Raw genomic sequence first — 144,179 nt, forward strand, 5'->3', positions numbered from 1 at the left:
CAGAGGTTGCTGTTGATACATGCAACATTTTAGACATAGAGGTTGAAGTCTTGGCAGAGATCAGCACTGGCTAGTCCACATTATGTTTCCGGGTTTCTAATGGCACATGTTTGCCATTATTTTTGCACTAAACTACCTTCAAAGTGAGTCAGTAGTCCCTGTTCCAACATCATCATTATTAGTTACCCAAGGGTCACAGCCAGTGGTTATATTCAGTGGTGGGAAGTAACTGAGTATATTCACTCAAGTACTCTATTTCAGTACAATTGTAAGGAGTATTTTAATTTCATGCTACTTTTTTATACTTCATTCTCCTCCATGTGCATCTGGGTCAAGTGTCTTTGCAACAAACAAAAGATGTATGCCCAACTGTTCAATTAAACCACATGTAATGCCCCTGAACTTCAGTTCCCTGAAACACCAAGACATAAGGCACCGTCCAAATGCTTCCACTACTCCCATATGCTTGCCATGCAGACATAGTGTGGAGCAGTGGGAGGAAACCTTTCATGTGTCATGGGCCTGCCTAACTTCCTTCCCTATTGTGTAGTTTTTAGGGGTTTACTAGTTTACTAGTAGGCTCCGCTGTCAGGAGTCATGTCTGCCGGATACGGAACACATGTCGCAATCATGTGTGAATTACTTTTATCTTCTGAATGACAAAAGGCAGTTTACAGTTAATTGGTAGGTGTAAAGTACAGTAAGTACAGACTATCTTCACTGAAAAATGTTACTCAGCTGCAATTAGACAGGATGACTTGCTTGTATTGTTTCTCCTGTGTGCTAAAGGAGACTGGAACAGAGGATCCGATATTACTACTACAATACTATTTGGCGCCTTGGCACCACTCCTGGTGGTGTTCAACCCCACAGGCAGGAAGAAGAAGAGGTTATCAAAGTGTTTCCTCATTAGGTTTCAATCTCGTGTGACCTGGGAAATACAGATAAAAGATGGGGCCATAGGAGCTTTCTTTTATGGACAATTGTAATGAACTGTATCACTATGGATAGAGTGTGAGCAGAGCCCAGGATAAGGCAACTTGACTTGTTTTGCAAAAGAAATTGTAGTTATGGAATTCATTTCAGAAATGTTACATCCATTGCATCCATTTTTTTGAGGCATACCCTGAATTTGATTTGCTGTAGCATGGTTTCATATTCCTAGATCTTTATTTCTTCTGTACTGATGTCCATATACTCCTGTCTGTGTAGTTAATTGGATAAGACATAGCAATCACATTACTATCCAGTGGAATCAATTTCACACCATAAGATATAATGCAATATTTTATTATTACATTAGACAGAATGTTGAAGAAAACCCATAACATTACCATTCCACAATCCCAAGTGACATGCACACACTCACACCTAGACACACTCATTATTTACATTATTTCATCATTCTATGGTCTAACATATTCACACACCAAATTAATATGTAACAAGGGTCAAAAAATTACACAAAATATTTTTCTACTTAAATATTCATTTATTTTGGCTCAATATTGTATGGAGCCACATGTGTATGTGGCTGTTTACTGGTATGGTATTGGTAGTTGTTGTAGTTGGAGCTGTTTTCCAGAGCCAGGCCATCATCTCTGATCTCTGATGATATAATTGGTCCTGTGGGTGAGATGGGCAGATTCAGTGATGAGTCTAGCAGATGGTGTTTCAAAATAAGGTAGTTTCTATGCATAACATTCTTGATTCAGTGTTTTTATTATTACATAACTCAAATTTTCCTCACACATTTGTGCTAACTTCTAGTTTGAAATGTGTGAAACTGGGGCTGTGAGTTCTTGCAACTCAATGAATCAAGTTTGATATCTTCTTAAATATTTACAGCTTGGTGTGCTCAAAGCCTGGCGTGTGATTAGAACCTCTTTGATGTCGGCTTCATCAGATGATATCAACATGTTGAGTTTGTGAAAAGACCAAGTCTAATTACTGTGGTTCCTCTTAGAGATGTGTGTGTGTGTGTGTGTGTGTGTGTGTGTGTGTGTGTTTGTGATGTGGCACTATTCTTTTCTGTCTTCAATGAAACCAAGACTAGCTAATGGCACTTGAGAGAAATTACTTTCTTTCTACATTATTAAATATTTAAACATGTCAAACACACAACAATATCTCAATTAAATGCAAGCTAGTTCAGGAAGCGATTGCATCACTACTACACTTACATGACATACTCTTCTCAATATATATCTGTTTGACTATAGTTCAGAAGTCAAATCTGCAGCAACTGCGCAATGCTATCATGTCAAAATGGACTAACATCTCTGAGGAATGTTTCCAGCACCTTGTTAAACATGCCATGAAGAAGGCAGTTCTGAAGGCAAAAGGTGGTCCAACCTGGTACTAGCAAGGTGTACCTAATAAAGTGACCGGTGAGTGTATATATATTATTTGTTCATGCATGGCACATCAAATTATATTTGGTGTAGCAGCAATGCAAACTCAGTTTGTGGCAAAGGGAAATGTTATTCTACATATGGCGTTTTGATAAAAGAAAACAAAATGAGAGAAAAGAACCTAATTTCTGCATTTATCATTATTAATACACATAGCTTTGGAGTCAGTGGGACCCCCATCAACAAGGAAGTAAAGCCTGTGTCAATAAAACATAGGCAGTGCGTTGCTTGCTCATTATCTCTTCTAAGTAACTGCTGCTGCCACTCTGCTCATTTGCTAAATCTGCTGTTAAGTGTGCCATAAACACTTGCTGCTACCTATGCTGCTGCTCATGTAGAATAGACCTTTTTCACAACAGGCCTTTTGACCTGTCATGGCAGGAAAGGCACAGGTATAATTAATAACAATAACGATGGCTCCCTGGATCTGGCTCCCCTGAGTGGAATGCAGCCATCGTTACTGTGATCAACTACACCGGTGTTTTTCCTGCTGTGAAAAAAAGGTCTATTTAATATACTGTACTAGCTTGCCTGCAAGAAGTATCATAATGTAACTTTTCAAAAGCTACAAGAGGAAATAATTGTATTCACAGGATGCTTTCCCTGCTTTGACTGCTATATGGTGACCCCATGCCAGTGGTCATATTAGCTGTGTGTTACAAATTACTAATTTGCTGCTTGTGATGATGTTACTGTATCATCAATATCATGAGTTGATGTCTTGGCCGCTTGCATGGCCTACAGAGATGCTTGTGGACGATGTTTTGGTGTCTGCTGGCCGCCAATTTCTAATCTTATGCTGCTACATCTACGTGTAATATTAGCGTTGGTATAAATCGCAAGTCACGTTTCTGAGAGGCTTAATGTTCTCTATTTTCTTTTGGATGTTGTGGCCCATGGATTGTGAATTTTTCATATTTAATTGTAGTTGTGAAATGTTGAACGTTGTGGGCTGTTTGTTGCCTGTTTTAAGAGATTCCTATTAGCTCATTGCAAACTTGAGTCTTAAGCTAAGTAGTTAATGGCTTTAGGGAAGTAAACAACTGCTGTGTTGAACACAGCCCACTCACATATTTCCGTTGTATCGGCTTCATGGGAGACTACGCTTTTATTTCGTCACTCTCCACTCTGCTGTGAGAGGCAGATGGAGGTGTACGCTTGTGTGAAGTGACAGGATTAAAGGCCAAATATCAACTCAAAATATACACGTGGGTTGGCAGACTGAATTTACATTGTTGAGAGGCACAGGCATCCCAAAGGACATCACAATGCTGACAGCAAAAGTCATGATTTTATTACGGAAAAATGTTCATTTATCTTTTACAAAACACAACACATTTTCAGCTACACATTTTCTATAATTTAACCAAACATCACAATCATCAAAAAAACACCTAACATGATTTTTAAGAAACTCTCTCTGTGTCACAAATCCATTATGTGACAGGAACCAAAGCCTGATGTCCCTGAGCAGAGAGAGGAAATACACATACAAAAACACATTTTAATGTAATTGTCATGTTGCCTTCTTTAGACTCTTTGTGGAGAAATCAGAGAGGGTGGGCTACTGTGACAGTGACGGCACAGTGTTGGATTTTTCACATACAATAACATGTATTAATAAATTAAGTTTGATCCTTTGATCACATGAAATGAAACATCTTCATTTGACACAAGAAACACAACACATTTCAGTTCTTGCTTGGCACGAGAGGCGTAAAGACTCAGTTCAAGCTTTGGCACCGCTGAGGAGTTTTCTCATGATGTGATTTATCATGATGTGTTTTCATTTTTTAAAACGTGCTCTGGTTTATTGGCATTTCTTTAAACCAATCACAATCGTCTTGGGCGGCGCTAAGCGCCGTACGGAGCAACGGCGCCTCTGCAAAATAGCATTGGGGAAGAACTTGTTTTGGGAAGGTTGTTTTAGTCGTGCAACAGAAAACTCAGATTGGACAGATAGTCTAGCTAGCTGTCTGGATTTACCCTGCAGAGATCTGAGGAGCAGTTAACCATAGTCCTCATAAATCGACCAGAGTTTTAAATGCCAAAACAAAGAAAGCCCAAGGCAACGGATATCCGACCTAAATGAGTGAAATCCGGCAGAATTTCCATCTGCAACGGAGCAACCACGGAAGACTTTGTCTCAGCTCCCTCTGCAGCCACAAACGTAGTCACAAATGCAGTAGTAATCCCAAAACCTGTGAACACACTTGGTAAAAACGGTGGCATTCCCCTTTAACATTTTTAATGATATTTTAAAAATAATCTGGTGATTTTTGTTCTCTTTGATTTCAGTGCATCATTTAATGACTGAGCATCACTTTATAAAATGTAATAATAAAGGTGACATTAGTTGTTTGAGCCACCATACAACACTGGTTGTGACATGTTATCTGGTTGACCTACTACACCCTTGAATTCCAAACATGCGAAGCCTTAAACTGTCTTCTACAAGTGTCACAGGCCCCAACTCTAAAGAATGAGTCTCTCCTGTCTCGTAGAGAGAGCTTTTAGCCTCCAGCTCTTTCATATCCTGTCCTGCTTCACTCTGTGGAGGACCCTCTGCGTCATCATGAAGGGAACAGTGCAGCAACTCTCCCAGTTCAAAGGTCACTATTCTGCATCCCGAGCTGACGCTTTAGTCCTGAGTCCCTGCCTCTCCATGATGTTCCACAGCTTGCGCAGGTTGGACTGGGTAATGACATCATCAGGTTTGAGCTGGAGTGCGCGCAGGTAGTTGGCCTCTGCATCGGGAAGTTTACCATTCAGGTGGAGAATGGCACCAAGGTTCATCAGAGCAGCCGGATACTGGGAGAGGGCAAAGACACAGTGAGAAAAAGGAGACAGGGAGCTACATAATGCCTTAATTACAGTGAGTGGGGACTTACAGGATAGCTGTTCTTTTGGCAAACTATTTTAAACTTGCCCTTCTCAGTTCTACATTTGACACAGACAGTTATGTGAGACATGCACGCATTTTCGGAAGCTTGCCAGGTTTTTTTTTATAGACGGTGGAAAAAGGCAAGGGCTCTGGTGAAATTTCCTTAAGGCTTAGAAATTCAAATATGCATTAAATTAGCCCTAATGCAATCTCAGAGCACAGTAGCAGGCATGGACAAAGAAAAGGCTGTCCTTCGATAGTGCTACAGTGATAGGTAGCTACAGATTGTCTGTGGGTGTGTGTTAGTGCCCATATTCTGAAAAAAAATCATTTTTTCTGGGATTTGGGGTGTTATTTTGTGTCTCTGGTGCTTCCACACGCATACAAACTTGGGGAAAAAAAACCATCCATGCTGTCTTGAGTGAGATACGGGTTTCTGAATGTATCCTGCCTTCAGTCTCCGGGTGAGCTGGTCAAAATCGGCAGGGCCATCTACGTCATCGGCCGAAACATTTGGTGTGTGCTAACCACTTTAGCTAATACCACATCAGCTAGTTGTTTCTCCAACTTCGGTCAGTACAAGGCAGGATTAGCCGAGAGACTTCTTCTAAACGAGGGCACACTTCCAACTTTGCATTGAATACCTGCAGACGAGGGACATGTAAGTAGTTCTATACAATTTCTTTTGCAGATCAGAGTGAACTCGTGTGTGTTTTAGCAGTGTTTTGCCATTGAGAACGAGGTGGCTAACCGCTAGCAGCGTTAGCTTCTAGCTAGTAGCCCAGTACCTAGCTACTGCGCATGTGCGACTTCCAACAAACATGAGATAGAAGTGAGATGTCTCACTCTGTAGCTAAAACAGAGAGCTCAACACTCAGGGTGAAAAGAGGAGCTGCAGCAATGTGCAGTACAACAAACATATGGTGTTTTTGGAAAAGTAAACCATGTAAACCTATTCTGGTACAACCTCAAAATACAATTATGAACCTGAAAATGAGCATAATATGGGCGCTTTAAGTATTTTATATGATTTAAAGGTGTCTTTCAGGCGTCCTATTTAATAAAATACTATCATTGAAGGTTCCAAAGTGAAACCACCTGGCCCTGAATAGCGTACCAGTCGTGGAAATTTACATAAACCATGACTCTCAGCAAGATAACTAACAAACACACCCAAATCTCATCCTAAAAGTCAACGGCACCTCATCCCCCAGACCTGGCCTTGTTCCCAGGCCTGAGTCCTAGCTGAATGACATATGGTTAGCAAATTGGCAACTACTTCACAGATTTTCCCTCCCCAAACACAACTGTCTGTCTCTTCTTGACACTGATAATTCTCTTGTTTACATTCCACTTCTCAAGCTGTGTTAAAAGACACGCCTTGGAAGTGGGAGCTTGTTATTCTCACCTAATGTAACAAATAAACGTTTACGGACCTGGAGTATTTCAAGTAGTGGCCTGGAAGACGCTGGAGAATTTATTGAATTAATGAATGCGAGAGAGAGAGGAGCTGCAGTGCAGTATTTCCACCCCTTTTTCACTGGGTTAGTTTTTCTCACCTTGTGCAAACAATGATTGTATCAAGCCGATATATTTCAAAGTGCTTAAACCCTTGTTCTGCTTTTTGTACCATTAAGGGACTTTGCAGCCAAGACATACTAAGCTAGATAAATGAGGGTACCTTTGCCATTTTAAACAACTGGGTGATATGCAGTACACAAACTGGGCTAAATCATCAGAAATGGAGCCTTGCTTGTGTGAAAGTAATTCCTCTTTTTTTTTTTTGCCTTTCTTTTGACTGAAACAAATATTTCTGCAGTTGGGTTGGTCTTGCTGCAATACACTCCCAGTGATGAAACACATGTAAGCTCTTGACCTTCAGCAAGCTGGATAAATATAGTATTTTTAAGCATCGGATCATCAGCTTTTAAAATGTACCCTGCCCTATGAGCTACAGTTAACAATTACATTGTCTTAAAAATGTATATGATCCCCTGTTGACATAAAAAAATACTTTGCTTTGAATAATAATTTGTGGTGTAATGTTTTTGCCACTAAACATTCAATTAATTCTTTCAATTGTTGAAAAAAGGTTGTCAAAAATTCTTAAAATTACATCCAGAATCTAAGAATATGCAAATATTTTTCATTTCAAAAGTTTAACAGTGAGGAGTTTCAGGCAAAAAGCTGCACTGAGGCGGCCTCTACCTCACCCAGTATGAGCGTTCGCCCCATGTAGGCTGAGTCCTGCAGCGGTGCGGGTTCAAATCCGACCTGCCGCCCTTTGCTGCGTGTCATCCTCCATCTCTCTCCCCCTTTCATGTCTATCCACTGTCACTACATAATAAAGGGAAAAGCCTAAAAAAAGAAAGAAACTTGTGCTGCTTTGTAAACAGATACACCTGTCTCACTTCTGACAATTGCAGCTGCTCATGGAGGGTTTGCTGTCATATTAAACCAACTTAAACTTGTGGTTACCATGGTAACCACAAGTGTAACCAAATCAACCAGGATTGAAATCTTAATGATTATATATTCTAATATTAACACATCACATTGTCATTTTATTTTCATTTGCAGGGACCAAACTGCTCTAATTACCTTTGGAATTAACATGTTCCAAAGTCAGTGGCCTTTTCTGCTCAGAGTATAGGGTATTATTTGAACTTAACCTCTATGTGAGTGGTGTAAATAAAGCATTTCAGTCTATGTGTGCAAAATGAAAAACTGTACTTGTACTACCTTTCTCTGGAGGCACGTAATCGTTTCCTTTCTTAACACGTAGAGCAAGAAATGAATCTTTCATGACCTGAAAGCTATGGATTAAGTTGATATTTGAGAGACTGTCATTCACTAAGCAGACGTGTACAGGGAAAATGTCAAAGACAAGAGGCACTTTACCCATGACAAATGACAAAAGAAGCCCTCAGCATTTCTGAATCATGAATGCTTCCAGATTGTGAATTATAATGAGTTGGAGGTAGCTTTTTTTTTTAATTTACAGAATAAAATATAAACACATTAGTTTCCAAATTAAAATGGACAACCCGTATTCCCATCTTCCATGGATTTGCTCAGCTTTTAAGGCTTAATCAGGATATAAACAAGACAGGCAGACCTTTTCTTAAAAACTGGCATACGCTTTAAAGCAGTGATTCCCAGCCAGTACGTGTTCATGTTGGGGCTGTCTGCAGTTGCCAGGGTGTACGTGGAAAAATTGTAGAGCAGCTGGCCTAATGTGAAAAATAAAGGAAATATACACCTGAACACAACGTTGCCAGTGAGAGTGAGCGAAAACCAGTTAGCAAGCTAGCAGAGAGGTCTAACACTTGACTGAAAAGTATGAATGAAAAGTTGACTTCGTTAGCTAAACATATTGTAATGGATAAAGGGCTGAAATAGTTATCTAAAAGTATGAATGGAAATAAACAGTTGAAATAGTACTAAAATGTAGCTAAAATCATGGATAAATGGTCCAGCTTCTGCCTCTTCAAGTTTGACCTTAAAATGAGTTCAATTGTATGAAAACATTATTGCTTTATATAATTCAAAGTGTTAAATCCCATCCAGTTTAAAATTAATTCAAATGAACACATTTGGAACATGAGGACTGGTGTGTATTCACCTGACAGGGCTGTGCGGGTACATCAAACAAAAAAAGATGGGGAAACACTGCTATAAAAGGGTGTGGTGATATAACACTAGCCCCTCCAGTGAAGGGCATGAAGATGAAAGTCTAATCCTATCTCTCCTGTGGCAACATAAGTCACAGAGCAGACCGTCACTAAGCAGACTAACATGACAAATGACTGCAGTAAGCTCCTTCTAGGTATTGTCTGAAAACACAGGGGTTCCAATGACTCTAACTCTCCCAGACCCTTTTCCTTTGAAGTGACTGATTGATGCTTGGCAGAAACGGGATATAATAGCTCCCAACTTCCTCCACCGCATGTGCTGACATTGAGAGACATGATATCCCTCAAGGCTTTGTCTGTTAAACTATACTGTGATATATATATAAGTATTTACTCTGAAGCTGAATGTATGAATTCCATGACAGGCAACAGTTTACCACTGAACTTGTCTGTCTTTGGGATCTTTGTGTTTGCATAAGCACATCGAGGCACCCGTACACAGCCACGAGCAGAACCCAGTTTCCATTTTATATTCTCCGTTTGCCAGGAACAACAGCACTATAATATAATGTCAGAATGATGGGTAACACGTAGAATGTCGTAAATTGAATTTACAGTGCAGGCGTGTGTGTGTGTGTGTGCGTGTGCTTTTCCATAAGTGCTAACAGGCCCACCAGTCCAGGTACTTACATCTGGTCTGAGACTGGCTGCACGCTCATACTGTCTCTCTGCTGCCTCATTAAGACTGGCCTGTCTGAAGAGAAAGAAGAACAGAGAGAAAAGAAGAGTAAGAGTGTGGCATATCATGTTAATAATTATTGCACTCATTTCAAATTACTGATAATTGTATTCATTCATTATTGTACAGCTTACTTTTCATTGGAATAGTCAGATTCATTGCATGTTAATATTAGGTTAACTTTACTACAATGATCAGGACTCCAGCACAGTACATTGTATTGTATCCTCACAGGTGATGAAAAGGTGAGATTGTTGCACAGCTCATTATAAGTCTCTACTTGAAAAAAAAACGCCTAGCCACCTATGCTCTCTACAGTCATTATGATGTCAGATCACAGGATATTTAGTCCCGCATTGCCAGACCTATCTCCACAGGATATTTAAAAACTTTAGCCATACCGCATCTTTATCTTAGAAAACTGGTTTTTAATTCTATACTTATCTCTATAAAATCTCTTTTCGATATGTAAGTTGTGTGTTGAATTTCTGTGTCTATGCTTATACTGTATTTTTTTTCTTCTTTTCTTGTGCACTTGAAAAAGAGACCACCTGTTTAAATATAGGATGACATATAACAATAGTCCATACCAAAATTCTGTTGGGTGTAACAGATCCTTCTTCGGGTAAAGCAATGCTGAAATATTTCTTTATATAGGCTTGTAACATTACTTTCTAATAGAATCATTAGAAAACAATGTTCTGTGTCAGGTGATTATTTTTTAGCTGTGTAATAACTGTGATAATGTAGCTTAGATTTCGTATTGGGGCATTGATTGCCCTGCTAGGATGATGACTATCTTAATGTCTATTTCACCTTACTTATTATTTATCATCGAGTATGATGAAGAGCGATATATGGAGGTTTCTATAATGCCAGAAACACTTGACCAACCAGTCCTCCCGTACAGTACATGTTACACCTGGGTTCATAAAATAGCAACAGTTAATCGGCTCCATACATACCTAGATAGGTAGACCTTTATCCAAAGAGTACATGAACCAGACTTTGCAGTGCCAAAGTTAATAAAGTCAAGGAAACCGACATGGTAATTAATATTTATTAGACTGTGACTCAAGTAAAATATGCCTTGATAATCTAACACTTTATCAGGGGTTCACTGGAGTTCATGACTGACTATCATAGTCATTATGTTCTAGCGTGCTTCCTTGGTCTTTGTTTTGTTTGGTCAAGTGTTGGAGAGTCAAGAAAGATTCAGGAAGTCAAGCTTTAAGGAAAGTAAAATTGAGCAGAAAAAAACCCAATATGGTTCAACCCAAAATATGTAAGAAACTAACTGTTTCATCACTTAGCAAATTACCAACACCATATTTTAAACATGAGAGTGGTTGGCTGCAATGAAATATAGGCCTGGTACATGCAAAGTATTTTAATGAAAGCCTTCCATCAAACTGGATTATTGGGTCGTTATTAAGGCCGTTTTATGCTTCTGCGTCGAATCGACGGCGTACCCCCGCAGACCCCTCTAGCCTGACGTGCACCTCTCGAAAAATGAACGACGTACGTCGTTTGGCCGTGTCTTGGTAGCGTTGCATTTCCCCCGACTCATTTCCTGGTTCACCTTCTCCATAAACAACATGAAATCAAGGAGAGGGTTAACATTTCCTGCCACAGATGTCCCACCTTGGTCAGAAAACACAGGGGAGACACTTTGTTTCTCTCACTAGGACTCTAGAATCGGTACTCGCTCCGAAGCTAATCGCCGTCACTCTCTCACTTCTCCCTCGCTCTATCACCCACTCCCCCCACACATACACACACGCCGGCTCGACGCACACACCAACGCACAAGTATAAACATCAGGCCACTTACGTAGGCTATGGCGAAAGCTCTGCGTGGAGCCTGCGCAGAACCATGAAACGGCCTTTATAATGCTGGTTATGGTCAGTCAATAATATGTATATATTGTATATGTAGCTCACCTTTATTATCAGTAAAGCATTTTAAATCCAGCTAATGGCAGGTGTCCCCCCCATTCATTAAACCATGATCCTAATCCATTTGGATTTTACAGTCTCAGATGAAAATAACCAGTTAGACCAGAATGATCTGTCATTTAGATTTACTCTTTCCAAAAGAAAACCTCAGCCAAACCCTGAGACTTGTAACTTTTTACAAATCCTTTGTGGTGTTGCATTTAGATGGATGCTAGAGAGCAGCAATGACTTTTCCAGCTATGTAGAGCAAAAAGTAATGAAGGCACTTGCTCCAATATTTCCTTGAGTTGCCTGGGAATAGAATTTGCCGTCCCTTTGACACATTTTAAGACTCATACGCTGGCTGTGCACGTGCTTGCCAAACTTTGAGGGAAAATTCTCCAATGGCTTCTTTACAAGCTCTGGACTGCAACATCACTATGATGGACTGAAACCGTACTGCTGTTTATATATGTAATACATAATAGCGTTTATGGCAGCTATTTCCATAGAGAGGACATTTACTGTTCTATAACATTGGTATAATTTATATTTCAAAGATGGTTATTAAATGGCAGCAGTGGTAAAGAATAAACCCACAAATGGCAAAGTGGCACAACAGCAACGGTTGTAACTACAGAAGTCCAAAAACCACAACATTTCTTGACATCTACGATCATTCAAATGTTTCTGTACTGTATGCTTTTTTTTAAGTAGGGAAACTCCACTTGCAAGCGGTGTTGCTGTATGTCAGCAGTTTAGCCAACCTGAGCATGTGAGCAGCACTGAAGACCACATCAAACTCTGAGCTGTCCAGCTCTGCAGCTCTCTCCGCCATCTCCGCCGCCTCGCCAAGACGAGACTGCTCCAGCAGAAACTGACCTGGAGAGAGGGGAAGACAGAGAGGGAGGATTTACTACTAGGGGGGGGCAAACGTTTTGTTAAGTACTTTTTTAGCCATGCAAGTGGTATGGCTTTGGGGGTGGCAATGTCGTTCTATTGGTTGGTTGATCAGTCCACCACTTTGGTCCAGACTGAAATATCTCAACAAATATTGTTTTGTACATGTATTGATGGACCCCAATGACTTTTGTGATCCTGGATTTTTTCTCTAGGGCCAACAAGAGGTGGACTTATTTGTTTTTTTTTGTGTGTGAATATAATAAACTAATATGAGAGGGATTGCCATGGAATTCGGCACAGAGATCCAGGGTGTCAAGAGGATGAAAACTGAATGAATGAATTTGGTGATCCCATGCCTTTTCCTGTAGCACCACCAGCATGTCAGTTTTCACTTAACCAGTAAAATATCTCCTCATCTCCTGGAAAGCTTGCAGAGAAGCTCTGACTGACAAAGATGGAGATCGGTGGTGAGACAAAGGATGATGAATGGAGGCAGTGAAAGAGAAGAGTGCCACAGGAAATGCAACAAGGAGGAAGAGACAGCGAGAGAAAAGTGAGAGAGAATTTTTTTGTTTTGCTCGCTGACGTTAGTGAACACAGATGAGACGGGAGGTATTTCATGTGTTTTCCTGTGGGAGTCTGGCCACCTGGTGCGGCACCCACAATTGCCTGCCTCGGTGGCTATAAATTATAAAATATGCCGAGCTTGGCAGCAGATGTTACTGAATGTAGGAAGATGGGAATGTGCGGAGGCTCCATTAAGGTGTTCCTCTGTTGGCTTTTCTTGTGCTGAAAGCTAACTGCATTAGCCTCAGCGCAGCTTCCAAAAACAAGCCATTAGACACCAAAGCAGACTATTTAGAACCGGGTCATATGAGGGACTGTTTGCATTCAAATGAGTTACTGTGAACAATGGCAGGAAAGGGGGTCTTGTTGCAGCTATCAAACTCTGTCTCCTCGCTTCCTTGCACTCTCTCATATGTGTGTTTTTCTGTGTGCATCCGTTATGTTATAATGTGGACAGATACCATTAATCCTTACACACTTACACCTGGAGCTCATCCAGTGAACCCAGGATAGCTAAAGCCAGCCAGATTTACGATAAAGGACGGGACCAGCGCAAATAAACATCACCTATAGCAAGAAGCTACAAGATAACATTGAAAAAAAGAAAATAGCCAGATAGGCAGAGAGGAAGAAAAAGAGTGTAAGCGGAAACAGCTTGGTCCAAAGACAGCAATGCACCCCTCGCCGGGGACCAAACTAAACTCGAACCCCGACATATCCAGCGCAGAGAAAGCACCAGGAGGAATGGAGAGAGATAAGGAAGAGGAGAAAGGGACAACACACAATGGTGCTTTCAGGACAGATTTCATTTCCTATGAATACCCTGAAGATAGGGACATGGAGCAGCAAGGAGCCTGTTTCTCCAAACTGATATGAAAATACTGCATTAACAGCAGCACAGGCGGAACGTGGTATCATGTTTTACTCTCGGTTACGAATAGTAAACAGTGTACCCTGATCCTGTCTCGCTCCGATAAACATAGCATACATGCCTGTTGGTATGGGTGTGTTTGCGCCATCTGCAAAACCAGAGTTGCTAAAACACGATCATTATTTTTTGAAAAATTATCAAAATAGCAGGGTCTTTGAGACTTCCTAATAATTACCACACTGTTTTGGATCTTTCCAAAACTATTATCAGATAACATAAGCTATGAGCTTGGATCCAAGATGGTTTACAACGTGAGTTGTAAAGAGGACGTGGTGTGTTTAATGACTCTGGGTCGGAGGGCGACACTACAAAGTATAGGTCTTGGATAAAAGCCCCTGCCTAATAATCATCCTGAGGACAGCTTACGGCAGTAAAGCCTGATCATTACAGTAAAGCCTACAAGGGCAGCATGGCAGAGGACTGGTTGACAGGCAATCAAGCATGTTATAGTTGGTAGAAAAGGACTTCAAATTCTATTCTCATAGCTCTGGCATCTCTATTTTTATGATTCAGTTTTTGCTCAAATGTTTGCCATTTCTCAAAGGGAAACCTTTTGATATGTCTTCTTACCATAGTGCATGTAGCAGTTTCCTTTTTTCGGGTCTAGTTGAATGGCTCTCAGATAGTACTTCTCTGCTTCTGTCTTCTGCCCCTAAAATGAAAAGAAAGGAAAATGATTACACCTGATATTCAAGTTAAAATTGTGTTTTGTGCGAGGATTGTGTTTTGTTGCCTGTAATATTTTGTTATATGTATTTAGTTTTTCTGCAATGGTACAAAACACACTTTGATCACAAGCTTTTTGTTAACCACTCATAATAAATATAAATATACAAGACCTGCAGGCATGCATAGCGAGGTCCAAACAAAACACCTAAAGCAAACCATAAGATATAAGGCTGGTTTAACACATGTTTGCTTGTATGCTCTGGCAGGCTGGGATGGCGTCCTGAAGTTCAAACACCTGGGATCTGCTCCGGCGTTGGGACTACAAGGGCCATAGATTCATTTTGTTTTGCACCTCACTCATGAGTGTTTTAAGCATCTCCCAGGTTAAGATTTAGTCAGTGGTTTAACATGATAATGAATGAGAAAAAATAAGATTTTTGTTGAATACCAACACACGCTGGACATCTTGTGTCAAAGACACACACAGCTACAAAAATCACTTGTATTTTACTATATCTGCTACGCGTTATTTTAATGCACTGACATGCATCAGTTGAAGCATGCTAACAGCAGGAAACAGATGCTCACAAAGAATACAGCACCCCACCGTCCATGCCTAACCTTTAAAGAAAAACCTCCGAGGTGTGTTTTTGTGCTTGTGTGTGTTTGTGTGCGTGTGTGTGTGAGTGTTTGTGTGTGCCTGCAACCCAGCTGAGAAACATATTACTTCTGTGTGCATGAAGCTCAATTTCCCCACCTCTTTTGTTTCATGCTTCAGCACTGATTGCTTCCATATTGCCAATGGACTTGCCATGCAACAAGATATGAGAGGAGTGGGCCTATTAGGTTTGCTTCATTAGCTTTTTCCCATGCCATGCCCGCAATCGCTCCAAAAGAATGAGCAAACATCGGGCCTCAATGGCTTATTTCACAATTTTCTTTGGCTCTTTTCTCTTTACATTCAATTAACCCCATTCCCCAGACATCCATCAGAAGTCATCATTTAAGAGATTTATGGAAGGTTTCTACTCAATGTTAATTATGTTTTTTACTACTACTATTAAAAGACAAATTTGTGGTATGCTCTTTTTTAATCGATGTATTGCTGTGTACCATCGTTTTTTGCATTATTGATCATCTGTGATGAATCTATCTAAATACACAGCTGAGTTCAAATTAATAAATCAGCTTTGTGTTGACTTACCACAACTTCCCTTAATGCACACTACACCCTTCTGACTCCAGCAAGAGCTCTCTGATAGACAGCAAGGCTCCAACGTTACACTCGACTTATTTGTAAGCACGTTGACTTTGGGAGGAAGAATGAGGAAAATGAGTGGCTTTAGGAGGCACACTTGTTATTTGCTAAGGAATGTAGATGAGTACAACACTATCAGGTTCCAGCTTTATTATTGCGTGGATCTCAGAAAGGGGAGATGGACACTTTAAAGTTGATGTGTAGTAGTAGTCAAGAAAAAACAGCACTGCAGCACATGTGGGGGTGAACCACAGGACAAGACTTCAGTTTGACCTTTCATCCCTGTGTCTGTATTGTCAATTGACTCCAGCAGCACAGCCTAAAATATAGCTGATGGAGTGATTCAATAAGGAAGGAGAGTAATTGCATTATAAGCCTGTCCACTGGCCCATTGTCCAGGGTCCATCCAATCTCCTGTTCCCTAAGCTCTGTAGCAGTGGAGGGGGGCCTCTCTGAGAGTCCCTGCATGGATCTGCAGTCCTAAGCCTGAGGGAGCACAGCAGATGTCCAGCCACACTGGGCGACGCTATCCTGAACCTGTGCTTTACATGTGTGTGCGTGTGTGCGTGCTATGTATATCTTCAAATCTTTCAACAAAGAGAGGAAATGATCAGAACAAGGTTTAAAGCCTGTGACGGTTGCAGTTGCGAGTATGTAAGGCACTGCAGGTTGGTTTCCTCAGCACCCAAGGCTGTGGAAGGGAGGAGGTCAAACATGTCGAGAGAGGTAACAGAGAGCACGCAGTTCAACTCCTACATCTAAACTTGAATCAGCTGTGAACACATCTGTTGATTCATAAACGTGTTTTTGTTTTTATGGAATGGGAGAGGTGGCGGGAGGATGGGAAGTGGGAATTTCCCTGCAGAAAAAAAACATGAGAAGGGCAAGGTAACATTTGGGAGAAGTTGGGAAAACTTGCGTGCCCTTGATGTCTTCGAACACTCATGTATATACAGATACACACAATGAGGGAAGGAAAACACACAGATAATCTGGCACTCATCCAATCACAGAGGGGTTGCTTTCATCCACAGCAGACAAACTCCCCACGTCTGTGACCCTCAGACGTCAGACGTAAATTAATGCAGCTACTATTTGGCTGGTGTATTAAAGCTATTTTGCATCAGTTCTGGATCAGGGTCGATCCAAGGCCACCAAAAAGATATTTATCGCTTCAATCAGTTCTTCTTTCACACTGTGTGATCCTTTTTTCATCCAAGTAGTTGCGCTCAAGGTCAAACACTATATCCATGAATGCATCACAAGTCCTCAAGCTGATTTCTGATCAGGAGAGAGTAGTTTGTTAAGCATGCACCTTTCAGAGTCATAAGCTCACACCTCATAACAATCATCACAGTTCTCCAGGCACTGCGGAGGAACCGATAGGAAGGGTTGCTTGCTCCCATAAGTCACTCAATATGCATTATTCATCAATCCACGCTGCCACTTCAGGCCCATGTTTAATTACACTCTGCCAGGTTGTTAACCACTGCAGTTGTTTCTAAGATAATGCCTGCCTTATGATTCTTACTGTGTGTGTCAGTAATGGGACTTACAATGATGGACAGGTGTTTGCCATAAGTGAGGTGGGCAGGGATATGGTCAGGCTTGGCCCTGAGGGACTCTCTGTACCAGTGGCCTGCTTCCTCCAGCCTGTTTAGCCTCATGTAGGCCTCTCCTGAAACACAACACAGATCAAGATTAGTTATTTCGGATGATAATAATTAAAATCAATTTCCAACAATGGAAAGCTTGTCAAGGCCCGATATCCACAAGTGTTGCATGAAGCAGGAATCCTCATACAGAACATGATTCTTTTTGGATGATTTTGGATGTCATACGAGTTTATAAAAGAATAATATCAATAAATGCAAAAATGAAACATTTGCAGTGAAATTACATGATTTCATTCTTCCAAAATACAATACAAGATTCTACTTTACTACATTACTTTTCAATTAAAAAAACAAATACGGCTGTTTTATCCTTTTTTACTTTTATTATTGACTGTAAACTACCTGTTTAAGAATCGCTCCCTATCTTTTTTTTCTAACAGGTGCAGGACAGACGAACTGAACTCTGCCTCTTATCCACAGGGTCAGCATTCCTCACATGCTGAATAAATACCCCAGTGTTGGGAAGTAAACACAGTTTTCTATGAAAGAACAATTGTTATGTTTAAACCTCTGTGAGATTTGGTTTGATCTGAGGACATGCTGTTGGCCCCTGGGGTAAAATGACATCAGTCCCCTGGACATCGCACTAATGCAAACACTCCATCAACCCCTCCCTCCATCTGACAAAACACACTTCCCATTCTCATTTAGCCAAGAATTATTTGCAGACATCTCCATGCAATCTCAGCTATGCTGTCAGGATGAGCTTCCAATAATGTTATTAGTGTTACAATAACAGAGAGGAGGGATGTGATTTATTGCACGGATTAGCTTCAATCCTCTGCAAGAGAACACGAAGTCTGCACAGTGTTGGAATCAAACAGGTGGTCAAAGTCCTCTGGAGGGTTTTTTTTGTGTGCAATAAGTTGATGTCAATTTGTTGATATAATTTAAAGCTCAGATAAAATGGGAAAACAAACATCTTAAATGGAAACTAACATGTACAATTCATCGCTGGAACTTGTCCCAGGTCTACATTGTTTTACTCACGTTATAAAACAAGCATGACATTGTTTTTCATAATCAAATGGTTATGTTACCTCATTAGAATACTAATAAACATTTCAAAGCAGGTGTCACCAAAGTAGTTAAATGTGTTTTCCTGCAATTTCAAACAAAGATTCAGGGAGAAACTTACCCATCATGTTGAAGAGGCTGTGTGGTGCAAACTGTCTGGGCATTTTCTGTATCGCTTCCTTATAAACAGACAGGGCCTCCTGAAGTGGAGGACAAAGGTTAACTTAGTTTTTGTTTTGCATCAGTATAATACAGGCCTTGTAATTGACTAGGGACTCTTTGTGAAAACAGGCTTTGCGATCTAAACAGTTTCCTGTTAAATTCTAAATGGTCAAACTTGTAGTCCGAACCTCCTGCTGGCCCTGTTCATGGAGCAGTTTTCCCAGGTTGTACAGGCAGCTGGTGACAGAGCTCTTGTGGGCGTGGGGGTCCTTCAAGTTCTCATCTGGAATGTCGGCACAAGTCAGAAAGGTGCGTTTGGCCTCCTCTAGGTTGCCCTGGTTCATCAAGATGATTCCTGTGTTCAAGTAGGCCGCTGTGAAGAGGAGAAGATGTTAATTAAATTAAAACAAAACACAGGATAAGAACCTGCTGTCACTCACACATTCATTGTGCATTCATTGAACATTAGAATCCAAACAACTAAAGTCATTTTCTAAAGCTGTTAAACTCAAAAATGTGTATTCTTTGCTTATTATATACTCAAGACAGTGAAAACCTTCTGTATTTAAGAGTGGAGAAGATGTGGACTATATACAAAGATAGTTGGGGAAGATGGACATGCAATAATATAACAAAAAGGAGACAGGACAGAGGTCAAAGGCAGATTATATTAAGTAAGAAAAGAATAAATTGGGCTAAAAGGAGATGAAGCTGGGGAAGAATTAAAGATAACTTATCAACTTGGAAAAGCTGTCTGGAGCCTGCCCTGTTCTCTCTCATAAAATTGTCCTTGGTACAATAAAAGACGAACCCTCATCTCCCATGCAAGCACTCAAGTGTGAGATTGAATCTCATCATTTCCCGTCAAGCTGAAATAACCTGAATATGGCCCTCCAAATGAGCACGTGGCATAAGAACATCTAGTTCAGCATTCAAATTGGACCATAATGGTATTCCAATAAGGGACATTTAACTCACATCTGATTAATGAATAAACACCAAAGACCAAAATCGAGTAATGTGTGAGAACATCTAATCGCTGACAACTCTTCCCCTGATCATGACCACCAATACAAAATGAGATTCTCTTTTGTAAGTTTACTTACATGCCAGTGTTGGCCGACTCCCAATGGCCAGTTTGTAATAATGCAGCGCCTCAGAAAAATTCTCGTTCTCCTGCAGCAGCAAGCCACTAATAGACATTAAACAAAACAAAAATGTGAGACATTTTACAACACCATAAACTGCATAACTAAGATTTGTCTTGTTATTTTAAATCTGTGGAGCTTTATCTAAAATGACAGAGCGTCAAAGTGATGAGGGGACTTTGGGTGAACGCTGGGAAATAAAACAACAAACTGTAGCAGCTTCTGTATCCCTTACCCAATATACCAATGCATTACTCCCAATATACCCAACCATCCATCATATTCAAACAGCACCTCAGTTTTCAAAGAATGCACACCATCACTTGGTTTTCCCCTCTCCCTATGTTGCTTTGCCAGCTTCCTGACACTCGTAACTTGAGAGGGAACAGAGAAGAGGGGAGGAAAAACAGTGTCAGCATGAGAGCAGGAGACATGGCTCTGCTTTGAGGTTTTTGCACCTTTGACACTCTTATGTTGCAGGATTGGAAGCGGCTTTGTGTCCTCCCACAGGTCCTGCAAACCAAGACTAATCAAATCAGTAGCAGAAAGTACAAAGAGCCACCAGGGACGAAGTTGTTTCCTCTTTGTCACACTCTTGCATCACACTTGGCTCTGAGTCTCACTTGCTTCTATCCTCATGTATTAGATATATTTTTTCCTGTCTGTCACTCTCTCTGTCAGTATGCCTGTTCCCCTTCTCCCTTTCCGCCTTTCTTGTTCTGCCACTGCAACATCAAGTGATGGATGGGAGGAATCGCAACTCGTTTGTGTCAAGACTTTGCAAACAGGAGTGGGAACGGTCGTCTTTAACACTCACAGGTTATACAGCATGTCAGCCATGTTCCCTCGGTGGTGCAGAGCGTTTCTGTATGCCTTCTCCGCTTCCGCCATCTTGCCCTGGTTCTTCAGTACGTTCCCCAAGTTTCCCCAGGCTATAGGAGACACGTGTCAGTCAAAAGTTACAATTTCAGAGCGGAAAAACTCAATGTTGGTATTCATTTAAAGATAGTGCTATTGCTGTCAATTTGCCAAAATAAAATAAGGTCGAATAAATCAGGTAATTCAATGACAAATTATCACAAAAGCCTTTGTTAAAATAGTATTGCTTACGTTCATTGATTGATTGAATGACTTCTGTGTGTATTTACAAATCCAGTTTTGCATGGAGGAGCAAAAAGTCATATTGTGGATTTCTCTGTTGACTTAACTGTGTTGCAGTCCCCAAAGCAAAGATGTCAGTGCATTTAAATGTGTGTGTTTATTGCTTATGAATTCATTTGTAAGACGAATAATGCGTTATTTCTTCATTCAAAGGCTATACTGCTTTTCTTTAAATCCGCTTTTGGTGCTTGACAGTTTTTGATACTCCTACGCAGAGGTTTCTGTCGGTACTCAAAAAGTATTGAGGTTTGATGCCCATCCCTCAGGATAAACGCCGCCCTTCTCTTACCTTTAGCAGGATTCACACTAATCCCAGACTTGTAGAGATTCTCCTCATTGCTCCAGTCACTGTTTCTTTGAACAGTTCTGAGTCCATTCAGCAGCACTAGTCCTGTACAGAGACACAACAGTAAGGCCTTGCAGCCTCTAGTCGTCTGTCTGACGTACAAGGTTCTTGCACCAGCAGCAACCAGTAAACAAAAGCCTATACTGGGGATGTATAGTACCCTCTCTGCAATTACAAAACCTACATAAAAGAATAGGTTTGTGGCTGGGATGAAAGGCAATGAGAGGATGCCTAACGAAAATAGTACTACGTGTTCTGTAGGGGGCAGGGGTGTCCGTGGAGGGCAGTGGTGGAGTCCAGCTGAGCCATTCAGGGTGGTCTTTGGCGGCCCCTGGTCTGTGTTATGGTTTGTGTCAGGGGCATGGTAACCATTCCCATTGGTGACTGATTTCCCATTACTGAAATAGGCTTTTCCATTGGTTTCCTTGGCTTTGGAGGCGGGGCCACGAAGGCCAAACAAACCCAGGAGGATAAATCCTCCATAAAAGGCAACAGTGTGAAGGTTCCTCCAGTCAGCCAAGGACCTGACCAAGGGCACAGCGTCCATGGACCAATCGAAACTGAGTTTGTCGGGGCAGAGCAGCAGCCAGGCGTTGGCGACCGGCAAGTGGAGGAACGTTAGTGTTCGAGTGAGAAAATGTGGCGAGTCAGCTGCAGGGTTGTCAGAGTTGGAGAAGTTCGGAGGCTTATTGCCCATCCAGTAGAGGCGAGCTGACAGCAGAATCACTCCCCAGGAAGCCAGCACAGCGAGACTCAGCAAAACACTGATGTTCTTTTTCTGAAAGAGCAGAGAGAGAGAAAAAGTCATGCTAAAGGAAAACACCTAAAACAACATTTCGGTCCAGAAGAGCTTAGTCAAAGCCACAATATTTTGTTCCAGAGCACCTGAATTTGTTTTCATTTCAGAAGGCTATTTTAATACCTGTCAAGTTATAGGTCTGGATCAGAGCAACAGTGGTCCTATAAATGTATTGGTGGTCTCTGTAGACAACAAGTTATTAAGAAGGATGTTCCAGTATTTCAGTGTGAGTTGTTAGGGTTTGATTTATAAAGCCACCTTTGAAAAAAAGAAGAAAAAAAAAGCTTTGAAATATATTATCCCACCATCCCATATAGAAAAGGAAACTGTGCAAAGCAATCTCTGGAATGTTTTTGATAGCTGCCTGGGGCATAAACCGCACTCACATACAATTATACAGTTCTTTGTAACGATAGCATACTTCTTAAAATTAAAATGCACCATAGCCAGAATCAACACAGCTCTATTTACATGAAAATAGTGAAATTTGACATATTCAAACTGGTGAAAGACACATTGGGATTTGGACAGCTGTGCTCTGTACTGGATGTCACTTTTGGTCAGCAAAAATGTGACTGTTTACGTCAAGATATAAACTTTTTTTAATGGAATGTGTCATTCAAACTGGTGAAAGACACATTATGTATTTTGAATTTCACATTTGGTTTGCCAATAATTTCTCAAATTTTAAGAACATTTTATAAAGGCTAACAGGGTAAAAAACTAACAAAAGAGACACAAATTACCACGTGAAATGAAGATTTCCTTCTACTATTTTTCCATATATTCGTAAACCACACTCCTCAGTTCTGACCTAGTTAAGGTCAACTTTGAAGTAAATTTGAAGCATGAGAAGCTTTCTCTCTAAGTCTCTCCTCATTGCCTGTCAGGATTTGTGGAGTGTGACTGGTAATCAGCTTAGGACTCATTGTGTTGGTATGTAGATGCTGTTTACATCTCATAAGAGCATTAATTCTGCAGCATGATCACCATTAGGTCCTCTGTCACGCAACACCTTTAAACTAACTATCACACACCAACCGGTTGTCACTGCAGCGGCCTCAACTGAATGGTCCCTTTATAAACATAAAATCGTGTTAAACTCCTAATGGCTGTATTGATACATATTTGGAAGGAGGCATAGAGGATTCAGAGTTGGTGTCTCTTTAGGAAAATCAGTCTTTGGTGCAAATTAGATTCAAAGCCAGACTTCCCAGGGCCAAAAGTATAATTAATTTCAGTTGCTTCACATTGGACTATATAGATGTCTGGAAGTCTACAGTTTGAGTTACAGTTGCAAAGACATGACAAGGTTGTTCGATCACATCCTTGACTTCTTGACATTTGATCACTGGCTTGTTAAATTACATCAGTGACAGTGGGGAGAGAAACGGGAATGCGTAGCCATAAGACTGACGGCAGCGATACATCTTCTGTCTGTCAGATGCTCTGATGTCAGATTTCTTCAAAACAACATTTTGAAGGCGCCCGGATAGCTCAGTTGGTAGAGTGGGCGCCCATGTATAGAGGTTTACTCCTTGACGCAGAGGGCCCGGGTTCGTCTCTGACCTGTGGCCCTTTGCTGCACGTCATTCCCACTCTCTCCCCTCTTCCATTTCTTCAGCTGTCCTGTCAATAAAGGCCTAAAAAAAAACATTTTGATAAGCTTTCTGAAATCAATTACTGCTTAAATCTGATTAAGTGGTGTGTTTTTGCCAAGATTAAGTACATCTGATTTCATTTCTTTCAATAAATACCGATTAAACTAAAATGTCATACAGGCTTATTGACAGAGACAGCGTGGCGCGGTCCTGAGCAAAAAGTCCTTGTTATTCATGTTCCTAACAGAGTTTACCTAATGGACTAAAAAACGACAAAACATCATGTGTGATGAGCACAATGATGCTGCTCACTTCCTAATTTCTGAGCCCATTTATTCTTTCTGAGCACCAGTAATACTTAATATGAACTCTTTTTGAACCTGGCCAGGGGGAATTAGAGCTGTGTGTGTGCGCACACAAATGCATGCCTTGATAATGTAAATGCTGTTTATACTGTGTGGTATTATAGCCCAGGACAGGAGACGTTAACATATTAGTAGTCAAGTAGTTATCATACAGTATTGGCTTTGATGTAATTGATAATCAGCATCAAAGCCTCTATAACTCAAAGTGTTGCTCCAGTGTAGCCCTACTTTTCTTTTTATCTCTTAAGTGAGTTTACTCTACTACAGCAATAATTTAGACTCACTGTATAATCTGCTTTAAATGAATTGCACAATAGACAGATATGAACTACACAAAGCACAAAGAACAAGCTTTCATTTGTCTCATTAACAAACTTTTGAGAGACATAATCCCTCTCTTACAATGAACATGCATGAGTATAAGCTTGCGCCTTCTTTCAAGAACCATGATGGAAAACACAAGTTATCCATAACAAACCCATGTTAGGATTAGAATAAGAGGTTTAGCATTGACTCGCGTGACCTATACTGGCTCCAGCTGATTTCTCTACATCTTAAATGGAAAAGCATGTTCTCTCAAGAGGTTAGCTGAGGGAGGAAGTGTAGGTACAGCTTGGTACAGAGAGCCACTTGTCGATAGCAAGGTGGAAAAGGTCCAGTTCATGGAGTACAACATTTGGAGAAGCAGTGAGGAAATGAGACTGGAAAAAAAATTGGATATTGATTTGGATGCTGAAAGGTGGTACACAAAGGATAAGAGAGAGTGCCTTTTACACAAAAAGGGGGTGTGCTTATTGATGGATGAGCGCATATTGCCTGTCAAGGGAGGAAACTGTCTGAGAAATCCAATTCTGCTTGGTATAAGAAGATAAGCCAATTCCAGCAAGAGAGTCATTTGTGGTATTAAGGCGAGTGGGCTTCATTTTACCCGTCCCCCGCCTTGTCTATTTCTAAATCGTTCCTTAATTGACTTCCCGATCAATCACACAACTCAAACTGCAAGCAAGCATGCTAGAGCGGAGGCTGGATCTGCTTTTAAATGATGGATGACCACACATTCACACACTCAGCAGCAAATAACTATAGTTTTCTAGCCAACTTAACACAAGCATGTGTGTGATTTTAGAAGCAACAAGTTGATGAATAGCAGGCATGATGTAAAAGGATTGCTGGTTTTATTTTCTGCATTGCTAAAGTCTGGTATGACTTTCCTTCTCTCAGTAGAGTCTTCTGTGGTCAGTTGAAAATAGATCTTCAATAACCCAACCTCCCCCCTCTAACAACTGAATTATTCCCTAATCAACTACACCCTTTAATTGCTCTAAAAAGTCATTTAAGCTCTATTCTATCTCCTGTTGATTTATTGATTTTTCAAACAATTCCAGCTTACATTGTCCTTCTAAGGTCCCAGGAATATTGGCAGGGCACATACTGACTAATACAGCCCTTAAGATGAGCAGCTTTTGTGCTTTTGCAGTCATTTACAACTATTTTGATTCTCTAATTGTACATACATTTTAAGTAAGTACAGTGGCTTAATGCCTAAAACGAATCATAAAATGGGCACCTACAGGTATTTATGAATCTGCCCTGGGAATTCAATTGGAAAACTACCTAAATTCTAGACATTGCTTGGACCTCTCTAATGGTGCACACTGAGGCCTGGCAGGAGAAGCACAGGTGCAACTGATCACATTAACGATGGCCCTGCCACACTCAAGTGTTCTAGTAAGCTCCACCAGCACAGACCTAATTAAGGTTATGAGTCACACCTGTGTTTGACAAGCCCGACTAAAACAACAAGAAAGGCGTATTCTGCTTCTACATTTCCTTGTAAGTAAAAATGTGTTTATATAAACTCAATGAAAAACCTCTAATTGCCTTTTACAGCAACCTAAATTGATCAGGCTGATTTCTTGGCTTCAACCAGAAAACTTAAATTAACCCTTGTGTTAAATCTCATTTATATGAAATTGTATCTATTTTTTGAGTTAAATAAAAGCTGAAATTATGAATTATTTTGACTAATAGTTCAAATCAGAGGTACATATGTTGAGAGAACCCCAGACTGGTATATGTCAAAGTTTAGTCAGGATACTGTTTTGAAACAATTTCATTTTTTTTCTCTCAAAATGCTACAAAACACCCACAATTAAACAAAACTGATCTTTAATTATACTCGGAGAGCGTTTCTATGGAACCATGTGTGAACATTTTTTTGCAATTTGCTTGAAATAAACCCATATATCTGATATTAAAAACGTTTTCAAACAGGGTCCAATTCAACCCGAGGACAACAGGAGGGTTAAGTCAAATTCAAGCATTTATGTATACGTGCCTTTTCCCATGTTAATGGCCATTTGAACTGTGGCTGATGCTAATACAAAGTCTGGCAAAAAAATGAATCATATGGAAAGTTACCCCGGACTGAAATCCAAATGCAGTTAGCCACAATAGCTAATCCAGGGGGTTACTTTCTATATTTACTTTAAGTTTTCTTCTAATTTCCCTGTTTTCAGCTCTACTGCTGTCTAACTTAAATTCCTGGGAACACGTTTTAGCTATGATTGATTGGCCTTCATGTGATCTGTTTGGATCCATGGAGGACGGCTGGAATAATCCTCAGCCAACTGTCAAACGCAACATCCCGCCGCGCGCTCCAAGCCCTTGAAACCTTCCACATATCTCCTCTACTTTGGATTCTCATTTGGAAATTCAACGTCAATTTCTGTGGTTTTCCCTCAACTACTTTTTTTTCCTCTTTCAGTTTATTATCCACTTTTTTCTCGAATTAACCCTTCTCTCGTTCCCTCCGTCTCTCTCTTTCCACACAAAAACATGCAGTATTAAACTCCCGAGGCTTCATCTTTTAACGGTGCCATTCATTATTAACTCTGGTTTTATTAATCCCAGAAGTGTGTGGTCTGCCTGTTGACACTGTAGCGTGCAGAGCGTTTAAAACATATCTGAAGAAACAGCGGGATACGGCTGACTTGCATACGCGCACTGTTTAAAGCGCAGGACAGCAGGGGATCAATCTTTCGGACTTTTCTAGTTAAAGTCATGTCCAATTTAAACGGCTCATAACTCTTTCCAGCATACTGGGCTGATCGTGCATGGGTTTTCTACTACTTGTTTGAGAAATTGAATGCAAAATTGAATGCAAAAGTTATCTTGTTATCCTCCAAAATATATTTAAGAAAATGTTGTTTTTTATAATAAGCATAGATTTATTGTATCTCCAAAATAGAGACAATCTAAACAAGCATCATGCCAACCATAACGTTTAGTTGCCTAGTTTTCTTGAAAAGATGATCTAAATATCATTTTGGAAAGAATTCTTGCATTAAAGTTGAGGTGGAAGCTACATCAACCTACTGTGGAGCAATTCTTTCTCAGTGACGTGTGCATGGAAAGGCCTTCAAAGTTCTGGACACACTGTGTTTGCGCAACACACATCCAGCAGCGCTCACATTTGATGCATTACCAGTGACATGCTAAATTGTGATGAAAGGTACAATGAGGCATGCATGCAGCTCTCTAATGTGTTCTAGATTCTGCTGACTTGGCGCAAGTCACCCAAGTCATCAGACAGCAGCACTGGCTGGCATTGAGAGGGCTGACTTTGATAAAGTGACCTAATTACCCCATAGTTCTCTCAATGAAAGCCCTGCTGCTGGCACAGAGACCTGTAATGAGACGGGTCACAGGTTGAAGTCTTGCGTGCTGTCTGCCAAGACAGCTGATAAAAGCAGGGGGTGCCGGCGGTGTTAACTTGACACTAAAAGAGCTTCCTGTTTCAGTGATATAGGGACCTCGGTGTGAAAGGGAATAAGCTTTATGTAATGTCATGCATCTGATTTAGCTTTGTTGGCTTTGTTGTAGTTACTTGACAGACATTCATCGATTTAATTTGTGCTATTGAAGATCATTATGAACAACTTAAACACACGTTCCATGTACGAAAATACAATGGGTCTCATGCAAGAACCACTTGCACAAACAGATGAGTTCTTAATTGGCATTGAAAGTGATTTAAGGCCCCGTTTACACTTCAAATGTCTTGTGTCCGGACAAAATCCACATTGGGAATTTAAGATGCCACATATGTGTCACCGTGGGCTAGATCACAAATCGGATTGCTATGTCTTGGTTTTCCCGTGCTACATGTAAACCAGTGTTGGCCCCACTACAGCCCCGAGGGTACTGGTAATGCATCGGAAGCTGTATGGTGACTGAGAAAAAGGCTGGAAGGAAAATAACTTATATACTAATAATTTCTTGTAGCAGAATGCTTCTGCTACAAGAAATTTGGCACCACGTCAGCTGGTTACTTCTATTGTCCACGTGCCTCACATAAAATGCTATATCTGTCGTCCTTCATTTGACTCCAGGTGAACACATTGAAGTTTCAGTACGAAAAATACAAAGGTGTGAAGTATGGAGAATTGGGGAGAGTGAGATAAAGTCCTCACATATAATCCAGCCTTTTTACTTGAGCAACTGTAATAAATGTCACACCTTTGATTTAGATCTTTTAAAGCAGGGTATAATCACTGACGTTTTTGTTAGTCAGTCAAGTAAATGCTTTAAATCCTTGCTCAACATTTAAACAAACACATTTAATGAAATCAATCGTGCCTGCCAAAGTTTCACAGTTCACCTCAGGCTTAGCAAAGAGATCTGACACCAACAAAAGCAAACTATATCCCTGGACCTCGTCTAAAGCCTCGAGACTCTTTCATCAACATGTTTGTTTTAGCCATTGACAAACTAAGAGTGGAAAGAACAAAGACAAAATTATGTTCTTATGATCCTAGCATGTGCGACTCATTGTGCCTTCTCAATAGGCTGCTGTGCTAACACCGCACCTTTCTTTGTCTCCATCAATCACTGTCTAACTCTCCCTCCGCCCTACCTCGTCTTATTTCCAATCTCATCTCAGTCTGATTAGAGAATTAATAGGATGAGAAATGGAGTGCTGGCCGAAGTGCATCTGTCCCCTCCGCTACACTGCAGCTGATTTGCATTTCCTTATTGTTTGTGGCTGCTGAGAGCCAGCGGTGAGATAATGTGATGTGGAGGATTTTTCAATCTCTTGCTTTATTGTGACAGAAATGGAAAATTTTTGATTGAATCGCACATCCTGCATTGTTCTCTGCCAAAAATGTTTGCAACCTCCCCGTCTACCATCATATGTAATGGCTACTGACTCTGCCTCAGTGGCAGAATGTGATACAGACGCCAAGTCGTCCAGTAGGTGAGAAAGACCAAGAACAGATAAAGGAAAGGAAGTGAGGGCATAGTTTCCCTCTCCCTTTGCTTATTCTCTCTCGGTATCCCTCTCCCTTTTGTGTTCCCATGCATCCCGAGACGTCTGGCTCATAATCGAGGAAACGACTGCCCCCGTGGCTGGCCCCGACACATAACGAGCTCCCCGCCAAGATAACTGTGACCGGGGCAAAAAGAGGAGGGCATTGCCAGAGTGATAAACGAGCCAGATGTGCTGGAGGTGGCAGTGGGGCGCTGGGGGGTTGGCACCAGGAGCTGACGGGCTGGCACAGGGATGCTGGCCAGGGCTATTGTGTCTGGGAAGAGAGGTGGAGGCAACTGATGATATCCCAGCTCTCCTCTGTGATAAATACAAAGGGAAATGGGATTCTGACAAGCGCTGAGGGTGATGAAATCTTTCAGACCATAATGCAACAGACTGGAACAAGTGGTGCAGGATGTCTTTCAGTTTGTGGTTTCATTTCTCTACAGTCTTTGTTTATACATGGGCAGACAAAGAAATGGGGACGACTGATGATACAATATAATCCCGACATATACTGCATTTTAAGAAGGTAGATTTATTGTCAATATTTCTTTCTATTTCACAATTTTAGGTTGAGACTATGTGGGGTGGGCGATTCAACAGTTAGCACCTCTGACTCACCTGTTTGTCAGTCAGTACAAACTCATACTGTGCAGCCAATGCAAGGCAATTCATATTAAACAAAAGTTAGGCCCTGAATCATGTTTTACATCTGGCTTCTCTAAAAGCCAAAGATCTTTAGTCGCACAGTTAAGAACTGGTATTCTTCAAAAATATTCAGGAGGAATCAAATTCATTTAGAAGTGGGAAATAAGCCATTTTCCATTGTACTCATGATTATAAATTTGTCTTCTTCATCATCTGCAAGAGAGTTGCATCCTTTTTCCTGCTGCGTAGATGCTCCAATATGATTGGGCGAAATGTAAAGGACATGTGTTGTTTTGCACCAGTGCAAAGGTCTAGCAGTCGTGACACACACACACACACACACACACACACACACACACACACAATTCTCTACAGAGCACCGAGAAGAAAAAACATTACTCCCTCTCTCTCTCTGCTCTCTGATTTCTCTGGACCACTCACCGCAGGCCTTCTAATAACAGTTGTGGGTTATCATTCTGCCACAAATGACTACTGGAGAAGCTGCCCCACAGGTATGGTAAAGCCTTGCACACTTGAAGGTAAAACATGTTTTCACACGGCGGCTTGCTGTGTAAATAGGATAGTCAGGATGAAGTTTGTAATGGGCTGCAGTTTGTATACACCAGAAGGTTTCACAGGACGTTTGTGATATATTCTACAAGGATACAAACCATGCCACAAACAGAGGTATTTATAGATGTTTCCTCAAGAAAAAACAACTATAAAAAGATCCCCGTGCTCACGCGCGCGCACGCACACACACACACACACACACACACACCATTTAGAGCCAGACTGTCCTTGCTCAGTAAACCCAAGGGGACTTTTTATTATGCTCGTTATGCATTTTATGAGGGCCATCATGTTGGCTAAGGAGCAGTTTCTCTAATCAAATGTAGAGTGCCTATGAGAGGAGCTTTTCCAGTCACACACTGATCCCTTTAATCAGATGAGTCACTGCGACAAGGTTGTCCTTCTCAGATAACTGGAGTTTGAAGGGGAAAATGGAGTCCTGTAGAGTTTTTCCTGCAGAGAAAGTATGGGCTGCGGTCGAATGGTCTTTTTTGCTTAGGAAGGTTCCCAACTGAGAGAAATGACCCAAAAGTATCTAAATGGCAGCCACAATAACAGTTGGTCCAATTCTCTGATTGCTAAGGAAAGGTGCTTCAATGCTTCATTTCTTATCTCCCTGACGGCACTATACTTTAAAACAGGAAAGGAGATAATGCAGTCCCCATATTTCCTTGCAGCAGCAACATTTTAAGCGACGCACCATTATGCCATTCATGGAAACAAACAATATGCCTGTCTGCTGAAATTATTATTTTCATACAATCAAAGTCATTGGGATTCATGTCGATAAATGAGTGGACATGAGCCTGCATGAAACAACTCTGCAAGAACGCATAGGGCAAAATATCTAAGATACGCTTTTAGTAGTCCGTCTTCAAATTGTTGTATTTCACCACGTCAGACCCACGTCAATAACATCCTTAACTAATAAACTCTGAAACTCTCGCCGGTTGGACCTAAGATCTGTGGACACTTTTAAAGAGCAGATAAAGACCCATCTGTTTAGACTTGCTATAGTTTAGTTTTTTACGTTTTTAGCTTGATGTCTGCATTTCAAGTCTTATGTTCGGTTTTAAACTTGCTATTGTGTTTTCTGTTGTGAAGCACCTTGTGACATTTGCTCTTGAAGGGTGCAATATAAATAAACGTATTATTATTCTTATTCTTACTATCTTTTCCTATGTCCTTATGAATTCTCCATCACATCTTTCCTTGACCTCGTGACGTTTTCCATCGAGGTAAAGGAAAAGTGTTTAGGAAAAGACGTGGGACCTAATTGTTTTGACAGTTTGACTGCAGCCATGGTGTGTGTGTATATGTTTGTACATTTGTGTATGTTTGGACAGCTTGCTCGAGAAGTGGAACAAATCATTTACCAGAGTAGGACGTGTTACTGTTTTTCTGCACATACCTTTTGTCACCTTCAATTTAAAAAAAACAACTCACCCCGAAAATAGCTTTTCCTGTTCAATGGCTCTTTTTTCCCAAAACAAACACACATAATGAGGCTAATCTAAATCTCCTTGCATTAATGTGTGTCTATTTACTGCAGCAAACTGAAGGTGGTGGCAGTGTTGCAAGGAAGTGGAAAACTTCCCCTGTGCATATAGTTTCTTCCTGTTTAGCAGATGACAAATGAGAATAGCTTTTTCATGCACCAACTGTGCGCTTTGCACCGGCAAACAGCTTTCCTAATTACACTCCTAATGAAAAGCAAACAGCACGCACACACAAAACGTAATCCACCATACAGGAACCATTAACAGCTGGCTGGATGAGGTATGCCTCTGAGGGAGGGAAGAGGAAACTGGTAGAGACGCCAAGAGCCAGTGAACACACCGGCCCCTATGACATGCATTCATTTACCTTTCCAAGCAGGAGAAGAAGCGCCTGGGAAAACCGGAGTCTCTGGAACACGAAAAGGTCGTAGACAGCCGACACGGCAAGCACCGTCACCCCCTGCTCCTTCCACAGCATACTGGCTGCTGCACACCACAGGCAGCCCAGCATCCAGCCCCAGCACCGGGTGACTGAGCTGCCACCACATCGCCCGGGCTGAAAAGTCCCACGTGGGTCCTTACGAAGTCCACAGTGTCTCATATAACAGAGAAGAGACAGCAAAAAAAACAACGCAGCACCAACGTCCGCCCTTCCAACCACACCAGCCACGGCTTCAGTGTGAATGGGATGAGAAGCAAAAAGAAGGCCAGCCAGCACGCTCCACAGTCCTCCACCCAGAAGCGGGCGACTGAAGGCCGTGAAGAGGGCGGTGACGAGCCCGTGCAGCAATACGTTCAGCAGGTGGTAGCCCCAGGGACGCAGGGCATGCAGGGTGTAGTTGAGGCGGAAGGAGAGGGTGCAGAGTGGACGGTATGACTTGTGGCTGCCACTGTGAGTGAGCAGGGTGCCCCAGAAGTCGTCATACAGGATGTTGGTCCACGGCGTCTCAGGAAGAAGGTCCTGGTTGGTCTTGATGGCTCGGCTTAAGGAGCAGAAAAAAAAAATTGCGAAGAGTTCATTAAACAATATTTTTTAAAGGTCCCATGGCATGAAAATGTCACTTTATGAGGTTTTTTAACATTAATGTGAGTTCCCCCTAGCCTGCCTATGGTCCCCCAGTGGCTAGAAATGGTGATAGGTATAAACCGAGCCCTGGGTATCCTGCTCTGCCTTTGAGAAAATGAAAGCTCAGATGGGCGAATCTGGAATCTCCTCCTTATGATGTCATAAGGAGGAAGGTTACCTCCCCTTTCTCTGCCTTGCCCGCCCAGAGAATTTGGCCCACCCATGAGAGAGAGACATCATGGCTTGAAAACAAGCGAAGCATGGCCGTTGGTCAAGGCCACACCCCCACCCTCCACCTTGCCCCCCCTCTCTCCTCCTCAATAGCATTTAAAGCAATAGACACAGAAATGGCACATCCTAAGTAAAGCTCATTGTGGGACTGGCTCTAGTGGCTGTAATTCTGCACCAAGGCTGAATTTTGGGAGAGAGACTTCAGATACAGTATTAGGGGACCACTAAGGCCTATATAAAAGCATCCAAAAAAAACAGCATGTCATAGGACCTTTAATATGATACATATTAAATGGTTAAATGTATTCATTTTATTATTTTGGATCATTTTTATAACAGTAAAGTTGTGGGCCATAAAGCCAAAACAATGAACGGAAAGTCTTTATAAATCTTTGTTGGGAACTGCAGAGTTGGCTCTTATGTCACTATGAGTGAAGGAGTCATGTAAATGATTGTTAATATATATTTATAAAACAAAATAAGAGCAACTTACTGCAACTAAGCTCTATATAAAATATATATGGCAGCTTTAAGCTCATAAAAAACATTGTTTTATGAAACTAAGCAATTTGACATGCAAGTATGAATAAACATTTTTTTATATAGACTTTTTTTGGACACACACATTACAACATGTGCCCATATGGAATAATATGTTTTCCCCATTTCTGACAATCAAATCATAAGTGAAATTTAATAGACAAATGCAATGAGGACGCCAAATGTAATGATGAAATACACAGACGTGTGTGCATTGTTGCTCTCTCTCTCACACACAGCATGTACATATGTCACACACACAGCATGCACATATGACACACACACACACACACACACACTCACTCACTCACTCACTCACACTCTCTCTCTCTCTCTCTCTCTCTCTCTCTCTCTCTCTCTCTCTCTCTCACAGGTTGTTTTACACCTCTGAGGCTGCTGTGGATTCTCATAATTAGCGGATCATTACTGGGGACATGAGTTGCAATCGTGTACAGTCACAGCCTGCAACAAATGAGGTTCACCACAGAGATTAAGAGTGATGAATAGCAGTTACAACAACTCAGAGTCGAATGGGAGAATCCCCCACAAGACTAGTATTATAAATAAAAAACATTTAAAAATCTGAATTTTGATGGGAGATAATAGTAAATTGATGCAAAGGCAGCTGGTGGCTTTTGAAAAAGGGCTCTATAAAAACTACACTCATCTGTAGACAACGCCACCTAACGAGTACCAAGCTGACTCACGTACTCGAGCAAACAAAGAAAATCTTTTTTCAAATCATCTTTATAGTCAATGTAAACATAATTATAAAAGAAACCTATAATAAAAGGGAAACCATGCATTCTGTCCTCTGAGGACAACCACAACACATGCTGATTTTTGTACCAGGCCACATATTGTTTTTGCAGGTTGCAACATGAGAACCTATGGTTATTTGATAATGGATTTCCAAGATTTGATCAAACTGGCCTAATGGCAATCTTCTTTCTCAGGGCTTGATTACAATCAGAGCTGTTTCTGTGCTTATGCATGGCGCACCAGAGAGGGAAAAGGACATCGACAGGGGGCCAGCCGAGGACTTCCTTTGTCTGGAGATTGTAACTTAGTGCTGAAAGAAGAGGGAGGGAGAGATCGAGCTGCCAGCCTGTATCCAGCATTAGAGCAGGAAAGGTAAAACTGAAAGATTGACAATGAGGAAAAAAAAGCAGATGAATCCGGTGTCAAAGCGAGAATTGCTCTAGGTGTTAATCCTAATTTAAATGTTTTGTTTTCTCTTTCAACAGCCCTGTCATCGCGTGAGCTATAGTAAATTCCTTCATTTCCCAGGATTGTTCTCTGTCAGGGAAAGGCAAGCGGTTGTTTCTCAGGCTCTGAGTTGCAACAAGCCAAAGTAGAACTCTCCCTTGTCTGATATTTCTAAGGACCCAATGCATTACATCATCCACTTTACAAATCTCTTTTTTTACTGAAGTTCCACAGTAAGCTATGATTCATAAAACAGTTTACAGTTCCAGTGCAGAGTATGATAAGATGGCGAGAGGACTCGGGATATAAGAGCAATAAACATGTATTGAAATGTAATGATTATTAACATTGAACATTTTATTAATGCTGTATTTACATTAATGTCCTTGGAGACAATCTCACGTTACTAAACCGACTATGTGATTTTCCTTAAAATTCACATAAAAGATTGAAAGAGAATAAATAGCATGTCCAAACCTACAATTGTGGCCATGTTTTTTTTTCCACTTTACGGTCCCCTCAGGCAATAACAGCACACTATCAAATGCAAACATGGCTAGATTCACCCCCACCCAGCGCCTTTGAGTCCCCTGGCATGCCTTGGAGCTCAATACTCTCTGGTGATAAATAATTTAAATATTCAAATCAGCGCCAACCACTCATCTCCCTTCCCTGCCCAGCACTGGAGGGTAACATGAAAGCACTGGCCATGAGGGTTTGGGAATTGGTTGAAAGTACTGTGTGTGTGTATGTGTGTGTGTGTGTGTGTTTGGAATAAATAGCTACATGCAAGGTGTCTGTCTTTGTGTTTGTGAGTGTGTGTGTGTGTGTGTGTGTGTGTGTGTGTGTGTTTTTGACAGCAAAGGCTGCTCTGACGGCTTCATTGAGACCTGCCGCTGCAGCGGTGCAGACAGAGTGGTCTCCCGTAGTGATTGCTCTTACAGAGGGGGGTCTTTTGTATTCAGCCACCGTATGTGGGGCAGGCAGGCAGGCTTTGGGGCACTCTATTCACAATCCTCAAAGTACAGGACGGGCTTGGTCTTTTCAATTTTCGTCTTCTTTTTTATGTGGGAGGAGGTAAAATCTGAGGGATTTCCATCAACAGCTGAAAGAGACATTTTTTTAGGTCCATTTATAATGGGGTGAGGTCTTCTTTCACCTGACCACTTCTTTTAGTGAAGAGAAAATTGGCTGTCTCTCAGTGTTTGGGTATGTGTCTTTTCAATATGCAAATGAAGCACTCCAGCACCTCCTCAACAACAGTGATCTCACCACCAGTGATTTGCTTTTTCATGTGCTGTGGCTGCCTACAGACTCCCGCTTGTCCTCTTGTAGGGACTGTAGGCAAATATACATTAAAATGTGCAAAATATAAGGAACCGACTGATCTGTACACTGATTAGGTGAAGTAAAAGCCAATATTAATTATTATACCACATCAGTCCCAAAGGAAAAGATGTGAACAAAGAGAGGAAGAGGTTGTTTTTTTAAAAGATGACTCCATGATTTAGTATGGGTGGAAATGAAATCATTGCAGCTCCCAAAAATACAGCTAAGGTGGAGCAGAATCTACCGGCAGATATTCCATCCCTTTGTGCAGCAGCTATCAAAAGAGCCGGCCCATGGAATAAAATACATAGATTTGCCCTCCTCTGTATATATTCATGTAACTGAGGGGATAAGTATTTTCAACCTACAACAATTACTGTTAATCTGGTTATCAGCAGGTGTATGTGTGTAAGTGGATACTTCTTCAGAGTTTCCTTACTGAAAATCATCTTAATATTAAAAGGTGCTCTGTAGAGTTTTCTTGTACACCAAGTTTTGTTAACAGTAAAATGCATTGCATGTATCCTTAAGGTCTAACAAACATGTTGAATGCATTTTCTTTCTCATAAAAAACACTTGCAAAGCCATCTTCAAAAATGTAATTGCGCATTTGTGTTCTTCTTTACTGCCGTTGTTTGTCGGACTGCTACGTTTCTTTGCACATTACCGCCACCAACGGTCAATCAGGCGAATATTACGAAAGCGGTGACAGGAATGTGTGTCGCATCGCCCACGTTCTCCTAAATACATTGCTATACATACAGTATAGCAACTAGTGGTTTAAAACGCCACATGGTACCTTTTTTAAATCTTACAAATTAAACAAGTGTACATTCACAAAGCTGTACACAGGTTATGTGAATATAAGTCCCAACTTACAAGCAGAACTATTTACACACATGAACACATTGTAATGTAAGCTATACAGGCTATTCCAAACAACTATTCCTAACCAATATTAATATTTACTATAGAAATTTAATCAGACTGCATCCTGTGAAAACAGTTGTTTTTGTAATTGCATACTTATAAAGTTCAGTTTACAGATTTCAGATATGCACAAACACACACTGCACTAGTACATTACTCTGTGCCACTCTCTGACTCAATAAAACTACCTTTAGTTTAAATGTTTGTGTGTGCTCTATTAAAAGAACAGCAATATTAACTGCGTTGCAAAACATGGCACTTGAGTCTGTTTTAAATATTTGGGCTCTCGTCCAGCCTGCCTGTCTGCAGCATGTGCAGTGGCCGGCCTCCTCCGCTCTAATAAACATCTGCAGTATAAACTGCCTTCACTTAACGCAATCAGGACTGGCTGAAATGCAACCATTTGTAGCAGAGTGCATCCTCCTGCTCCCTGACGGCTGTAATGAGATGGATTAGCCAATCATCTTGAAACCAGTGCTGTTAACGGATACTGGGCTGGGCAATATTCAATGGATCATCACCTCTTTCCCTTTTTTTCTCTTCCATTTGCTACAATTATGTCTTTCTTTCTAGTCACCAACTTCCCCACCACCATAAATTTAGCTTGATTTCTAGTATTTATAAAGGTTATATTATTTCATCCATCCATCTTATTGACATAACCATTAATTTCTTCCTTTCTGCTCCTTTTTTATCTGTCTAGTCTTCCTTAATAATGTAACTAATTTGGTCTGCTGTGGTACCCAGCCCTTTTGAGTGTCCCTTGTCTGGCCAAGATCTATTAAATTTCTATCTCCTTACTAAGCTATCTGAGTGCTAATTAAGCACACCGACAGAGAGCTGCGGCAGACAGGCCTATTTACACAATGCTAATCTTGGGCTGGTGCACCGCTTAAGTAAACACACCACTGATGCTGCCAGCTTTGTGTGTGAGAAGAGAAATCCTCCGTACTGAAGGGACAAAAATCCATATTACAGCGGCACTGTGGAAAATGTGTTAAAGGGTTAAAGGGCCATACACCTTAACTGCAACATCCTCAGTTTGATTCCAGGGAACCTTTTTATTGCATATCATCCCTCAGTCAATTCAAGGATCTTTGATCAGTCTCTCAGTCGCTCTCTCTCGCACTCTCTCTACCCCCCAATGTTGGCTTTACTGTTACTATCAATACAATGTACTGCAAAAATAGTAAGACAACAATGAATCAAGTGAAGTCAATTTCAAGCGTGAACACCCAACACTCTTTTGTTACTGCTTCTCAATGTGAGGATTTGACAGTTTTTGTATGTCTTAAATCATTGCAAAGTGAATATATTTAATGTTTGGACTGTTGGTCAGACAAAATAAGGCATTTGACGACTTCACTTTGGGCTTTAGAAAATTGTGATGGACATTCTTTGATTATTTTGACATTTTCTAAACCAAAAAAGATGCAGAAGGAGACTAATTCAGCAACATAACGGAGAATACGTCATTTAAAGCTATCCATTAGTCGATTCCCTCTAGTTTAACCCTGCTAATCTGTAAGTCAATTATGCTGCCAATGACTCGTCCTGATTAAGTCAATAGCAAAATGGTTGATAATTTACTGACATTGATTTTAGACATCAAGTTTTTTCTGACTTCTCAAAACGATTTGCATCGGAAAGAAGGGAGGCTCTCATCGCATCCACTACCAATTATTGATTTCATCGTCATCTTTTAGATTCTGTCTCACAAGCCATAGCAGGGGGATAAGGGGCAGTGTATTAAAGAGGGATGGAGAGAGTGCATGTGTGGGTGGAGGCCAGGGTCCAGATCACCTCTGTGTTAATCCAACTCTAACAGGATTAGAAAGTGATCATAGAGTGCATAGAGTTTCTGAGACATGCACTGGGGGTCGGGGGTCAACGAGTAATCTGATTCAAAGGTGGTCTGTATGTTCCTAAAAGGCTCCACACACACACTCTGCACATGTAGAATGACACAATATGTAATCTATATGTAATTCCATGTGGTGTTGGAGTTGGAAGGAAAACACTGTTCATGGCTTTGTTCCCAGTGAACGCCACAGCTGGTTGAGGATAAAAATCCCATAAATTTCAGCTCAATGGTCACTGCACTGGGGGAGCGTATTGTACTGCACCGCATGAGGCAACTAAACACGTGGAGATGGCAATCTGATCTTTTTATCCTGGAAGTCCCTACCCATCCATCACAGTGCAAGGTTGAACGATCATGAGTAAAGCCGTTACGCTCGCTGGCTGTGCCTGAGTGATTCATTTATTGGCTGATCATCAACTGCTATAATCCTGCCAATATATGGCCACAGCACGGTGGCAGGCAATGAGGAGATAGTGATGAAGATGGAAGAGTAAGATGAGCTCTGGCTTTATGAGTTCATGTCCACATCAATATTCTTTCTACTTTAAAAAAATTCTTCTCACTAAATGTGATGCTGCAGACACATAATACATAAAGACATTAATCAAATATTTCCTTTTTATCAACTCTGTGTATCTGTTTAGTTTGTATATCTGTAGGCTGAAACGGTCAGGAAGTGAGCATTAAGGGTGTGTTCAAACATCGTACGTCAGTGGCACCACTGGCAGAACAATAACCCGACCAGAAGTGGCACAGCTGCTTTCCCACGCCAAACTGGCACGAATATGGAAGGAGAGGAAAAATGCATAAATGTCCAGATAGCATTCATAAAACTCATACTGCCAGTGGCCTAGTTGTGAAAGATTTATGCTCAGCCTTGCAGAGGCTCTTCTCTTTTCTGCTGCTGAAGACGAAATTTGACATTAATTTGACAGATGCAATTATTTGTTTCTTTCCATCATTTGTAATATGTGGACAGTGATAAACTGCTGCTGGATGGTGTTCAACATAGCTGGGCACTGATGATATGAAAAAAGAAGAAGGAAGAAACTGCCAATATTTTTTTAATCTTTTTTATACATTTTTATATATATATATATATATATATATATATATATATATATATATATATATATATTAGTGAAAATAAATCTGAGACACAGAGGATGCAACTTACTTTGTATTCAAGGCACTAACCTACATTTTATCTCTCCTACTCAGTTCACTGGATCTATCTTTTCATTGATTAAAAATAGCCCATCCTGCAGCTCCCAGCATTTTCCCAAGAGTGCAAAATAACCAGCCAGAAGTGTGATGGAATAAAAAAGGCCAGTTTAATGACTTATTTTTAACTCTTCATGCAGACACTAGCATGAAAGCACAGCAAACTACAAAAAGCAGTCTATTCTAAACAGATGCAAAGGTTATTTTATTTGTTGCTCACAGATCCAAAGGCGACATTTAGCCAACTAAGTAATACATTTTTGTGAATTTAATTGGCGAGATCAAAAGAACACACTTCTGGAGAGTTACTCCTCATCACTGAAGTCCAGCTGTTTTGGCATCATCATCAAGACAAGCCCAACAGTCAACTCATACCTGATTAAGATAAAGTCTCCTCTACATTCTCAGTCTGTCCAAGCAGCCAATCAGGAGAAACAGATTTCTTCCGGGGGCTCTCGGCTTCAAAGAGGCTGAAACAGTCTGAGCTAAGCGTCAGGAAGTTGGCCGTCTGTCCTCGGTCAGGCCAAGGACTCGCTTTCATGTCCCCCTGTGAAGCCGCTTTCCTGATTAGCAGAACAACTAACTCTGAAATAGGCCAGGGTCAACACATTGTACTTAGTGTAACGTGAATTAAATAGACCATGACTTAAAAAATATATACTGATTGATAAATAAATAAAATGAATGACCATTTTATGCTCCATAATATCGTCTCACCCACAAGCTCTGTTTCAGGATATTACTTTGAAAAGCATTGGCTGAGAGCTGAGTGCCATGGGTAAATGGTGAGTGGTGTGGTGACACACAGCGCTGCATTTTAAATGTGTAATGTTTGTTGACTCAGATCTCTGAACTTCCAAATATCATGACTGCTTCAAAAAGATATTGTAGATCTAGAAATTAGGCACAGTTCTACCTATGTGGACACTTGAAATTGGACAACATTGCCAGAATGGCCACCAAATTTCTTTTCAGTTTTAAAATCAGAAAGCAGAAACTCAAAGACAGCACAGCCATTTGCATGTTTATCTTCTCAGGTACGAGAAAAGCAAAGGAAAGAACTCTGCAATCATCTGTTGATTGGTTCAAGTCTGAGTTGCAAACTGATTTTGTTATATAGCCACTGATGACCGATACCAAACCTAATACCTAACCTAAATATGCAAAGCAACGTTTGTACACTTGTTGTACAATGATTTATCTTATATCTAAAGCAATCTAACTAATTGTTAGAAATGTTGTTAGAAATACAATTATTTGCTTTCTGGCCGAAATTTAGATGAGAAGATTGCTACCACTCTCATGTCTGTCCATTACATATAAAGCGATAGAGCTGGGAGGTGATTAGCTAAATAGCTAAACATTTGCTTAAAAAGACAAAGTCCAAAGTTCACAAATAAGCCTAACAAAAACTCCAAGCTCACTAATTCACACATTATTCCATTTGATTAATCCGTACATAAACAGAAATGGACAAACAAAAAGTTAGTTTTCCTGGCTCCAGCTCTTAACAGAGAGACATGAGCGTGGTATCCATCTTCTCGTCTGACTCTCAGCAACAAAACTATGCCTTTAATGATGAGCAGTTCAATATTGAGTCTGATCAAGTGATATTACACTTGGTTTAATACATTACATGTGTGGAAACAAGTTCACTGTCATTACATTATATCCTACAGAGACATTACTTAATACACTGCATTTCTAACCAATCATCGAGAGTGCAACTCCTACATCTATTTTTCAGCAGATCTGATTGATTGATCACTTGCTATTAGCTAGTTCCTATTAGCTAGTTGCACATAATACTAGCACCTCAGCCAAAAAGGAGGCCGAGCCCACCACAGCGTCCCCTGAGTGATGGTGTCAATAAAAGGCTGTGATGAATCCTCTGCCCTCACCAGGGGGAAGGCTATGGGAAATCAATGGCCAATAAAACTAAAGGTCTCCTCTCCCCAGGGCGTAAATATATCAAACGCAGTGAAAGAAAAGACTTTGGCTTGGGATTTGTGTGGGTCAGAACTCACGCCTCAAAAAAAGCTGTGGAATTAATTGAGTTTTTATGCGACGAATATGAAAATGTAATGTTTAACTGCAGATGCACAAGAAGTCTTTTTTTGTTTGTCATTGCAGAAGAGCAGCTTGTTGAAGCAAGCTTCCAAGCAGACCTGCAAGACAGAGTATGTGTGCTATTAAAAAAGCAATATTTGTGAATGCAATCAAACTGAAAAAAAAAGAAGAAAAAAAAAGGAAAGTGTACAGTTCAATTCAGTTCAGTTCAGTTCAGTTCAGTTCAACACCAAATAAAAGTTTCACACCTCCATGAACACCCCAGAGACCACCAGGAAGGTCTTTGGAAAAAGGTTTGTTTCTCCCTTATATATTTGGATACAGTAGGAGCCCCTAATGTGAAATGCATAGGTATTAAAAAAACTGTGCCAGTACTGTGCCAATCAGCATTCACAGTGAGAAACACATTTAAATTAGCCAATATCCAGGAGCACTGGATGCGGAGACTAATATAGGGTTTCTAAAATCATTGGCCTTACCATACATCCAGCACTTATCAGAGAAACAGTGGCCAACCTTTACACCCTCCATCCATCCATTCCACCAGTGGGACCAGAAAACAACCTCCAGCATGTTACAAAGAAAAACAAATGAGCAACCAATCAGTCTGTCCAAATTCTGCATCCAGTATGGTCTCGGCAGTTGATTACAGTGTCTGACTGTGGATGGGTAATTAGGGTGGCCTCCCTGAGTCGCCTGCATCCACGGTGATAAATGTGACGCTTGATTAAAAAATGGATTGGCTGCTATTCTCTGACTTTACCAAACAATACATAAATTCCAGCTGTGTGTAGGCTAATGATATGATTTAAAATGCCAGACAGATGTTGCCCTATCTCAGCTCGCTGCTGCAGATACAACATTGTTGCATCTAGAGGAATTTATGCAGAGTTATGCTACTTTGCTGGGGTCCTAATTTGCTGCTTTTACAATCTAACTATAATATGCAAAAATGAGCAACAGGGCTGTTACCTTTCATTCAAAATTCCATCTACTATTTGAATGAGGAAAAAATGTAATATTCAATCTTAAGACAGGCAATAGTTTAGTCTATAGTGACAGTACATTTCAATTTCATGGACTCAATCCGGGAAATCTTTGCATTTATAAAATGTGTTGCAGGATTGTTAGCATGCAGCCTACATACTGGGATTTTTAGAATTTGAATATTTAAATGTACTATTTAGTACATGGCTGTGTCAGAAATCTTTCCTTTGTCCACTCATTCACTGCTCCCTATATAATGGTCACTCAATAGTGAGCAGTAAATTTCTGAGATTTCGGACATTTGCATCATCATCATTTTATATGAGGTGTAGACCAAATGCCATGAAAAATTACAACTGTAATTTTGGCATGGCACACATGCCAGCGTTAGCACCGTTTTGTTCCATTATGGAATTCTTGAGGGCACTATATATACTGCATACTTTTCTCAGCTATCAGACACTCAAATAAAATAGATGATAGTAACATATAGTACACTATAAATAAATATAGTAAATAGGGAGTTATTTCAGACAAAGCCATAGTTTGGGATTAGGATATGTGTGTTAGAATTCAGTTTCACTATCACCAGCACATGGTCATGTATTTCTTTTTGCACCAGGTACAACTCCAATTCCCTTTTCCCTTACCTCCTTAATTTATCTTACCTCCTGCTTTTACAATCAATCCGCTTGGCCTAGTTCCAGAGAAGCTGCGACTTTGGCACAGTGGCCTATAAAACCGTGTACCTCCAGCCACCTGCGCTTATGGAAGCCCCACTTCCACACTTGAATTAAAAAGGGGGGGACTTGAACAGAGGACAAAAATGTTGCCTGGCATTGATTTCTCTCTACAGGGAATAGATGAATGTTGATGTGTCGTGAGGAGTCACGGCTCCGAAAGGACAGCCAATGTTCTTGGCCCACGTTTCACCTTAATCCAGCTGTATAATTTACGCGCACACATGTTCCAATTTACTTACACACTTGCAGAGCACCAGGTGTGGACTAGGTCTGCACAATTAATCGCAATTTTATCGAAATCGCATATTATTTGTTAAAGGCAAAATATGTGTCAAACCATTTGGAATTAAGCAGAGACGTCCCATCCTACAAATCGGATCCTACAGACTAAAGAAAAAATCTTTGTTTGGTACAGATACTTGCAAAAATCACACTATAATCATTTTATTTTATTTTATTTTAATATTTTTCAATGAAAATGAGAATAATGATACAAAAATGATCATTCCCTCCAAAATCGTGAATCATATCGCCAGCGCAATATCATTTTTACTCATGTCGTGCAGCCCTATTGTGGACACACTGCATCAACATTACCCACAAATACCCTCTCCAGAGTGTTGCAGGCCCACTATATTCACTCATCATTGAAGATCTTGACAATGTCTAGCTGGGTCTACTGTCCGAGAAAGTTCCTTTTCTCTATTCTGCACCAACAATCTGTGTATCAGACCCTGAAAACCATTGGAACTTTTGTGTTCCCCTCACACTTGTTCTGCTATAAAGTAGCCCACAGAAATAAATAGTGAAGGGTACTTTTGCTGTAGGCTAATCAAATCTGGATATGAAGAGTCCATTATTTGTTGTACACGCCTGTTCCTTGAAGACCAAACTTTTGCTCAAACTTTGGCGTTCCTTTGAGAAAACAGGATCATTTTGACCTACTGCGGAGATTATAATGAGGACAACTTTAATTGCTGATGACAAATCACAAAGCGGAGGATCCGAGTGTTGCAGTGCTGCCAAAGGAGCAGCTGGAGAAACAAAGCAGCATTCTGTTTCTGCTGGAAAGTCTTCTGTCTCTGATTAGAAAGAAAAAAAAAACTTTAATGCAACACCAGAATTGGTTTGTGATTTGATAAAAAAATGTTTATATGTAGCTATTTTGAGAATGTAGAGGATTTGTGCCTTTATGTTGTACGTAAGGAATGAGTATGAGTACAGAAAACAAAACACCCCGCAGATTCAGGAGCAGCGAGGTTTCCCTCTCTGCTTTATCAGCTTTCAGTGGCCAGTTTCACATGCATTTGTAATGGCCAAGTATGCTGCACTAACAGGCCGTACAGCACTATATCCAATCCAGAATAGGCCCTCCTTTCTTCTGCCGTGACCAGTTGTCACATTCCAGCATTAGCCAGAGAGAAACTTTAGCTAAAGAGGGGTACCACAGGGGCCAACCCCAACCAAATCTGTCTTCTTTTCAAGGATCTGTGCTAATTATCTACAATCTTTTCAAATTCTGATCTGTGATCTGTTAAACACGGCTGGTACATCGAAACCATTTGCCTGAACTTGACTCTCTCATTGGAACCAATGAAGTCAAACCCCATCCATTTGACCCTTAACTTAGGTCAAAGCAAAAGTTGGCTAAAGGGGTTCAAAGGTACTTTAACTCAAGCCACGTTTTCACTCAGTTCTGAAACACCTTAGCAATACAAATTCTACCAATGGTCCAAGGGCGAGCGCAAATAATTATAGCGTATGAATTTAGACCAACAGAATTCAGTGCAATAATAAAATATGTCAGATGCAATTCCCTGCAGGAGGTTTAATATAATCCAAGTTTTTAAACAATCAGCAGGGGTTTCAAAATATACGGCCCTGTTTAAAATGCTGCAGGAAACTCCATTATGAATCCATAAAACGCATCGTATAACATCATAAAAGTACCATATTCCCCTCTGAGATGGACTAGAGGGACAGACATGATGTCATGCTACAACGTCATGACATTTGTATGGAAGACTGGGTTACAAGTGATTTTAGTGAAGTTGTTATTTTTGGTATTCAATACATAATTCATAACTATAGAGCGCCGATGGAAAGAACACTTCCTCCACATTTCCACCGTTAAAAAGGACACAAGGCTACATGCTTACAGGAAAAGTTCAACTGCCAGGTAGCTTAGCTTAGCAAAGACAGGAAGCAGTAGGACACAGCTAGCCTGGCTCTGTCTGAAGCTAACAAAATCAGACTACCTTTAGAGATGCTGATAGGAAGATTTTGTTACCTTTGGACAGAGCCAGGCTAGCAGTTTCTCCACTTTCCCAGTTCCTTTGTGCTAAGCTAGGTAAACCACCTAGTGGTGGTGGCTTCATTATGGTACAGATATGAGAGTGGTGTCAAACTTCTCATCTATCTGTCAGCAAGAAAGGGAATAAGCATATTTCACAAAATGTCAAGCTTTTCCTGTAACTTCCCTACTGCAAAACCAAAACAGTTGATGTATTGTCCCTCTATGAGGCCGTCTCTCCAGAAAATAAAAGAAAGCATGCATCTCCATGTCTGGGTAGAATAGGAAAAAAAAAATGTCCTGTGTGCAACAGGGATATCACATGGATTGTTCCTTGTGCTGATACCGCTATCGAAAAAAAACAGCTAGACCACGGAGTGTAGATTAAATTGTCGCTGTCAGCCACCTCAGTAATGGATTGACTGGATGTGGTGGTATCACGGTAATGAGCGAGTCTTGGCAGCGTCGCACTCAGTGGTGACCTCTAATCTGTCTGCTCGCCATGTCTACAGAGCAGAGATACCAATCTACAACAGGACAGCGCCTATCAATTTTTTTCCTTAAGTCAAATCCACATGAAAAAGAATTACTTGGATGCTGAATTTCTTTTAGGCGAGGTGTAACTAATCAAAGTATTGACAGAGTACAAGCTCTCTGTTGTGGGTTTCTTATCAAAATGAAAGTGAAAATGCATCAAAGAGCTCAGATACACTGGCCATGTATCAAAAGCAAAACATGCATCATTCAGTGGCCTTCAATACAATCCACCAGATTAAAATATGAAAATAATACATTGAAAGGGTAAAACATATTTTAAACTGAGTGGTGTGGTAGATTTCCCTGAAAACACATCAAAAATGCATTACAGTGTTGTCATAGCTCATCATGAACGCACTATAACCATACAGCCTGCCCCATAGCCAGTAATCCATGAATATCAAAATGATGGTGAGAAACAAATTACATTCTGTAGAAAGATAAATACGGTGGCTGGTTTATCTCAGGCTGACAGAAGCGGGAAAACAGCAATTATCAAATGCAGATTCATCCCATTTATCAAGGCTGACTTCCACTGTGGGTTGCTTGCAGTCAGGGCTGCCATGTTTACTTAAACAGCGATTCACCTTATCTCCAGCAAGCTCCGAGTACCTGAGACTAACTGTGCAAAAAATGAGGAGTTCAGTTCAGTTCAGTTCCCCTCCGTGAGATGGGGGAGCTAACTAATGAGCAATACTTAAATGGGCAGGCCATCAGAATGGGAAAATTGGCTTAAATGTTTCCTGACCCTGCCTAGATAATGAAGGAGGATAGTTAACTTGAAGGATGGTGTGCTTTATGGTCCTAAACACAGAATAATTACCTTGCTACTGAGCCAAACCTGAGTGAATTGGTTTGTTTCGATTGGGCTGGAAATGTACCACAAAACCAAAAAGCTGTATGGTGAAGCAGGAAATTACAAGTTCAATTCAGACTCAAACAGCTTAGCATCAAGCCAGGCACATTCCCTGTTTTTGAACAAAATAGTTTGTCAACCACTGTTGCCAATTCCTTCTATTTTCAACTCTCTATAATAATCACTATCATCTTCTCATCACTCCTCCAAATAGCCCTCTATTGTGCCACAATGACAGAACCTCAAAACAACACAGCTGTACACTTCCTCTATCTGTATTATGCGCTTCTGGGCGCTTATCAAGAGGAAGCAGGAAAAGGAGAAAGGCTATCTCCTGCCGCAAAATAAATCATGTGGATGTGAATGAAATATGAACATACTATAGCCCCAAAGAATGCATGTTTTACAGTATTTTAAAACTTTATGAGACATTTTATACATGTACAAATGAAGATACGATCATAAATCACTGCATCTAAAATCCCTCACAACACTTTCACTATAACCTCCTTCAGGTTATTTTTCGGCTGTTTTCTTTGTAAGGTCTCCAATGTCGCGCTACAAAGACATTGAAGGCAAACAAAATACCAGCTGTAGCACACTTGGGCAACAAAGCTTCTAGTATAATCACTTCACTACTCCTACGTCTCAATACCAAACACTATAACGGTTCCCTTGAGTAAAGGTAGCAGGGCTGTCATCTGACCTCCCCTGAATCTTAATTCCCTCAAGCCTTCACACCATCTCTCTCAATCTCCCCCGCTCAGGTTTTTATGAGGTGAGAAGCACAAACCGATTTCCCCCACACACTGTTGGCCCTGTTCTGACCCAGAAAGCCAGAAAGCCTTATGCATATTAGTATATTTTACAAGAGTTAGCTGGAGTAGCCATGCGTGAAAATGGAAAGAGTGTGTGCAGTGCTCAGCTAGGGTTCAGCGCCAAGATTGCCAATCTAATGAATTTCTATTGGTTTTGTGAAGCTACTGGTACTTATATTATAATTAAGGAACAACACAGTGTCAGTATCCCATGCTGAGATCAATGGGAGTTTTATCACAGCTTGCATGACTCATTTTTACCTCATCATATTATAGGTATTTGTCAACAAACAAACAAAAATCTAAATTTTGTAATACAAAAAGATTTATTTCTGATATTATCTTCAGCAGCAATTTCTCGCAACTCAGCTAAATGCATTGAAATGGGGGGTGGGGGGGGAATTATTGCTTCAGGTTATGATAACAGCAGGCAGCTTAAAATGTTAGTGCAGCTCATTCTCGACCAGCAGTTATGTGCACACTTTATGTGTATTCCAAAGTTCAAAGAATCCAACAGGCTGTAGCTTGCATTGGGGTCTTTATTTGCGAAACTTTGAATATGCTAAGCAAAATCCAGATTAAAAGAGCTGTTCCATATTTTGGGAAATATGCTTATTTGCTTTTTTTGCTGAGTTAGATTACAAAATGCATAGCACTGGCATGTCTGTAAAGTACAACAAAGAGTCGAAACAGCTGGCTCGGCTCTGTTTCGAAGGTTATGAAATCTGCCTACCAGCACCTAAAGCTAACAAATGAACAGGTCACATGCCAGACAAAAACAGAGGAGACTACTGAATGATGATAGGATGAAAGGAGGGGTCGATTTACTGGAAAATAGCCAAACTTTGTTGGTGGAAACCGCCCAAATGCTACAAAAGTAGCCCAAATGATCACAGCTCGCCCAAAACTATTTTACCCACCCATTGACACACCGGCTCCATCGTCCTGTTCATCTACTCCATCAACTACTGGCTTCACCATCACCAGGTAAAGGCTGTCAGTGCACATGACAAACATAAACCCCTCCACATTCACCAACAAACCCTCTCGGTTTCCCGAAAACTGGCTGATGAAAGTCAGAGCTCACTTCAGAGTGCTTTTCAGTCAGAACTGATATGAGCTGTAGTGAAATATGAGTGCTTTGTCAAGTGCAGCGGAAAAAAAAAAAACGTTTGATTTTCTGTTCTGACAGCTGTTCTGGGCTACAGACAAAAAAAACTCAACAGTCACTGAAAGAGGATACTCAATGGCTATTGATTACAAAACGTAGAAATGGGTAACTGTTTGCAATTCATGTGATCCCCTCCTTGGGTTTGGTTTTGTATTACGCCACAACTGCTGTAAGTTACTTTAGAAGTCCACCTTGTAGTTTAAAGAGAGAAAGTGGATGCCAGCCTCTAAGTGTAATCTAACACCACAAAAAGGAGCTTTGCTTACAAAGTGAGTTTATTGCGCCGAGGGAGAAATTCAACCCCATGCTGCTGAACCGTTATGAAGGCTCTCAGAGGAGGGCATGATGAACACGCATGCGGCCAGATAAGAAAACTTGTGAGACTATGTTTTCACCCCTTTATCTATGGTTTGTGGTTGTCATCCTTCCAAATCTAGCATGGGTGTTCCATGACAAATCTACGGCTTTGGCATGTACAGTATATCTTGCAGGGAGCTGGCAACTTGTAAGCCCGGTTGTCCGTGGATACCAGTGTTTTGGGATCCACATATGGTGTGTATACAGGGAGGGTCGTGGGACTGAGGTTTGGCGGTCATGTATTAGCAGTTGGGTGGGTTGACTGTGGCCTGTGAAGCATAAGGGGTAGCCAAGGGTTAGCAGCAGCCTCAACCAGCATCGTGCATCACTGGGACCCAATGGGAGGAGGAACAACCCATACAAATATAACCCATCTTGTCCGAGTCTGAGTAGTGATTACCAGAGGCAAGGGTGGTATCAAGTATTACAGTTATTAAGTATGTCATCTATGCTTGCTACTTGCAGATAACAGAGGAATTAACCAAACAGTTGCCTATAATATTTGTTTTATGGACGGTCTTTTGTACATGCTGCATTAATCTGGTGATCTTTCTTTACGTTTATTTGATTTATCATTTAGTCTAAATGTTAGACTAAATGATGGAAACCCCAAGGTGACATCTTCAAAGTACTATTTTTCTTTATTCTTAAATAACTTAAACCATTACTATCAAAATGTTGACCATCCATTTTCTGTCGAACGGCTAATCAATTTAATAAAGAATGGTGCCATCTGTGTTGGACATATTTTTACATTCATACCTTCCAGCCTTTGCGTTTCCATGTATGGATGACTAGCGCACAATAGTACCACCAGAATTAATCACATGGCTACACAAAACAAATACAACTTATGTCAACAGCAATTAAGAATACACAAAATCACTCAGAGTAACCTTGGGCAGCAGCTATTTCAAACTCTGACCCTTGGCTATAAAAATACTGTGATGTCAAAATGAAGGAGATTTAGTTTATTATGACAATACCTTTCATAAACATTTTCTGATAAAAGTAAATCTGCCTTGTGCGCGCCTCAGTACCCTTTCATTATGAGGAACAAGCCATTCAAGCTCTTCTGTTTGCCAGAAGACTGTTTTTCTTGCCCCTTTAAGGACTGCAAAAGCTAGAGCACATCCCAGCGCAAGAGGATAGCCTTTATTATTTTATCTTCTGTCTTCAGCACATGTACTGCCATTTCTTTGCTTAAACATAGAACCAAACATTATAAACCCAAAAAGACATTTTAATTCACCCTATTCAACATACTGGGTTCAAGCCTTCATTTGTGGCTTTAAAGCAGTTTCAAAAGCCATAACATCTGCAGCGTTGACCACTAACTGCTTTCGTGACTTAAATCTGCAAGTAATCAAAATGAGACTGTTTGCTCATGCGTTCCTATTGTTTGATTAATAGTTCGATCTTTCAAACACCAAATCTAAAGAGGCTACGGACTGCAAAAGCAAGACATCAATATCAAAACTCTTTTTATGGCCAATGAGGAAAAAAACGTGTTACTGCTTACATCGGGATAATTCATAAGATGGCGACATCTTTTAATTGCAACCAAACCACACTTTTCATGAGGTTTCTCCTTAAAAACACATACTCCTTTATGTATGAAAATCTGATTAAATGCCTTAAAACCATCTCAAATCACTTTTCATAAACATTTTCTTCATCAGTTTCACTCACCACATTGTTCACTTCAATTCTCTACTTTCCTTAAGGCGGTGTTACTCATATCTAAAACGCTTACAGTGGAAATTCCTCTTGACAGACACAAGCTTTTTCACCTCAACTGCACACAGTCAAAGAGATTTGTCTCACTCATTTCATTAGCCTAGATCTTCCCTCAATATTGATCTGCTGCAAGCACATACTGTAACTTAAACAGCCTCAAAACAACTAGGGCACATTTTGTAGATAATTATTCCGATCGAGGCACAAAGATTCCTGGCAACATTTACTACAGTGGGCTGAAAACCATCACAGTGAGCCTTGGGCGCGCCAACCCATAAGAGATAACAATTATGAGCAGTTACTCAAAACAGAGTTAATCGCAATTAATCGCATGTTTTATCTCATGATTAAAATTCTATTACTTTGCATTTCAGAACTGTTTAAGTACATATTAACAATGGAAAGCCATTCTTACCAGTGTATCTTGATTGGGAATCAAATGAATGCAAAGAAAGTTACTTTATGAACTTGATTTTAAGATTTGTATTTGTATTTGTATTTGTCTAGTCACACATTTGAACAAACAACTTTGAATGAACCACAACGCTGTAAATTACCAGTTTCATTGAATGCACCGTCTGTGTTTTTCATGCCCAAGTTTACAGCAGAATTAAACATGTTTTGGCCTCTATGGCATGACAATTGTGGGGGGGAGGGGGGGTTGAATTATTTTACAACTCAATTATTTAAATTAAATACAGGATTAAAGTTCTGCATACTTAGGGTGTTCCACTTTGAGTGACAGGTGGCTGACATCACAGGAGGCGAGCAAGACTCTAGGCTTGAGTAAGCCCGCCTCAGCTCCATCCACGCTCCACCTCTTTGCTCATTTTTGCATTGGCCGACACCAGGCACTGCCAAGATGGCAATGGCCAGAGCTGTCGGTTCGCAGCCCACTTTGAGCTTCATTTTGGCTCTGTATAAACTTATGGGTGACATCATGGAGACTACGTCCATATTTTATACGGGCTATGTTTACAACCCTTTTACGACGCATAAACTGAGGTTTAGAGCAGGGATAATGATATATAATATATAGATATGCTTCACAGAGCTGAGGGGAACCGCATAGACATAGAAATTATATATAGAACATACAACTAGTCATTAAAGCATTAAAGTAGGGCTGTAAAACGATTACATTTTCTTAATCGCGATTAATCGTAGAATTTCTATAGTTAATCGCGATTAATCGCATGTTTTATCACATGATTAACATTCTATTATTTTGCATTTCAGAACTGTTTAAGTACATATTAACAATGGAAAGCCATTCTTACCAGTGTATCTTGATTGGGAATCAAATGAATGCAAAAAAAGTGACTTTATGAACTTGATTTTAAGATTTGTATTTGTTTATTATATATTTAATCTAGTCACACATTTGAACAAACAACTTACAACGAGGCTGTAAATTACCAGTTTCATTGAACGCACCGTCTGTGTTTTTCCAACAACAGCAGCTGCAGATTGTTACATCCCGGTGTCGGAATCCTCTACAGTGAAATACAGACAAACTTTACACCGTTTAGCGTTAGCTGTCAGCATTGTAACCGTGTTTAATCCAGCTACTAGCTAGCGGTAGGCTAACGTTAGCTGCTGTCGAGTATAGTGTTAACTAGCGTCACGTGCAGCGATGCCTGTAACGTCTGTTTCAGAGCATCAGAGAGAAGTGCAGGCATATCAGTGGCACCGGAATGAGGCACCGACATCCGCGTTGCTATTCCTGCAGCAGCAGGATGTGTTACGAGGAAGTACGGCAAAATAGCAGCCTGTTAGGCACGACACAAAGCCGAGTGAAGTGAAAATAATTAATAAATGCCGGCATGCGATTAATACGATTAAATAAAAATAAGGTATTATGCTCGGCCCTTAATCGCACTGTTTGACGCGTTAATGCTGACAGCCTTACATTAAAGATACAGAAGATGCTACATGTAGATGTTTTGGCTTTGGAGGTCTTGACTTGAAGGGCAACTTTACCGGAGCTTGGCCAAGTAACAAAAGTAATGTTGAGTAATAAGTATGTCATGTAATTACTTTTTTAATTACTTATAAGTAGCCTAATTACAAAATGATTAGATTTTTCATATAACTTGCCTAACAGTGGTCATGTTACTATAAATCTAAATGGTACAACAGATCAAAGTTAGTAGTCACAGCAAAGAAACAACCAGAAACACTGTAATAAAAACTGGCCTCCTGCTTGATTTAATTTACTGCTTCTCTTATCTCAGTTGATTCAAGCACATGGACATTCCTGACACAACAATGCTCCTTATTTACTGAGCATACTTCCACAATCTGTACGTGCTACATTTAGATTCATACATGGGACAACTGACAGTTACATGAAGGACAAAAAGAAGGAAGCAAGAACAGTTCTTCCCATGTTTTTGTTTTATGCTCTTTGGAGGGAGATATTGTTCATATTTATATGTGATCCAGGGGGTTAAACTATGTGTGCACCATCCATATAGGCAAACCATTAGCACTTCAACTCAAAGCACTATGGTTTGAACTAAGATGAATGGGCACCATCTAAAGACAATCCCATATTGACGCATTTATCGGTCAACCTCAGAAACCGAGCTAGAAAAGTAACAGATGTTGCAACCAACAGACTGTGTCATTGTGGTCCTTCTCTCCAGTCACTACTCTGTGTCATTTGTGTGGCATATTTAATTGTTTGTAATTGTAACCCTTACTTGGACAAAAAACATTTTCAGTTTTAACGGTGAGGAAATTTCAAATAGAGAATTAAACTGAAATTATAGAGGGGAATGTGCCAGTCAGTGACATTTTAACCTCACTAAAATCCTCCAAACCCAGGCCCTTGCCCAGTGTGAAAAGGCTGCCTTTCTCCCATTTCACTAGGCCCTGTTCCCAAAATTAATACTGTTTGGTGTCTGCTTAATTCTTAATTTCACTGTAAGGTTGTAGGTTATTGTTTTAGTTTGTTTGTTACTTTATTATTTGACATAGGCCTGTTCGGCAGGTTTTATGGGTTCATAGTGTTTTGCTATGCTTCTGCTTGTGATGTGGGGGGTAGCCTAGCTGCTCACCAGCTTAATCAGGGAGAGTGGCTGCATGTTTGCCTCATTAGGTCCTTTCTGTAGGGAGGGGGCTGGGCAATCCTAAGGTGAAGAACAATAGGTAAGATAGTTCTGCAGTAAATTACATTTTTATAATATTTGGGCTGCCTATTGTAGTAGATGCACATATATGTGTAAATAGTAATGCCAGCAGTAACTGATCTATCCAATTGTAGTGATGTTTTGAGAAATGTAAGTGTTACTATTGCTTGCTCAGGTTAGCTCACCCTATAATCACCTGTGCAGGTGGTAGGTTCCAATTAGGGGCAGCTGAGTTAAAAAGGGCTTCAGGAGGAGAAGGTGAGAGAATCTTTGCAGCTTGCTATGAGGTTTCCGTTTTGTTTGTTTGCTGTTATTTTTGCCTCGGTTTAATATTTTGGTTTGAGTATGTTTTGGTGTCATTTTTTTAATTAAAAACACAAATTGTGAACTTCAAAAGCCTTCTCTCCAGTCGTCAAGCGAGACCCCCAGACATTAAATAGTTTTTCTCTTTTGAAACAAATAGGGGAAGATGTTTTCACTTCCATCCCCTGAGAGACCGTAATGCATTTATGACGCAGAGGGAACTGTGATTGGGGTCATAGATCCTTTGGGATACACGACTCTGAATGCTGAAAAGCCACTTAGGATGCATTTCATTTAACAATATCGCCTCCATTATCTCTTGTCCTTCCTGCACTCTTGGCGTCCAAAGAATAATGTCCAAGTATTCCTAGTAGAGACATCCATTACTGGGTCGATTCATCAAAAGGTGTTGTTAAAAACCAATATCATTGAAATGTCGGCATCATGCGGAGCCTCATTTGTTAACCTGTCAAAACCCTCGATAATGAGTATGCAAAGTAGCATCCAGAGGTTACGGTAAATATATTTTCCAATATATGACCACAACTCTCAAGCAATCAGTCTAAAACTGTACAAATATGAAAATATCAGCACTGTAAATAGCGTGTTCAAAAAATTATAAACTCTACCTTTACATTTGTCTAAACCTGAGAAACTGTAAACCAGCAGATAATGTCTTGATTGTTTCTCCGAATCAAAAATGTGCCTTGCTCAAGTCCTCTCCCAGCTCCCATAAAACATAGTCATTTCACACACAGAGGCTTTTCATTGGGATTACTACTGGCCAAGTGAGCGCTCGGATAGGCCCTGAGCAGTGCCCAGGAAAAAAACCTGACATGATTGAAAAAGCAGAGACTGACCAGAACATCCCCACAAGTTGGAGTGCCTAGAATTATCTGCTCCGCCATCTTGTCTTCAATGTTAAGAACTGCATGTGACAAGAATTTGATTACAGAGTGAAAAGCCAGATAAGACTGTCTCGGGTCCCAAGGCCGCAGCTTTAGAAAAGACAAATGTAGAAGAACCAATTTGTCTACAACCAAGACGATCTTTTCAAACAACTCCAGACCAGAATGATTAGTGCAACGCTCCTCCACTTTAATCTTTCTCTCGCTGTAACCTTTTGCTCATAACTCTCCTCTATTCCCCGAGGGAAGGGACCGGGAGCACATGACTCTTGACCCCGAGAGAGGACGCCGTTTGATGAACGACCAGGGAAGGTCAGACGTCTGATTGGTATTCAACCTCCTCCATCTGAGCTCGCAGAACCAAAACGCCAGAGTGTGTCCCCAAGAACCTGAATTACCATGGTGACATTGATAGATACGCAGCATTGGTGGACACTGAACTTTCACTGAGGGGATGGAGTGCGAGCGTAGGCTGAAGCGGGCAGGGAAGCGCCGTGGATAATCTGTCACCGATGGGCTTTTTGACAACCTCTAGGTGTCCCGGTCACACGTACAGACAAGGCTGATAGATGAATGACCCCGCTGGGCGCTTTACAGGGATACTTGGCAAGGTGTGATGGAACTGGAGACGGCATACGGAGCTCATTTCTCCCACCACCCTATGTTTCTTTACAGCGTCTCCTCCTCCTTCACCTCCACACACACTCTGTCTTGCTCACGCGTAACACACAGAGGGGTCACTGATGGTGCTGAAAAGTAAAGAGGGAGGATCTTTGACCTTTTGAGGGGTGTCTGGAGATCCTTACCAGACAGCAACCACTGACGGAACTGTGGACGAATAAGGGAGGCGACATGTTCACTGTTCATTCTTTGTATCCACAGAGAGATCTACCACATAACTTGCATATTCCAGTTTTCAACCTGTGATTTAGTACTTATAATATGATAATGAAAGATGAATTTATATCAGTTATGACAGAACTCTTGCAGGAGCCAAAACCCCTTATGCCCATATACAGTGTTTCAGAGTTGATGAAGAACTACCTGTCCAATTTCTCTTTTTTAAAAGGGGACCAGCTGTGGTGCTGAATTTTTACATGATGGGTGATTATTCTCACAAGCACAGATGTATGGCAGACACACTCACCTAACAAACATTTTAGAGCATGCATATATATATATATATATATATATATATATTTTATATTTTGGAGGATTGGAACACAACAGGCTGGTTTAGCCATATAGATTAGTCTATATCAATGTTTCCCAACCCTTTTGGCTCAGTGACAACTCGTCAGAGTTTATACGCCCTCAGTGTGGACATGAATCACGAGCAGCAGCCTGACCAAATAGTGATTGTTTCATTTGAATGATGTCCAGAGGCCCAGACAGATGAGGCCAACAATTAGAGAAAAATCAGGAAATAGGCTAAACATTACTTTGTGTAAGAAATGTGCATGTTATAGGGCCAAAACGATTAGTTGTTTGCACAGAGATTAATTCTTTTCTCTGTCACATCATTGTTAAATCGTAACTCTCGCCAAAATGCAACCGGGGGTCTTTTTGTGAATGTACCCGAGTCAAACTTTCGTTTAAAAGCATATTTAGGACGGAATCGTCACTTTTAAGATTTACCGTATTTTCGTTTTTCGGTCAAATGGCCTTTTGAATGGGAGTGCTAGGGGCACTTTTATGCTAGCCTCAAAATAGCTATTTTTAAAACACTAAGAAGGCTCGACACAACATGAGACTTTGCTCCAAGTATCACCAGGGGTCTCTACACCTTAACGAAAGCATTGACAACATTGTTTGTGTACCCAGAGTTTACTAAAAAGAAAGGTTTTGAACAACTCACCGTAGGTCTTGTTGTTTCCGGCCGCTACCACCTCGGCAGTCAAAACGAGTCGATATCCGAATGCGGATGAACGGACTCCATATGAGGCTCCTTTTTCAACTACGAGGTCAATATTGTTTTTCAATAACGACAAAACAAGAAATAATCTGTGCATTTATATGGAAATAAGCTTTAGGAGCTTTCCATCTTTACTCTCCTCCCTGTTATGTTGCATTCGGAAATTGATTGTTTTTGACTGATAAAGTGGCTGCGGCCGGAAACAACAAGACCTACGGTGAGTTCAAAACCTTTCTTTTTAGTAAACTCTGGGTACACAAACAATGTTGTCAATGCTTTCGTTAAGGTGTAGAGCCCCTGGTGATACTTGGAGCAAAGTCTCATGTTGTGTCGAGCCTTCTTAGTGTTTTAAAAATAGCTATTTTGAGGCTAGCATAAAAGTGCCCCTAGCACTCCCATTCAAAAGGCCATTTGACCGAAAAACGAAAATACCGAAAATACGGTAAATCTTAAAAGTGGCAATTACGTCCTAAATATGCTTTTAAACGAAAGTTTGACTCGGGTACATTCACAAAAAGACCCTAGGTTGCATTTTGGCGAGAGTTACGCTTTAACTGAATGTCTTTGGGATTTGAACTGTTGGTTAGACATGTTCCGATACTGGTATCGGCTCCGATACAACGTAATAAAGCCCTAAGGAAAATCTACATTAAAGTAGTTTATTTATGTTCTGTTTCCGTTATAACTGACTGTCAAACTGCATAATAAAAGAAAGTTCTGTGGCATTCATGTTTCAGAAAGAGTTTAACCTGAGCCAGACCGACAACAAAGATAGAAATAATATCACATCCATACAGGGATAGTAGTATACAGTTGTTAAAACATAATAAAATATATGACACACTGGTATCGGATCGGTACTCTGTATCGGCCGATACGCAAGTTCAGGTATCGGAATCGGTATCGGGAAGCAAAAAATGGTATTAGGCCATCTCTACTGTTGGTCAGACCAAACAAAAAAATTGAAGTCACATTGTACACTAGATGGACAGTGTTGCTGTTATCTGACATATTATACATGACTAATCGATTAATGGATAAAAAATTCAGATTATATTGATTTGATAATTGCTGATGACAATAATTATTAGTTACAAACATTGTATGCCTTTCTCTTTTATCATCGTTCGTCTTGGGGCTCCAGAGGGTCCTGACCCCCCAGGTTTGAAACTACAGGTCTATGATAAGCCTACTGACTGTATTTTATTTTTTATTTTTTGTAAGATACATAACACGTTTGTGTACATAACTTTCACTAACGACAACTAGGTTGTTAGTGAAAGTTTCTTATGATGATCCCCTTTCCCTTTACCTCTACAGTAGGCCTAGCCTCCATCAGGGCAGCACAGTTTTCTCCTCCACAGCATGACAGTGTTGACATGTTTATTCAGCTGTTTGCAAAATGAAACTCCCGGTTTAAATTAGCTTGAATTCCCCGCGGGATGCAGGGCGTTGTTACAACAGGCACGAGTGCTTCATCATCAACACAAAGAGCATCTGAACCACTGCATGTGCGCAGCAGGCGAGGGGACTTCACAACGTGTTGAATTTCACCTCTTTTGCTGTTAGTTACTATGGACAGGGACCGTGTGATGTGCGCTGTATTGCCAATCTCATTTTAAAAAAGTATAAAGGCTAAGAATACTCATTTTAAGTCCCTGAAGTAATGGTACACAAACAACATTAGGGACAAAACATAGGCTACAATTAAGAGCAATACAGCATTATGAACTCAATGAGCAACGCAGTCCAAGTTATAGGAATACACCACTGCAGGGATATTCCGGTCACATATTATTATTTTACCGCGCATGTTTCAGTAGCCTATACGTTTCCTTTCATACTCGCTGTCTTTGTGTCTTTAACTACAGCCGAAGAATAAGCAGTGATTTATTACAGGCTGCGGACAAAAGCATGCATGCAAACCGTGCGGGCAGGCGCAACGACCCGTCCCCCCCTCCGCTTCCGTGCGGAGGTAACAAGGGGAGATGACAAGTGGCGGAGCGGATGGGGATGTTGCGCTCTGTGGGCGAAACCTACCTGTCATCGTAGCAGAAATCTGCGTCCAGCGTGTTCAGATAGAGACCCACAGCCACGGCGGTGCACACCAGCTCCGTGATCATCTCTCAAAACCAAAGTGGGAGAGGAACTGGGATAGAAATGACTGGAATCAGGTCCCCCCCCTTCTCTGAAGTCTCTGTGTTACTGTGCTCTCAATTTAGCAGCTCGGCAGCACGTTTTCCGTGACATGCAAAGTGTGTCAAAGTTAGCCATATTCCCTGTAACCCATTGTTTTGAGAAACGGGTCAGGGGTGTTGGGAGGTGAAGCTAAAGCCGGGTTTGGCTCGGAGCTGTGCGCATTTCGGTGCTGCGGTGTCCTCAGTGTGCGCATCTCTCCGCCTTGGCACGGGAGAGAGCAGAGCGAGAGAGACGCATGTGGTTTTCAGGGAGGCTGACGCATGCGCACTGGTGTCTGCACTGTAGGGGAAAGGTGGGAAGTGTTTTTTTATGCATTACTTATGGAGCAGAATAAGAATCAGTCGTGTACTGGAAGTCTCATGAAATGTATGTCTGAAGTCAAACGTTTGCAAGCAAACATGTTATGTTATGTACCTCATATTGACCTTGAGTTTCAGTTTTGAGTAGTTTTGTATTTGCACATGCTAAAGTTAAAATAAATGACCTAAACATGAGACAGAACATGGTTAATTACCTCAACTCAAATAATTTAAAGCAATATTTATAATGTCAAAAATCAGCTTTTATTTATATATAATCTCTTCTGTAGGACCAGGGGATATGCAATTATGACCAGATTAGTTCTTGGCTGTGTTAGACACAATTGACCTCTACTGGTAAAATGAACATTGGATGTCTGGTTGAGTAATACATTGGATATTTCCACATCTGAATTTTGACTTTGGAAAACAACATAGATTGAAAGTTTCTGCAATAAAACAGCTGTTGGGGGGGGGGGGGGTGCAATGGGGAGCTGAGATGGGGGGCTGCCACTGTAGTTATAACATTATCTCATTTTGACCCTCAAATGAAAAATATTGATTCATTTGCTGTACACCCCCCCCCGACACACACACTCCGACACACACACACACACGCACTGTCTCTACAGGGAGACTGAACTGGGAGGTGTGATTTATGAACTGTTGTACCTCACCCTATGGTGGGGATGCACATGGGCGTCAGTTTGGAAGCGTGCAGCCTGGTCCTGCTGGCTACCAGCTGGACCAACGCCTGGCCCTCAGTCGGGGCTCCAGGCGAAGAAATCCAGTGCGGTCAGCGGAGAGAGTAAAACAGATGGTTGGAGAGCGATGAACAAGAGCGCAAGGGCATCGGCCACTGATGGGTGAGACAGTGACCGAGCATTACAGGGCAAGAATAGTCATTTGTAACAGAGGCACCCAGCCACCCTGACTCTGAAAAAGACTTGGCTTTGACCTCACGGAACCTGTTGAAAGGCAGACTGCTGTGTTTTTTTTTTACCTTAGACTTATGTTGAGGTGCTTCCGCTTCTATAGCATTAATCAGTGTCCAGTGTCCTTCTTGTTGTTGTTGTTAGATTAGGATAGTTGCACACTAACATTAGCATAACACATATATATGTATGTGTATATATATATATATATATATATACCCCAAACAAACCCACAGGCAAACACAAAGCCTACAAGATACACACTGCACCGTTACTCTGCCCCATGGAGAGTCGGCCCAAGTGATGAGAGAGATTAGCTGAGGAAAAGAGGGAAAACATGTTCCTGTAGAGAGTATAAACAGGCCCAGGGAAAAACAAACACATTACAGGAGAAGAAGTGTTTAGTCCCTCTGACTGATTAGCTGCTACGTCCTGAGCGCTGTAATGAATATATTGTTAGGTGTAAACAGTCCTAAATAAAACATTTTTTTTGGTTTTAGATGAAGAGGTCTAAAAGGGGCAGTTCAGGGCTCTTGTAAATCATTGGCTCTATTTACATTCATAGATGAATGCATTCTCTTCTTTCTCTTGGTATTCTTTCATCTGTTGTAAGCAGTGACAATCATTTAGTCCTTATTATTAAAAGCATGTGGCTTTTCTCATTCAAGCCACATTTTGTTTTGCTCGTCAACAAAGCAAATGTTTGCATATTTTACTTGACATATGACCAAACTGTTGTTTGTTGAGGCCTTCAGAACGGGCCTTCATGCTTTTAATGAGTATTAGTTGCACGCATTCCCCATCTTGTTCAGAAGATCAACACCACTTTCATGTCTGTATGGGGGAACAGGACTTCTTATTAACCATCTGGATTCTAGGTTTAATTTGGCATAGCTTTCTATGCATTCATTTTTGTCTTTGTTAAACTTTAAATCTATCCTCTCACCACATGTATGGAGTCCTTTTTTTTCAGAACAAACTCAGCTACAACTCTGACTTACCATTTTGTCAATTTGGCAAAGTATAAAACCGCCCGGAACCCAAAATACATGAAAAAAAGACACTGGCTGGGTTTATAAAAATGTACACATCCTTATTGATAATCACTCAAAATATTGCTATAGAACAGTTAAAGGTTGTAAAAAATATTCATATACACAAATATAACAGAAAAATGTAAGAAATACAACTTTACAGTCCATTTACAAGTAAGGTGCTTTGTCCAAATTCATTTTTGTGCCTTTTTTAGTTTATGTATGCCTGCAAATGTATGCCATGGTCAGTGTATTTACCAATGAACAGACAGACGGATATTTTGTTACTTTCCAACAAGAGTGGTATCAATCTTCTCATGTAATTCTTGGCAAAAAGGGAATACACAAACTTCCCAAAATGTCAAACTATTCCCTCAAGCATTATTATGCATTGTGCAAGGGTTATTATGCAAAATACCTAATGGCATGGTTCTATATGTGATGTTATTTTTTTCAGATTACAAGATAATGCTCCTGTTCACTCATTTAATTGAAGAGACAAAACTGACCAACAGGACATTCTCTAACAACAAACTGTATTTCTATCGACCCTGTTATTAGGAGACTTCCTCTCCTCTTTAAGCGACACAAAGCGAGTAATGGTAATTTTCCTGTGCTATTCACCCTGGAACCACTGCTTCTTCACCGCAGCAGATAAACATCACACAGGAAACGGATAATCACAGCTGGAAGGACCGGGCCCTGCCCTTACAAAATAGCACACCCATGGCATTAATATCAACTCAGAAACCTAAAATCAGGAGATATCGCACACCAAATCAAATCCACCCTGGTTTGTGAAATATCCGCAAGGGTGTCACCTCCTCGTTCTGCTCAGGAAGATCAGAAATATAACTGCGTGGTGGGGGGGGGGGGGGGGGGGATGATTGTTTGGGTTTGGCGCTGAATTAGGAAAGGATAATGAGTGTTATTGTTAATGATGGACTGTGAAATGGCTTGAATCATGGCTAAAAGGGTCAGTGGATTACATTGTCTCAGAATAGACAAAAATAAAATAAAACGATTTTTTTTTTTTAAATAAAACACCATATCATGACCACAAAATGCAGTAGCTCAAATGTCCTTTACTGTTATCATTACTGTGTGCAATAAACTCGATGTGTTTTGGATTCTGAAGCTGGCCTGTGGAGGGGGAATACAAAGGGGAAGAATGCAAAACTGACTGCTTAAATTAGTATTAATTAATGATACTGTAAAATAAATCTGATTTATACAACTCAAAGCATTTTCTTACCTCAGGAAAGTCTTTAAACACAATGACAGCAAAAGATAGTATACAAATACTGAGTGGTTTACTCAAAATGACAGGAAAAACCTTTTAGAAACTCTTTATCTGTGTGGTGTTCCACATCAGTTTCCCTTTGTCACATCCATTACACATTGCAGTTTGTGCCAACATGGTGTAAATAGCCTACTACAGGACATATATTTTACAATATGTACTGTAAGAGTCTCAGTTGCCCTTCAGTCACAGCTCACTGAAGATGTTTACAGATTCAGGATTTATATTCTTCATCCAGGTTATTAGATTTAAGCAACATACAAAGAAAGCAAGTTTTAATCATGTAAATCACATTAAGCCATGGGAACATGAAGCATTACATTTATTTTGCAATTGCATTAGAGGTTGAAGCAGTAGAATTGCAGTACTACTTTCTACAAGCCATACATAACAGGGTTTCTAGTTTTCTCCCACTGTTTTCCATGACTTGTTTTTTATATTTTATCTGAATAACATTCCAAAAGAATGGACAAGATTAATGGAAAATGTGAATCAGAGGGACAAGTACCGTTCTTGGATATACGTGATGACATGTGTCACATTGAAAACAGCAGTTGTCCGTTCTCCGTCAAGTGTTTCTTGAGGGTGACATTGTTTGAGGCTCAGAATCAAACATTTACACAGCTTGACACCCCTGTTTACACATCCACAGATACATCGCTGACAGGTGTAAAAAAAAAAAAAAAAATGCAGTTTTGTAAAGGTTGCTCTTCAGAGAATAAATCTGCAGTGACTTGATGTGATAACAGCAGATTTCAATCTAAAATGAGACGTCCGGCCAAATCCACTCTTCCTCACAAGCAGGGCATCTGGCAGAGAAGTGTAGTCTGTTGGTGACTGAAGGGGCATGATGATGGCAGCCAGGGCTACTTCCTGGCACCCTGCTCTCTGATGGCTGTCTGCCCGAGGCCCAACACAAAATCACCAGGGGCAGTTAAAACAGGACAACATGATGACCGTGCTGAAAGCTGGAAGACATTAGGACACTGTGTATGAGAGTGGATGTACAAGTAAAGGTGGTTATTGTGCGCTTGTGATGCTGTAACAGACATTTAAATGGCTTTTTCATCATCACCACATTAATCATTTCAACTGACTCACGTCTTTCTCTCACTCCTTTTTCCCTAATCTGCAAGTGGTGTTGTTTGATTAAGCTTGCCACTTCCCTTCCAAATTTTACCCTTTGATTTTGGGTTCATTAATTAAGAAGTTGGATTAAAGGGCATTCTTTCAATCCAAAACATAACATCCGCCAGGTGAGAACTACTTATGTAAACATGATTGGATGATGTTTTTAAAGTATACAAACTGCAAATGTAGGAGGAACCCCAAGATCAGTTTTCAAATCAAGGAGGGTAGCAGGAACTTGATTCATATCCAAACACCACCGTGAGAAACAGAGATCACAGCATAGGGCCAAAGTGTTTGACGCACTCCCCTCACTTCCCCTCCACTTCCTCTCATTCCTACCTTGCAATGAAGTCATGTGAGGTGGGATTGCCTTGCATGAGTCCCCATGCAGCCTATTTCTGTCTCCAATCCCTCATCACGTCCTGTAACCCGTTTTCCTGCCATAAGTGCAAAGTCAGGAAATTGTAGTTTACCTACTGCAACGCCTGGATAGCTTTTGCTGATTTTTTTCCTACGAGTTTGCATGTTTGTTTTTGTGCATTGGAAGCAGGGCTTTCATCGTGTCATTTTTCTTGTCTTCAATGTGGGCACATGAAAGAGGACTGTGCCAGGGTGTGTTTATATGTACATATATGTGCGCAAGCACGCATGCAAGCATCAAGGACGAGACAGATCGACAGGACGTGAGTCACTCGGCCACAACAAAACCCGGCAACATTTGTATCCTAAAACAAGCCCAGTTCACATCTTGAATTGCTTGGATTCGTGTCAGTCCGGTTTGGCTACTAGAGCAGGCTGTCAGTGTGAAACACAGTGCCGGATCCATACATGGTCCAGACGCAGAGGAGAGCCTCTCCGTCTGTCTTTACTGAGATAAAAATAAAGCTCTGGGACACAGTTTCACCACGACAATGTTGACAGACCTATGGATGGCCTACAGATGTGCAGTCTGCTGCAGCTATAGTATAAAAAATAAATAACAGAAGCAGTGTAGTGGAAGATGTGAAGTACTGCACAGTGGGAAAGTGCGTCATATTCCTTTCGTTTCAGGCTAATTTTGTTGAGTCTCAAAGTTTAGTCTCCATACTTTTGAAAAATGGATGTTCCTACAGAGACACTGTTCACATGCACAGCTGCCATGACCATTACTGACTCATTGCTGGGTCCTGAGCGACACACAGGGCACATTATGACAGCATTATGTTCATTATAAAAGAGATCATTTTTTTTGTCAGACAGACCTACTTACAGCCCTGTCAGATGAACTCAAGTAGGGCCTACCCCTTCATTGACACATTTGAATTTATTTTAAACTTTTTGTTTTGCATAAAAGTAAATATTGTTTTATATAATGAAATGTCAGCGTTTAGGCTGGTTTGGTCAAGTCTGCATTCATGCTATCGCTTGAAGTGGCAGAAGCTGGACATTTCAACCATTTATCCATTACTTTTAGCTAACTATTTTAACTCCTTCTTCCATTACGTTTGGCTACAGTATTTCAGCAATATCTTTCACTTTAGCTGGATTATCCTATTTATCCATTTGGCTGCTTTGAGCTAAGTGATCTCTAATCGCTAACTACTTTTCATGTACTCTTCACTGCAACACGTGGTGTTAAAGTGTTAGCTGACTCAAAAAGCGGCTATATTTTCTCAATCGAATCATGATTTATATTTTTTTATTTATCTAAACTACCCTGGCTACTGCAGAAGCTCCCCTGGTTGGGAATCACTGGCCTAGGCCATCTCCTTGTAGTGTAGTGTAAAAGACAATAACAGAAGAGTAACTGAGTGAATTTCCAGTTCCAGTTCATGGTATCTCGATCTCTGTCGGTAAGGTAATTATAAGAAATTGTCACTTGTAGCATTTTCAAATAATAATAATAATAATAATTTTAACTTGTAAACTATATATATATATATATATATATATATATATATATATATAATATAAAAATAAAGTAAATATCTCATTGTAAAATAATTGTTTTGTTAAATGTTTTTGGTCCCCTAAATGCTGCATTTCCATCTTTACCTCTTGTGTCTGCTTTCTATTAGCTTTGGTGTAAATCCCACTACCATAATTCATGTGTACACACAAGACTTTAACATTTGTTATCAAACATGTAAGACGAGCGTGATTTATTACATGACCAAGCACAAAGCAAAACAGAAATAAAGCGGGGTCAAGGATGCCTCTTGCCATGTCGATCTTTTCCCCTACTACCTCTGGTTTGAGAGCCTAGAAATGGGGTTTCCAGACCTGTCAACAGAGCCTCCTAAATCCCACAATGCCCCTGGCTCCCTGAACGGTCTTTAAAAAAACAAGTGTTTTCTCAAGAGTTACGAAACATAAAGACAAAAGCCTGAGATGGATACAATCAAATCAAACAGGAATGACAGTTTTTCCAGGTGTTTTGAGCATGTGTTTTCATGAGGAGCACACAGTCAAGGACGGAACGCAAAAAATACAGAAGATTTATTTTTCATCGCAAACAGTAAAGTATATAAAACAAAACAAGATGTTGCTGAAAGTGATACAGAGAGACTGTATACATAAATCTCTAAATTTTAGATTTAATCATACATGTAATCAAAACAAGCACAAGAGAACACATACATTTACAATCACTCATGTACGATTGCTGATATAATCATGACCTCTCAAGCAACATATTATAATCATCTGCATATGTATAAGTTCATCAACGTGAAATTCTGTCTCCATAACTCTTCAGTCCGATGATGGCGTAACATCTCGGTGACAGCAGGGGATCAAAGAGTTGCACCAGTGCAGAGAATGATGAATCCTCCTGCAGGACACAAAGACACACACACGCCCCAAAAAACAATAAGACACAATAGAACTGAATAAAAAACACATGGACATACAAATCTTGATTCTTCTCTCCAGTTTGGCTTTGTGACCCATTGGTATCCTCTGCTGTATGATTTTCTCACTATTAAAGATTTCTCTATTGAATCCCCTGAGAATAAACATCTGTACAAATATTGTGTCAGGTGGACTCCTGTTCATGTGTAGAACATGTTTGTCTTCCTTGATGGCTAGCTCTTTAGTTATAGGTCATTTTGGAGTAGAAAAGTCTTTCAACCACACTTTGTAAGGCTGTTCTTTTGCTGCATCCCTACCGTGTCGGTAGATGGGCAAGAATAGGAAAACCCTCCCATTATTCTTGGGGATGTTGATGCATTATTCCATGCTAGCTTCTAGACGGGCAGTTTAAATAGGTTACATGCCAATTTTGTTGTGTTACGTATGTGGAGGAGTTCCTTAACAAGTGGAACCAGATGCAAGCGAAACTAAAACAAAACTTTATTCTTAATTCGTCACATACAATTTGACAGTACAATGTAGTGAAATTCAATTACTGCATTTATTAACCCATTCTAAGTATTAGGAGCAGTGGACAGCTATACATACATACATACAGCTCCGGGGAGCAACTTCGTGACTGCTCAGGGACACTTTGACATGTAACAGTATAAGCTGCTTGTAAATTAGCTGTATCTAATTGAATTAGTGCTAATATTGAATTGTATTTATATCTTGCTGCCAGTGATGGAGGCTTTGCAGCCATTTTGGTTTGTTGACACTTCTGTAAGCATGCATCAGCATACTAAAGTGCTCACAATGATAATTCTAACATGCTGATGATTAGCGGGTATTATGTTTACCACGTTCACCATCTAAGTTTAGCGTGTTATCAAGCTAACATACAAGCTGATTGGAATGTCATTAGTTTTGCAGGTATTTGGTTATGAACCAAAATATCGGAAAAACAACATTTTTGCCCTGATGATGGCGCTATATGGAAAGAAGGGATCACCAAATTTGTTACGATTCATCCTCTGGAAACCATGAATGTCTGTATAATGGCAATCCATCCAATAGTTGTTGAGATATTTAAGTCTGGACCACATTGGTGGACCAACAGACAGACCTACATCCCATCGCTAAAAACAGCATACACAACACTATCTTCCATGAATTTGTTGCTAACACACTCAACCACCGATGCATATTTTATCATTCACTATTTGGTCCTTTGACCTTTCAGCATACATCACGTCACAGTGTATACATTGCTTAATAAGTGCATCATTGTTTGACTATCAACACTGGAGCAAGGGCCTGAAGACTTTCTGGAAACAAAAACAAAAATCTACAGTATGTTTTGGATAATAATCACAGCTCTTGCTCAGAATTTAAAAAACCTGATCTGTGTGTGTTTATATCAGGCCGAGCATGCTTCAGCACACTTATCATCACATGGATCATATTCACATACATCCATCACCTCTTCTTTTTCCTCCTCTGCTCCTCCTCCAGGGAGACCTCTCAAAGCTGACCAGCTCTCTTGACGTTACATTATATTGTTTGATTACATGACCCTGTTAAGGAAGTCCATCTGACACACAGCCATGCATGTAATCATAACTTCAAAGCCTTCGGCTTATACATATCTCATCACGATGGCTCAATGGCTAAAGATTAGCATGTTGTGTTTGGCTGCAGAAGCACGAGACGTTCAATTGCAATCCGGCTTTAATTTAGCCAACACCTGTATCATTATCAGTGGGCTGAATCAAAAACAAAGAAACAGAGAAAAGGTTTTAATATATCGGCTGAGATTTTTGTGTCTTCGCTTTCATCATCTGGGAAGCAAATTTCAAATCCCATTCAACAAGCTGTACAAGTAAATTATAAAGAGGAGTCCAGCGGAAAAAATAGCATGCTGGTGAATATCACTGAGTTATGATTGCACTTGTTTCAATGTTAGTACAGTTTTTGTTTTTTTATTTTCTAGTTTGAGTGGGTTTGAGACTTTTTAGTTAGGCGCTCTTTTTTTCTACATACACCTTCACTGCTGCTTACAACCCCCGCGAAATGACTCGCTTTACTATCAGAATTTGATCCATTCGGTCCGATAACATTTGGAAAGTTTAGAAGAGCCGCACAATTTAATCATATCTAAATTAAGGTAGTGGAGACCGGCGGAGGTCTCTAGTTCGCCTGCTCTATGGGCTGCACAAAATGGAAGTAGTGCCGATCATCCAGGGACGTTTAGGCTCCATAAAGGTTTCATGCGCCACTGAGCTGCTCTCGTAGGAATAAAGGGGCTCCGCCTCGAACGCTGTATCCAGTTCTTATATTACATCCACTGCCTACTACTTCCCAGCAAGTTAACCTCCCCTGTCTCTTCTTGGCTTTGTGTCTATTCAGTAGGACTTCATGTTTATCGGACTTTTGAGTATTCCAGGTTTTGCCAAAGGGGGTCTACTATGAGCCACTCCTCCAAAATGAATTCATGAATATTTCTGCAATGAATGACTGATGAGAGTGTCCCGGCTGAAATAAGTTTACTTACCTGTTCTTTCAGGTAGCAGAGGCGATCAAGGAGAATCAGACCTTCAATACAGGGAGCCAGGGTCACCTTCAACTACACAAAGATGATGATGAGAGAAGATTTAACATGACCTTAAATATATATTTGTTTATTTCATTTCATATTAGTGTTTTTCACAGGGACTTTTTTTGTGGTACAAAATTGCTTGTAACTTTTTCAGCTGCTCCCACATACTAAAACCCATCATGACTAGTGTCTATCCAGTAGCTGGTGGGCGATCCCCAAAAACCATTTTACTGCTTTATGTCATAAAAGAAAATGGTATGTTGGTTGACACCACAATTAGTGGCCTCTGCTGAAACCAGAGGCTGGTTTTCTTCCCATTCTGTACAACAGTATTACTTCCCAGCAGACTACATTATCTCACTTAATGGTCTGCATTTATTGGCATTACACATCTCATTTCACAGGAATGAATATGATTGTCCTGCTTACCACTTCTGTTAAAATGTTATCAAGGACCTACCATATTAAAGGCATGCATCTCGCCCTTTCGCGGCGTGTATGTGTTGTGGTAATCCTGGATGTCACTGTCAGAAAGCTGATGAGAGAGAAAGATGCATGTGAGTCAGACTATAAGAAAAGGGAATACAAGTTAGGGATGGAAGGAGAATGTGAAGAGGAGTTGAAGTAGGAGAAGCAAAAGAAAAAGAGGGTATATGCCTTTTGACATACAGACAGAAATACGTTATCCTTATTCCCATGGATACCCAGGGCAACCAGATGACCTCAGCATCCTGGCCAGGCAACATCCTAAACCAAGACAGCAAGTTTCTCAAGCACCTGTTTAGTTCACTAACCTGACATACATTGGTGTATTTTCTAAATAAACGCCAACAAAGAAACATGTTTCCCTCTAATTCACAATCCAAAATTGAGACTGCTTCCCACAGTGTGTGTTTCTGGAAGGTCTTGTTTGTAAGATGACAATAGTAATATTCTGGTCCTGACCTTTGATTCATCCAGTTCCAGTCTGCTTAGAGCTCGGCGAACGTAGTCCACAAATGATTTAGCCTTGGAGTAGACATTCCCAACTCGCTTTTCACTGCAGAGCAAAACACACATATATACACCATTTCTCAGTCCCTGAACATCTCATTTTTGCCCAGTACAATAAATAACATTCACTACTTTACCCTCATCTGTTTTTGTTTTTTTTATAAATGGCACCATAGCAACCAGAATCAAACTGTTAAACACTTAAAAAGGACTAAATGGTGATGAATAGGCGCTGCTTGGAGAAAAGTAATGGTAATGGATATTGATGTTAGTTATAAACTGAAGGCCACAGAGCAGGAGGGGGCCAGTTCAATGCTTGGGGTCGTTTAAAGCATTTGATAAGGGCTAATTGAAAATTGCAGTACTTAATAGCTCAGTTTATTTAGTTAAAAGGAGAGCAATGAGAAGGCAATCCACTTAAGATCTGGACCGAAATGCATGAAAAGTGTCAGCCATTAGGAATGCAAAATAACAACAGCAAATGACCCCAGAACTTCAGATGTTATGGGTGTAAACCAGCAGGTTTTGACTTCTGAGAGCAAGCAGTTACTCATGTTTAAAAAGTAAAGCATAACAAAGCTAGATACAGTTCTAGCAAATTATTTTTTTCACTTCGGCAGCCGTCCTTTTTTCCATTGAAAAATATAAGAAAAACATGCACCACACAATTTCCTAAAGCCCAAGATGACATCTACAAATGACTTGATTTGTCCAACTTAAAGTCCAAGACCCAGATATATTCTATTTGCAATCACACAAATACATTTAGGAAGCTGGAACTCAGCAAATTTTTGTCATTTTTGCTTTAAAGCTATAGTGCGTAGTTTCTGTCGCCCCCATGAGGAATTCTAAGTAATGACAACAACACTGTCAGCGTGTCCACATGATACAAGCCTTCCGTGATCGCGCCCCCACCATCCCTCCTCCACACAGTTGCTAGTAGCCAAGGAGGACACGGAGGATTAAAAAAACATGATGGACTCTTCAGAAGAGGTCATTATCTTCACTCGAGTTTCTGCGCGGGAAAGTCGCCGGACGACACAACAAAGCTTCTGAACGAAGCCATACTGAGAAATCCAGAGAGAGTCGTGGTTGGCTGATAGTCTTAATTAGCTTTGTATCAACTCATTTGGCAATGGCTTGAATGTAACGGACGTTCATTAATATCAAAAAGTCACACACTAAAGCTTGAAAGGACTTAATTAATTGACTATCAAAATTGTTCTTGATCAAAATGTTCTGACGGACTAATCCTTATCTTAAATTGTATTTTTTGTTTCAGCACTAAAGTCTATGATGCAAGATCAGGTCTGCTACTGAGTACATGTGACTTTTGTTTGCAATTCTTGGTTCGTTTGTAATCTAAATAAACCAGAAACAAAAACATTTCTTTTCTGGTTCAGAGAAGAAGAAAAAAACAGTCAGACAGTTTTTTTTTTTTTTTTTTTTTTTAATCCTTTAGACTGCTACTGAAATGTGAAGCTCTACCTCATGTGTGTTACTGTATGTGGACACTGTGAAATAATACCTAGAAAACATTGTGTGATGTGTAAGTGCTTTGTACACTTGCTGTAATTTCTCATATTAAAGTGATGCCAGATGTACAGTACTTGTTGTTACCTTTTAAAGGAGCTGTAGTGATCCCTCAGAATAACATGAAGCACCGCTCGGTAAAACAGAGACTCCATCTGAATCTGCAGAAAAGATCAAAGATAACTTGATGCAACATAACGCAGTTTACATTATTTTTCCACATAAAAAGTTTGTTATTCCCTTGTGATTCATCCAGCATGTGTACGAACAGTTGATGAATATTTCTGACACTTTTCCGAGTCTGATGCAAGACTAACCAGCAATCAAGCCTGTTTTTGGATTCAGAACCCCAGTTCCAACAAGTAATCAATCTTACCATGATTGCATTAATATTTATAAACATTCCATATTAATGGCTGGTGGTATCGTGTATCAGGCTTTGGGCCGGAGCTCCGAGCTCTACATTTTTAAATAAATACACTGTAGTCAATCACAGACTTAAAACAATAGCAGAATTAATGGGCTGATTGTTTGAAGATCTGCGATGAAGATAACACAGTCTTGAGTGATTGTGAACACACATATTTAATGTTTGAAATAATTTGAGAGATTTGTTTGGATGGGTGTGACGTAATGAGAATGAGTCCCATTCTTGTGTGATGGTGTCGATTCATTAATGTATTGATTACAATTAGGATGCATGCCTTACTTACCCCTTGGCCGAGTGAAACTCTCTCGAGTGCCTGTGTTTTAGAAAAATGGTAAATCGTTAAAAAAAAATAATTCTTGGGAAAAACTGAGCTGTAGCTGTAGTCATGAAGGTTAAAAACCACTCATTAAAAACCTACTTCATCCACATGCCCTGTTTATAACCTAACATGAATTAAAAAGAGACTGTTTGCTGTCTGAAGATCATATGTATTTGTAGGAAAGATGCTGTTGTGCACATTTTTTTGTGCTGTCGTCCAAACTCACCAAACACGCCGACATCCTGGCATTTCTGCCGCAGAACCAGGACCGGTCGCGAAGGTACTGACTCAGAGGGAACCCACACACACCGGGCAAACACTCTGCCAGGGAATACACAGATAATACACAGATAATAGGAGTCAACGGATGGATCAGTTCGGTTGATTCATGGGGGCGTTTGTTTTTTTAAACAACTGCAATCCGTGGGTATGAATTTCTAAAAGGAAATTGCCGGGGAGACATCAGGATTAGGAAACATTTTAATTTACAAAGACTTTCATCCTCTTCTTTTCAGTGTGTCTGTCTTCGATTCTTTGAAGAGAAGAATTAACATAAAACCCATTGCTCTTAAATATTTTAAAAAGACCTCCGATTGCTGTCGTGAGAGGAGCAATAAGTACCACACATATCTGACCATAGCAGAGCTTAGCACACACACACACACACACACACACACACACACACACACACACACACACACACACACACACACACACACACACACACACACACACACATTCCCAGTGGGAGGGCACCGAGTGTGACTACTTGACAGCATGCCATCCTTTTCATGTCATTTCTAAAAGGGTCAGTGACTGAGGCCAAGGCGCAGTGAATCCAGAGGGATACTTTCAAAAGAAGCAGTAATAACATGTGCAGCTGCGGCCGGGCCGGGCTCTTGCAAACTGCTCTGGGCACGCTAACATGTTAGCAATCGAGTTAGCTTCCCTTCTGGCCCCTGGAGGCAACTGAAGTGTACAAACCTTTCCTCCGCCTGAAGGGCAGATTACAGTACTTACACAGAGTTGTATATAGTAGCAATGCCTCATGTTGGCCACAGAGTTCACATGTGAAGTGGCCATGTACATGCACTCCTGTTCAGAAAGACAAATATTTGTGATCGTACACTTGCAAATATTTTATGAAGAGACACGCTGGCTCCAGAGCTTAAGATGCCTGAATGTACTTATCTTGTTGTGAGTAAACAGCATGAGATTGGACTCTCGATTCTACATAAGGTACTAAACATGGATGATGCATTTAAGGAATCGCTCCCCAAATGAGCAGATCACATAAATGTAGCCTTCTATAATGAAGCTTTTCTAGGGTGAGGCAGGCCACCACAGGAGCTGGCCTGCATCCCAGACTGCACTGTTAGGGCAACAGGGGAGAGAAAGCGCGCGCGCGTGTGTGTGTGTGTGTGTGTGTGTGTGTGTGTGTGTGTGTGTGTGTGTGTAGGAGCCTTTGTAACTTCTTTAAAAGATCAAGCTGGAGTTCAAGAAACAAGCATGGAAGGAGTGTTTTCAATCAGCTGTCGTGATATCATTTTCCGCTCGCATTTGGCCCCGATGACGTGAGGGTCGAAGGTCACGCTGTTAACAAGAAATGACGCGATACTGTATCGACTGTAGCGAGGGCTCTTCCTTATAGATACGCAGAGGCTACAGTCACAGCATGAGGACACATGTAGAATATTTCCTACCTCGTAAACTGAGCAGCCAAAGGAGCATGAAACGAGGATGATATCAGTCCTGATATCCAGTTTCCTGCGTTTTGGCACCTGAATTAAACTCCGAGGTGAGGCAGCTGTAGAGGCTGCCGTACAATCTCCTCAGTGTGGAAATCTAGGCTAACTAAATAACGGCAAAGTCCTCCTAAGCCAAGAGTAGATACAACACTCTAGTCGCAGAATCAATCACAAAGGTCAAAAGAATTTCATTTTCAGCAGCCTTAAACAGCCATCCTAAATGCATAAATCCACTCTAATGGCTCAACAGCGAGTTTCTGAGCTCAACTCAATCTCCAGAAGGGTTACTTGGCTGAGTCTCCAGACTCTTGCGGAACATTTGACTTGTTTACTATAAAATATGACTATAAAGTGTTTATGTGGCTTTGTGTGGGAAGACGATATTTCATTTCAGATTGGATCAGAGTGATGAAGTGAGCGCTGCAGGTGTCTGAGATGGGATTATGGGACGTGCTTGAGTGAGAAAAGAGGGAGAGAGACATAGAAATAGAGAGGAAAAACTGTGAGCTCTGTGTTCAACGGAAACCATATGTTCTCGAAAAAGCGGATGGAGTGTGTGTGTGTAAACACTGTCACAGCTTTACAGCACACAGAGAAACAGACACGAACACACTAATCTGTCCCTGGCTGTGATCTTTATCCGAGTATGTCGCTGCCAGTGTGTGTGTGTGTGTGTGTGTGTGTGTGTGGTTACCCTGTCCTGCGGGGTCAAACTCCTCAGACAGCAGGTGATAGCAGCAGCCCACGCTGCAGACTGAGGCCAGCTCCGGTTTAGCCACAAACATCCTCAGGGTGCTGGGAGCCAAGTCGCCACACGTGTGCAGGCCGACCATGACCGCATCCTGGAATGCGGCGAAAGCACGCAGAGAAAGGAGAGAACAGTGTCAGAGGTGGGGAGGGGTGGAGATCGATGGTAAAATTTATTGATGATGACGCGCTGCAGATTTGGCACGGCGATAACATCCCACACTTGCTCCAGTAATGTAAACTCCAGCTGTTGGGGCAGACTTTTCAGGAGCTGCTGTGGGAATCCTGCTTTGCTACTATACTGTATACTGGCCTCCTACCTGCACCACCACCGCTGCCCAAACACACTGTGAATCTATTTTCAATCTTTACTTCTTTTTTTTTTTTTTTTACTTTGGATTTGCTCACCTCCAGCTCGTTGATGAGCTCTCGGAGCTCTGTTTCCGCAGTAACGTAAGAAGTGAGGGGTGAAAACATGACGCTGGCGCTGGCGGCTCTGTTCTGAGCTTTCCTCTCCAGGTTCTCCGTCTTCCTCCTCTCCCTCTCCTCAGCACTCAGTTGTCTCGGGGGAATTCTGGGGGATGTAGGCTGTAGCACATCCACTGACAGGGCGCTAAGGAAGAGCTCGTCTGTTTCGCGGTTGGGCTCTGAATGCCTTTCCACTGCAGGGTTGACATCTGATAAGCTGATCAACACCTTCGCCTCCTCCTGTGACACAATTCCTGCCCCATCGCCACGTGAAACATCATTGTCTCCATCCGTTCCAGGCTTTATTTCTACTAAGTTCTCCTGAGATGAATGTGTGGCGGCCTCTCCCTGTCCCCTAACTGCCTTGTTGTGTTTCTGGTACGCCCTGGAGAACTTCTTTAGCTTCCTGTTCCTCTCGTGGGCTCCGTGGGTGTTGGTGCTGGAGGAGTCGATGCCATAGACCCGGAGGCCGTACTGCAGAGACAGGAAGGAGCTCAGGTAGCCCTTCCCCGAGCCTACATCTATCACCTGGGTGGGAGACAAAAGATGGAAGGAAAAATCAAATCCAAAATCAGTTTACTGAGATAAACGTCCTTATGTTTGGGGTCCAAGGGTTTGGGTCTCCCCTAAACAGAGCCTTTGAGGTTTGAAACTTTAAAAAATGTTACTCTACCTGTTTGACTCCACAGCGCTGGGCCAGACAGGCCACCACCTCAGACATGGACTGGACCTCATGAGATTTCTTAGAGTTCATAAACTCATCTGTCTCCAGCTCAGCACCTGGGTTAGACAGAACAAAAGTCTTTTTTTTTTTTATAAAGCATGTCAATTTTGCCAGGAATGCACCTTTGCAAAGACCTCAAATCAATTCCATGATAGCTGGACAACCCTGAAGAATTCTTTACTGGATTCCTTCTCTCAGCATGGAACCAGACAGTCCATTCTCCCCTACCTATCTCTGCAGGTGGAGCTCCAGACTTTGACCTGTTCTCTCTGAGGGCCTGCAGTAGCTCATCCCTGCTCATACAGACTCCAAGGCCAGGGAGAGAGTGGGCTTTGGCCGCCTGCAACAGTTCACACACATCAACCAGCCGGTTTGTATCATTGCAAAACCCGAATGTGGTCCTCGATTGCTCTGTTTATGGAGACAGACACAGAAATATGGGTAAAGTTTGGGAAAGTTGTGCTTGGATTTTCATGTAAATAGTTTTTTTTCTTCTTGGTGAAAATTTGTATTTCGTTCTATTTGTATGATAGATACTATACACACACATTCAAATTTAGCAGATGTTCGTGGTAGGAATGAAATTCCATAGGGTGAGTTCACCTAAATGACAAAACAAACATATTGTCTTGCTTAGGTTTTATGCTGCCACCCCCATACAAAGGAGGGGAATACAATTGTGTTTGTTGCTCTTTCAGCATTGAAAAAAACTGCATTCTAACCATTGAACAGCAAGATGGATAAGCCACAGTTCACTGTGAACAGTTTTCATTGAAACTACTTCCTATTGAAATAGTGCCCAGGAAATCTGTTTGCTTCAGGTTCTCAAAAACAGATCAACTTGTATAAAGTAATTATGTATGAGAGATTTAATTTGACTTTTTTGTAATTTGGGTGATAGAGTTTAACTCAGACCCTTTTTTAAGCAATAAGAAAATGATGTCACTAACAACTTTTTTGGCTAACAGGTTTTGAAAAGAATATTTCACTTTCCATTTGGTAATAACGCAGTAATAAATGTTATTTTATAAAAATAAATGTATTTTGGTCCAGATTCTCTGCAACCTTTTTCTAGAAGCTGTGTTCATGCCCTCCGCACCGTTAAGAGGCTTTTTCACGACATGTGGCAACCAATAAGTTGTTCTAACTGATGGTTTATAACTCATCTATAAAGCATTAGTAAATCATTTGGTAATCATTAATAAAATAAACTAAAACCGTTGGTTCAACACCTTTTAAAAAAAAATATATAATTGAAAGTTAAAACAACTGACTGACAAGAACCACTTCATCTATCTACCCCCCACCCCCAAGTCCCACTAGAGAGTATGCCATTTATATTTATTTTTTATTTAATTTCTAAGGCGACTGAAGAAATGTATTGACCTTTTGCTTTGTGTCCTGGCTCCCTCTGCTGGTCACTAGCCGAGCCGAGTGTTGACAGGACCTCCTGAGGTAGCACGGCCATGAAGCGGTTCCACACGTCCTGCGTGTAAAACTCCACAGTGTGAGCATTGGCGATGCTCAGAGTTATAGACAGAAACCGCTTAACTTCATCTATTCGACGTTGAATTTCTGTGAGGCTGTATGAGGAGGATAACATATTAAACAGCTCTCCAAAGAAGGCCCGAGTGAAGCATGTAAGCAGTCGTCAACTGCTGATGTACATCTAGACATAAGCAGTCGAAAAATACTATTCGTTGATTTTTACAATAATGTATTTATTTTTATAAAATATACGTTAGCATACATACAAGCCAAGGGGAGGCATTTAGGGTGTGCCAAAATGCGGACTTTTAGACAAACTTAGCGGCTCGTTATGAATATTTACTATATATATTTTATAACATATCTTTATCTGATTATTAACCAGATTCAAAAATAAATTTTAAGTTATCAATTCAAGCAATTCGTCCAGTTATTAAGACACCGGTTGATGTGTATAATTGTCCACGATGACATGCCTTTAAAAATGTCCTCGTTTATAACGAATCGCTCGAAATGTAAACACATTTGATCGAAATTGCTCCGTAATCGATTTTCATATCTGCGTTGTAGTCTTCGCGTCATCACACCGCGTCTGTCAGGAAATGGCATGCAGTCTAAACAGCCTGAACCCTGAGCCACGCGTGAGAGTTGTAAACAATTCACGTTTCCTGGCAAGATTTAACTGAAATGGCACCGACAGATCAAAAAATGAAGAATAAGAAGTTCACCGCGAAAGATGGCAACTGGAAGAAATCAAAAAATAACGCACAGGGTGTCAAGAAAAAGAGGAAATGGGTCCCCGAGCACAAAGTATACGAAGGCAGTGTTAAGGAAGGTACGTTTTTGCTAAACAGTACTTAGATCATTTGGTTCATTCACCCAGCTGCATTTAAAGAGAACGACAGCCAACAATGGGGCACAGCCTATCTAACGTTATACATCTATTTATATATTATCTATAACATGATGCCAAACTCAACTTTTATTTTTTATTTTTTATTATTATTCACTCATTCAGAATACAGATATACAAACAAATAAGGAATATTTACATATCCACTTCAAAAAAAAGAACTTTGGCCTCGGGTCGAGCATATAAACAAAACCTGGGGGCGTATACATAACAAGTCATCATAAAGAATAAAATAAAATAAAATAAGAGAAAATTAAAAGAATGGGCTCTCAAAAATTAATCTCAAATTAAATTAAGAGTTTCAAGTAAATAAATCAATTCAAGGGCTTTTTTATCCTTAACCCGTTTCAATGACTTACACAAAAGATTGAACTAATTCTTCCAATGGCACAGGGAGGGTTTGGTCTTAAAATATCTACATTTATGTATAAAATGTCTTCCTAAAAGCACCAAGTTGTTGAGAACAAAAAACTGTATATTCTTCACTGTCAGAGGTGGTATCTCAATTTCCCTGCTCTGTAACCAGCTCTGCAGATCTCTCCAGAAAGAATGCACCGACTCACACTAAAAAAATACAATTTCAATTTCCTTTTCACAAAAAAACACAGTTATTTGTATCAAAATTGAATCTCAGTCTTAAAAATTCGTTTGTTGGGTAGATTTCATTTACAATTTTAAAGCTGACCTCTTTAACCTTCAGAAGAAGAGGAAATGAGATATAACTTTTCCTTATTGCCAAACTCAACTAGGAAATCTCTCAATTTAAACTGGCATTTCCACATGACAAAATTTGATCGTAGCTTTTTAGGTGTTTTGCTCAATATCTCTAATCTTCTAATACATTCGGCAGACACATGTCCATCAAGCATCCCTTCATTTAAAGAAAGTGTCAACTTAATATAGCATGGTATGCCTTTGTCTTCTGTCCTCAGGTCAGGGGTTTGCTTTAAAGAGGAAGCAAAAAGTCCAACATGAGTACAACAAGCTGCTGCGGAAGGAGAAGAAAAAGATCCCTGAGTCCAAATCGCTGTACAAGGAGGAGTACCCAGAACACCTCAGGCATCTATACATGGCCGAGGCAGAGAAACTGAAGAACGAGGCCTGGACCAATAGATTGAACAGGAGTAAGCTGAGAATGAAAGGGCAGGAGAAGGGAGAAGAGATAGATGACAAGGATGATGAAGCTGCTGCTGCTGCTGCTGCTGCTGCTGCTGCTGCTGCTGCTGCTGCTGCTGCTGCTGCTGCTGATGATGATGATGATGATGATGATGATGATGCTGATCCAGAAGTTACTGGTGGATCTGATCGGACAGATTCTGTCACTGGGAACCCTGAACCAACAGCAGCCTCCGAGAAAGACAGGTGAGAAAACATTCTGGACTCACAGCTCTAAAACAAAGTGACTTTAAGTGATCGTTATATACTGTATATATTATTATATTATAACTATTTAGTATATTTGTTCCTGTATTTATTGTAGGGCTGGGCGATATGGAGAAAATCAAATATCACGATATTTTTGACCTTGATATCGATACCGCAACGATATTGTAGTGTTGACTATTGGTGCTTTCACGAAATATTTACACAATGAGATTTTTGATAAATAATCATCAGTAATGTGGATATAATGACTAAGTGGGTAAAGGCAAATAATAGAACAGTTACAACAGTCTGTAATGCAGCCTAGTCTATATCTAGATATCTAGTCTCATATCACGATATCGATATACAGTGGGGCAAAAAAGTATTTAGTCAGCCACCAATTGTGCAAGTTCTCCCACTTAAAAAGATGAGAGGTTCTGTAATTTTCATCATAGGTACACTTCAACTATGAGAGACAAAATGAGAAAAAAAAATCCAGAAAATCACATTGTAGGATTTTTAATGAATTTATTTGCAAATTATGGTGGAAAATAAGTATTTGGTCAATAACAAAAGTTCATCTCAATACTTTGTTATATACCCTTTGTTGGCAATGACAGAGGTCAAACACAGACAGAAGTCTTCACAAGGTTTTCACACTGTTGCTGGTAGTTTGGCCCATTCCTCCATGCAGATCTCCTCTAGAGCAGTGATGTTTTGGGGCTGTCGCTGGGCAACACGGACTTTCAACTCCCTCCAAAGATTTTCTATGGGGTTGAGATCTGGAGACTGGCTAGGCCACTCCAGGACCTTGAAATGCTTCTTACGAAGCCACTCCTTTGTTGCCTGGGCGGTGTGTTTGGGATCATTGTCATGCTGAAAGACCCAGCCACGTTTCATCTTCAATGACCTTGCTGATGGAAGGAGGTTTTCACTCAAAATCTCACGATACATGGCCCCATTCATTCTTTCCTTTACACGGATCAGTCGTCCTGGTCCCTTTGCAGAAAAACAGCCCCAAAGCATGATGTTTCCACCCCCATGCTTCACAGTAGGTATGGTGTTCTTTGGATGCAACTCAGCATTCTTTCCCCTCCAAACACGACGAGTTGAGTTTTTACCAAAAAGTTCAATTTTTTGGTTTCATCTGACCATATGACATTCTCCCAATCCTCTTCTGGATCATCCAAATGCTCTCTAGCAAACTCCAGACAGGCCTGGACATGTACTGGCTTAAGCAGGGGGACACGTCTGGCACTGCAGGATTTGAGTCCCTGGCGGCGTAGTGTGTTACTGATGGTAGCCTTTGTTACTTTGGTCCCAGCTCTCTGCAGGTCATTCACTAGGTCCCCCCGTGTGGTTCTGGGATTTTTGCTCACCGTTCTTGTGATCATTTTGACCCCACGGGGTGAGAGCTTGCGTGGAGCCCCAGATCGAGGGAGATTATTAGTGGTCTTGTATGTCTTCCATTTTCTTATAATTGCTCCCACAGTTGATTGCTTCACACCAAGCTGCTTACCTATTGCAGATTTAGTCTTCCCAGCCTGGTGCAGGTCTACAATTTTGTTTCTGGTGTCCTTTGACAGCTCTTTGGTCTTGGCCATAGTGGAGTTTGGAGTGTGACTGTTTGAGGTTGTGGACAGGTGTCTTTTATACTGATAGCAAGTTCAAACAGGTGCCATTAATACAGGTAACGAGTGGAGGACAGAGGAGCCTCTTAAAGAAGAAGTTACAGGTCTGTGAGAGCCAGAAATCGTGCTTGTTTGTAGGTGACCAAATACTTATTTTCCTGAGGAATTTGCAAATAAATTAATTAAAAATCCTACAATGTCATTTTCTGGATTTTGTTTTTCTCATTTTGTCTCTCATAGTTGAAGTGTACCTATGATGAAAATTATAGGCCTCTCTCATCTTTTGAAGTGGGAGAACTTGCACAATTGGTGGCTGACTAAATACGTTCTTGCCCCACTGTAATATCGATATATTGCCCAGCTCTAATTTGTTGTTTATTTCATATAAATGTTTAATATGTTTGTTTATGTATGCACCAACCACCAAGCACATGTCTTATAAGTGTTACATACTTGGCAGTAAATCCTTTTCTGATTCTATATATGTATCATCATGTGTTAGATGCTCATCATTGCTTTGTTAGATTGACAACAATGCATTCTTTTACTTGATATCATCCACTGAGTGTCTAAGGTCTCATAGAACACTATAAATGTTTACAATCTAAAGACAGAAATCTGTCACTTTAAGTGGAAACATAAAACTGTCTAAACTGGAGTGCATTTTCAGTATTTGTTTTATTCTTCTACTGTTAATGTTTTCATGCAGATTGGGAAATGCAGAGTAATACTCCCTTCATAATATTCTCTTCTAGTCTTCCAATGAGCAACCGCATGAGGAAGAAAATGCTAAAGAAGACGTCCTACCAGAAGACAAAAGAGGAATTTGAATCAATTACAGAAAAACGGAAAAAGAAGAAAGAGGTAAATTGTTTATTGTTAACTATTACCCAAAGAATTAACAAATTAGTCCACAGTTTTAATTTTTTGTGACATCAAATTACAGTCTGACTTTCTACTGACCGGTTGTCTTGTTCTTTTTGCATTTATTTTTTTGTGAAATCCCAGGAATACATTAAGAACAACAAGCAGAGAGAAGAAGCCATTCAGAAGTACAAACAGAAAAAGCTGGAGACGTTTCAGATGCTGAGCAAAAAGACCAAGAAAGGACAGCCCAATCTCAATCTCCAAATGGAGTATTTGCTTCAAAAGATCACCCAAGGAACTGGGAAATGACTCCAAAGTCAGAGCTGTACTGGAGAAAAGACTGGACCTTCACTTTTTTTGAGAAAAAAACAGAGAAAGATGACCTGAGGACATTCAGGATTGTGCTTTTCACACTCTTTTCAGTGATGCTTTTATACGTAGAGTGGTAATCTCAAACCAGATTGTCTCTTTACTTCTGTATTGCAGGTTTTCTTTTCCGGTATTTTCGCGGATTTTTTGTGGCTCATTTTAATCTCAGACCACCAGGTGGCATTGTAAAACATGAAGAGATGGGAAAACATACTCATGTAAGATATTTTTGAATCAATAAATGTTTTAGCTTCCTGTAAAGAACTGTTCATTTCACATGGCCAACACTTTTTTCAGTGTAGCTTAATTACCATGACACAAAACAATCATTCAATAATCAGTAAAGTAGCATCTGTAGTCAACTCATTTTGCTTTTATAAAGCCTTAAAAATGACATTCATTTTCTAATTCAACTTTGTTAATGCCAAAACATAATGCTTTTTTTGTTCCTAATGAAAACCTCTTTTCAATAACACATTAACATTCAATATACTAGTGGTCTTGAGTCTGCTGTCATCATAGATACAGGTGATATAAACATGATGCAAACATGTAGCCAGCTTGAAGAGAGTTCACCCTGCAACCCTCTCTCTCACTGTGGGAGCAATGTGTGAACGCAGGCTGCTAAAGCCTCCGGCCGCTTCCTCATGACATCACATGGTTGCAGAATGACTTCTCTAACATTCATCTGTGAGGCGAGACTTCCTAAACACAGAGCGCGGCCGCTGCTCTGTTGATACTGAGCAGAAAAAGGCTTCACTTTCTTGTGCTTATCATTTGTAAAAGGTAAGACCTTTCCTTCTGGTGCTGGTTTATTTAAAGAAAGACACTAAAGCCATTTGTAGTTCATTTTAAGTATGTTAAAATGTTAAGTATGTTATGTGTATCTGGTTAAAGTAGGAAGGTTGGGAGCAGAAAGAATTTGCCACTAGTTTTGTTTTTTTGTAAAGAAAGACCCAATGCTTTCCTTATCCTTCATACTGCATATTTAGAAGATTCAAACTTTTTTTTTTACAGCAATATACTGCAAAGGGTAACACAGTTGAGGCCTGTGCATAGAGGAGAATGTATTTGTGTTCAAAAAGTCCTTTGAGGATACTAAGAGGAGTGTAATGTATTTAATGTCTAGCTAAAACCCAACATCTTACTAACAAATAAAACACACTTTTCCATCACAAGAGGTTAGTTCACATATCTTGACTTTAATATCACGTATCTGCTTCTCATATTTTTACAAACTGTACCCTGTACCCTTAACTGCAAAAAAGACAGTACTTTAAAACCTTGTTTGAGTCATCATGAAGTTGTGATGACAAAACAAGAAACCACTGTTGGGCGATACATAATAGCTCCGATTTTTAGCTGTGACTCTGCCTCTTGGCTCCTGCAGTCTTGCAGGCATTATGCTGTCATGTGTTCTATATGGCTGGGTATTAAGATAATCCTTTTACACTGTGTTTACATACCTTTGTGAGGTACTTGTTCCTGGATTATTAGAAAAGGGAAGTACTGTATAGTAAAGATGTGGTACTTTTGCAATAATGTTCTGATCACTTGTGTAAGCAGACATTTTCCCACTAGTTTTCTGTCAGCTTTAGCTAAGAAGTGTATTTGTACTGTTTCTTCTCTGTCTCACAGGACCTGCCACCAGTTTTGAGTGTATGTATTAGCCACAAAACGTTATCAGTGATCTCATCATCTGATGCTACTTCCTGTCTCTGTCGTCATGGCGACTGTAAGAGCCCCAGAGCACAGGCTACAGGGCCAGTGAGGAGGCCTGATGTCTGATTCCACTCCTGACTGCAACTGAAGTACATGCAACTAACACACCGTGCTGCTCCTTTAAAGAATCCCAGACATGGAGGAGGAAGGCAAGGTGAACGGCTTCGGCCTGAGCCCAGGGAGGAGGCGCTCAGACTGGGGTCAAATCGCCCTGCTGGACAAGACCAAGGAGTTCTTCCAGACCTGCGATGTGGAGGGCAAAGGCTTCATTACCCGCACCGATATGAGGGTTAGAGAAGCTGTGTGTGTGTTTGTGTGTGTGTGTGTGAGAAGTTGGATGGAGCATTTGCAAAGTCTGCACACTATTGGAGATCTAACGTCCAGTTAGTTTTAGTTTTATCAGGAGAGATATCGATGGCATGATTTAAGAGCTCCAATCTTGGATTCATTTGGCAGATGAATCTGCTGAATACATTATCGATTAATCAATTCATTGTTCGGTCTTTTAAAGGGACAGACATTTTTGAAAAATGGCCATTAGAAGTTCTTGAAGCTCAAAGTTATGTCTTGAAAATGTTTTAATTGTCCGAAAAAACTGTTCTAAACACAAAGATATTCAATTAACTATCATATAAGACAACAAAACATATACATTATGCACATTTTAGGGGCTGGAACCTGCACATTTTGGCCTTTTATTTTCCAAAGTTGTTGCCATTTAATTTTCTGTCAATCAACTAATTAATGAATTGACTACTTGTTTCAGCTCTACATTTCTACTTTAAAGCACAAACATTATCGTTAGAGAGGTTTGTTTTTCCTAGTCACACTCATTCTTTAAAGTCTCACATTCTTTCTTTTAAAATCTACTGATGCTCTGTGAATGCATTAAGCCTCCGCTAAGAAGAACAATAGGTCGAACGGGACACGCATTTACCTGTGGCATAATTAAGTGTCCCGTGGTGCTGTAATGTGAATGGCAAGCAAGAAACACTTAGTGCCACAGCTGCCATTATCACTTGATTCTGAGATTATTATTTTTTTTCATGTTATATCACCATTGTAAAAGAAAGCTCTTCAACCACTCAACACACTCTGAACAGCCGGTGAAGTGGCAGAGTAGCACCATTAATGGAAATGTTAATGAGTATAGATTCAACTAACTCTTAAACACACACACACACACACACACACATCATTTTACTGGCAAAAACCATACACTCGAGCCTCTTCAAAGCGCTAATAATGTCCAAGCTGTGTTGTCAGTTAATTAGGACAGGGCCCTTGTGAGCAGCATGCCTTTTGTTGTTAGTGTTGAGGGTTTCCAAGAGAAGCTTTGTTCAGTGACACATACAGCAGCCACTTTTTGCCAGTGCTTATTCTGCGCTAGGTGTGTTTTAGTTCTAACAATACAGAGCCAGATATGACAGTATAGCTCAGAATTTGTAGGTGACATTTATTGATTATATACTAGTTCTAGTGTTACTTTAAATGGTTTCTAATGTGACTCCAAACCACATCCATAGGTACAACTGTGGCTCATGTTTTGTATTGCTGATAAATACTGTTCAGTTCAGTACGACAGCATTTTAAATGTCCTGCGTGTTTATGTTTTCCTGGCAGAGGCTCCACAGAGAGCTGCCTCTGTCTGCGGAGGAGCTGGAGGATGTGTTTGACTCTCTGGATACAGACGGCACTGGTTACCTCACGCTGGAGGCATTCTCCTCTGGATTCGGTAGGTCTCCTGCCGTCAGAGGCCTTTATACAGCTTACTTTGATCCGTCACAGACAATATGGTGTTGTGGAACATCAAGAAAGTAATTCAGATAGTTGCTTTCATGGAAAATAAAATGCATGTCATGCCCTTCGTTTTGGGTTTGAAGTCTATAAATGTTTAAAGCTAGACTGTAATTTTAGATGAACAGAGGCCACTTTAGCTACAAGTGAAAATTAAAGGACAATAATACATGCTAAAACATAGTGTAACAGTAACACAAGGGTCATAATGTCACTGAACTCACTTATGTTAGTTACACAACATCTATCTAAAGTTTGCTAACAATTGCAACATACAGTAAGCCACCATAAGCTACTGGTCATACATGTAAGTTAAGGCTGCAGCAACAAAAAGTGTATTATATCAAGCAAAGGTATGAATTCACCTTTTTATTTGTGTGAAAAAAATGTTATTTCTTTTTTCCAAAGTTACAAAGTCCCGCTTTAAAATTATAAGCATTAAGTGCCTTTGCACAAGTGCTAAACAGGAAAGATGACCGTATGTTTTGGAAATTGTATTTACCGTCAAGCTAAAGCTAATGTCCAGAAGCTACTAAGGTGATTTAAATGCTGTGTGGGTGTATCTCAGGTCAGTTCCTGCATGGCCGGAGGATCTCTGTGACCGATGACCAAAATCAGGCCCCTGTCCCTGTCCTTAGGGCCAAGGAAGCCCTTTATCAGAGCCAATGGGAAGCCAAGCTGTCAGGAGTTGACGAGGAGGAGGGGCACTTCTGTATGCTGCTGGAGAGCCTGGGGGCCAGTAATGTCTTTGAGGAGTGAGTGTTATCACTGCAAGTCTTTAATCAGTATGTATTTTGGTGTGTTTTGTGCTCGGAATCTTGCTGTGTGACTGCCAAAATTCATACTTGAAGAAACCCTCTTCATGTCTTCTCCTTTTCCCTATCTCCAGTCCAGGCGAGGTGCGCAGTCTTTGGGCCCAGCTCAGGCGAGACGAGCCTCACCTCCTGTCCAATTTTGAGGAGTTCCTGGCGAGGGTCACTCACCAGATTAAAGAGGCCCACCAGGAGAGGAAAGAGATGGAGAGCGCCCTCCAGAGGTAGTACGGCAGGACACACATGCACTCATAAAGATAGTATTCCCTTCAACTGTGGTGTCTTACTCTTTATTCTTGCCAAGTGTGAGAGATGGAATTAAAAAAAAATCAGAGGACAACAGGAAGAAAGGGAATGGAAGGGGGGGAGGGGGTGGATCCTGGGTTAAAAATGCCACATTTCTAAATTGGTTCCCACACTTAAAGTGTTTAAGTACTGTACTTTATGTACCACAAATAGCAAATGTCCTTCTCTGTCATTAGTCGCCTGAAGGATCTGTGATACAACGGTGTGTGTGTGTTTGTGTGTATTACTGTGTGTGTTTACATTACAGCCTGAGACTGTTTGCATGGATTTACCTGTAATTCTACATAGAACGACCCCTTTGTCCGTGTCAAATGACCACTAATCTGGAGGCACGCTGTAAAGTCTGACCACATTCTGCTGTTTTGGAAATCCATTAAAACAATGCCTCAGGGGGCATGAAAAGCAATAATATATACAGTATATATTATATGTCATGGTCAACATATTTCATAGATTCACGAGGAACATGTTTGAAGGGAACGTCAAATTGCAGGTGTCTGTGTGCAGAGAATAGAGTGATTTTAGGCTGTTTGTAAAACATGCATAGTTTTCCCATGGCACTGCATGGTACTGTGTAACAGCTTGTTATTCCTCTAGACTTTACTAATTGGCTGTTTGGGTCTTAACAATTGTCAGAGGGAATGTAAATACCACTCAGTATTCTTTTGAAAAAATGAAGCTCAGTTGCTGTGTGTCTGTAGGTGTGTGAGCTCAAGTATTTACATGTAATTGCAGATACAGCCTTAAGCTCAACCCTAGACAACAATGCTGTTCTGTTCCTATATATTATGTTATGTCGTACTTCACGTCTTTCAATTATTCACCAGTTACCTTAATGTAATGTCTCTGCCGTCCCTCTCTGCAGGAAGGCTGCAACACATGACAGTGAGATCCGTTATTTATACGAAGAGATGGAGGCGCAGATTAAAAACGAGAAAGACAGGCTGATACTAAAGGTAAAAGAGCTGCAACACAAACAAAACCCACGAAAGCAACATCTCCTTCAACAACAAAAGAACAGCACAAAATGTTGGTATGGCAAGATGTTTAAAGTTGCCTTCCACTCAAAAATGTGTTTTGCTTATTGTTTTGCAACGTGGATGTTTGACATTCAATGTGCAGAATTTGTATATGTCTGGAGGGGATCTTAATCATGTGCCTACTCCTTAACCCATTTGACCTTTAACATTTTCTTCTTCTGGCCATGCAGGACTCTGAGCGTCTTCAGTCCCGCAGCCAGAACCTGGAGCACCAACTGTTTTCAAAGGAGAAAGAGCTGGAACTTATTTTCCAGAAGCAGAAAAGGGTTAGTAAGTGCATCTTTACAAGTCAAGTCATCTTTATTTATATAGCACATTCAGCATAGGCTGACCCAAGGTGCTTTACAACCAGGGCAGATGGGGTGAAATATGCCTTGATACATAGATAAACAACAGCAGGCTACATGAATAAAAAAGTACATAACAAACACAACATCACAAAACAACTTGCATGGTAAAACCAATGTCAAAAAAGAAGGAAGTTAGGAGAGTGAATTAAATCAGCAATGGCTTAAAAGCAGTACAGGGAATAAAAATACAGATCAGGAGGTGGCTTGACAGAAGGCAGGCAGCCTCAGACGTGGAAAAAAAGGGGCTTTAATTTAGATTTGAAGATTTCAGTCGTAGAACATGCCTTAATATGGGACGGGAGGCTGTTCCCAAGCCATCTCATGACTCAAGTTAAATGACAACAACATCCCCTCACACAACATGTAGATATTCAACATTCATTTGAAATGATTGACTCTATATTTAAACAAGAAATGGCTTTGTGGTGCAACTCCTGGCAAAATAATGCACGATGGATACTATTCTTAGGTGTCAAATAAAAGTCAAATTCAAAATGCTGAAACATCTGACAAAGACATTATACACTAAAATGTTAGTCAAATCAGAATCCCTGCGATTATGGTGAAGTGTGGTACTAGTTGACAAGTGCTGTAGGGAGGGGTTTAAACAGCAGCCATACAGTTAATTTTCCACTGTAGATGCACCTTAAGTACACTCACCCAGCATTAGTGCATTTCATTTCTGTGAACATTTCCCTCTCCCTCCAGTTAGAGCTCCAGTGCCTCGAGCTGAACAGTGAGAAGCAGGAGAGCCACGTGGAGAACGTCAAGCTCAAGATGACCAACGAAGAGCTGTCCCGAGCGCTGGAGAGCACCAGCCAGGACCTGGCGCTGGCCCAGGATCAGCTGGCCATGCTGCAGGAGCAGGCCGCCCAGCTGCAACAGGAGAAAGAGATGTGGGTATACACACCTATTACACATGCTTGAGTTGTGAGTGTTTCCTTACATTCGGTTTCTAAGACTACAAACACACAACTTTTTTGTTGAATTGCTGGGTCTTTGTATATTACAAAGTGTGGTCTAGACCTTCTCTATCTGTAAAGTGTCCTGAGATGACGCCTGTTGATGATTTGACACTATAAATTGAATAGAATAAAATTGAACATACTCACTTGTACTTCTGCTGAATATTGTGAGTTCTGTCTTGTTTCAGGGAAATGTACAGAGTAACTGAGGGACTGCAGAGAGAGAAGCAAAGTCTCATGAAGCAACTTGATCTCCTCAGGTACAATCAGGACATTCCATGAGCACATATCAAACCTGGTTAGTAGTTGGTTTTAATCTTTTTGGCTTCTGGTTAATTTCTAATTGGCAAACCTCACACGTGTGGTTGCCGAGTAAGTTCAAGGTTTTGCAACAACTCTGGTGCTTTTCAATGCATCCTTTTCACAGCAGATTCCATCTTTCTCATGCATCTTTCTTTTCAATTTTCCCAGGGAGATGAACAAACATTTAAAAGATGAGCGAGACATATGCTGCGGCGTAGTGAGTATACATTTAATCTAATTGCATTGCTGCAGCATCCAACATGGCATCACCTGATTGATAAAACAACTCTGTAACACAAACATACATCCCCTTCATTTCAATAAGCCTCGAAACTCCCTCCGTAAGAAGCAGAAACAGAGAGCGGGCCTCGACAATGTGTTTGATGACACCAGCCAGCCGACAAGAAGGTGATTCATTTATCTCCCAAATACTCCTTAACATAAATCATCTGTTAGAGTATTTCCTGTGTGACAAAGAAGAATTTCCGCCTCAGTTTGATGTGAAAATCATGTATCAAAGGAGGAAAAACAGAGGATATCGGACAGTCAGACAGTTACCTGAATTAACTTGTTTTGTTGAGATGAGACCAAAATCAGTATCATTTGAGTGCTTTGGCCTCGAGATTTGAGTCTCAGTCATGTGACTTGACCCAGTATATCCTCTGTTTCTCCTCTGTTTTTTAAAGAGCCCCACTGTTGGTGGATGGGTCCTATCAGTCTCTGGAGGCCTTGCCTATAGAGCACCTTCAAATCGTGTTTGTTGCTTCCTCCTCCTGTAGTGAGGATGACACCACCATCACCGGCCCCTCCCCCTCCACCGTTAATGTTAGCGCCCCCACATGTCAACAACGCCCTACAGCAAGGAAAAACTCGGGCTTAGCCAACGGTTACACCAACCCCGCTCCAACTAAAGTGCACGATGTGAAGGCAAAGGCCAAAAAATCACCGGGCAAGATGGCCGCCACTAAGCGGGTGACGGGGAAGGACAGAGAAAGAGCGAAGAAAGTGGAAATCGAGAAGAAGACCGGGGTGGAAGAGGAAGCCTTGGACGCCCCTCTGGACGGATGGCCCCTCCGTCGTGTCATCTCCATCGAGGAGGACCACCTGCCCCACCTCCTCCAAGGAGGGCCTCACTTTCTGCTGCACCAGCTCAGTGAGGAGGAAGACGAGGTGAACGATGAGGAGGAAGAGGAAGCTCAGAGTGACGTTGAAACAACAACAACCCCACCCTCCAGTCACGCCCATGTGTTGGCAGAAACCCCTCCGGCAAGGAATTCCCGCTTTACCCGCGCAAAAACGACGGCCATGTCTCCAAGAGGACAGCCGGTCGGGAAGGAGACGCAGCAAGTAGGTCCACACAGTTCTGGAGCTCCAGACATGTTTTGATCTTAACAAAAATGTGTTAATACCTGCAGAGGTAATGAACCAAATGCTAATGAATGTCTGTCTCTCTGTCTTTACTCTTTTTGGTTATCTGCTTCAAAAGACAAAAGAAGGAGCGCTGTTTGTCCCGGACCGTCTGTTTAAAGTGGTCCTGGTTGGCAACTCGAGTGTAGGCAAGACATCCCTGCTACGCTCCTTCTGTGAGGGCCGTTTCCACCCCTCCACAATTGCTACTGTGGGTGAGAAGAGAAACATTGTAATAATATTGGGTTGCATGTATGTACAAAAGTGTCAGAGGCAAGTTTTGAACAAATTCCAATGCCGTGTGTTTGTGTGCACAAGTGTGTGTGTGTGTGTGTGTGTGTGTTTGTGTGTGTGTACCTTATGTGTGTGTTTATGGATGCTTGCACTGAAGATCGGAGGGCTACTTAGCATCACATGAAAGGGCTTGTGAAGTCACACTGCCTGTCTAAGAACCCTGGCACACATTGTACTGCAGATTATGTCACTTCTCGTGAATTTTTCTCCTTGCTTTCATCTTTCCCAATCGTCACGCAAGCCTTGTTATCTCCACTTTGTCGTCCCCCCCCGCCCCTGCCTTTTGTCCTCTGGAATGAGGCATAGTAAGTCTCACGCCTCGCCAGACCCCCCTATTGGCCGTTTTTTGTCTTTGCTGCTCTCTGAAAAAAAACCTGACTATAATCCAAATCAAATTAAATATGAGACGTGTAGCCATATATTTTATCATGATTTATCACCATATATTGATCTTTATTGTGTCTTAATCAGGTATTGACTACAGTGTGAAGACCCTAACCCTGGACAATATGCAGGTAGCCATGCAACTTTGGGACACAGCAGGACAAGAGAGGCGAGTTTCTATTTATTTTTTTTCAGATACAAAACAAGTGAAGCCATCAGTTTGCAAGTTTAGTCAAAAAGTGAAAATAAACGTGTAATTAATAGATATAGTAGTGAAATTAGTATCATTTACAAACTGCTACACACACAAAGACCGAGTATGAATAATGTAATGTCCTAACAGTTTTTTGGACATATTGTTGCAGTAAGTCTTTTGGTAATCCCAGGTAAAAAATTATGTATACTGTAATATACTTGCAGTATACTTAAACATCAAGTACATTTGAAGCACATCTTTTTTTATTTTTTAAAATATGTTAACTGTGTTTTACTGTACTACTTTAAAGAGTGTTATTCCTGTAGTAGTACTTTAGTGTACTAACTTTAAAATAAGTATGCTAATGGAAATACTACTTTGAGTGTACTTGAGTGTGTTTTTTCCTAAGTACACTACAAAGCAACACCCACTCATGTAGAATTGGTTTATTATTAAAAAGTATGATTAGTTGAAATATACGCACAGTTAAAGTGGATTGTCGTGTACTTTTGTTACACTTTTATAAATATATTTTCAATACACTAATACTAATAATTCAGTAATAGTGTTTAGGTGCACTTCAATGATATAATACTAGTAGTGGTGTTCAGTAGGTCAATGTGGTGACAGTCAAACTGTGTCGTTGACGCAGGTACCGCAGCATAACCAAGCAGTTCTTTCGCAAAGCAGACGGTGTGGTGGTGATGTACGACGTCACCGTGGGGGAGAGCTTTAAGGCCGTGCAACCCTGGCTCACCAATGTCCAGGTCTGACCTTTGACCCAGCCAAGTCCTCTGCATCTCTAGTTTCCTTCATGCAAAGAGTTGGAAGATGTATTTTATTTTACTTGATACTTTTCAGTAGTTACAAGTTTAAAATGATTTGTCTTCCCAAAATGTTGCACTATTCTTTTGAGTCTTAAATAAGTTTTTTTTTTTATTATTTATATTATAGACCTTCACAGCAGACATTTTAACTTGTTATAGTAAGAAAAGCACAGGTGATAACAATAGCAATGGCTGTGTTCTATTCAAGTGTACCAGTAAGCCATGACAGTGAGCCAATGTTAGTTTTATGATGTACGCATGTGGCTTTACTACTGTGACATGTCAGTTTGTCTCCTGTTAAAAAGGGCTATACTATATCATTGGATTGCTCTTTTTTCAGGAAGCAGCAGGAGAAGGGATCCCCATCCTCCTTCTGGGCAACAAAATGGACATGGATGGAGACAGGGAGGTGTCATTCAAAGAAGCCGAGCAACTGGCTTATGTAAGTTTAATTCGAAGCTCGTGGATCGTTCTATTTTATGTGCTCGCTCAAAATCCTAATTCTGTTTCGATCCCAACACAAAGATACACTTGCTGAGAGTTCCGATCATGACCACCGGTGGGTCTTTTTGGCTACATATACACTGCTAAGTTTTGGTTTAAAAACAAATATCTTTTGCTACGTTTAAACCTCACATTCACACTGCGCTGGCGTTTCAGAGCCCCTAAACCGGAGACATTTGAAAACACTTCTGACCCATTTTGGTTTGGAATCTCCGGGTGGGGGGGGGTTGTGTTGCAGTCTCAACAGCCGCAAACGGAGACCTTTGGCAACACCGACACTGACACCAATGTTTCGCCGCCTGATTGGGTCATGACGTTTCGTTCTCTGAGACTGAGCTGTTAACGTTACCATGGCAACTACCAGCAACGGGTGGAGTATACATGCTGCCTCCTGTTTACCCCGGCATGTGCATGCCCAGTATACGAGAATGTTGATGAGATGTGCGGTTTGGGCGTGTTAGTTTAAACAGAGATTAGTTCTTGTACTGGAGCTAAACACACCAAACCAAACCAAAACGTAGCAATGTAAATGTAGCCTTTGTTTGATTTCTTGACTCTCTGTGCATATGTTCTGTGTAGGAAAACAAGGTGATGTTCTTTGAGGTCAGTGCCTACACTGCCAAGAATGTGACCGAGTCCCTGACACAACTGGCCAGGTAAGATCAATGCTGTGAATGAAATAATGTAATAATAATGTACTTTTATTGCACACCAGTCTTCAGATGAATGATAAAAATTACTGAGGCGTACATGGCCTTTTGTACTACCTTTTGTCAGGAGATTGATGAAGGTGTGTGTGGCAACAGCGTTGGCTCATGCAGTCTTCTCCCTGTGTCTCTGTCTTTACTCAGAGTGCTAATGGAGCAGGAGGACAGGGTGAGAGACACGACAGTCATTCTGAGTGCTCAGCCCATAAAGAAGAAAGCCTGCTGCAAGTAACATGTATACTCAATTTACCGAGTTCTACGTAGATCACGTTCGTTTTGCAGTGTTTAAAGACGGCAATGAAATCATTCTTGGGACTTGATCATAGAATGTGTCTTTTAACCCTTGTGTTGTCTTCCCGTCCACTTTGAAAAAAAACACTTTTTTTGACGTTTTTTACGACTCTTTTTCACGTTTTAAATTGTAACATTTTTCTTCTACACATTTTCAGCGCTTATTTCGACGTCCCATTTTTTCTGATATAAAACAAAAATTAAAAATGGGCCAATGTGACCCAAAGTCAACACAAGGGTTAACAAGTGGTCTTCATTTTGGCCCAGAATTGCATGACATGTTCAAGTCGACACAAAGGGCTGTGTCGCCCAACGTGAAACCTACAGTCAAGTCTGTCGAGTTTAAATGATGAAGCTCAGAGGAAGAGCTTGTCTAAAGTAAAAAATAATGTGCTGCACCATTTCCTGTGAATAATGTGTTGCCAAATCCCAGTAGTGCTGTCTATATGATTTCAAATAGAAACATATCCTATGTGATAATTACTTTCGATAACCTTTACCCAAGAGAGAAATCATAAATACACTGTAGCTTTTTCATAACTGAACGCTAGCTTTACCAGTCTTAATTTCTCTGTTCGTCTTGGTGTTAATGTAGTTATATTTAACGTTGAATCTTAAACTAAACTAAATTATTTGGAATTCATTAAAATAGCTGTTTAATTGAAAATCATGAGAGACAAATCTGATTCTTTGACATTTTATTCATCATCGTGTTCATTTTTTTTTTTTTTTCCCATATTCTTAATTTGTCCGATCTAAACAAAGTGGTACATGACATATTGCATCTGTGTTTGTTACTGTTCTAAAGGCATTTTTCTGTTTCATTCTAGCACCAAAGTGCATTTGTTCTGACTTATCCTCAATTAAAGAAATTACAATTCACACCTTTCTGAACTCCATGAAGCAAAAAAAAAACGTTCACATGCAAATAATGCATAACTAAATAAAACACAAGTGATTACTGCACCATCTATACAATTACACATAATAAATAATAAATCTTAACAATGACTAAAGGAAAAACAGATGATGGCTGTGCTGTAACCCTCTCAGCATCACACAGATCAATGCTTTTCAATTAGCTGCACTAACAATATAAATAATTAAAGATTATTAGAATTTCTATGAACTAGTGAGGAAAAAAAACAAAAAAATCAAGTTCATTTAGGATGTTACATTCAACGATGTGCCCGAGTTGATCAAGTTGGTACAGGTGATGGCACTATTGCTGATAGATACTTTCCTATTTACTTGCCTGATGACATCACTTAGGTGCTGGCATGATGTCATCCAATTAGATTTGTCTGGCCGCCCTCACTGGCCAACTGGAATGCTTGTTGGAGAGCTGGTACCACCCCCCTCTCCGAGTGTGTGGAGAGGGGCTGAGGGTAGTTGGAAGGTTGTTGTCGTTCCTAACGCATTTTATAGTCGTGGGAAATGGCGGCCTCACATAGTTGTCCTTTAAAGTCTAGCTCCAGGGTGAACTCCAGGTCACGCTACAAATGTAAAATAAGAACAATTTTAAATGAATTCATTAAGAAATGAATGGCAGAAATATCCACTTGGTATAAAAGTAGCCAACAAAATCTTCACACAAAATAAAAAAAAAAAGCACTTTAAAGGTATTTAAATGCAGTGGTTCAGGGGCAAATATTGTGCTTTTTACTCACATTTATTTGAGAGCTGTAGGTTCTTGTTATGTTAAAAAAATAATAAAGATGTTACATTTAAAACTAACTGCCAGAAATTTAAACCAAGACTTTTGAGAATTTCGTGGCTATTTTTCCATGAGTCTTACCACATTCTTCTCATTGGGCCTGACAGCGACACTGCCAAAGATCTCCTCCCCCTTCTTGACAGTTAAGTAGTCCTCCAAGTAAAACACTGTCTGCTTCCAGTGTGTGCTGGCAGCATCTGGAGCTGAGGTAGAGGACAGGAGGAACACATGTGATACAAGGAATTAAAAGGAAAGAAGATAAGATGTAAGGAGGTTAAAGATGAAAAGTGTAAAGCAGGAAGGAGATGCAGCGAAGAAGAGGAAAGAGAACTTAATGGTAGTGTGAGAAATAATCAAATTTACAAAATGTGTCAGTTTCCTTGGGCATGTTAATATGGGAGAAATCTCACTAAGGAGAGAACTCCGTCAGTGATGCTCAGCCTCAGGCACAACAGACTCAGCCAAGCATAGAACCACCTCTACACAACATTATGTAAGCACTGGATGCATGAATGTATTAACATAAGCTTACATAACAGCTTAGCAACTCTCTCTCCGACACAACGTTACCTGAAGCGCTCGATGATTCCGTCTACCAGAAAAGTGGAGTCAAGAGCTAAAATGCTAAAGTGCAGTAGCTTCCATTTTATGGACATTGATGTACTGCTTCAACATGCTTGTGCTTAAAGATGCATTCATTCATTCAACCATTATTTATACTCGATCATTGAGGAGCGACCCCCATTTACAATGTCAATGTCTTCATGTACTTTTCATGTCTTCTGTGGACATCAAAGCCCAAACAGTCGGTTAACTCAAATGCCATGAAGGTATTTGGTTTTATTTGCTCAAGTTTTGGGATACCTGCCTTTGGGATTTCTGCCTCGCTGTTTTTCATTTTCAACCGTTTTTCAAGTACCATTCCTTTGGCCGAAAAAGTAGTTTCAATCAAATCTGATCACAACATGTTCTGCAAATTATAAAGAGAAACAGGGAAAAGGTTTCTGAAAGGAAACTACTGCCTCTTACCTTTTCTCCTTTAAATGTCATTCACCCTTGTCTTTTTGTTGTTGTGTGCTTTGCCATTCATGGATACACACATAATGTAGAGCAGCATAATGACTGTCCATATATTATATTTCTTTGTGGAATACAGTAGATACCATAGTGCCTGGCAACACTGCTGTTTTTTCTTTAGTTGTTATTGACATAAAAAAGATCTTCTTATAAAATCCAAATATTAATTTGCCTGTCAGACTTCTTCTGAAACCTACAGGTTAAGAGTTTTGTCAAAAGATAATCCTCTACTTCTCTTGAGGCTCCACAGACCAGTTGGATAGAAGACTGTTTTGGAATTGATTGAATTACATATGGCTCAACCAGAAGGTTGAACCATAGAACCATAAACAAAGTTTCCTTCACCTCCATTGTATTAGGGTGGAGGCAGAAATCTCACAGACAGATATCTCATAATGTGGCCCAACACAACTAACTGTGTGGCTACATACCACTAGGAGTAATTGAGATAAAAAAAAAAAAAAAAGTATTGTGGGTGAACAGACACTACTCACCAGTGGAGAAGCCAGTCTTCTTGTGACACTTTGTGAACTCGATGTTAAAATAGGTGACCAGAGCATGGACGTAATCGTTGCGCTGGATCTGCAGACAGAAGGCTGAGGTGAAGGACAGGTCCTCTGGCTTCACAGTGTAGATGTCCACTTCCTGCAAAAAAAAAAAAAAAAAAAAGGCAAACAATTATTTCTGCTTTCATGAGATCTCTGTGCTTTTCAATTCATGAAATATCATGTCGCAGCCAAACAGCACACCATGTAAAAGCACAGACATACACAAGTTGTCACCCCCACTTGTCATTTTTCACACACACACACACACACACACACACACACACACACACACACACACACACACACACACACACACACACACACACACACACACACATGTACATGTACATGTATAATGTCAATCCTTGCTTGATTATTCAACATAATCTTTGTGCGCGTGTGTTCGTGTGTGTGAAAGCCCACAGACTGAATCACGGCTGGCAAACTCACAGTACACATGCTGTGTGGGTGTCCTCTCTCAAGTCCATAACGGAGGGAGGCTGTGTGTGTCTGTGTTTCTGTGTGTTCGCTCGTGTCTAAATCAAGCACTGCCTTATGAATATGGCCACAAATTTAAGTATCACATATTGTTACCTGGCAGGCATCACTTTGGCTCCAAAATAGGAGTGGAGCCGGTCATCCATGTAGATGATGTTGTATTTAACAGGGGGACGGGGGACAGAAATGAGAGGGGGGGGTTTAGAAAGCTACATGTTCATCTAGCCCTGTCCATTGGGCCATGGAACGGCTGGCCATGTGCCGTCAGCATGACAGATTGTGATTTAACACCTCTGTCCTTTCCAATGATACCAGGCCAGTATCATATACAGCGTATTGTGGAAGGAGAGAGGAAAAAAAGTCCCTTGGAGCAACTTTGTAATTTTAGCATGGGAGGAATGAGTGGCAGTTTGAATTAAGACGGGGTGAAGTGGCTGGCAGGGGTGTTAGGGGTGGACAAGCCCTAAACACATACAATACATGTGAAAGAGATAGAGACAGTAAGAATGAATTTTCAGACCAGCACGTCTCTAACTAATAACCACCCTCCAACCTGACATATAAATCACAAAGGACACAAAAGGAGGGCTGGTGCTTATACAAGTGATGGAGAGTCCATTGTATTCCCTCTGGTGACTCAATGCCTGCTCTTGTGTGACATTTCACCATCGCACAGAGGCAGAGGGAGACGGAGACCTCCCCTGTTCGCTCAAACTAGTAAAGCATGACATTGCTTAAATCAGAGAATGTGACAGAAGATGAAGGTTAAGAAGAGTTGATTAAGAAGGAAAGAGTGATCAATGAGACTACACAATTATATGAAACAAAAAAGTAGAGAGAGGAATGAAGATATGGGATACTTGAAATGGAAAACACATGATATAAAGCAGAGAGAAGGAACAGTGAAAGAGGAAAAGCGATTAAATGAAAGGTAGAGGGGACAAACAACAAAGCTATCACTTCCCTGAATGCTCTTATCCTCTGTTCATTTGTGAGATGAAAGACAAGCCACTGTTCAAGCAAGGAAACAGAGCTGCAGACTATTACAGCGTAATCCCCAGAAACTTCTATTATGTTCTAGAAAATAGTCTCTGCTGTTCAGAGTCTCGGGGATTTATCGCTGTCACAGATTTCTTAAAGGATGCATGTAGTTGGTGGTAGAACACAAAAGATGAAAAACTTTGCTTGTTGGGGTGTATGCCTCAAACAAGCAGGATTTTTCAAGGCATAAAACAATGGAATGAAAGACAAATGCTACAGGTACATTCACACACCTTCACCAAGCATGTATTGGTACACCTGTAATGTTGTTGGTGTTGGGGTGGCAATAGCTCAGTCTGTAGGAAGTTGGACCAAAGTATGGTGGTGGACTGGTAGCTGGAGAGGTGCCAGTTCACTTCCTGGGCACTGCCAAGGTGCTCTTGAGCAAGGCACCGAACCCCCAACTGCTCGGGGCGCCTGTCCATCGACAGCTGTAGCCCCCTCACTTTGACATTTCTCCATTAGTGCATGTATAGTATAGGTACTGAGCATGTGTGTGTATTTTAGGCCTGTGTGTTATGTGTATTCTAACAACAGAGTGATAACATTGTAATTTCCCTTGCGGGATTAATAAAGTATACATTATTATTATTATTATTATTATTATTATTATAGACTAACCTTCAGGAGGCAGGCGGTAGTCACCACCTGCTTGGGATCTACCACATCCACCAGAGGCTCTTTAATGGCCACATTGCGAATGCAGCTCATGTCGAATCCATACACGTTTTCCCACCCTGTTCATACACAATGAATAGACATGCACACAGTATGTCATTTCTGGGTTTCTGCTTTCTGAATTTTTCATACACTTGCAAAGCTCTGTTCTCTCTGTTCCTGCCAAGCTGTCAGCACACAAAAAAGGTAGGAGAGAAAATAAAACAAAGCATTTAACCCTGCCAGGAGAAATAGTCCCACACTCACGCTGTCTTTCTGTCTATCCAGCACCTATGCGGAGATAGACAAGTCCCCCTTAAAATAGACTCCAGCCTCCTCCAAACTCCTCTACCATGTCTGGCAGGCTTTTTTGTATTATAATTTGGGCTGAAAACACACCAAGCAGGCTTTCCCTCCCCCATTCCCTCTGTCCTTCCACTCCACCTCAGTTTGTCAGAGGGCCAAATGCTAAATCTGAACGATGAGAAGGTGGAATATGCCACCGACGCAAACTAAAAATAAGAGCGCGAGGGTTTGGGTAGACTGAATTCTTTGGGATTCATGTGAAAGCATGAACTTTAATGTGCATGAGTAGATGTAATAGAACAGAGAAGGCCACCTGTGCAGCAAAAGGAAACTCAGTAGGAGTTATTTACCCAGATTCAATGCTTAAGTAAGTACTACAAGTGTGAATGCAACCTTTAATGTTGGTGATTTGATCTGGATCGCAATGTTAAGCTCAGCCCTCCTGCTGTGAGAGCTATTTGAACACATGGAGTGAGTTGAGAGCAGAGAATGAACTGCCGGATAAAGGCACCTCACTGGTGTAAATACTGTTGGTTAATAAATACTTTTTTTTAGTATATATATATTAATAACAAGCCATTTGTACATATAATTTGGATTAAAAAAAAAATAATTTAAATTTTTTATCTGTTGTATATCTTTTTAGCTAACGTTAACTCAGCTTGCTTAACCAGACATTTCAACCACCACCAAAACCACCAAATTTATCAATATGTTATTAACACTCCAAACACAAACCTTAAGGGTTATTGTGGTGGAGAAACTCTTTCTTTTTATTATTAATAACTGCAGATCTGATGGCACGTTATAATGTGACAACCCCACAACGTTTTACTAATGACTATTTCATTTCTCACAATCTGCAGTAATAAATCAACCTAGACTGGGCAAACCCAGCCCAATCTGCCGGCGATTTGATTTCGCCCTGCAGCTCTAATGTTCAGTTTTAAAAGATTGAGCTTAGTCTGGTGATAGCCAACTTTGATAAAGAAAGCCTGGTTAGAAAGTGGAACCATACGATTGTTATTCCTATTTGGAGTTTGATTTGATTTCACCTGCACAGTGGTCATTAATAATGCACTGCACAGCTGAGAGCGAGACAGAGAGAGACAAAATGTGAAAGCAAAGAGAAAACAAAGCTTCCATCATTACTCACAATGAATCTTGAAGTCCTTGTACTGCCTGTCTTCGATGGCCACCACATAGAGAGCTGCTCTGTCAGGGAACATCAGGCCTCCAGGTTTCTGAATGCAATAAAAAGCTTCAGGTATTAATACACACACACACACACACACACACACACACACACACACACACACACACACACAGGCCATCCATCACCTTTACTGTTCACACACCTGGCATGTAATATAAGATCACATGTGCTGAGTTTAAAGCCTGCAGGCAGCTACTGAGGATAGAAACCAGATCATTCATCTATGACCTCAGCATCTGGGCGGCAGACACATGCACACAAGCGTACTGTAAATCCTCTACTTCATCACTGTCTGGTGTGCTTATGTGTCAAAAGCCTTATTTGTCCAGCAAGCTAGTCACACACTAAGCCCAGCTCTCCCCAAGCCTCCAGCAGCACCATCATACCAGCCATTTGTCCCTGGCGAAGATAACGGTGTTGAGCATGGACTCGTAGAACAGGCAATAGCCCATCCACTCAGAGATTATGATGTCCACTTTCTCCACAGGCAGCTCCACTTCCTCCACCTTGCCCTTGAAGATGGTAATGACTGCGGTGTGGAGAGAGCCACAAAAACAGCAGGCAGCAAATTACTTCACGGCATCGTCATCACATTAATGCAAATCAGACAATAACTCTATTCTCAGATGATGAGATTGTTTTTATGCTTTGGGATTTATGTAAATTAGTACATCTTAATTACTACACTCATCGTATGCCTCAGTGCTTAATGCATGCAATTGTCATTATTTCTGTTTTTCTATACTGGCCTCTTTGACCCATGATATGAAGATACTAGGAGATATATTTTAAAAAGGGAAACAGCCATAAAAAGTTATTATTGCCATTTGGGTTTTAATCCTTGTATGCCTAATAGGACCATCATCTTAAAATACCTGAAATGTAAATATAAAAGATGAAACAAAAACCAGCCTGATAACAAATGTGCAGGTTATGAAACACACCATCTGTGAAGTCCAGGGTGGCATTTTACAATGGTAATCAGCACCACTGAGGAGTTTGTGATTGACGGCAGGAATTATGGTTATTTTTCATCTGAGACGAGCTGCCAGTTAACCATCAGAACTGTGACTAATATTGTCGAGTGTGACGGTAATGATGGAAATATGCTGATTTTTCACGCTGCTTCTAATCCCGAGAATCTGTCATCGCACTGTTCTGCATTCAGACAGATGGAATATAAGGAATATAGTAGTAATGGAAAACCACTTTGACTTACCATTGTGTAGGTGATTTGACTTGATAATCTTCTCGGAATATTCGGAAATGCTTGAACATTCAATCTGTAGGTACAAGGACAAAACCACAGATGTGGTGTCTTCTGAACAAAGAAAATGTTTGCTGAAATTACTACATTGTTTCTAAGTTACATAGGCACCTTGTTATTTTAATAATTCATAAGAAATATGTTATATTCCTTAGTTGGAAAGAAAATAATGATTTCCTCACCAATGGATGTGATCTGCAATGGTGTTAGCTACCATTTTCCCTCCCCATATACAGTAGGTTAACCTTTGGGATAATATCGGAAGGGCAAATTTAATCAAATCCTGCCAATCCTTCCAAACACTAATGTCCCTAATCGCTTAACTCAGACCTTGTGCACCATGACAACTAATACATCATTTTGCTCTCCCATCCATAAGTGTACAGTATATGAATCATACATACTGTGGGCAGTGTACAACCTGTGATGAGTGGAGCCAGATGTCTCTTACTGCCTGTGTGTGTGTGTGTGTGTGTGTGTGTGTGTGTGTGTGTGTGTGTAAGATTGTTTGAGAGAGATCACCAATTTCTCCACAGAACACAAGAAACTAGCCCTTAAGAGGAATTCTAAAAAAGGCGGTGTATGTGTGTGTATGTGTTTGATATGGAGAAGGAAAGGCCATGGTTGAGAGACAATGTGACAGCAGAGCCAGATATGATATTCATTTGGACAGTGAAAGGGTGTGGGGCTTTTGTCTCTCATAAATATTTAATAGCAGAAACTGTTGGATGATTCTAATGAAGGATATAAACTGTGGAGTATTTGCTTGTGGTCAAAGGGTGTATCTATCTGTCTCACCCCATACACGTGTTTGGCGCCGGCATTGGCAGCAAACATACAGAGGATCCCTGTGCCACTACCAACGTCCAGGACGATTTTATCTTTGAACACATGCTTGTTGTGGTACATGGCGTTCCGGTAGGTCAGTGTCCGCACCTCGTCTTTCAGCATCTCCTGTTTGAATTAGAGATAAAACAGAGAGGTCATAGCTGTGATACATACAGTACAGTACAGTCTTGAATAACATGCAAACCACTACAGCTTCTATACTGAACTGGTATAGACAATCTGAAGAATAGTGGGATTCATACAAATGCTCAAAGGAATACGAAACACATAATGTTACATAATGAACATACAAATGTGTATAAATAATGCTAGAGTAATTTCCTCAGCATATGAATATGTCATTTGTTCACGTATAACGAGGAAGAAAAGGCAGTATTTAGGCCAAAAGCCTCTGTGGCAGTGGCAGCTTCTTGAAATAGACAGGAGTACAACACAAAGTCTTCGGGGACGACCTGATATCCATCTCCCTGAGCCCATTCACACATCCCACTTTTCGCCTTTCTCGCTTTGCGCTCCTCTAATCAGGACACTATCTTTGTCTGCAAGCAGACAAAAACCTGACCCACATGCTAAATATGGGAACTATTAAAAAAGGTCTATATGTCCCCAAACTTTTCCACCACCACTCCTTTACAGATCAAAGACATTAACTAGGGTATAGCTCTGCAATTATATTTAGCAGTTCACTGGCTGTAAAAGACAGACATAGATTATTTTTGTTCATGGAATACTGAACATGGACTATTATCTATTTAAGATGTTGGCAGAAAGTTTCCTCTGATGTTTATGTTTGGAGTTTATTCTAATTTGGGGGAATTATTTAGTTGCATTTTGATATTGGAATAAAGTGAATTTCTTACTAGAAGTGGTAGGTAGGTGTCATCATGTTTTGCCGTTTGGTTTCATACTGTTTAAACTCGTGTTTGAAAATCCTTGAGGACTGAGGACTCCTCTTAGCTTGTATTTGTACTTTGTCTGGATCTTTGTTTTGTTGTTTCTACGTTCTAGCAGTTGTTTGGGGTTACTTTGCAATTGATTTTCTGATCCAATGAACTGAGGCTTTGGAATCAAGTGTCTGTATGGAATAGTTTCTTAGTTATGGATAAAATATAATACAATCTTCTCTGCCAGAAAGTGGATTTGGATCACAACCAAAATCAAAGCCTATCTGTCCATAGAATTAAATCAGCAGAGGTGTTTGACACATCCTGCAGACAGAAAGCCAGAATAACAGGGTTGAAATTCTTTGGCAAGTTACGGAGCATCAGCATAGACATCTGGTCTCATTATTTTAACCTGGTCTTACATACCGAGCTGCCATTTGTCAGCCTGGCGTGCCTACCTCATGGATGCCAAAGTGGGCATAAGAGTCAAAGTAATAGTCCCGTGATGTCATTTCCTCCGGGCTGATGAACTTGGCAATCTTTCCTCGACCGGGACAGGTGGCCAGGGCTGCTACATGAGGCGTATGGGGAACGCAGGGCACATGGTGGGTAGTAGGCACTGGTTTAGGCAGTGGGGAGGGCTGGGCAGACTGAGAGAGTGGGGATGTGACAGGCTGTTGTCGCTGTTAAGGAGGAAGAAAGACAGAAAGAAAGGGGAAGAGTTTGTATCAGGATTTAGAAATTACAGACAAGAATGAGTGAAAAAGCAAAGGGTTTGAGGAGTGTGTGTCCAGTCATATTGAGGTTAATATTGGGCTGATAGAGGCAGAGTCAATGAATTGCAAGCCAAAAGGGATTCATATAATAAGTAGCCAAGAATTCACACATATAGTCTTCGACATTATAACAGACAGGAAACTCAGAGAAGAGCCGGTAAAAAGATGCAGGTTCCGCTTCAGCACCAAGGACAGCGAACAAATACACGTTCAATACGGCCATGCATCCAAAATCACTGCAATAACTACCAACCTTCTGCATGCATTATCACTAGGCTACTACTGCAATTACAGCGGTCTACAATGATCACACATAAGATCTGCAGGACACTGGGGAAATGCACTTTGCTTTCCTTGCACGCTATCATAGAGCAACACTGATTATTAATGTGATTACGATGATGATAAGAAAAACAAAGACGTGTACATAATAGTCAAGTCAAATGTGATGTCACGATAAAAAAAAAAAAAAAAAAGCATACTGAGAGTGTCCCGGTCCCGTTATTGCCGGGTGCAGGACACCACAAGGTCCCTACCTCCGAGCTGTCCGCCTCCGCCATCTTCCGCCGTAGCAGCAAACAACGCGACGAATGCCTCAGTCCCATGAGAGCCGACGAGATTTAGGCTGCAACTCTTTAAAGTGTACGGAGGAGCTGAAATTTGAATAGAAACGTGTGGGAAAATAACACTAATCCACCGTATATGTGGCTCGAATACACGTAAATATGAAAGTTATAACAAGAAACGTGTAGGTTTCACAGTTTCCACCAAATCATATCCATTCCCCGGGAAAAGTTGTTAAATGGATTTGCGAGAGGGGAAACGTACAGTTATCCATACTATAAATGCGATACAGGTTGTTTTAGTGGCAGGACTCAGGATAGCAGAGCCGTCTTTTAGATGTGCTTCGACTAAAAGGTTGCAGGTTTGCAGCTTGTGTCCATCAACACCCGGCGCCCAGTTTAGGTGTCCTTGTGCAAGACATTGAAGCCCTATATACCTGCACGCTCATTTTAAATCTCTGCATAAGAGTGCCCGAGAAAATGTTAAGTATCACCCACGACCAAAAACGCCTAGAAACAAAACTCCACAACAGAAATCGCTTCTTCTCTTCTACTTCTCTTGGAATCACTTGTCATGGTCTCTCAGCTTTGGGACTCGAAGACTGGAATTCTTATCTTCGTGTGCGCTGTGGACAATCCTTTGCGTATTCCCGATGGGTTTCCCCGAGAGAAAGTTAAAAAAGGGGTTCAACCTGTGAGAGTGACAGAGAGTGAGCCTCGTTGGTGACATGAAATGAATCGTGACAAAAATATATAACAATCACAATAAAATGTATAAATCTCTGCTTCCCAAGGACAGATGCCTCTTCACACACCAGACTTTCCCACAGAAGCAGAAAGCGAGAGCTCTGGCAACCAATGAGCATCTCAGCCACTCGCTTATATAACATAGGTGTTTATATATATTGATAAAAAAAAAAAAAAAAAAAAACGTAGACCACGACATGTTTTTTGCCCATATGGTGGATAATATACTAATTATCCATATAATTACGGCTAAATAAAATCCAGGTTATGACATTTTCAGGTTCCAGTCACTGTACTGACCTTTTCCGGTGATACAATAATTCCGGAGCTTTAAAGACCTTTTTTTAATTCATGTCGTATAGTTAAATTTTTTACCTGAAGGGAGTTTAACAAGTGTGTATTCCATTGTATGTCACAGAGAGCTATTTGTGGTAGGCTATAGATAACTTGAAGGAGACATTTTTGACAAAAGAAATAAAATAAAGAGGATAAGAAAAGAACACAAGTAATTACCAATTACATAGTTATTACTAAATCAATAAATAATATTATTCAACTTAGTTTTCACTGCCACAGAAAAAGTATATTAAAGGGTAAATTAACACCTCCATCCATCAATAGGAAAATAAATTACATGTTTTTTAGTAAAGTATGAATAAAAATAAGCAGATTCAGTGTAATTTAACCAGTAGTATGAAGTATCTCTGAGTACATTAACTCGAGTACTGTACTCGAGTACAGTTTTGAGGTTGTTGTGTAACCCACTTTATTTGAGTATTTCCATTTTAGGCTACTTTATTTTCCTACTACTTTTCAGCTGGAAATGTATCCTCTTGTGCATCAGATTGTTATAGATTACCCAGCAGTATGTTACGTTAAATTAGCTCCATTTCGACCAATTGCAATATTAAAGTACTGCTTATATATTAATGTAACAATAATAATAATCCATTAATATAATAGTATAACACAGACAGGGTCTATTTTGCATTACTTTGGATAATTCTGTGCATTAAGTGCATTATGATGTGAATACTTCTGTATTTTTATTACAACATTACTTTACTACTACAACATTTTCAATGCAAGACTTTTATGAAGCTTAACTGTGACTGGATATTCACACTAATGGCAGGAACATTAAAATTAGTAGTTTAAGTAATATTATAATTGTTTAGTTTTTTTAATCCTACACCCATTGTATGTCTTAAGGCGCTGACACACCAACCCGATTATCGGCCGTCGGACAGTCTGGCGGTCGGTGACTCGAGTCTGTTTGGTGTGTTCCACAGGAAGCCCCGTACATTCCAATGAGAGTGCTCAAAAGCGCATAAAGCAAACATGGAGCTCGGCTCTTCCGCATTGACTGGCCCATGACGTCACGATGGACATGTGCACTAGCAACAGTTTGTTTGTGTTGTCGTAGCAACCGGTAGCAACATGCTCATTCATGAGCTCCTCTCGTGTCTCTTACAAGTGGCCAACTCATGAACTCGCCGTTTTTATTGTCTAAAATATTCACTAACGTTAAACATTGTGTTTTCGTTGTTCCTGATCGTTTACATGCTTATCTAAATAAACGATGGATGTATTTAGACAACCAAGGAGATTTAATCATTATGTCGTGCTACAAGCTACTAGCTAGCGCTAGCTACTAAAGTTAGCCTGCAGTTTCGTGAACAGAGCTCATCAATGGCTTCATCCCTCATCCACGTTACAAGCTTTACAGCATACAGCCCTCGGATGTATCATAAGAGAGAACCAATGCGATGTTATCACTAGCTATGTCTGTAGTAACGTTATGTAGGCATATAGCTAATTATTTTATTATCGTTCTCTTAATACATCCATGCTAGCTACCGCTAATAGCTACTAGCCGATAGCCCCGCCAGTTTGGAAAACACTTCATACATGACGTTACATCCACGTTACAGGCTTTACAGCATACATACATCCCTCGGGTGTATCATAAGATAATACCATGGATGTATTAATAGAACACATGGTGAATTACAACCATTAGCTATTATTATTATTACAGCTACAGGACCTCGGGAGAACAGTCATGTGAGCGGGCGGGCGCAGTCCCGCAGGTCTGCTCGCGTCCATTATGCACGTTCGTCATACCTAGTTTAATAACTCTGGATTCAGCTACTAGTGAATGTTAAAAATGTTAAAAACGTGACGTTTTAAACAAGGACCCTTTAATTGTTCAGGCTGGTTAGTTGATGTACCCCAAAAACAATTATCCGCTGAAATATAGACGTTTCTTTCACCATGCAAAGTCTATGTGAAAAGTCTTTCTGGGCCATGGGGTGCAGTACCACCGTTATCCGCTAAGCCCATGGTGGCTTTTAGACATGGCGCTCTTCCTGGGGGCTTGTTTGAAACTCAGGAGAAGCCAGACCCACGTGATGCGTTCATCATTTCCGGTTGAAATTTTTTGGGCGACAATACAGATTAGCGCTGCCTGCTGTTATGGAGACGCGCAGAACGTACGCTCAAGTCGGCGTCGCTTCGGTGTGTTCTGAGGCACTTTTTGGACCGACGGGAGCCAAATTATCAGTCCGACTGCCTTTTCTGCCGTTGGGTTGGTGAGATCAGGGACTCCCTAATATTGTATAAAATGAAGTTGCACATTAAATTGGGACCTACACTTACATGTGAGTGGCCTAAAGACTTTATATATACCTTTTTTAGTGCAAAGAATACAAAGCTATTAAAATAAAAAACTGTTGGCATGATTGTATAAATCATGTTTTATTGTTAAATGTGGCACAGTAACGTTAGATCTTTAGGAATAACTGTATATGTGGATGACTACCTTACCTATAGGCTAGTAAGCCTATCATCAATGTGTTTTTTTCACAAATGGACTGATTTATATTTGCTTATAATAATAGGTTGGATTCATGTTAAGACATTTTAATTTTTGTAAAAAAAAAAGAACAATCATTTTGTGCCCCCCCGTAGTAACTCTGAGGACCCGCTAGGGGTCCTGGACCCCCTGTTGAAGATCTCTGTCTTAGAGTATTAAGAACTTGTTGGAACTGCATCATTAGCTGCTAATTGCAAAACACAACATCACAGACTGGGGTGTGGCTCTAGGTACAACATGCTTGCACTTTAAATCCATAGAAAGCATCACCATTGGCCATTTTAACACTTTTTTGACAGGAGTCTTCCAATATTTACTTTCTTGCCCGCAAATTCTCACTTGTACTTCCATTGTGGAGCAAATGTACTCATATTTGACATCAACCTCGTGTAGGGCCACTCTTAAAATATTAAGTGTATTAATGTAATTTTAAATTCACACAATATAATAAATGTATATCCACACTGCATACTGCATTCCTCGTGGAAATTCTGTCCAAAAATATCTTCGACTTCAGGATGTTTGATTTCCATTCTCTATAGCATACTGTCTGCATATCATCATCATCATCACCATCATCATCAACTTTATTGCCAGACTCAAGGTCCATTCAGAAGCCACAGACATGACATACAACATACATTAAAAAGAGAAAGATAAACATATGCAGAGAAATAAAAACTAAAGAAACAACATAGTTACCTCTTTCATTACTTACTTGATCACTCGTTTCATGCTGTATCAAAGGATTCAATAGTAACCTACTCTGGAAAATATCAAGAGACATTTGTCACTAAAGACAAATGGGCTTGTGTCCCATTAATGAAATCCACACACAATGGAACACACCGGGTGTTAGTCACAGTTATGGATGAGCTCCATCAGTGGTGCTAAAGAACATCAGCCCTCGCATCTCACTCGAGGATAATGTATGCATTCGCTCACACACACACACAAACACACACAAACACACACACACACACACACACACACACACACACACACACACATCAGTGTGGGGGCAGGAGAACATAGGCAGTAGTCAGGAGTGAATGCAGTGGGCAGAAAACATTTGATTGACATACAAATCTTACAAAGCAGATATACCACTGAGCAGGGAGCACAAGGAGCCATGGCTCAATAAAACTGATTTGTAGTTGTGGCCTTATAGTTCGATGTCACACAAGTACATCACATGTCGACATCACATATCTTTGTGCAAAACACTGAACCTGCAAACTGCTCAAAGAGTGGTGGACATGGCTGCTTTTCCATGTAATCCCTTTCTTAGTGAAATGCATACAGGCAACAACAGAGGTATTGCAATCAATGCTTTCTTATAAAAAAAATGGCAATGTATTTTAGTATGGTAGAACATCTATCGGCAAGAGTTCAAATGTTTAACAAATCAGAGTTTAATATTGTTTGGGATAGAGCTTCCAGGAAGAAATGACACAGGCAAATCAGTCTAAATGTGTAGTTTATTAACACAAACTTGTCAAATGCACAAAGCCACTGCAAATTACAAACAAAAAAGCAAAATGAAGAATGTATACACACTGGTCTTCCCAGTACTGTCCCTTTCTGTAATTTTCCATCTGATAAATCGTAGTCAGGGTAGTGGCTATAAACAGTATGGCTGGATTCAAAGGGCCAAGGAGCTCTGTGTGATGTGAAAAAAAATTACAATTTACCAATCACTGACAACATGCTTTGTTTTGTCTTATCAAAGTAATATTAAATGATATCCCCATTATAATACAAGATCTGACAGCATTACAGTGTAACATTAGAATCAGTAGTTTATATTTACACATTTACAGTAAAGTAGAACCTGTAGATAAAGAGGTCAGTAGTATTTATGCTGTATTTTTATGGAGCTAAATCAGGGCCAAATGTTTTGTTAATTTGGAAAAAATATATAAACCTACTAACTAAAGCTTGAAATTGAAAAGTTTATATTTACACATTTACAGTAAAGTAGAACCTGTAGATAAAGAGGTCAGTAGTATTTATGCTGTATTTTTATGGAGCTAAATCAGGGCCAAATGTTTTGTTAATTTGGAAAAAATATATAAACCTACTAACTAAAGCTTGAAATTGAAAAGTTTATATTTACACATTTACAGTAAAGTAGAACCTGTAGATAAAGAGGTCAGTAGTATTTATGCTGTATTTTTATGGAGCTAAATCAGGGCCAAATGTTTTGTTAATTTGGAAAAAATATATATACCTACTAACTAAAGCTTGAAATTGAAAATTTAAGTTTTGGTCTAAAACTTGAGAAATAAAACCATGTATTCAAATTCTATTCTAAAAATAAGTGTACCAATTTTTATTTCAGTTTGAATAAAATTTAGATTAAATTCTGGTATTATTTTGAATAAATTATTAATTTTCATTTTTCACTTTTATATTTGTCTTCAGTTCCACATTTCATGTTTTCAGATTCAAATTTTTTTTTTTTTACGGCTTCAAATATTTTTTTTGTTTATTGTTTTTCAGTTTCAGATCAGTTTTTTTCAGTTTCAGACTTTTGGCCCTGATTTTGCGTAGGGGGCGTGGCTTTAACTCAGAGGGGCGTGGAATTATGAGTGACAGCCTAACAAAGAAGGCAGAAGACTCTCCTCAGTCATGTTGCCTTCAGGAAATTGTGTTACTGCGAGAACTATGACTGAATGCTTTCTATCCACCATATACATGTGACTTTTACTAAACAAAATGATGCCAGTGACAAAGTTCCATTTAAAAAACAGTTTGACTTTTCATTTAAAAAACAATGACTTCTGCCACTTCCACGTACAACTTTGAATGTATGCACCACAGTATTCACTCGGCAGTCAACATGGCGTCCGCTCCGCCAAGGCAACCCTGGCGCCAGTGTACAGGTAAGACATGTGAAAGATATTAGCATTTTTGAATAGATACTTTGGGACATTATCCCCACAGTGGCATTTTTTTGTCATTAACACAAAGGGAAAATAGGTGGACAGCTGGACAAAGCTAGAAATGAAGCATCGCAGCCACTGTCGAGTTATGGTCATTCTGACAAACAGAGGTTAACAAAGACACTACACGTTAAAGTCAAAAAACTTGAGCTGGACACTGAAATTAGTGTAAAAACACCAGCTAGTGTGAAGCTAACATTAGTTAATGCTAACCATAGTGCTAGCAATGCTTCATTTCCAGCTTTGTCCAGCTGTCCACCTATTTTCCACCTGTGTTAATGACAAAAAAATGCCACTGCGGGGATAATGTCCCAAAGTATCTATTCAAAAATGCTAATATCTTTCACATGTCTTACCTATGCGCTGGCGTCAGGGTTGCCTTGGCGGAGCGGACGCCATGCTGACTACCGAGTGAATACTGTGGTGCATACATTCAAAGTCGTACGTGGAAGTGGGAGAAGTCATTGTTCCTGCTGAACTGCACAATCTGGCACAGTTTATTGCTCTTATAGTGTAATTGGTACCACGTGTTGTCCAAAACTGTTTTTTAAATGGAACTTGTCACTGGCATCAGTTTATTTAGTAAAAGTCACATGTATATGGTGGATAGAAAGCATTCAGTCATACTTCTCACAGTAACACAATTTCCTGAAGGCAACATGGGCCAAAAAAACAGGTCTGAAACTGAAAAACAGGTCTGAAACTGAAAAAAAATATTTGAAGCCGTAAAAAAAATAAGTTTTGAATCTGAAAACATGAAATGTGGAACTGAAAACAAATATAAAAGTGAAAAATGAAAATTAATAATTTATTCAAAATAATTCCAGAATTTAATCTAAATTTTATTCAAATTGAAAGAAAAATTGGTACACTTATTTTTAGTTTGAATACATGGTTTTATTTTTCAAGTTTTAGACCAAAACTTATATTTTCAATTTCAAGCTTTAGTTTTTCAACTATATATATGTTTTTTCAAATTAACAAAACATTCGGCCCTGATTTAGCTCCATATACTTTAAGCAGATCCTTTATGTGTGTAGAAAAAGAGACCAATGTTCATTTTTCCGTGGTCTTTAAAGAAAGAACAAACTCAGTGTGTTTGAGGAACAGGGGTTATGATGATCGGGCCAGAGTTTGTTCCATTTGTGTTGCCTTGAGTGCAGAAGTATGGATACAATTTCTCTGTAAAGTGGCAGCCAGTGAAAGAATACATATGTGATTTAGAATTCACATCATAGAAAGAAACCACTCCCTTATTATAGTCCACAAAGATGCCAACCTTCTCAAGCTTTTCTTTTAGTGTGATTTTAACACTTGGTTTTGTGTATGCATAATATATACTGTCATCAAGCCCAATGGTCCAGTAACCATTTTTAACTGACACAGCTATGTCCTCCTTTCTATTAACAGACTCCTTGACCACTCCAAGAATCCAGTCAGTCTTTCCTTTCACTTGCACTTCATAGTAAAACTCCCCTGTTGTGAATCCCTCCTTTGCCAAAACATCTGAATACACTTTAAATCTCTTTGGGCTGTTGGGAAGATTCTGTTTTGTGTCTACGTCTTTCACCTGTTTTCCATCCTCGCTTATGACAAGTGAGCAAAATGCTGTGTCAGGGTCAAAAGTCAAGTCCACTGTATGTTCTCTCATTTTTTTCATTTTGATCTCAGGAAGCTCTTCCATTATTTCATCAACTTTCTGTTTCAGCTGCATCACAGCTCCTCTCACTGCCTTGAAAGACAGATCACTGTGAACACCAATCTTGGTCCAGTCCTTGTTTAAAGGAGAGCACAAGGTTAGGAAGCTCTGGAGAAAATGATGGTGATCCTCAGAACGATACAGCTGCTCCAGCTGGGTGCTTCTGCTCTCAAGCTCAGCGATCTCCATCCTCAGTTCTGTGAGAAAACCTTCAGCCTTTTGCTTTGTTGCTCTGTACCTCTCCTCAATCACCTCAGCAAGCTCGGCCTGGCTTCTCTGGAGGGAGCAGATCAAGTCAGTGAAGACCTGCTCACTGGTTTCTTTCTCTTTCTCAGCTTGTCTCTGGCTGACATCAACTGAGTTTTCAATCTCAGCTATTTTCGTGGACCGTGATTGTATCGTCTTCTGGATATTTGCCATGGTCTCATCTTTTTTTGCCATCATTGCTTCATATTCTTCCTCAAGTGGGACAACATTGTGACTCTTGTGATCAGTTTTGAAACACAAGACACAGATACAGGCCTGTTCAGTCCTGCAGTACAGTTCTGTTGTCTTGTTGTGCGTCTTGCACATTCTGTCATCAAGATTCTTCACAGGGTCTAATAATGTGTGGCCTTTGAGAGTAGCAACTCTTTGATGTGGCTCAAGGTGCATTTCACAGAAAGACACTAGACACGTCAGGCAAGATTTAACAGCATTTAGCTTCATCTCAGCGCAGATGTCACAAAGAACGTCTGCTGATCCAGGGAGATGTGGGTCCGGAGTTGAGGCTTTGATTTGAACTAACGTCTTAAACTCAGCAGCTAACTCAGACATGACAGTGTTGACTTGGAGTTCAGGTCTTGGAGAAAATGGCGTTTTGCATAAAGGACACTGGTAAATGTCACTCCCGTCCCAATACATATGGATACATGCACTACAGAAATTGTGTCCACAGGGCGTTGAGACTGGCTCAGTGAACACATCCAGACAGACAGAACACAGAAACTTCTCCTCTGACAGCAGACAGCTGACAGTCGCCATATCTGGACAAAGTAAGTCAAAAATAAGAAGTAAAAAAATACAATAAAGTAAGTAAAAATACAATTACAACTCATACAATTCAGGTCAATGGGCGAAATGATGTGTTGAAACGGTATACGTTATGATATGTGTGCCAGGAAACACAGAGAACAGCTGAAATATATAGTCTTTCTTACCTGTAAAGTAGCACGTTTTAAAAGCAGCTAAGCAAAAAAGTCAAAGCAAACCACACTTTGGAAATTTGCTCCCCAGTCTACTTGAGTTTCGTTTCAGGACAATGATGTTGTTAGAGGCTCCTCCCTAGCCTAGTACTTCCTGGTCAAATTTAACTCTTTCGACTCCATTCACAAGCCTATATATTTGTAAAGTTAACTATACACTCACTATTTTCTTTTAGTGCCAGATATCACCCAAAGTTATATATTTTAACTTAGGCTTGTAGCTAACTTGTATGTTCAGGAATTATAGTCTTGATATGTTGATTTTTAAAATGCAAAGATGTAATTGATCTACAGGAAACTATTTCATCTCAACTCTCATCTTATTTCATGAAGAGAGCTGTTATATTTCTACATGTTACACACACATACATTAACAGTTGTTCAAATGTTTTACAGCTATGAGTTAAATATTGTGACGGAGCTTTTAGGTAGAAATGACACAAGAAAATCAGTCTAGATGTGTAGTTTATGCCCCCTTTACAAATTCACACAAGCTCTTCATTTCAGACCAGTGGGAATTTCAAAGAACCAGCAAAATGAAGAATTTATACGCACTGGTCTTTTCTTTCTTAGTACCACCCCCTTCTGTAATTCTCCCAATGATAAATCAGTGCTATGGCTGTATACACAGTATGTCTTGATTCGAGAGGCAAACAATGTCTGACTTGATTTTGCAGGAATGTTACACTTTATTACATATAACTTAATTCAACAATCAAAATGCACAAGGGAGCAACATAACATAAAAGTAACATTACATTATATCCTGAGAAGTGACAGCCTCTTCCATTTTATAACAAGATGATATGACAACATAACAGTGCAACATTAGTATCCTCAGTTTACATTTACAGAAAGGTACACTGCAGACAAAGGAACAGAAAGCCACCTGTGATGAAGTGTCATACTTTTACTTATCCATGCATGAAAAAAAAAGTTTTAAATGTTACAGAGGCCATTTACAATATAACATTTGAAAGTTTTTTTTTTTACGTTAATACTTTAAGCAGATCTGTTAAGTGTGTAAAAAGAGTCCAATGTTCACTTTTCCGTGGTCTTTAAAGAAAGAACAAACTCAGTGTGTTTGAGGAACAGGGGTTATTATGGTCAGGGCATTTGTTCCATTTGTGTTGCCTTGATTGCATATGTATGGATACAGTTTCTCTGTAAAGTGGCAGCCAGTGAAAGAATAGATATTTGATGAAATTCTGTTTGAACGAAAATGGCGTTTTGCATAAAGGACACTAGTAATGTCACACCCATTCCAATACGTATGGATACATGCACTACAGAAATTGTGTTCACAAGGCGTTGAGACTGGCTCAGTGAACCCATCCAGACAGACAGAACACAGAAACTTCTCCTCTGACAGCAGACAGCTGAGTAAAAATACAATTACAACTCATTCAATTTAGGTTAATGGGCAGGATAATTTGTGTACATAAACTGTATATTTTATCATATGTGCAACAACAAACACCTAAAGGACAATTTAACTATATTATCTTTCTTACCTGTAAAGTAGGAAGTTATGAAAGAAGCTGCCCAAAAAGAATCAAAGGAAACTTCACTGTGACAACTTGTCCGCCAGTCGACTTATTTGTTTCAGCATGGTGACGTTGGTAAGGGCTAATCATTACCTTCTTCTTCTTCTTTCTCTTCTTCTTGATGTTTTATGGCTGTTGGCAAACAATGTTATGGTGCATTAATAGCATCTGGTATGGAGTGGATCTGGACTCCACCTACAGGCCTACATTCAAGTCTAATCTAACTGTAAAGGAAAGAATATGTGTGTGTGTGTGTGTGTGTGTGTGTGTGTGTGTGTGTGTGTGTGTGTGTGTGTGTGTGTGTGTTGAATATCTGTGGAACCACATCTGATCTACTTTACACTTGGCGGGTGCTGTGTATATATCATCAATGTTTTTAATGCAGAAATTGAAGGAAGTGACAGATTATTGTGTTGTATTTTTATATGATTTCAAGTGACAAAAAAATTTATTGATTGAGTTATGTTTATTGATAGTTCCTACATGCCTACTATATGTGTTTCGCAATTGGACGATGACCTGATTAAGCTAGGATGGTACTCATCTGTGGCCAAAGACCTCTACAGCCTGTTACCTTAGCTACTGCTCTGGTGCGACTCCATAGAAGTTTACAAAACCAGATCCGTCTTTATTCTCCAGCTCAAGACAAAGATGAAAAGCTTTCTTGTGTTGTCTTCTTAATAACCACTGCTTGCTCCAGATTTTCTTCCAATGTTTCCTTCAGGTTTGAAGAGGTCTTCCACTTTTAAACACAATAGTAGGTTACAAGGAGTGTCTCTAAATTACACTAGTAACCCTAACCCTCTTCACTAACCCTTTGAGATCATTTTTGAAGTCAACACATTTTGTCAACTGTTTTGTTTTGATTTGTGCCAAGGGCATTTAGTTTTAGTTTCAGTTAATTAAAAAAAATACATTCTAAGACAACACTGCCAACATTAGAATGTCCCCTGTTGTTCTTTAATTGTTGTGCCACAGGCTTCAGATATTGAAACAAAAACAGGATCACTCTTCTCCCCAGAACTTCTCTGTAAAAGAAGATTTACAGTCAACTTTTTTTTTTTTATATGCAGACATACAGAACAGAGAAACACAAACTGAACAAGAACAAAAACCCTCTCCCACCCCTCTCGAGGAAAACAAAACAAAAAACAGAAATCACATCTTGCCTAATCACTCTCCTCTCGTTCTTGTGACGCTGAGGTCATTAGGTCTGATATTTGTGCTGCTGCGCATTTCCATAGGTCTATAGTCGATGATTTGGCTTTGTTAATCCTTGCTGTAGAGAGCTCAAGCATAACTATGTCTAGAAAATACGCCAACCACTGTTTTATACAAAGCGAGTGAGGGGGGAGCCAGCGTTGAGCTGTCATTTTCTTGGTTGCGGTTGAGCCGGCTAGCCACATTTTCCCAAGTTTCCCAAGCAGGTGTAATTTAGAGTCGTCATTAAGTAACAAAACAATCAGGTCAGTAGGATTTCGACATCCTATCACATCAGATATTTTTTATTTTTTAAGCTCAATTTTTTATTGTTTTTTTTTTAATATGTTTTTTAATTTTAATATGCAAAAATACAGAACAGTGCAACACAAACTGAACAAGAACAACAACCCTCTCCCACCCCCACCCTCTGCGGTCTCAAGGAAAATAAAACAAACAAACAGAAATAATTTCATTTCTTTAAGATGCAAAAGGATATCCTTCTCTTAGCATCATATTTGTGGACAGTAAACATGTTCTAAAGTCTCTTGTTGGGTATAAAATTCCTGCTTTCCTACATTATGTTTTTCTATTTTAAATAATGAACCTGTATGACCAAAACATAATCTGGATTTCTCTCTCTCTCTCTCTCTCTCTCTCTCTCTCTCTCTCTGGGTTCTCCTTGTGCTTCTCATCATATCTACTTTTCTTTGAATTCTGTATAACCAAAGTATAACCATATTCCTGTTGTCTCTTCTTTTCATAAGATTCCTGTAGTCTGTTATGGTGGTATGATGGTGGTGGTGCTAAATGACATTAATGTAATGTTATCGCTTTTGAAATTTTGTATCATCCGTGTGAATTGTGCTGTAGTAATCACCACCTTTGTCAAATTTTCATAACTTGTAAAACTGGAGCTGCACTCTCTTGGAAGAGGCCAGTCTGTCATGTGACTTCTAGTTGAGTCTGACCACAAGAGGTCAGGCACAACAAGGATGAGCTGAGTGGCTCAAACTTTGTCCATCTCCACTTTTGCAGGGCACTCCTGGAAGTTGAACCTCTGCTCCATACAAAACTATACTGATTTAACAATGCAAACATAATATGTAAAATGCATAAAAACAGTATTGATTCTCTGTGTAATTTAGTCTCATTCATCATTCAATAAAAAAATGTCTGTCATGTAAGATGATTTTTCATCATTTTATTAAAAAAAAAACTTTCTATTTAGCCATTATTTTCACACCTTCTAACAAATTCTCATCTTCTCTGTGCAAGATTTTCCACGGGACAAACACCCAGCTGTCGACCTAATGAGCAAGCAGATGTTAAAAGCTGGCAAATATAATGTGAAATTGAAATGAATGGATGCATAAGGCTGCGGTAGCATGTGCGTATCTTTTTCTTGTACCTATTTTTACACACATACCTCTTTTCTGTCATACAATCACACATGCACACACCAATGCACATTGTTTGCTTTCTCTTTAGCCATTTTGACATGCATGCTCAGTCAAGCCCTGCTACTACCGGCTGTGGGAGAAACCATTTGAGGGCCACATACTAACTACATCAGAATGAGACTGGACACAGAGGCACTGGCTAGGCATAGAAATGATCTGGCTTTTCTGGGAAACCACATTTCTGTTTGTTCTACAATGTGTCACCCATGCAAATATGAGGAAATGGAAAACGGACAGGCTCCAAATTCCTATCCATAGAACGATGCTATTCTGTACCTTTTATCACGTTTTGTTTGGATTGATGTTTACTAGGGAATACTTGACCTAATGGATGACATCCTCTGCTAAGTAATGTTGTTTTGGTAGACTAATTGTCGCCAGTCCAGGTGATCACTGCAGAGTTCCTCCCCCTGCAGCCACCATCTATTCCTAATGGCTTGCAAACTTATTGAATTACTAAGGTGGAAAAAGAGGCAAATACACAGTGAAGAGTCTGTTGGAGAGGAAGTCTTGCTGTGATGAAGAATCATGATTACATAAAGAAGGGGACAGGGACCGTCTTTCAGTTATTTTATTTAGAAAATATTTATTGGCTTTGATGCATGAGTTCTTCTTATTTCTAAATAGTGTGGTGTCCTTATTGCTCGTTGCCTTTTAATTTTTTTCACTAGTCTTTTTTTTCTCATATGGATTTGTCTTGTGGGTTTTGTGTATAGCTGCATTTCTTTGGTGATTACACAACTCGTGAAAAAAACAAAACAAGTCCAGACAATGAAATGAAAGTCGATCAGCTCGATGCTGAAATACCACATTACTATGTCTTTGGGGTCACAGAGGCGCTCTGTTCTGTCATTTGGTAGTCTTCTTTTTTTTTTTAACCTTTATCCAGGTAAGTCGATTGAGAACAACTTCTCATTTGCAACGACGACCTGTCACATTCACACAGTTCCACATTCATATCTGGAAGCTGCCCAGTACAACCACAGTCTGATCTGCTGGCCAGTGAGCAGCTCCACTGGAGCCATTGGGGTTAAGGGCCTTGCTCAAGGGCACCTCAGTGGTGGTAATGAGGGAGGGACAAGTGCTGCTTTTTAACTTTCCCCACCCAGATTTTATCCTGCAGGTCTGGGGATTGAACCGGTGACCTCAAGCTCGCTTCTTTAAGCTTTAGGACACCACTGCCATGAAGAAACTGCCTTTATTTAATGAAGAGCAATTTGAAAATCAATTGTTAGTCGTACTGGCTTGATGGAATTCTTAATGAGATGTATCCATGTCAACAGTATTCAACTATTTATTAGACATTCATTTATGTACAAACTTGACTTGCAAAAAAGCCTACACAGAGTTTGTTTACTGTAATTTGTGCTCCCCCCCTCCCTCTTTATCTTTGTTTATTCATGTGCACCTCATTGAGAAATTCTTCAGGGGCTATGTGGTTACATTGTAACCAAGGCTATGCTGTTAATGGCACTGTGGTATTCAGCCTATCTCGTGTCCATTTCCTTCTCACTCCACACTGTGACCCTTTCAACAAGTTCACACTGTGCGGCCTTCAAGGACTGTCAGAAATATGAATAAAATCATAGAATAAAAGTCAATAAACAAGTTGTATAGCTTACCTATGTAATAAACGTACACTTTTATTGTGTACATAGCCCGAAACAAATACATTTAATGCAAAATATATACTGTCGTCCCATTTTTAACCCAAATTCTGCCTGGTCTCTTTGACTTGGTTCATTTCTATGAGTCTACTACCTTCAAGTCTTGTTATACTTCTAAACATCGAAAACACGAGCTGCACCCAAAGGCAGCATCCGCACGAACCTGCTGTCGGACACACTGAATGCAACAAGCTTGACTGGAAAAAACGTTCACTGCTTCAGGGCTGTTGTACACTTTGATTTTACGGTAACAGCAACAAAACGAGTTTATTTTTTATTTTTATCATCGCTAACGTTGGTCTGGTGAGTATGTGCTTGGCTATAAAACGAAAACGTTAATATGTCGATGTAAATGGTTAAATGGTTGTGTATGAAGTCCTGCGCGTCAACGACGCAGGTGGATGGGATGTTGTTTTTCTTCTCAGGATGCTCGAAGCTTGCACCCCATCCTGTCAAAGGGAGGCAAGAAAGTTTGTCATAAACCGTAAAGGACCTAGCTATATGTGCCCGAGTTATATGGGCTGCTTGAGACGCCTGCAGTGGTCAAAGTCCGAAATCTCCGAGGCAGGGCATCATTCCTAGAAGAAACCATTTAAGTAACGTTAAGTGCTATAAAATCACGTTAACAGCTGGTGCCTGTTTAAACGACTGTATTTAAACAGCAAATAAAAAACACTGCAAGATATGTAACGTTAGGCTATTGGCCTACGCTAGTTAAACTGCATGTTTGCTTACTAAATTACGGATAAAACGTCGAGTGGTTCTGTTTTGTGCATTCATTAGCTAAAGTAGCTAAGTGTGGGCTGGTCACAGCTAGGTGACTTCAGGTGAGGACTGGGCAGGGGCTAATACTGTAGCTGTCATGGTCACCTCAAGTACGTATTTGCTTTCACTCCTTCACAATAGTAGTACATAAAAATGTATCTTTGGGTGCTCAAAGTATTGAAAAAAACAAAACAGAAATAGTGCCACAATACTCCATAATCCACAGAATGCATTGAGAAGAACAGAATAATTGGAACTACTTTTTCTTGAAGAAATAATCCATGTGGAACACTGAGGCACAATTATCCAGAGCAATGGGGGGACTTTATGTAAATAGATGAAACTGTTGTTTTTTTCTTCCTGATACTGTGAACACCCCAAATAAAACTCACTACCATTGTGCCTGGGCAGATGCAGTTTATCAAAACCTTGGTGAATAAAAGCAAACATATTTTGCATGGCCAGGTGCCACCTTCAGCTTTCCTTGTGTTGGCATTCTAAACTCCGGTGGATTTCTGAGGACTATGGTTAACTGCTCCTCAGATCTCTGCAGGGTAAATCCAGACAGCTAGCTAGACTATCTGTCCAATCTGAGTTTTCTGTTACACGACTAAAACAACTTTTGAACGTACACATGTACCTTCCCAAGGCTATTTTTCAGAGGCACCGTGGCTCTGCCCGGTGCTTAGTGGAACCCAAGACGATTGTGATTGGTTTAAAGAGATGCCAATAAACCAGAGCACGTTTTTCTCCCATCCCGGAATGCTGTGTGGACTAGCCAGACCCTCCTCTGCAGCGCTGTGGAGGAAGGTCTGGCAATGCGAGACTAGGTGTACCCCAATGGAGACCTTGATAGTGTGTATAGCAGAGGAAGTATCTTAGACAATAGTCAAAATGAAAAGTTCACAGTTGCAGTATATTGACATAAATGTGACATTAGCTTGTTAGTATGATTCAAGTTTTTTCCCATACTGTATACTACGTAATGATCTTCATATTGCTGTATGATCATTGGGGTTTAGGAGGAGTAATGTGAGGACATTTGAGCCTTTTTATTTTGTAGTTATCTGACTTGGAAAAGCACGCAAACTGTAAATGCGAAGGGGACTTGATGTAGCTGCTGGGATGTTGCTTTTGCTGGGACATAGGCAGCTGTATCCCTTTGGCAAACAACAACCCTATTTACCTGTCTGTCAGTGTCAGTATTTGTGTGTTTGCTGTGTTATGCTTTTATTCCATTTCATTTTCCTTTTTATGTCAGATAAGGGCTAAGACATTTGGGTTGTGGTAGCAAAGCCTGAGTATTATCAGAAGGAAAACAATTCAATTATATTCTGACCTTACATTTCAGAATCAAAAAATCAAAGTCAGTAAGTAACCCGTCACAAGGTGAATTATTTAGTCAAATGTTTGGTGTAACATTTGATTCAACATTTAACATTTATTCCTCTTTTCATTATTATATTTACTGTTATGTCATAAGATAAATGATGGAATAATGTTACATATCACAGATTGTTTAAAGAAATGTTGTATTTTCAGTGGATTTTTCATTTTCATTTTTTTTCACCTGATCGTAGAAGGTGCAATATGTAGCACAAAAAAAAATAAAAATCACAATCGAATTGTTATCGCAATATCTCCAGGGCTCCAGACTAACTTTTTGCCTTGGTTGCACTGGTGCGCCTAACTTTTTTATTTAGGTGCACCAGCACAAAATGTAGGTGCACCCAAATTTTTTCTCGCGTCGCCGTTAACGCTGAATGGGGATATAGCTCTGTATTTTTTTAACAAGTGGGCTAAATGTTCAGTTTTAAGTCAAAGCCACTTTTCACAAGCTCTTTTATTAAAACAGATTGTGATTAAAATAAAATGCAAAGCCAGGGTTTCCTTTACCAGTTTGGAAATATACAGCTGCAACACATTCAGAAAGTTATCTGAAATAAATAGCTTAGGATATATTAAAAAATATATATATCTCTGAGAAAGCTCCTTCACTTGTTTTCAACAACGATAACGGACTGATTAAAAGAGAGAGAGGACGCCCGGATAGCTCAGTTGGTATATATAGAGGTTCGACTCCGACCTGCGGCCCTCTCCTGCATGTCATTCCCCCCTCTCTCTCCCCTTTCATGTCTTCAGCTTTCCTATCAAAATAAAGCCCAAAATCTTAAAAAAAATAAAAATAAAAATAAAACCGAGAGAGAGGGAAGTGCGATGGACTGAAGCGTATGCTACTCACAGAGTGACGGCTGACTCATTATGAATGGGTCCAGCACGGGTCGAATGCGCTTTGGCGGGTCAGCCGCGTTACACACGTCTTGTGTAGGCTATGAAATGCCTGTATCGTCACTGCGCTGCATTTTTATGAACTATGATATTCTGGCCATGGGTCACATCTCTCGCCCAGGTCCAGCAGGCTCCATCTCACGCTATTACTTAACGAACTGAAGACGGTTGCATTTAATAACTTCTAATGTGTTTTTTCGCCGTGGCGGCCGCAATAACAGAGAGTTACCAGCGGAAACACTGGTACCAATACAGGTTTCCCTCTCATACTTAACAATATACAGCTGTGTTAATAACAATTAAAACTGTAGACAAATGTCAGCAGTTTGGACCGGCGGTTGTGTCTGTCTGCATGTTGCAGGGGAGCCGTGTGTGAGTGACTGGGGGCGGGGCTGTGCGGAGGAGAGATCCAAACACAGGCACGGCTTACAGAAGGAATGGGTCATGTAACGCAACATTAAACCATATCCACATAAACGACATTGCTTCGTTCGTGGAGAGGCAGCGGATGTGAGGACGTTAGGTGCACCGGTGCGACCTAGGAAAAATCTTAGTCACACCCTTACAAATTTTGGTCGCACTCTAGAGCCCTGATCTGGCAGAAAAATCTATTAGTTCAGCCCTATTGAACATTAATATGAAATTAACAATAAATACAGAAACAAATATTTACAAAATAGCTGTTTACCATGAGAAAAAAGAGGCTGAATGGATTGAGTGCAGAATGTACAAAACATATATAGTATGTACTGTATAGTATTTGGGGTTGTATGTGGAGTCTACACATTTATTTTTCACACGGTTTATTTCCCATTATCCTTTTCATGCATTGAAAAAAAATCTGCACTTTCAGAATTGCACTGGAGGAAGGAAGATGTCGGCGGCTTATAAAGACAACCAGGAGGACTGGCTGACAGTGTGTCTCAAGTACCTGCTCTTTGTTTTCAACTTTCTCTTCTGGGTAAGTGAGCGCTGTAAACGCTTTTTTTGCACTCACTAAAACCTTACAGGAAAATGCTTTACAGTGGTTACACTTTGTCACCTATTTCACTTGTGTTTAGTCTCAATGTGGTGCTCAAACAGCATTAAATAAGCTTTGAATTGAACCTCTTTTGGCTGCCAAATCATTTGGTATAACATTGACAGGTCTCACAGTGACTGTAAATATCAATAAATCATAATTTTAATATTGAGGCAAGTACAGTGATAAGGGCAAAATTTCACTTGTATTTTAGTGAAACGGCATACAACAGTTAGTGCTATAACACAGTAGAAAATGCTTCAATGTTCCTTTAAAACAACTGCAGACAGAGAGACGTTAAAGGGAAGGGGAAATGTGGAAACGGGGAGGGGATTAAGGAGAGTTCTGAGTGTGGAAAGACTGAGCTATGGACTTGGTCCAAAGTGAGTCATAGATTATTTAGGGCTTGTCAGTGTACGTTGAGGAACAGTGTGTCAAACCAGCTCTCGGCACCACACTTTTGATACTGCAATTCACTGCTAAACGTGTATGCTCTTACAGCTACTCTGAAGAGTGTCTGGGATCAATTTGAAACATTTTCAAAGTCTGAGGCAAAGAAAAGAGAGAGAGAGAGAGAGAGAGAAATAAAATGATATAAACCCATCCTAATATTGTGTTAATGTACATATAACTGTTTATTGTGTTTTGTCTGATGCTTTGGCAACATTGTTATTGAAACATTCATGCCAATAAAGCCCCTTGAATTGAATTGAATTGAAATGAAATGAATTGAACTGAGAGAGAGAGAAACCATCCGGCCCAACCAAATCATCTGCAGACAAAAAGAGAAATACATCACCTAAGAAACTACTAAACATCAAAGCAAAATGGATTGTTACTTAGCCCTAAACCGGCAGTACACAGTAGCTGAATACTCGAGAACCATATGTGACCATAGACTCAGAAAGACTCTGAGCAGGTACAGACTGAGTGGCCACACACAGACCTGGCTGCTCTGTCCACAGAGACGGGTGGAGACAGAGCAACACTTCCTGCTTCAACGTAGCACATATACAGACATTAAAACAGAGTTCTTTAGGAAAATGAAATGGAAACGCACCGTAGAAGCAGCGAGGTATGTGTCACAGCCTAAGAAACAACCAGCACAACAACACATGACATCTGTAGTTCACCTCCTCACAGTTTACTCTGCCTTCTCATTTAGTCCTCTACTTCATGTGTTTCTCATGTCTTGTTTGTTTGTCTTTGTTTACTTCCTTACATTTGACACTATTGTTTTTCTGACATTCAGAGAGCTCTGTCACCACCTTGAAATTCATCCCTTGAATAATCACGTTGCCTCCCTCTCCTCCTTGGCCCACAGGCTCTACTCTATAGTTTTACTCACATCACTTTTATAGACCTTTATTTTTTTGTTATAACATGCATCAGTCTTGGGGACAGTACATGTTTTGTGATGACATTGCTGGCTTTTCACCTCATTTTTTGTTTGTTTTATATTAACAAGGAGCGGTATGCAAAAGGTTTAGCTGGTCATCTTGCTTAATATCAAATTGATCCACTTTGATATTGATGCAGCGGATTGGATTTATGCATCCCTACTAAATAGGATTGTTAAGGATTTGTATTAAATAATTGGTTTTGATACTGGACTAGGATGTGATAAATGTAAACTGCTTTGGCATCTTCATGCCAAGTCCAAGCCATGGCAGTTTAAAACATTTGATAAGTATATCGTTTTTTTTGTTAATACTGCGTCCCACGTTGGGCGCCCTGGTTTATATTATTTAAAAAATGGGAATTTATAATTCAGTGGAACTTGCAAATCTTACTTGTTATAAATAAAATAAATGTCCTAAATATGCTAATAGTTAGGAAGAGTTATCTCCCGCAGGCCCGTGTTTACCCAAGTGGTACTCCTTGCTTGGGCATGTGTTGTTTTGAGTAGTTTGTGGATCTTGCTTTTGACGGAAATGGAATGGGAGGATGAAGGGGAGAGACTCTCTGAGGCATTTCCTCTCCATCCGCTTTTGAAACTGATGATAGAAACAGATCCTGGACGCCACCCTGAGTCTCTTATCCAGGATTGTTTGTAAGGAAGTGGTCATTATGCCCTGACTTGACCATTGAACCCCCACTGCTCCTATGATTAGGACTCTAGAGTCGCTACTCGCTCCGAAGCTAATCGCGTCACTCTCTCACTTTCTCCCTCGCTCTATCACACACTCCCCACACACACACACACACACATATGCCGGCTCGACGCACACACCAAGTATAAACATCAGGCCACTTACGTAGGCTACGGCGAAAGCTCTGCGTGGGGCCTCCGCAGAACCAGAAATCAAGCTTTATCCTGGCCCCTTCTCACCGTTTTCTATTTCCTCTCTTTTCTTTCTAATGCCCCCTTTCACTCACCCACTGTCCTTTCATGTTGCATTTTGTGACTCATCTGAAAGCATTGAACTCACTTCCTGTTTGCCGTTTCCTGCCCTGTAAAGTGCCTGTTTGTCTTTTACTTGTCTTTCTTTAGGAGTGAATCGACATGGCACACTCAGTGTGTCTTCCTTTCTCTGTTCAAGTCACCCATATCTCCTCTTTCTCCTTTTTATGACTCATACCTTTTCACCATGCTTTTATTGTGCCTTTTATCATGTCTTTCCATCTTGTGTTCCTTCTCTGAAAGCTTTTGCTACACCCATATTAGTTGTATATCTTACCTCATCTTTGCAGCCTAATGTCATTTTTACCCCACCACCTCCGTTCTCTCTTCCTTTACAGGTGGGTGGAGCAGCTGTTTTGGGCGTAGGAGTCTGGACTCTGGTGGAGAAAAGTGACTACTTGAGTCTGCTGGCCTCCAGCACTTTTGCTGTGTCGGCATATATCCTCATCCTGGCCGGCGGCCTGGTGGTGGTTACGGGCTTCTTGGGGTGTTGTGCTGTCATCCGAGAGCAGAAGAGCTGTCTGTCCACGGTGAGACCGGGGACCCATGGAGGGGGGTTTGACTGAGGTTGTTGTAAATGGTATGTTATGTACATGTGATGACGGAATGTGAATTTTGACAGATTTGCAATAGTGCTTATTTAAAATCTCTACATTTTGGATGCCTTTACAGAAATATTATTTTGTTTGCACATATATTTGCATTTACAAGTAACTATTTAAGATATGTCATCAAAAATGCAAAGCAGAGTCGTTTACTCTAAAATGCTTAGGTGCAGGTAACAGTTATTTCTTAAATACCCTGGAGAAAGTAGCTGCACTGCAACTGAACAGTGGCCAGCAACAGAAGACTGCAGTTTTACTGGGCAGCAGCTTTTATAATTATTTATAATGCAGGGTTCTGCTGCACTGCTAGCAAAACATGGACAAGTTTGTGTGAGGACTGCCAAGTAAACATAAAGCAGACGATGAAGCCACACCAAACAACTTCCAGAACAAAGACAAAAAAATATGTAGTGCCAGGGCGCGGGACTGATATTTACTACACTTACTCACTCATTTACTCACACTACACTAAATATCAAATTTAAGTATATAATTAATACATCTCTGTAGTGCAGACTCTGTACTACACACTACACTAAATATTAAATTTAAATAATTAATAAATAACCAGCTTTTCAAAATAACAGTTGCAATGTCGTTTAAACAAGAGAAGAAAGCCTCACTGATGTCAAGAACAGGACAGAGAAACATATATAAATGTTCTCTGCCTGCCGTATGCCAACGCTCCGGTAAGTCCACTCACCCCGTCTCTGCCCGGGCATGCCCCAGCTGCCTCACATTTGTTGACAAACTCCGACGCACACGCAACGGTGAAATGGCGATTTATCCCTTTAAATGTGAATAAATGACAGTTACACTCACCACCAGCAAATGCTCTTTCCGTTGTGATTGGTGGTATCTTTACAACTCGCCTGTGTTGATGCGACTTGCGGTTATATATATGTGTGTGTGTGTGTGTGTATATATATATATATATATATATATATATATATATATATATATATATATAAAAAAATTTTTTTTTGAAGACTCAGTTAAGGCGGCATGCGCGTGTTGTTAAGGCGGGCCGCCTAAACTGCAAAGTGCTGCGGGAAACCCTGGTAATAATGTCTGCTCTAAACACGCCACACAGCTGACATGCTCACGCAACGCAGCCAGTGTGTAGCCGGCCTTAGTCGCAAATGCAAGTGATGATCGACAGTTCAATCTAAGGAGCCTGATTCGACTACCAATTGTTGTCTCACCTCTGCACAACTACTACTACATAACCACTATGCAACAACATAAAATACATTCTCTCCCTGGTCTGTCTCTGGATGCTGACAAATGGCTCTGACAGGGACCTCATTATTTTACAGAGACAGGGCCCAGTGTGAGAGAGGCAGGCGGGAGGTTAACGGTCACTGCCGCAGGACTATTTATAGGTCTATCTAAAAAGGTAGATGTGTAGAGGATTCAGAGTCTGTGTTGCATTTTGGTTGAATACCAACTGTATTGATGTGGTATTTATAGAGGTTGAGTGATGTGTGTGTGTGTGTGTGTGTGTGTGTGTGTGTGTGTGTGTGTGTGTGTGCATGCGTGTGTGTAAAAAGCGGTGAAGTTAGCATTTTGTGTGGGCAGCAGGCACACAGAGACTGAAGTGTTTTTTGAAATCTTGTAACCAAGAGATACCGAGCAGGCTGTGTTTCTGCCTGACATGATAACTGCAAAACAGAAGCCAACATTTGCTAAAGTGTCTTTATATATTAATACAGTGAGATTATTTTCCCCCTGCGGCTGTTTGTTTTAGACAGTAGTTTGCCATCACTTGGTTTCCGAAGTCTAAGTTTCCTGTGTGTCAGAGCGCCCTGAATGTGCAGGCAATCTGTTTGCTACACAGTTTATACATAACAATGTTCTGCGTTTCAGGACATACAATAGTGCTTCCACTATAAAGCTAACAACTAGAGCCATCATGTTTATTTTTCATTGACATTTTAGTTTTTAGCTGCTGAGGTATTGTTCTTTGGTTTTAGTTAATTACACCAATCTGATGTCTGATCCATTATCTTCCTTGTTTTCCCAAGCAATACTGTGGTGGATTCATATTTAAATCACCTTGACTTAGTTTTAGTTGGGATGGTGTTTTGAAGTTAATTATGATACATAATATAACTTGTTTCAAGCAGCATGCGGAGCTCTTTAAAAGATGCCCAAGAGAAATCTGATTCTACAGCCTGTTAAATTGATTTCTGGGTTGTCTCTTTTTGTGCATCATTGCCATCTGTGTTAGCAGTGACAGATGCAGCACAATGACAGTTGATGGAAGTCTTTATTGAACCGTCACGAGTGCGAGCAACTTTCTTAAATGAGTTAGTTCAGCAAGTGACTGTTTTGATGACCATGAAGCTGAAATGTCTGGATTAAGGTGACTTCTTTTGCCTAATTTATTGAATTGCTTCCTCCTGTGCTCTCTCTCTGTCCTGTTTGTCATTGACAGTATTTCTTCTGCCTCCTGTTTATCTTCTTGATTGAACTGGTGGCTGGAGTACTGGCTTATGTCTATTACCAGAGGGTAAGTCAAAATGTTCTAATATTTTAGGTAGCCAATATAATATAAGATGCACACAGGCATTGAGGGGGTTTTGCTGAGAGAATGTTTTAATTGTTTTTTAAGTTTGAGTGCTACAGATTGTGTGGGCCCTCTGGCTGTGTGTTGACGGGCTCTTTCTGCAAAATACTTAAAGCTCTGCAGTGAAACTCCTTAAACAGTGTTGTAAAATAGAGACTGAAAATGCTACTAAGAGTTTTTATTACCTTTGTTACCTCTTACCATCTCAGAATAGGCCATCTGAGATTTTTGATGACTAAGTTCAGAAACTGAACAGTTGCTATGTAGGGCCACAGACTCCGGGGCATCATTATATGCTTTGAGGATGTTGGCAATGCCATGTGCCTAGTAATTAATCAATATGGATACCCCCATTTGTTTGCTGTGTTGTCTTGGCTCGTGGAACCCCTTGATGTAAGTGCAGTCAACTGACTTTATTTCTCGTTTTTTCATCATTTATTCCCTAGTTGTCTTTTTTTCCAAGGACACGGATGATGATGAGTCGCTGGCGAAACTACATTAGATCTTTTAGCATTGCTTTTTTTTGCTGCTCTTTCTTTTATATGTGTATGTGGTTTGTCACTGTTTTCCACCTCCACTGAGCATAATGTTCAGTGTCTGGAGTTTATCTAACACAGAGTTCTGAGGATCTTTAAAGTGCTCATATTATGCTCATTTTAGGTTCATAATTGTATTTTGAGGTTGTACCAGAATAGGTTTACATAGTTTAATTTTCAAAAAAACAACATATTTTTGTTGTACTGCACATTGCTGCAGCTCCTCTTTTCACCCTGTGTGTTGAGCTCTCTGTTTTAGCTACAGAGTGAGGCATCGCACTTCTATCCCATCTTTGTTGGGAGGCGCACATGCGCAGTAGCTAGGTAAGGATCACATCAGCTAGCTGTTTGTTTCTACAACTTCAGTCAGTACAAGGCAGGATTAGCCGGGAGACTTTTCCTAAACGAGGGCACACTTCCAACTTTGGGTGGAATACCTGCAGAACAGGGACATGTAAGTAGTAGTAGTTCTTTTGTAGATTATGGTGAACTAGTGTGTGTTGTAGCAGTGTTTTGCCATTGAGAATGAGTTAGCATGCTAGCATGCTACGGTTAGCCACCTCGTCTTGGCTACTGATGTAGAAAGCCGTGCAGGTTTTGAACAGCTCACCCGGAGACTGAAGGCAGAAGACATCCAGAAACCCGTATCTCACTCAAAACAGCATGGATGGGTTTTTTCCAAGTTTGTATGTGTGTGGAAGCACCAGAGACACAAAATAACACCCCAAATCCCAGAAAAAAAGTGATTTTTTTTTTTATTTTTTTCATAATATGTGCACGTTAACTCACAAACATCTGCCTGTCATTCAGCTAGGACTGCAAAGAGCACCATGCTATCTGAAAGCTCAGAGATTTATTATAATGGAAAAGGGTTCAGCACAGGATAGAATCACTTTAGAGATAATAAAGGGCTTTCATTCTCTCTCTCTCTTGTTGTCTCTCCTGTGTGCGTGTATACATACACACACACACACACACACACACACACACACATACACACACATCAAAGGCTGTGTTTAAAGTCTCTTTTTTGCAATGTATTTTTCATCTGACTTTTCAATTGCAGCTCTCACAAATGCATGGGAATTGCTACCTGTCTATCTTGTCTTAATCCACCCCCTCTCTCACTTTTGTCAAGCTGATCATTTCAACACTCTCATCTTTGAAATGTCTTTGCTCCTGCACATTTTTGCATTTGATGTTTTCCATGTGTAATAAATAAGTTGTTTGTGTCTGCTGTCTGTCTCTTTCTTCCTCATTTCCAGCTGAGTGAGGAGCTGAAGCAGCATCTCAACCAGACTATGAAAGATAACTACGCCCAGCCAGGGAAGGAGGCCATCACATTAGCTGTGGACAGACTACAACAGGACGTATGGACTGTATTTACAAAAGCTTCTGAGGCGTTGTTTTGTTGTTGTTGGTTTATGTGAGATTATATGCTACACTTTTCTTCAGCTAGCATACATAGTACGTATAGTCACACTTTGTTATAAATGTGTTTTTCATGACTCAGTCTGCAGCTAGCATATACGAAGTAGTTTTAAATGATGCTGAAAATTCAGAAGAAGAAATTGCTCATAGCTCTGTGTTATCCTTTGGGGTTTGCTCAATGTATTGCTCCCAAAATGACTAGTGAAATACCCAGAGCTAAAGTCATTTTGTCCAAATCCCTGCAAGGAAAGTAAACCACTCCCTTCAGTTGCAGGAAGTTTATAGAATAATGATTTGAGCCAAACAAGTATATCAAAGAAGATGGGCTTTTCTAACAGTGTGTGACATCATGAAACCAAACCTTTTGCTTTCCTCTCTCTGCCTCTCCAGTTCAAGTGCTGTGGCAGCAACAACTCCCATGATTGGATGGTGAGTGTGTACATTTCATCAAAGCAGGCCGAAGACAGGGTGGTCCCTGACAGCTGCTGTAAGACTATCACCCTTCACTGTGGCAAGAGAGACCACCCCTCCAACATCTACAAGGTGGAGGTTAGTGCACTACACACTTCTGGGGGGGGTTAGCTTTAAAGCTTTAAATGCCGTGACTTGGCAGCGTTGCATTTCCCCCGACTCATTTCCTGGTTCTACTTCTCCATAAACAACCTGAAATCAAGGAGAGGGTTAACTTTTCCTGCCATGTCCCACCATGGTCAGAAAACACAGGGGAGACACTTTGTTTCTCTCACTAGGACTCTAGAGTCGCTACTCGCTCCGAAGCTAATCGTCGTCACTCTCTCACTTTCTCCCTCGCTCTATCACCCACTCCCCACACACACACACACACAGACACACACACACACATGACGGCTCGACGCACACACCAACGCACAAGTATAAGCTTCAGGCCACTTACGTAGGCTACGGCGAAAGCTCTGCGTGGAGCCTCCTCAGAACCATAAATCACGTTGCATTTATGGAATTCTCTATTGATTGACAAATATATTCACTGGGCAATGCTTGCTGCCATAAGACTATCACAAGAGTACTTTTGAGATTTTCCAATGTACTGATATTTCCCTACTTGAACTAAAATAGTTACAGAAACAGAGAAAACACTGTAGTTTGATGCTTTTCTCTGATAAAAGCCTCTGAGCCGCCGAGTTATCCCCCTGCTAGCGTTAGCACCCAACAGGCTTAAACAGGGCAAGTTTTAAACGTGTTTTTAGCCTCTAATCTGCTCGAAATGTCATTATAAGTGCCTACCGATGTGCAGTGATTCCTTCCGAGGGAACACAGCAAATTTGACTGGAATATTGGATTGTATGAGTTTGACAATCGACTAGTGTGGACTTGACCGGAAAACAGGAAATTAACAGAGGTATGTGCACTGGCTGGATTAACACAACTTTTATGCCTTTCTGTCACATGTACTGCAGTCACATTCGCTGTGTTCCCTCGGAAGGAATCACTGCACATGGGTAGGCACTTGTAATGACATTTCAAACATGTTTAGAGGCTTAAAACACGTTTAAAACTTGCCCTGTTTAAGCCTGTTGGGTGCTAACGCTAGCAGGAGGATAACACGGTGTAGGCAGCACCGATTGTTTTCGTTTTTTTGCTACTGCCAGCACTCCAAATTTCCAAACAACAGAGCTATCTGTTGAAATTGACCGGAATTCTCCTTTTAATACTGTAGCTATTTGTACAGGGGTGTTTATTATCTATTAAATTATTTTAACTTTCAGCCTTTGACTTTGCAGGGTGGTTGCATCACGAAGCTGGAGCAGTTTCTAGCCGAACACCTCTTGATCATTGGTGCTGTGGGAATAGGAGTGGCTTGTCTGCAGGCAAGTAAAATATGATATGTACGTAGTTCAGATAGTTGTTGGAGAACAAGTATACAATTCAGTCTTCAGTCTTCGTCCTGAACAAACTGTGCTGTATATAAGCCCAATTATTATTTTAGCAAAAAGTATATCCTGCTTTTATCTCTGTGTATGAATGCTGCCCTTTGTTTAAAAAAAAGAAAAAAAAAAAGAAAAAAAAAACCCAGTCGGATGGGTTTTAGTCTTCTCATCATTGAAAATATACCATCACAGGTCAACAACCTCTAAATGGACATTTCTTTTCATCTCACTCGAGTCTCTCAGTCATCATTATCTGATTTTTGTCCCAGCCCGAGATGGACGCAAGCTTTTAAGCCACACAGAGGCCAAGGAGGCATACAGGGTTGCTTTTTTTTCTATAATTCTGTGCTGGCTGAGAGTCCACTTGTAGCTCTGTACCATCTCTTTGTAAATTAACTTGAGGGAAACTTGAGACCAAACAAACCTGCATTGATTCTTTCCAGTGGTCTTTGTATGACTGATATGCCCTTCAAATATCTACCATTTTACATGCTGTTCTCGGGCTGAAGAGTTTTAATCAGGAAAACGGTAACTGAGAATGAGGCCAGACGTGCTGCTGACATAAGGCCAGAACTTCTCTACTGTAACAATAGAGGCTTGCAACAGCAAAAGCGGAGAGATCACCATTCTTTGACAAAAACATTTAAAAATAAAGCTGTAAAGATCGTTTTTCGTCCCTAAAAGATCTGAGGGGATTATGCTGAACATATAGATGAGGTACTAAATATATATAAAACACACCTGAGGAAATGGATGTAAAAGCCAAAGTGCTATGTGAGCCTGTGTAGTGTGATTTAACACGTTTCAATCCAAGCATGTTTGCTTTCCTTTCATACTGTAGGCTTACTGTACGTCTTGTCTTTGTCAACTGTTTTAGTCTGTCTTAATGTTGGTACACTTCCCTGCCTCTAGAACCTGTCAGACTGACTGAAATAATGTAGATTTGTTGAGATTCGTGTTAATTCAGACTAGCTGTAGTTTGTTTTGTCAATTTACACGTGTGTCTTGTGTACAACACTAACATGTCTATGGTGAATTGTACTGTATGTTTTTATCTCCGTGTGTGTGTGTGTGTGTGTGTGTGTGTGTGTGTGTGGTGTCACTGTAGCTGGCTGGGGCTTTCTTGACAGCCTGCTTTATCTATCTACTCTATAAAGAAGAGGAAGAGAACTTCGGTACATTGTGATTTAGCCCTAGAGCAACTTTGTGGTTTAATCAACTGGAGAGACAAGGTTGGAAGGCATTGTGGAAATTTGATATCTAACTGCATGTTTGTCCTTGTGTGTTTGTCCGCTCTGTGTTAAATGTGAAATATCTGGGCTACGTGTATAACAAATGAACGTATTTATGTTCTTACATGGTCTTTTGCTGAGCGTGATGCATGCAGCTGCCTGGCTTTGGCTGTACTTTGCAGATTGTTGCTCTGTATATTGTGATAATGGGCTGTTGTGGCTGATAAAGGTCAAACGCATCATGAGAATGGTTTGATTAATTAATTAAACTGCTTTTGCACAATGAATGTAATTAGCTAGAGTCATGTTCTGTATCTTAAAACAGAAGTGCCTCATTCCCTAAAGTACCAGCGCTCACAAGAAAAGACAAAACGCCTACTGTACTTGCTGTACATTTCTGTTTGCAGTTTAACTTCAAATTGAAACCTTATTACCTTATAGCTTCACTATATTTTAATAATAAGATGGTAACAAGTCGTGGGATGGATTTGGTATGCAATTTTTAGATGATTCTAATTTATTCTGATAGTTACAAAAGTTGGTAGCAGGAGTATTTACCTTACCTCAATTTGCTGTTTCTTTTTTTAAATTCAGACACCTACAGTACTAGTACATCATCATTCAAGAAAAGCGTGAGTGTTGTTGCTATAGTTACTTGCGATGTAAAATAGATTAGGCTGTCATGAACATTGAGTTACTTTAATAGTGATTCGGAATGACTGTAACTCTGTTTGGGGTTCCCAGATAAGATTTTTAACAAACACCTGCCATTCAACACTTTACACTGTTACTTTAATTGCTTTGTTGTATCAATATCCACTTTCTTCTGAAATTAGGCTTCAACAAAACAAAAAAGTAGAGGGACTGTTTTTTTCACTTTTTCCTTTCATGGCATGGTTCTCTGAGCCAAAATATCACGCTTCTATATTCCATTACTGGTAGTGGTGGAGAAGTGGGAAACAAAAATCAGAAACTTGGCTGAAGAGAGATTGTGATATTGTGACATTGTGTATTATTGACATTGTGAGTCAATAATACACTATGCTGACTCCCTCGATAAGGCTTTCTCAGAGGGCTTTTAGAGACTCTAAGATTGAATCTGGGCACTTGCCTGTTTATCCATCAAGCTTGGCAGGCCCAGTGGCTTCAGTCAATATCGGTTCCTGCTGTTCTTCCTTTTATTTTTGGACCATTTCTATAGTATAGTGATTCTGTAAGTCATGTCTCGTTGATTCTTCAAAGTACTGCGTACACCTGTGTCTTTAGCCCGATGCCAAGAGATTACAGCATCGCATCATGTCTTTATAAACGTAGAAACCTGCACATGAATTTTTAACTTAATTATGTAATCAGACAAATTGTTGGACACAATCCTTTCAACGATTATTTTTATAGTCGATTCATCTTTTGATTATTTTCTCGATTCATCGATTAGTTGTTTGGTCTATAAAATGTCAGAAAATGGTGGAAAATGTCGATCAGTGTTTCCCAAAAGCCCAAGATGACGTCCTCAAATGACTTGTTTTGTCCACAACTCAAAGATATTCAGTTTACTGTCACAGAGGAGAGAAGAAACTAGACAATATTCACATTTAAGAAGCTGGAATCAAAGAATTTTTACTTTTGTCTTAAAAAATTACTCAAACTGACTAATCGATTATCAAAATTGATTAATTTAAAAGTTGACAACTTATCGATTCATCTTTGCAGCTCTACATTCCTTTTTTAGCCATTACAATGTTACTTTAGATTGCTTTGAATAATCGTCAGTCTAAGCCCAAATTTAATAGTATTCATGTACAGTAGTAGTGTTATTTGTGATGAATATTTGTGCATAAATCTTCTTGTTGACCCCACCCCCAACGCGTTATCTCATATCTGCTTGTGCAAGCCTGTGCACACACATGCTTCTTGCTGCAATAATGGCTGCTTGACTCCTGCCATCCCCATAGTAACCAGCTACATACCTTCCAGCAGGTCTCTAATCCCCATCACCTTTAACCCCTCTCTATCCCCACAGTCAATAGCATTCCAGCTTCCTGCAGTCTCCCGTGGTGCCATGGAGCAGCACTTTTTGACCTACCACTTCCTGTTTTCAGGTCTGTGGCATGGTGTTCACCAGCTGCTTGTACAAAAGGATCAAGATGGACCCTTACTGAGCACGCCAGGCCCCCCAACACACCATCCTCAACAGGCAGATGGAACAATGACCTGCTGACACCTTAACTTCAACCTCTGAATCTTGAACTCTGACCTGGTGATCGAAGCCAAGTGCACAGACACGTTCCAGGTCACCCAGATTGCAGACCAACCAGGCTGATTTGTGGTTCCTCTTGTACAGTATTGTACTCGCGTTACAAAGTAGTTTGATCCAGGCTCATACATTTCTGGTACCTGACTCTGATCTCGGCCTACTGGAACATGTCTGTTTGCGTCATTGCCTTGGCTTGGATGCATGCTTTAGTTTGAGCAGGACAAAAGAAAGGGACGTGCATAGTCATAATGCATCCTACTCTGTTTAGCTAATGATGATCCAAATTGATTCATCATGTTTTCACTGTGCAGAGAGACAGGTCATTTTTGGTTTGGTTGTATATTATGTAAACACAATGTGCCTCTTTCACCCTTCTGCTGGTAAATGATTATGTATTAATTCTGTGCCTGAAATCTTAAAGGGAGCTGACAAAGCACTGATAAGCGGCAGCAAATGAAATCTAGTTTACTATCTTTTATATTTGTAGTTATGTCTATATTCCTGAAAATAGCAGCACTGAATGTTGAACTGTAGGGTAGTTATTACAATTAAGTGTATGGCTACAAACATGAAGACATTCTCAGACGGTCTAATAATTAAAGGAAAAAGTGAAATCCCTTTTCTTAAATGGTTGTCCGATCCCTGAATTTATAACTCCACCTAGTGGTTGGCACTGGTCATATACTATACTGTGTAATATTTAAACTACAGTACATGCCATACTTTAGAATTTTGCAGTACATCAAAATCAGCTATTTATCTTAATGCGTGACACTCAAGATGATTATACATGTCAGATGGATATAACATTAACAAACATTGCCTTCTGTGAATATTAGACATATTTATATCCGTTCCTTGACACACTGAGGTTTCATTATCTACAGTGAAGAAGATGAAGCTTTGTAAGGAGAGCTTAAGCATGGACGATGTTGTTGCACTGCCTAATCTATCACTTGCCACCACTTTTCCTGTAGCTATTACTCGTGGAACAATGAGTGGCCACTCTACTGCAGAGGTGCTAAGACTTGTCTTAGCTGTGTGGATTATAAAGTAAGAGAAATACATACTCTGTGGATATAGTTGTTTCTGTTTCGAAGATCAAAAAGTTAAATATCTGTTTGACATTTTTTATATCGTTTGCAATAATACAACACCATTGCCAAGACTCTTATAAAGTGATCTCCTTGGATTTGTGTTTGTTTTTGCCACCCCTGATTGACTTACAAATGAAGGGTGCTAATGTATGTAGATGGTTGTTTATGAGATGATGATATATGACATTGGCATGTGCTCCATCTACTGACTGTGCTTTTCAAAATATTGATATGAAACACATAAATAAATGTTTAAATACGGCATTGCATTGTGTTAATGAAAGACAAATATTTAAGAGTTGTTTTAGACCGTCAGCTATGATGCCGTGATTGTTGTTTGTTTGGCAGTGCTCTAGTTGATGAGATTATGATCATGGTGGCATTATGTCAAGTTCAGTCAGTTTATTTCCCTGAGAAAGAATCATATGTTTGTCCCAGAGGGCTGGAGAATGTATGCAGACTATGAAATTTCTCCATGGACTCAAATATTTTAGGGTTCTGTCAGCTGGAGTAGTTAACCACTAGAGGGAGACAAAGATCTTCTGTTTGCAGTAGATACAGGATTGTAATCCAATGTCATGTTAACATTCGTACCGTTTTGTTAAAACTGAGCCACTTTGGTCCCACCCGATGCTCAAAGTTGCATTCCCTAATAGCAAAGGATACTCTTAACCTGATTGTCTTGTAGTGTCATGTTTGTAAAGATTCAATCTCTTCTCTGGGCCTTATAGAGACATGCCAAATTAGAACAAACATGCCATTTGCATGTGTCCTGTTGTGTTTTGAAACCGTGAGGGTCAAATTGATTCATACTAAAAATGATTCACTCTATTTTTTCATAAACGGTGGCTTCTTATTACACCCATATCAAATCCAGTTTGCTTTTTTAAATGGTCGTGTACAATAATGTACCAACAGTAAGCTGTGGCGTTCAAGATAATGTAAGCTGGAGTGAGATCTCAGGTTGAGATTGGTTACATTATCATGAAGTGTGTGGGCTACAGTAAGAGAACATTGTTACTTGTGGGGTCTCCCACAATTCCACATTGGAAAATCTTGTAGTGTTGCCAGTTTAAACCACATGTATTCATTATGCAGAGCTAGTGCAGTTTAGTGTGGTTTTAGAGTGTTGTAGAAGCAAAGTCTCCATATATTAAACACTATGCCATGCACATAGATTTTTCCGTGCATCATTGTGTGTGCAATATTGTTGCCATATGACCTAACTATTTGTCATTGAAGCACGACTTTCCCCTATTTCTTTGGTTCCGCGCAGCTCCAGATTACTTACAAGACGCTGTCAGTTCAGAGCGATCTATCATTGTCACCCATTTAGGAAAAAGGGCAAAAAGTTTTAAGAGTTTGGATGTTCTCCAACAGTGTGGCTTCAGTGAGCCCATAGAGTCTGTCAGTCCCTTTGTCTTCATCAGCTATAGGAGGATGGCTCTCATTTCCTGCATATGTCACACACACATACTGCCATGCAGAAAAAGGGCACACTGATACTGACACACACAACTCCGAGGTTGCACACATTAGCATGCGGTTTACACCCTTTGCCAGAAGAGACCCATGAGGGAAAATTAGAAGCAGCTGGAGATTCACCACTCCCATGTGTTGAGGCCTCTTTGTGTCACAAGCGCATACACATACACACATTCTTACACCATCCATCCTCATCACATTGTAGCTGTAGGGGCAACATCACAATGGGGACAGCTCAAGAAGTTACCTAAGAACACATGTTGCAATATCATTTTACTGTTGACTGTGAATATGTGTTTGCAATGTGCAGAGATTAAGTATAATGCAAGCAAATCATTCTAGGAGTGAGCAAAAACAAAATGTACGGATACCATCTTTAAATTCTAAATTAATGCATTCAATTGTGTACAGTTCTGTGTATTTTTCCCTTGCATGTGAGCGTGCTGTCACACACTTGATTTATGTGTTTTTTTGTGTCTGTAAGGCGTTTGTTGAGCTCTCGTAAAACGTATTCTGGCTTCTACACAGCTATTGTCTCAGTAAGTGCACCTGTGTTCAATATGTGCAGAAAAACTTAAGGCCTTAGTTGTGGTGATCGAATAGTGCGGTGCCTTGAGCATAATAGATGTGTGGGAAAGGACTTCTGTAACACGTTTTGCGCTGAACGTAACAAGCCTGAAGTTACACAAGTCTGGTTAAGGAGTCCTTGTGTTTGCGTGGTTCTTAAAACCACCTCTGTGTGCATGTCTGTATTAAGTTCACGAAGACAATACGTTTCTTGTCCTGAACTGAAACTAGGATTACGTCAGTGTCTGAAGATTGGCTCTTTGTCTGGCCATTGTAGTTAACTAGACTTGCCTGAAGCCATGTCACCATGCAGACAAAATAATGTCAACAGTTTGTGGTGAAGGACTTTTGAAGTTAAGTCCGTCACAATTACAGACACTGCTACAAAGATGGGTCAGATTAGGTTGAATATCGGTTAGCATTTGTCCGCCAATAAAAAGATCTGGAAATGGACTTCAAAGCAACATGACAATTAAACAGGGTCCAAAAGACTAAATTATAGGCTCAATGAGCTTTACACAAACTGCAGGTGCATGAACTTACCTTCACATAAACACCTTTTTACCTGTCCAGTGTTGCCAATGTTTCTAAATCTACGTTGACCTTCTTACTCTGACTCACCTTTTCAATGAGAATGTCAGGCCTGCAACACATTGCAGTAGCTCCGGCCGTAAATGTGTTTGACAGATTTCTAAAGTAATCAAAGTCGTAGGGAAGGAGATGGCGTGTGTAGATAACTTCAGCCCTGGATGTCGTGGCTTAGGAGTCTGAAGACCACCATGCTAACACAAATCGAAAAATGATCCGTCCTTATTGAGTAAAAATACTTTTATTTGTCATTTAGAAATGAGTATCTGTGCTAACATAGACAGCCGCTACTTCCAAGCATGTATGTTTTATTCCAAATTAA

General features: G+C 40.4%; 7 protein-coding genes across 16 annotated transcripts; 3 read left to right on the top strand and 4 right to left on the bottom strand.

Moving 5' to 3' along the window:
- Nucleotides 1-3,686: 3,686 nt before the first annotated feature.
- On the bottom strand, nucleotides 3,687-60,902 carry LOC144512160 (protein O-mannosyl-transferase TMTC2-like). Its single transcript, XM_078242745.1, has 12 exons — nucleotides 60,518-60,902; nucleotides 32,617-33,232; nucleotides 21,391-22,225; nucleotides 20,758-20,872; nucleotides 19,899-19,984; nucleotides 18,981-19,165; nucleotides 18,752-18,830; nucleotides 17,494-17,615; nucleotides 14,581-14,662; nucleotides 12,377-12,491; nucleotides 9,624-9,687; nucleotides 3,687-5,225 (listed from the first exon to the last, which is right to left on the bottom strand). Exons 1-12 carry the CDS (start codon nucleotides 60,598-60,600, stop codon nucleotides 5,031-5,033), a joined length of 2,577 nt encoding a protein of 858 aa, XP_078098871.1. The 5' UTR covers nucleotides 60,601-60,902; the 3' UTR covers nucleotides 3,687-5,030.
- A 6,931-nt stretch (nucleotides 60,903-67,833) lies between these two features.
- On the bottom strand, nucleotides 67,834-79,469 carry mettl25 (methyltransferase like 25). The gene is made up of 12 exons (XM_078281423.1): nucleotides 79,161-79,469; nucleotides 78,003-78,185; nucleotides 77,724-77,830; nucleotides 76,991-77,578; nucleotides 76,530-76,677; nucleotides 74,314-74,408; nucleotides 74,052-74,081; nucleotides 73,426-73,499; nucleotides 71,758-71,851; nucleotides 71,273-71,347; nucleotides 70,768-70,839; nucleotides 67,834-68,190 (listed from the first exon to the last, which is right to left on the bottom strand). Exons 1-12 carry the CDS (start codon nucleotides 79,375-79,377, stop codon nucleotides 68,083-68,085), a joined length of 1,791 nt encoding a protein of 596 aa, XP_078137549.1. The 5' UTR covers nucleotides 79,378-79,469; the 3' UTR covers nucleotides 67,834-68,082.
- A 367-nt stretch (nucleotides 79,470-79,836) lies between these two features.
- On the top strand, nucleotides 79,837-84,662 carry ccdc59 (coiled-coil domain containing 59). Of its 4 annotated transcripts, none has more exons than XM_078281425.1 (5): nucleotides 79,837-80,097; nucleotides 81,108-81,358; nucleotides 81,395-81,537; nucleotides 83,927-84,035; nucleotides 84,180-84,662. In XM_078281425.1, exons 1-5 carry the CDS (start codon nucleotides 79,950-79,952, stop codon nucleotides 84,345-84,347), a joined length of 819 nt encoding a protein of 272 aa, XP_078137551.1. In that variant the 5' UTR covers nucleotides 79,837-79,949; the 3' UTR covers nucleotides 84,348-84,662. The 4 variants fall into 4 exon arrangements, with proteins under 4 accessions (XP_078137551.1, XP_078137552.1, XP_078137553.1 ...); XM_078281426.1 differs by having other exon boundaries at nucleotides 81,398-81,537; XM_078281427.1 differs by having other exon boundaries at nucleotides 81,404-81,537.
- Nucleotides 84,663-84,758: 96 nt separating this feature from the next.
- cracr2ab (calcium release activated channel regulator 2Ab) lies at nucleotides 84,759-97,194 on the top strand. Of its 4 annotated transcripts, none has more exons than XM_078281419.1 (18): nucleotides 84,759-85,193; nucleotides 86,046-86,418; nucleotides 87,753-87,864; nucleotides 88,495-88,681; nucleotides 88,816-88,962; nucleotides 89,910-90,000; nucleotides 90,255-90,350; nucleotides 91,143-91,330; nucleotides 91,588-91,659; nucleotides 91,871-91,919; nucleotides 92,028-92,110; nucleotides 92,389-93,049; nucleotides 93,189-93,324; nucleotides 93,875-93,956; nucleotides 94,636-94,750; nucleotides 95,151-95,252; nucleotides 95,894-95,970; nucleotides 96,166-97,194. In XM_078281419.1, exons 2-18 carry the CDS (start codon nucleotides 86,266-86,268, stop codon nucleotides 96,251-96,253), a joined length of 2,439 nt encoding a protein of 812 aa, XP_078137545.1. In that variant the 5' UTR covers nucleotides 84,759-85,193; nucleotides 86,046-86,265; the 3' UTR covers nucleotides 96,254-97,194. The 4 variants fall into 4 exon arrangements, 3 of the variants coding, with proteins under 3 accessions (XP_078137545.1, XP_078137547.1, XP_078137546.1); XM_078281421.1 differs by having other exon boundaries at nucleotides 92,482-93,049; XM_078281420.1 differs by having other exon boundaries at nucleotides 86,256-86,418.
- An 86-nt stretch (nucleotides 97,195-97,280) lies between these two features.
- prmt8b (protein arginine methyltransferase 8b) lies at nucleotides 97,281-108,642 on the bottom strand. Its single transcript, XM_078281428.1, has 11 exons — nucleotides 108,625-108,642; nucleotides 107,685-107,759; nucleotides 106,831-107,055; nucleotides 105,438-105,593; nucleotides 104,592-104,655; nucleotides 103,759-103,901; nucleotides 103,313-103,400; nucleotides 101,815-101,930; nucleotides 99,601-99,751; nucleotides 98,111-98,232; nucleotides 97,281-97,808 (listed from the first exon to the last, which is right to left on the bottom strand). Exons 2-11 carry the CDS (start codon nucleotides 107,751-107,753, stop codon nucleotides 97,725-97,727), a joined length of 1,218 nt encoding a protein of 405 aa, XP_078137554.1. The 5' UTR covers nucleotides 107,754-107,759; nucleotides 108,625-108,642; the 3' UTR covers nucleotides 97,281-97,724.
- A 4,157-nt stretch (nucleotides 108,643-112,799) lies between these two features.
- Nucleotides 112,800-117,274, bottom strand: LOC144512179 (E3 ubiquitin-protein ligase TRIM39-like). The gene is made up of 2 exons (XM_078242780.1): nucleotides 117,183-117,274; nucleotides 112,800-117,008 (listed from the first exon to the last, which is right to left on the bottom strand). The coding sequence occupies exon 2, from the start codon at nucleotides 117,004-117,006 to the stop codon at nucleotides 115,375-115,377; it is 1,632 nt and encodes a 543-aa protein (XP_078098906.1). The 5' UTR covers nucleotides 117,007-117,008; nucleotides 117,183-117,274; the 3' UTR covers nucleotides 112,800-115,374.
- A 5,974-nt stretch (nucleotides 117,275-123,248) lies between these two features.
- tspan11 (tetraspanin 11) lies at nucleotides 123,249-141,479 on the top strand. 4 transcript variants are annotated; one of them, XM_078242671.1, is made up of 9 exons: nucleotides 123,249-123,351; nucleotides 127,012-127,119; nucleotides 129,922-130,113; nucleotides 132,629-132,703; nucleotides 134,562-134,666; nucleotides 135,118-135,276; nucleotides 136,488-136,574; nucleotides 137,743-137,866; nucleotides 139,966-141,479. In XM_078242671.1, exons 2-8 carry the CDS (start codon nucleotides 127,033-127,035, stop codon nucleotides 137,818-137,820), a joined length of 783 nt encoding a protein of 260 aa, XP_078098797.1. In that variant the 5' UTR covers nucleotides 123,249-123,351; nucleotides 127,012-127,032; the 3' UTR covers nucleotides 137,821-137,866; nucleotides 139,966-141,479. The 4 variants fall into 4 exon arrangements, with proteins under 4 accessions (XP_078098797.1, XP_078098796.1, XP_078098795.1 ...); XM_078242670.1 differs by having other exon boundaries at nucleotides 123,250-123,407; XM_078242668.1 differs by lacking the exon at nucleotides 123,249-123,351 and adding an exon at nucleotides 126,625-126,900.
- The last annotated feature ends 2,700 nt before the right edge of the window (nucleotides 141,480-144,179 follow it).

This window comes from Sander vitreus, chromosome 23 (assembly GCF_031162955.1).
Source record: "Sander vitreus isolate 19-12246 chromosome 23, sanVit1, whole genome shotgun sequence".
Lineage (NCBI taxonomy): Eukaryota > Metazoa > Chordata > Actinopteri > Perciformes > Percidae > Sander > Sander vitreus.

Excerpts from the sequence above, each read along its gene's own strand:
- LOC144512160 (XM_078242745.1), bottom strand. The coding sequence starts at position 60,600 with ATGATCACGGAGCTGGTGTGCACCGCCGTGGCTGTGGGTCTCTATCTG. Across the intron at positions 18,831-18,980 it reads ATGAACAGGGCCAGCAGGAG|GAGGCCCTGTCTGTTTATAA; the intron begins GTTCGGACTACA and ends CCTCCACTTCAG. Across the intron at positions 17,616-18,751 it reads CAGCCTCTTCAACATGATGG|GAGAGGCCTACATGAGGCTA; the intron begins GTAAGTTTCTCC and ends GTTGTGTTTCAG.
- mettl25 (XM_078281423.1), bottom strand. The coding sequence starts at position 79,377 with ATGTTATCCTCCTCATACAGCCTCACAGAAATTCAACGTCGAATAGAT. Across the intron at positions 77,579-77,723 it reads AGCGCTGTGGAGTCAAACAG|GTGATAGATGTAGGCTCGGG; the intron begins GTAGAGTAACAT and ends TCTCCCACCCAG. Across the intron at positions 74,082-74,313 it reads CCAGGATGTCGGCGTGTTTG|GCACTCGAGAGAGTTTCACT; the intron begins GTGAGTTTGGAC and ends TCTAAAACACAG.
- ccdc59 (XM_078281424.1), top strand. The coding sequence starts at position 79,950 with ATGGCACCGACAGATCAAAAAATGAAGAATAAGAAGTTCACCGCGAAA. Across the intron at positions 80,098-81,107 it reads CGAAGGCAGTGTTAAGGAAG|GTCAGGGGTTTGCTTTAAAG; the intron begins GTACGTTTTTGC and ends TTCTGTCCTCAG. Across the intron at positions 84,036-84,179 it reads AACGGAAAAAGAAGAAAGAG|GAATACATTAAGAACAACAA; the intron begins GTAAATTGTTTA and ends GTGAAATCCCAG.
- cracr2ab (XM_078281419.1), top strand. The coding sequence starts at position 86,266 with ATGGAGGAGGAAGGCAAGGTGAACGGCTTCGGCCTGAGCCCAGGGAGG. Across the intron at positions 86,419-87,752 it reads TTACCCGCACCGATATGAGG|AGGCTCCACAGAGAGCTGCC; the intron begins GTTAGAGAAGCT and ends TTTTCCTGGCAG. Across the intron at positions 90,351-91,142 it reads TTTTCCAGAAGCAGAAAAGG|TTAGAGCTCCAGTGCCTCGA; the intron begins GTTAGTAAGTGC and ends CTCTCCCTCCAG.
- prmt8b (XM_078281428.1), bottom strand. The coding sequence starts at position 107,753 with ATGGGACTGAGGCATTCGTCGCGTTGTTTGCTGCTACGGCGGAAGATG. Across the intron at positions 107,056-107,684 it reads CGGAGGCGGACAGCTCGGAG|CGACAACAGCCTGTCACATC; the intron begins GTAGGGACCTTG and ends CCTCCTTAACAG. Across the intron at positions 105,594-106,830 it reads CCCACTTTGGCATCCATGAG|GAGATGCTGAAAGACGAGGT; the intron begins GTAGGCACGCCA and ends TAATTCAAACAG.
- LOC144512179 (XM_078242780.1), bottom strand. The coding sequence starts at position 117,006 with ATGGCGACTGTCAGCTGTCTGCTGTCAGAGGAGAAGTTTCTGTGTTCT.
- tspan11 (XM_078242668.1), top strand. The coding sequence starts at position 126,796 with ATGAAATTAACAATAAATACAGAAACAAATATTTACAAAATAGCTGTT. Across the intron at positions 126,901-127,011 it reads GAATGTACAAAACATATATA|AATTGCACTGGAGGAAGGAA; the intron begins GTATGTACTGTA and ends CTGCACTTTCAG. Across the intron at positions 136,575-137,742 it reads TAGGAGTGGCTTGTCTGCAG|CTGGCTGGGGCTTTCTTGAC; the intron begins GCAAGTAAAATA and ends GTGTCACTGTAG.